A 144179-nucleotide genomic window follows, 5' to 3' on the forward strand; every position below is an offset into this window, starting at 1 on the left:
GCTTAGCAAGTGAAAAACCAAATGAGTGAACCCTGATTAATGAACATGGATGGAATCATCATTTTTTCAAATATACTACATATTATTAGAAGTAGTAAGCAAGTGATTTTGACTGTGTCTGTGTTTTAGCAGGGAAAATAATACATACAAATGTAAGGTGAAGAAATGGGTTATAAGTGAGACAATGTGAAGATACTATATTCCCTGCAGAAAATGCTGCACTGTATGTGTGATTAGATTGCTAATACCTGTTTGTGGACATGTTTCCCAGAGAAAACAAAGGAAGGCCAGCTACTATGGGAAAAGATTTTGCAATGATTCCATGGAGCTCTTCTTGGAAACTCCACCTTTCATAGGGCCTGCACATCTGGGCTTTTGAGCTTCCTTGGAATATAATTACCAGGGCTGGGCAAAGCATCCAAGGGACCACTTGGTCATGAATACAGATAGTCCTCCTTTAGTGACTGCCTCGCTTAGCAACTGTTCACAGTTACAACAGTGATGAAAAGGTAACTTTGCAACCAGTCCTTGCATTTATGACCTTTGCAGGTCTGTAAAGCAAAGGAAAGCTGAAGTAAGATCATAAGCACAGTTGTGGTTTCACTTAGCAACTGCTTCACTTAACAACTGAGTTGCTGGTCCCAATTGTGGTTGCTAAACGAGGACTAGCTATATAGCACCCCTCCCCAAAGTGCAATGACAGTGAGGTTCTCTAGAAATGTTGTGTGGTGGCTTTGATGGCTGTTTGGACATGCCTGGACTGGCATTCCCAGTGGAAGTGTTGTCTGTGCGTATACACACTCAGATAGTTGGGGAAAGCCTTTGAACCAGTCATGCTGAAGAGGCAGCTATTTTGACACTTCAAGGAGGAGTGCACCCTTTTCAGATGCTTTGCACAGCCTCAGCATTATATTTGGAGGGAACTCCAAGGGGACCACAAGGGGCCTCAGGTTGCCTACCCGTGTGTGTGTATGTGTATGTGTATGTGTATCTCTTTCTCTCTGTCTTTGGGGCTAAGAGTTTATAGGTTTGATGGGTAACTCAGTTGAAGTTATGTTTCAATTACTGATGCTCATTATATGGAAGCTTGACTCCAAATGACTTGCAAAATTTTGTGTCAAGGAATTGTTGCTGTGGCATCCATTGGTAGACTGTACCTTGTGCAATTATCATTCACATAAACATTGATTTTCAAAAAATTATGTATGTTCTAGTCACTGTTGCTTTTAAATTTGATTTATAGATGGAGAAAATGCCCATACTGATTATGCAAAAGTGATTTAAGTCTCAGCAGGGGTAATAGGTGCAATCTGGAACTGAGCCTGTTTTTGCTTAATGCTACACACAAGAAAAATGGTATGGTAATGTGTGAAAAGCTCTTACTGTTGTAAACAAGAGAGATGTGCCAAGGAAGGGCTTGGCTCTGCTGTGGTGCATCACATCTCTTTGACATGGGGAGATGCCTCACAGAGGAGCTTTGACAGCATGGAGATGGGGCTGATCCCGAAATGGTGGGTTTAACTATCTGTCAGAACCAGATCAGCAAGGTGGGAGAGGTCTTTCTGCTCTTGTTTTACTCCTTCCAATGCTGGATCCCTGCAACCCCTCCTCACTTACTTTCCCAGAACGCTCCTACCCTGTGCAACCTGGGGAATCTCCCTTGTGGCATGTCATCAAGTCTACAACCTTCTGCCTGGAGTGGCACCATATCAAGAGCAGGAGAAGCCCACATGGTGGATTGGCAGGCTGTAGCTGGTGGCTGGCTAAAGTGTGAGAGTTCTGTGGCCTGCTGATATGCTGCGCAGGGGATCTGGGAGAGGACAGTAAATATGATTTCAAAGAGTTGTACTCTCTCACACTGAGTAACCTGTTAAATGTCACTCACTAACCATAATTGGAAGGGAGGGAGGTGTTTGCATACTCAAAACTGACCAGTAGGAGCTAGGCATGTCCCACCCACTGTTGCATCATCCACTCAATTGCCAGCAAAACGATGCTTATCATGCAAATAGCTGGGTTTGTGCAGGTGGAAGGAAGTTGGCACTTTTACTTAAGTTTGGAAAAACCAAAATCAGCTGGCCTCAGCTATGGGTTGGAGGTGAGAGGAAAGTCCTTCAAAAACAGTTGGCAGTCTGAAGCTGAAGTTAGGGAGAAGTCTGTAGATGTGCCCCAACATTTGCACAGCTTAATAGCAAACAAGTAGCAGAGAAAGAAGAAAACTTAGGCAAGTTTCCACAGGCCACCCTATAGTTTAGCTGTTAAAAACATAAATTTCATGTCTAACTCTCTCTCCAAATTACTCTTTCTGAAAATGCACAATTACACAAATTAGAAGCCTTCTACTGTAAATAGCCTGTTTGTAATGTTTACAATGTAGTATAATTGTGACAAATGCTTTAATTGTTTCCCACTGATGGCAAGCCTCATTCTGTTTTGTGAGGGCAGCTCAGCCTGCATTTTTAAAGGTAATGTGTGTACTTGTGTTAAAGATTCATTCTCTCCTTCAATGCCAGAATCTGCCAATCTGCTTCTTGAAGAGATTACTTGCCTAGTTGCTTGACTAAATTATAGATCAAAACATCTGTATTCAGTTCCTCATAAATGAAGGCTCTAACGCTGTGAGTTAATCTATTCCAACTGATTCTTGTCTGGAAAATAAATGTTCAATTTATTTCCATTCAGCGCTGAATGGAAAGTAGAAAAACGAGAGGAGAGAGAAGAGGACTGCTATTAAGAGGACTACCTGCTTTTTAGCCTTTGGAGTTTAACTAATTCTCTTGTATGACAGTCAATGTGGCCAATTTGGTTTCCAAAGGCTTCTCAATATTTCTGCTGTGACATTTTGCCCAAGTGTAAAGTGAGTTATAATTGCATATACTCCTTCCTTAGCTGTTGGGCTGGCCCATAATTTGCCCATCTAGAGCCCCTGGGGTCCCATGGCTGGGCAATTCTGCCCCCCTCCCCTCCTGCTTTTCTTTTCCAACTGCCAGTAACTTGTGGCTAGAAGAACTACACTGGACAGGACATGTTAAGCAGTCAAAAGAAGAAGAGCAACAGGGCAGTAATGTCTGAATTGGTTGGATTTCTTGGGAGGGAGGGAATGGAGTAGAATAGAATTTTTTATCGTGGTCACTGACCAGAATTGCAGACAGAAACACATTTAAAATAAAAATAAAGTAAAAACAAAACAAGATACAATATTACAATTGGTGGTGGGTTCATTGGTGGACAAATTGAAGTCTGCTAATTGTACAGGCAGTACAACAAAATTTAGCTACGTTCAAGGAGACTGAATCGTACTGATCTGATAACAACAACTGCACATAAAAAAGGTAAGAATTTCCCGGGTGTTTCACCAGGTAAGAAGCTATAAGGCAGGTCCTTGAATCCTTATAGAGGGTACAGCATAGCGGGACATGAGCTGTAGTTTCAATAGCCCCTTGTCCACAGGGGCACAGTCTCAGATCATATGGATGTTTTTGTATCAGCCCTCCAAAACTGCTGTGGGGAGAGTGTACTGAGTTTGTGTACTGAGTGACAGATCATTTCACAAAAACCCAAGCCCCTGGGGTAGTGGGGAGACAGCCAAGTCCATGGTTACCCCAAAATAGGGTGCCACAGGACTTGGTTTGCTTCCTGCTGCTGTTTAACATCCATAGATAGTCACTGGGAAGGTCAATCATCAGTTTGGTGTGAGGTACCATTGGCATTTTGATGATCCTTAGCTTTCTATCATCACCTCCAGGCCAAACCACCATTGCTAGCCAAATCCTAGCCTGGTGTCTGAAGGCTATGAGGAACAGAATGGGTAGAGACAAGCTTAAGCTTTAGTCCCACAGAATGGAGTTGCATTTGTCCAGAAACATCTGCTCAGATACAACCTATGAAATAATGTAGTCCTGGCTTTGGGAAGGGGGAAGGAATGATTGAACCATTAAGGGAGGAGTTCCAGAAAAGATTCCTCAGTTCTGAGAAAGAGGAAAATGTGATAAAGCAACTCAAGATAACCCTGCCTCAGTTTTCTTTGGTATAAGATGGAAGTGAGAGTTATTCAAGATTCTGTTGTTCTTCCCTACAACAATAAGGAGCACACCTGGAATCCCTGCCATGTGTGTTTCTTGACTTTGCCTACAGGACCTTGAAGCTATAGGTGGGGTTGTCATCTGCTTGAAGGTCTGCAATTTGGGGATCCTCTTGGATTCTTGCTGGGACAGCAGGTAAAAGCCATGCAAACCTACCTGGATCCCAGAGCCCTGACAACTGTAACTCATGCCTTCACCACCACACAATTAGATTACTGTAACATGCTGTACAAAGGGCTGCCTTTGAAAATGACTAACAATTGGTGCAAAATGCAGCCCCCAGGACAGTAGTGGTTATGAACTGCTATATAATGGTCTGGTCTGGTCAGTTTCTGTGTCCAATTCACAGTGGAGGTTTTGACTTACAATGTTTCAAAGACCATCTTCAAGGGGAATCTGCCCAGTCCATGTGTGCCTGTCTCAAGGGAAGGTTTAGGATCTGCTCCTTGCATCAGATCAGAGGGACGTGGGCTTGGAGAAGATAGTCCGTCTCTGCGGTGGCCCCAAGCTTTGGAACATCCGCCAGGGTATTGCTTTGTTTCCTATTCTTGCTTTTGCTGCTACTTCACAAGGATGTGAAGACTGTATTATTTAGTTGGGCATTTCATGATTTTTAAAAAAATATGTTGTGGTAGTGGTGATTTATTGTGGATGGACTGCCTTATTTTTGTTATGTATATATTTATTGCTGAGTTACTTGAAGCAATTAAGTTCTGTGTTTTTAATCTTATTATTGTAAACTACCTGAATCATATGAGCTGGGAATATACAAGTATTGTAAAACAAATAAATTAAAAACTGTTATTATGCTTATGCCTAATATATTAAATATTTTCTTTTTTAGTCACTTATTTCTCCCATCTGGACTATCTTTGACTTCAGCAAAGATTGCTGGAAATACTCTGGCAAGACGTCCATCCAGAAGTTGTAAACTGAGGATTAATTTCCAATTAGAATCTGAAAATGTACAGTAGCTGAAGTCCCACAGGTGCAGAAGTAGAGCCTTTTCTCACTGCCAAAAGGAATTGTTTATCTACTCACCCTTGAGTTGTCAGAAGCTATACCTGCGTGAAATTTATTGTCCCCATTGCTGTTCTCTATTCTTCTTCTATCACCCCTGTTCCCAGACCCCGCAGTCACCTGATGTCCTCCAAGGTAGTGGGTGGCAAAAAGGCATTAGCAGGATCCAACATTTTCATCAGAGTAATGAAAACCATGTTGTGCTGTTGTGATACAAGCTCCATCTCTTTTGTACATGCATGTGACCTCAAGACACACACACAAAAGGCAGGGCTTACACGGCATTGGTGCGATGCTGCTTTCACCATGCTTTCCCCTTTCTATACATCCTGTGGATGCTTCTTATAGATTTTTATGACTAAGAAGAACTTAAAACCTGTCTCACTCCTGGGCTGGGGATGAGAATAAAGACAATATTATGGGGACACTGCAGAAAAAAGATGTTGCCAGGACATGTTTGTGCAGAGATTAGATGCAAGTAGGGAAAGGCCCCAAATTTGCAACTCCATTTGTGCTCAGCTTCTTGTTCCCTTTCAATCTGCAGCCAGCCTATCCTGACCTTCTTTACTATAAGAGAACTCTGTTTTAAAATCAATACGTTAATTATGTAGCTATTGTCCCTGTTTTATTTCAAAACTGGTAATGCTTGCTACATATTTAAGATCCTGTATCCAGTTTGCTTATTCAGAGATGTTGCATTAAACTTACTGCTCTCCTGAATCCATAGCTCTAAGTATCACAAACCATTTTATGTGTGGCTGTGTGTATATTTGACATTATATATTATACAAAGTTCTTTGACATTAAATGAATAACTTTTGCCAATGTCTTGGGCAGGTGAATTCTGCACAAACTTGCATATACTCCTGTATTCATAATCCCAGGAAAGAAAGATACCGTCTTCCAGATGACAATTTGCTAGGTGGACTATGAAGCTTTAAGCAAGAGTGGGAAAAATTCATTAACATTCAGATTACATGTCATTTTGATTCACACTCTGTGAGGAAGCTAATTTGAACTGCAGCCAGCCTTGCAGTGTGATGACAACACAACATGTTCCCCTAACACTCCTTTGTTGCTAATGATTCCTTGAATGGCAGCTGTACTTTCTGAGCTCAGTGTGATAGTTCTAATACCATCCAACTGGCCTTGTGCATCACCTGATAAATCCATGCAATGCAAACCTATGTACAGCACAATTGTAAACTGGGGCCTACCTGGCACCTACCATTTCATATTCTGGATGTGGCTGCTAGTCAGATCTGCTTATTACTAGCCCTACCAATGGTTACCGTCTCCAGGAGATTCTCATAATTACTGACAAAAGAACCACAGCAAATAAAATGGTCTGGAGTGCGTGAGTGGTTCTCACACTTTGGATTTCCTTATCCATTTTCCCAAATGGTATCCAGGTACAATTCTCTAGTTGCAGGCTGTAAGATCTGTTAGATTTTGATCTACCTACAAAGCATCCAGCTGATAATTTAGCTCAGACAATAGATAGCTGCACCCTTTGTGGAGAAGAGGAAGATCATAAGGGCCACTCTACAAAGCAGGAATTGTGAACTTGTGGCTCTTCAGAACGACAACTCCTCAGCATTGTCCATATTGACAGATGTTCCTGCGAGTTGTAGCTCAGCAGCTTCTAGAACCCCATGAGTTCCCTAGAAAAATGGTTCTTGATGATAGATTCTATTGAAACAGGCATATTGTAGATCTTATATTGTGTATATTATCGCTCCAAATCATTTTGACCTTTAGAGCAGAAGCATAATCTTTTACATTTTACTATGATCTGAGCTCTTTCTATTTCTGCACATACCGGGCAGCATCTGGCATGAGCCATTGACATCCCAGTCCACCAGCAAATCAGAGGAGGCAATCAAGTTAGTGTCTGTTGAGAAAACAATATGAGCAGCTGATCCTAGAATCACTGCATTAAAGAGTTGGAAGTGGCAATTAAGTCCAACTCTGCTCAGCATAGAAACCTAAATCAAAGCACCCGGGATAGATGGCTGCCTAGCTTCCATTTGAACACATCCACTCTGACAAGACTGTTGACAGACATTTCCACACTCTGAGATTGTGCACAACCCAGATAAATGTTTATTGCTCTGATGAATCTCAGCTTGCTTCCTGCATTCTTTATGCACTTTCCATATTGAAGAGATGGTTTAATTTTGCCGATCTTCTCTTGTTCTTTTTTATGTAAATGACCATAAACCTTCTTCTGTGTGAACAAGAATTTTTACATAATAAAAGAACCCAAGTAAATCTGTGGTTACTGGCACAGAGCAGAAAATTTATCCATTTTGTGTTATGATTTAATTTTAAAGTCTGGATGTCTTAAAATGCATTTGTTACATCTGACCTACTTTTTAAATCTTTAATATTTCAGTTTGGATTTGTTCACAACATGGTGCTTGAAGATATGTCCACTCCAGCCAGGCAGGCTTTAACTAGCAATCTTGTAGATCTGCGCAGGGAAAATCAAACCAAAAAACAAAACAAAAAAACTTGATTTTGTCTCATTTTCTGAATCTGAAATGTTATCCGTATCAATAATTTCTGCTTCCTCTAATCCTAGATTTTATCATTTTACCATTTTTGTGGGTCTGAAAACAGAAGAGTTTGTCCTGAGATAAGCAATTCTACTTTTTCACACTAGTTTATTTCTTAATTGGGTGTTGTTCCCAAATGCAGGCAGATGTCTATTTCTTCTAAACTATTTATATATAATTAAAGAAGGAGTTATTAGGAAATACTTCTTTTTTTTTCTTTTTCAGTAGCCTGGGGAAAAAGACAGGAAGGAGGAGATGGATTTTGTTCAAAATGTTATGTTGTTTTTTTCTGCCTGGATCTTGAGATTGCATCTGAGTTTCTTTCAGATCCATCTGATGTCCAGATGTTATAAATTAACAATCATATAAATGAAAAATAACTGATATCAGTGTATTTGCAGTTTAATGTGCAGAGAAGCCTGATAATCTTTAATATCAAGGAATAAGGATTGTGCTGTCACGTATCTTTACATATATAGTCATACCAGTTTCATGTCTAGTTGGGGAATTTAGGAGGATATATATAACTTTGTGCTGATTTTTTAAAGACACGCCACAGTGCATAGCAACATTGTCTGCAATGGGGAAGTCAAAAAAGTTAACATGGCAATCATGATCATGTGATCTCTTGACTTTTTTGACACTCCCCATGCCCCTACCCCAGTATATGCTGCTGTACAGTGTTAGGGATAAATGTAAGGACCAAGGAAAAATGGAGCTGAAGCAGATATGGAAAGAAAGTCTATAATGTTGGCACAGAAAGGAGAAAGAGTTGCAAAGATGGCCAGAATTCAATTTAAATATAAAATTTGGCATGTGGAATGACACATCACAGAACCAATTTTGTGTAGTGGCAAAGAGACTGTGAGTTCTAGGCCTTCCTCATTCTCTTAGCCCAACCCTCCTCACAGAGTTGTTGTTGTGGGGAAAATGGGTAGGAGTATTAGGCATGTTCACCATCTTGAGTTTATATATATATGGATATGGATAAAATCAAGGATGCATTTTTCATTCTGAATTTGAATATTGAGCATATGTCAATTGGTCAACTGAATATTGACAGACCATTGGTGGTGGTGGAAGCCTGCAGCAGCAAATAGGGAGGAGCAGAAAAATGGGGAAAGAGCATTAGGAACTGTAGAAAGAATGGTGACAGCAGATTTAGCAGCCATAGCCAACATAAACAACCAGCAGCAGGTGCAGAAGATGTTGTGGATACACACAGTGGGCTGCATCTCGGGTCTGGAGGCCACAGGGCGACCATCTGTGCATAGTTAGGAAAAGGAGCTAAAATTGTATATTTGCCAGAGCTGAAGTTGTATGGGGATTAGCTTCAAGGAACTGTATTTGTGAAAGCCTGTAAAAGGAATACTGGAAGGTTTCCATTGGCTGACAATCTCTTTGCGACTGGATGCACTATCCTGTATAGGCGGTGGCCCCCATTTTATATCCCATAAATTTTCTTGGTGAGCCCCTACATAATGCTAGAGTGCCATCCCCATTACTCAAAATGACAGATCCTTCCCGATGCTTAAGGAGTTGAACTGCTCCATAAGGCAAAAAGTCCAAGCGTCAACTATTGCTGAATGAATTATATGCCAAACATTTTGATTATAAACTTCTGGATTGGAAGACCCAAGAGAGATAAGCTGGCTTCAGACCAGGTTATTCAACTGCTGACTAGTGTTAAATGCTATCCCACCTGATCAAGAAATGCTCCAGGGGATCTTCATCAATGTGAAGGCAGCCTTGGACCATATTCCCTGTGAAATTCTGGAAGAGCTTAGCAGGCTTATCTTCAGACCTCCCCTCCTTTGGTTGATAATGATGGTCCATGAAAGCAACTCTGTACATGGTAAATATACTCTAAATATACTCAGAATAGCAGCCTGGTGAGCTGTATTAATACCCACAAAGGAATCAAGCAGGCTGCCTTCTGACTCCTCTTTTTTATTTAACTTTCATATCAATGAAATTGTACAGATCTTCACCAAATGGGCATTCGATCCCTTGACTCTGGCTCACATTATCATTATCTGCATATTTATTTATTTTATTTATCAATTTTTTATGGCCACCCATCTTACACAAGATCACTCTGGCTGGTGTAAAATAAAACCAACAATTAAAACAGAATATAAAAACTAGTTAAAACAATTCCCATACTTCTATATGGACTACTGTAACACACTCTACATGGGGCTGCCCTTGAAGAGCATCCAAAAGCTTCAGCTGGTGCAAAATGCAGCAGCACAGGCAGTTATGTGTGTCCTAGAAAGACACATGTGACATCTCTGCTCCATGAGCTGCATTAGTTGTCCATTTGCTTCCAGGCAGGGCTGCAACCAGGGTCTGTGTCACCCGGGGCAAACATGGATTCCATGCCCATTTTGGCGCCCCCCCCAGTGCTCATTTTGGCACACCCCCAGCGCAGCACCCAGGGCACATGCCCCGCTCGCCCCCCCAGTTGCAGCCCTGCTTCCGGGTGCAATTCAAGGTGCTGGTTTGATCTTTAAAGCCCTACATAGCATGGGGCCAGGTTATCTAAGGGAACGCCTCTCCCTGATTACATCTACGTGTCCCATCAGGTCCAACAGGAGAGGCATCTTGCAGGTCCTATCTGTTAAGGAGTTCCATCTGATGGGACCCAGGAGACGAGCCTTTCCTGCTGTGGCACCCGCCCTCTAGAACATCCTCCCCCTCTGAAGTGAGCTGGCCCCAACCCTAATGACCTTTCGGAAAGCCTCAAAACCTAGTTTTCTCATCAGGTCTAGGGATCTCCTGGCAGCAGAGAGCCCATGCATTGGTTGCACCACATATAACATCTTAATTTAAACCCTCTTGCAATCTTGTTTTTGCTCATGTTAATTATTTGTTTTAACTGGTTTTTATATTCTGTTTTAATTTTTGGTTTTATTGTACACCACCCAGAGTCACGTTGTGTGAGATGGGCAGCCATAAAAATCTGATAAATAAAATAAATAAATATGCAGATAATACAGTTAGCTTATCCATGTTTTGTCAGTTTGCAGCAATCCCTATGTATGCTAACATCATATTGTCATAATAATAAAGTTGGAAATCAATTATTCCAAAACAAAGATGGTTATATTTTCCAAGTGTCAAAATACAAGTCCACAAAGTTGGAAAATTTACAACTACCAAACTGAACAGGCCTTTAAATATCTAGGCATCATCTTCCACTTTGTGGAAACACTAAATCAGCAGCTCTCCATTCAGGTGCAAAAATCCACAAAAGTAATAATTGAATCTGCAAGCTGCAAAGATTGTAACTGTTTCCAGCAGAACTCAAACAGTTTAAAGCCAAAGTGTGAATCCTCCTCCTTTAAAGTGCTCAGCTCTGCCCTTATGAAGATGTATCTGCATTAGATCCAATTCAGTCTAATTTCTGAGAGCCATGCTCTGTGCTCCCCCCTCAGGGGCAAATACATTTCTCCTCAGCAGAGACCAGAATGAGACTCTTCTGGCTGAAATACTGCTGAAACAAGTTGGGGAGGTGGGGGGGGGGGTGCTTAGCTCAGCTTATCCTGGCTGACAAATCCACCTCTTGGAAGAGGCAAATAATTGCTGAATGCTAGTTGCACCTTCTGTTTATGATGGGATTACCGAAAGCTGTGGCTGAAGCCAAGCAAAGAGTATTTAATTCAATCCTACAGGAAGACAGAGCCAAATCCTCACACCATCACTGCACTGCTTTCACCAACATGCAGGATGCCATTCCCAGATCTCTCCACAGCGTCCTCTCTGCCTCACATAGAAGGGCATTCACGCTGGTGAGCTCCAACACCCTACCTTCAAAGGTCATGGAGAAGAAATTTAATAACATCCCTCTTCCGGAATGGCTTCAGGATGAGGCTATTGCACTTGCCCTCCTGAGTGGCCCCGTGGAGCACACCTGGCACTTAGAGTTAACCTCCCCCTTATCAGCAGATGCTTGGACTGGCCTCCATCCGAACTGGTGCTTTTTCTATCAGAAGTAGAGCAATCCCTGCAAATGTGGCAAAATTCTATGCCGTTGCAGTCACAATTAGAAGATGATGGATTTAGCATGAATGTCTTCTGACTCTAGTCCATTCTGACTCACCCTCCATGCATCACATACCTATAATACTACATATATTCCCATATATATATACACACACACACACACACACACACATACATATACATATACATACATACACACACACACACACACATACATGCATACATATACACACATACATACACACACACACACACATGTACATACATACAGACACATCCCTTCTCCTTTTCCTTTCCTCCTTTCTCTTTTAGCATTTTAATCTATTGTCAGTAGCTTTTATCTGATCTATATTAATTGCTTGCTTTTTGCTTGTCTTATTGGTCTCCGACTATACAGCAGATGGTAAATAAAATAAATAAAACATCCTCAGGAGGTTGATGGGAAATTTAAAATGGCAACTCCTGGCTGTAGAAAAACTGCAGTGGCTGTGTGAAACAGTGCCATTGTATAGCTGGAACTCCACTCTACATACCCCTTGAGGCCAAATACTCTTTGCAGCTTGGTCTTTATAAACCATCTTACAAAGATTCATCGTACTTTCAAATAGTCTAGTAAGAGTCCTTACAAGAGACTGGAAAAGAAGATGAGCCTGGGAATAATGGATTGACCCCTGGACCACAATGAGGAATTTACCAGCAGGATGAAGCCCTAACACTCCTTTTTTTTCTAAAATACATATTAAGTACTAGCTTCATCAAAATAGCATGTGTTTGTGAGCTCATGTATCATGCTATCACTTCAGCAGTGACATAACGGTGAGTGAAGCAAACAGATGGGGGCAGGAAGAAACAGATAACAGTAATTTAAGCATGTTTTTCCTTGGCTGTCTCACCAGAGAGACAGGTAATCTCACTGGGTAGAGTTTAGTCCTAATTAGAGTAATGTCAGTGGAACAGTTATTGTCACAATCAGGGGCACTAGCAGACAGGCAGTGGGTAAGAACATGCTATAAAAGACATGCTTCGCATAATAAAGTCCCCAGAGATTAGGATGATCCTGGTGCTCTTTCGAAAATTGCCCTTTTCATTGACAATCAGATCTCAAGCCCATCTCTCCCTCTTGCTCTCTCTCCCCCTCCCCCCCGCCCCAAATACCTTTAGTTTACATGGGCCGGGGTGCATCTTGATAATGAGACAGATTGAAAACAAAGAGAAACGCTTTCTTTCCTATTGCATTAATACAGTTTTGTCGTGAAAGCCCATACATGGAAAGAGAAAGCCAACCAGTACCAATCTAGCAATTGGACTCAATGACCCAGAGAACTGAGTGGGAGGGGAGCTTTATTCTCCATCACCCGCCCCGCGTGCTGCGTTACAGTCACCTGGCAAAGGTGAGCAACTCAAACCCAGGTTAAGAATGAAATGCAACTTGCAAGGCACCAGCTAGCTCAGATACTACATGAAATTTGTATCGTTTGGTTTTGTTGTAATCTGGATTATCAACCATGGCTGTGGCTTCTCTGAGGGTTACATATATCAGAAAGCTTTTAGCAGGCTTAGAAGAATCTGGAAGTGTGTGTGTGTGTGTTTGTAGGCAAAAGCATATACATACACATACACATGCATATACACATACGTACACGCACTCAGGGCTGTGACTCCTAAGCTGGAGAGGGGCTCCAACAGATCCCAGGAACAACATCTGAGCTCTCTGTCCAGAAGAGTGCAGTGCTAGGAACAGCCAAGATACTGCGCAGAACCCTCAGACTCCCAGGCCTCCGGTAGAGGATTCAAGGTTGAGGAAGACACATACCACCCATAGGGGTGAGAGGGGACTTTTATGCATACATACGTACATACTTGCATATACATGTAGGCAAAGAAGCCAACTGGGTGGTTTTGGGCCAGTCACTCTCTCTCAGCCTTAGACTGGGAAGTCAAAAAATGTCTACCTACCAACATGCACTAGACCAGTGTGGCAGATTACATAACCTATCTTCTATAACCTTCAGTGAAAAGGTCTTCATCCTGCAGGATTTGGGAATAATAATGATAATAATAACAATAACAATACACACAGGGATGTATGTAGGGTAGGTAAAAAAATCACGATGACAGCTGTGACTGTGCAATCAGCTCTGCCCCTTTTAACACTCATCACATATGCAACACATGTAAAAAAAGGGCTTGTTCTTTGATTATATAGTTGTGACCACCATCTTGATTTATTTGATGCCATCATGGATACCCATATAAGTGTACGTGTGTGTGTGTGTGTCTGTGTGTAAGAATGAAAAACCTTAGAGGAGATTTTAAAAACAATTCAGTGAGTACTGAGCCTGTATAACAGCCACTGAAAGTGAACCATGGAAGTGGGGTAAAAATGGAAAATAGAGAGTCAGATTTTGTACCTCTGATTTGGACAGGATGAAGCTGTTTAGATCAATGATCTGAGAATAGAAAGCAGCTCCTAACTACTTAGGCCCTTTCACAATTCAGTTGACACATTTACAGGAAGAAAGGCAGACTCTGGCCCTGAATTTAACCATATCAATAAGGGGTAAGAGATCCTTAATGAGAGATGTACTTTTTCTTCCAACTTTTATGAGACAGTGAACCCACAACAAATTCCAATGCGGGCATGTGCCCATACAATGCCAAGAATCCTGAGGTGAAACTGGCTTGACCTCAGGCATTTTCAAGAGAGTAGTCAACCCTTGCACTGCTGCTGGGCATCTCCAGCCATGGGACTGACGTCTTTGAGCAAGGAAGTCTGGACTATGAAAGCTGGAAGGGTTTGTTCTCCTGTCCATGCACCTCAAGCCCAAGGACCCTGCTTGCCAAAGCTACTCAAGACTCCATGAGTTGAAATGAGGATAGCAAGACATAGGACAAAGCAGTTCCCAAACTCTTTCTACTGATGGACCATGCTCCTGGATGAAAGGTCTTGAGCTTTCCTTCAACTCTCCCTGCTCCTGGACCATCTAGGACAGCCTTTCTCAACCTTTTGACCCAGGAGGAACCCTTGAAATATTTTTCAGGCCTTGGGAAACCCCTGTACTTTCAGACTCAAATCTAGGCCAGAAGTTATCAACCTATTATATTTGTTTCATGTGTAGGCCTGTATATATGCATTAACAGTGTTCTTAAACTAAAAATAAAGAATGAAACTTACCTCTTTAATGTGAAGTTGCCTGAATTTGAAATAATTTTTTTAACTAAATCGCAATCTCCCAGGGAACCCCTAGTGATCTCTTGCAAAACCCTAGGGTGCCACTGAACCCTGGTTGAGAAACCGTGATGTAGGATATCAATTTTTTTTGAAGTTTTCATATAATTAACAGCATGTCTAAAAGGTAAAGGTTTCCCTTGACGTAAAGTCCAGTCGAATCCGACTCTAGGGGGCGGTGCTCATCTCCGTTTCTAAGCCTTGGAGCCGGCGTTGTCATAGACACTTCCGGGTCATGTGGCCAGCATGACGACTCGGAACGCCGTTACCTTCCCGCCGAAGCGGTACCTATTGATCTACTCACATTTGCATGTTTTCGAACTGCTAGGTGAGCAGGAGCTGGGATTAACAACGGGAGCTCACCCCGCCGCGCGGTTTCGAACCGCCGACCTTCCGATCGACAGCTCAGCGGTTTAACCCGCAGCGCCACCGCGTCCCTTAACAGCATGTCTAGTTTGACCCTATTTAAGATTAGCTGTCCACAGTAGACTTGGATGAACAATCCTTGTGCAGCACACTCTGTCACAGGAATGGTCATAAAGGAATTAGTGTTGAGAAAGGCCTTGAGCTTTCCTTCTAAACATTCAATGATGTTTTCTCCTGCCTTAAAAAAATAACTTTCCTTGGTATCCAGAGCTCCTCCTTGCATTGCAAGCCCTGCATTTTTATTTGGACAAAGGTTGAGTCTGGCCACCTGGCTGGCATATTCAGAGGCAAGCAGTCAAGGCTGGCATTACAAGCAGAGTTTTCCAAAGACACTGAGCAGAGGTGTTGTTCAGTGGAAATTATAAACTGGGCAGATCATTTAACGATGAGGTTTAGTTTTCGCCTCACTTGGACTACAATTCTGGTGGAAGTTATAAATGTTAGCAGCCAGGCCTAAAATGTGAGCCTTTTGGGTCTAGTGGTTAAGGCAACAGGATATAAACCAGAAATCTGTGAGTTCTAGTCCTGCCTAAGGCCCGAAAGCCACCTGGGTGACCTTGGGCCAGTCTCCCTCTCTCAGCCCAGCCCACCTCACAGGGTGGTTGTTGTGGGGAAAAGAGGAGGAGGAAGGAGTGTTAGGTATGTTTGCCGCCTTGAGTTATTTATAAAAATAATAAAGGTGGGATAGAAAATAAATAAAAATAAAATAAATAAAAATGTATCTAGCTAGAAAAACACAGAAAGGAAAGTGCAGATGTTATTTTCAGACCAGTTCCATTTTATGCAAATATTGCCATTTCTTTGGCTTTTTTTGGTGGGGGAGAATACAGCAAGCTGCCCATGTCACATCCATAAGGGCAATATAGTAGAAGCAGCATCTCCCTCTCAGCACTGCATGATTTCTGATGGGATGTGCATGTGGTGCTGTCAGCATTTAGGGCCATTTATCCAAGAAGCAACCACACACGTACAGAGTGCTTATTATTATTATTATTATTATTATTATTATTATTATTATTATTATTATTATTATTTTTAACCTATCCTTAGGCTGTGCTTACTCCAAAGGGGTTTCATATTTCAGAAAGAAAAATTAAAATGCAACCAAAACAATTCTAATAAAGGAGCAGTTTTGTTTAAACTTGGAAGCTGGAGTGGGAGATCAACCAGGAATCCCTGAGATGTAGACAAGAAGCCAAAAAGCATTTTGGAAGAAAGCAATACCAGTTTTGTTACTATTATCAAGAAAACTGCATGGACATATCCACCAGGAATAAAAGGAAACAGTAACTTAATGTCTATTCCATGAAACGCTTCTACAAATGCCTTTCAAGGGGGCTAGAGGGATCTACTGAATATTACATGGCCACACCTACCTAACTGAAGTAGGAATTGGACAAAATTGAGCCAAGAAATATTGTACCAGTTGTACAAGGCCTTTTTCCAATTCCCTTTTCCATGCAGTTTTCTAAGACATAACCAACCATGTCAGATTATGTCAGCCCTACAAGCCCTATAGGAACCCACTACCTCATAGGTCACAACTACATCTGTTGTTGTTTATTCATTCAGTCACTTCCGACTCTTCCTGACTTCATGGACCAGCCCATGCCAGAGCTTCCTGTCGGTCGCCAACACCCCCAGCTCCCCCAGGGACGAGTCTGTCCCCTCCAGAATATCATCCATCCACCTTGCCCTTGGTTGGCCCCTCTTCCTTTTGCCCTCCACTCTCCCCAGCATCAGCATCTTCTCCAGGGTGTCCTGTCTTCTCATTATGTGGCCAAAGTATTTCAGTTTTGCCTTTAATACCATTCCCTCAAGTGAGCAGTCTGGCTTTATTTCCTGGAGGATGGACTGGTTTGATCTTCTTGCAGTCCAAGGCACTCTCAGAATTTTCCTCCAACACCACAGTTCAAAAGCATCGACCTTCCTTCTCTCAGCCTTCCTTATGGTCCAGCTCTCGCAGCCATATGTTACTATGGGGAACACCATTGCTTTAACTATGCGGACCTTTGTTGTCAGTGTGATGTCTCTGCTCTTAACTATTTTATCGAGATTTGTCATTGCTCTTCTCCCAAGGATTAAGCATCTTCTGATTTCCTGACTGCAGTCAGCATCTGCAGTCATCTTCGCACCTAGAAATACAAAGTCTTTCACTGCTTCTACATTTTCTCCCTCTATTTGCCAGTTATCAATCAAGCTGGTTGCCATAATCTTGTTTTTTTTGAGGTTTAGCTGCAAGCCAGCTTTTGCACTTTCTTCTTTCACCTTCATCATAAGGCTCCTCAGTTCCTCTTCGCTTTCAGCCATCAAAGTGGTATCATCTGCATATCTGAGATTGTTAATGTTTCTTCCAGAGATTTTAACTCCAGCCTTGGATTCCTCAAGCCCAGCATGTCACATGATGTGTTCTGCGTACAAGTTGAATAGGTAGGGTGAGAGTATACAGCCCTGCCATACTCCTTTCCCAATCTTAAACCAGTCCATTGTTCTGTGGTCTGTTCTTACTGTTGCTACTTGGTCGTTATACAGATTCTTCAGGAGGCATACAAGATGACTTGGTATCCCCATACCACTAAGAACTTGCCACAATTTGTTATGGTCCACACAGTCAAAGGCTTTAGAATAGTCAATAAAACAGAAATAGATGTTTTTCTGAAACTCCCTGGCTTTTTCCATTATCCAGCGGATATTGGCAATTTGGTCTCTAGTTCCTCTGCCTTTTCTAAACCTAGCTTGTACATCTGGCAATTCTTGCTCCATGAATTGCTGAAGTCCACCTTGCAGGATCTTGAGCATTACCCTACTGGCATGTGAAATGAGTGCCACTGTTCGATAGTTTGAACATTCTTTAGTGTTTCCCTTTTTTGGTATGGGGATATAAATTGATTTTTTCCAATCTGATGGCCATTCTTGTGTTTTCCAAATTTGCTGGCATATAGCATGCATTACCTTGACAGCATCATCTTGCAAGATTTTGAACAGTTCAGCTGGGATGCTGTCGTCTCCTGCTGCCTTGTTATTAGCAATGCTTCTTAAGGCCAATTCAACCTCACTCTTCAGGATGTCTGGCTCTAGCTCACTGACCACATCGTCAAAGCTATTCCCGATATTGTTATTCTTCCTATACAGGTCTTCTGTATATTCTTGCCACCTTTTCTTGATCTCTTTTTCTTCTGTTAGGTCCTTGCCATCTGTAATGATTGCCCTAGCCCAAATACTCAGACTCACAAGAGGTTGCTGTGAAAAATCTGATTTATTAGGGAACTAAAGACAAATACAGAGAAAGCTGAGAATGAGCAAAAGCGCGCCAAATACAAACTTAAAACTCCTCCAGTGCACACGTATCCCGCCCCGTTACATCAGCCCCGCCCGGTCCAGGTGCTAGCCAACGTCAGACGTGCTAGCCTGGGAAAGGAACCTTGAACATAACAGATAATAGGAAAACATTCCAAAGCAAAGCCAAAAGATAAGCAGTACCATCCTCCCATGAGAGATGAAACACGCAACCCATTAATGACATGAGAAACGTTACGATGGCTCAAAGGCATTGAAACGGCGAGCATGACATACCGCCCCCCCAAAAAAAATTTCAGGGCCCCGGTTTTGTGGGATAAGCAGCGTGAAAACGGGCAACGAGGATAGGAGAAGCCACATCTGGTGCTGCGACCCATTCCGGATGGGGAAAATGCTTCCAACGGACCAAATACTGCAACGCATTGCGAAGGCGTCTGGAATCTAAAATTTCTTTAACTTCAAAGTGTTGTTGTCCATCAATCATGATGGGGGTTGGAGGTGGGGGTTGGTCATGCCAGCGGTCAGAACGAATAGTCGGTTTGAGCAAACTGCAATGAAAAACAGGGTGTAAGCGTTTTAGGTTATGTGGCAAATCAAGTTTAAACGTCACAGGGTTAATTTGAGCAAGAATAGGGAAGGGACCCACAAACTTAGGTGCCAATTTCTTGGAAGGCTGTGATGACTTGATAAACTTAGTGGATAGGTAAACCAAGTCACCAACTTGAAAGTCCGGCGGAGGGGCACGTTTTCTGTCAGCAAACTGTTTGTAATCCAGTTGGGCATCGGCAAGAGCTTTCTGAATCACTGGCCATGAGTCTGACAGTTGCGTGGCCCAATCTCCCGGTGAGGTAGATGTCGTAGAGGATGAGGTAGATCCGGTAGGGGGTTGTGGCAAATCCGGGATGGGTACGAAGTCTCTGCCTTGAGCCACGCGAAATGGGGTTTGGCCCGTGCTTTGGTGGACCGCATTGTTGTAAGCAACTTCAGCGAAGGGGAGAAGGTCAACCCAATTGTCCTGTTGATAATTCACGAAAGCTCGAAGGTATTGCTCCAGAGTAGAATTCAAAATCTCCGTGGCCCCATCCGTCTGGGGGTGCCAAGCCGTGGACAGAGCTTGCTTCGTTCCCAACAATTTGAGGAACGCCCGCCAAAATTGTGAGGTAAATTGTGTGCCCCTATCCGAAATTAAGCGGGAGGGGCATCCGTGTAGCCTGTACACGTGTACCAGAAACAGGCGGGCCAATTGACGTGCCGACGGAATGGACACACAAGGGATGAAGTGGGCTTGTTTTGAGAAATAGTCTTTGACCACCCAAATGACCGTTTTGCGTTGACTGGGTGGTAATTCGACAATAAAGTCCATGGAGATTTCATCCCAGGGGCAAGAAGGGGCAGCCACCGGCTGCAGCAGTCCTTGGGGCTTCCCCACCTTGCGCTTAGACATCGCACAAACAGTGCAGGAAGCAACATAGTCTTTGACATCCTTACGTAATGTTGGCCACCAGAACTGCCTCCTAACAAGGTGCAAGGTTTTTACAAAACCGAAGTGCCCTGCCAGTTTGTCATCGTGTGAACGTAGTAACACCTCTTTTCTGAGGGTTTCAGGGACGTAGAGGCGGCCGGATTTCCAAGCGAAGCTTCGGTCAAAAGTAACATTGTCTTTATTTGCAAGCAACCAAGCATCGGTTTTCAGTTCTTTTAGAAACTTTTGTTGCAACTGGGAAGGAATTGACAAAGCGTTCGGCTGGGCGGCGTCCGCCGCGGGTGGCTGCTGCGCGCGCGTTTGGCTACGCGTCACAGCCTGCATACCCAATTGAGGCGCTGTCCATAGGGTGCTAACCACTTCTGGCGCTGCCCCCGAATCCTGAGGTTGCCTTGACAATGCATCAGCTAGGAAATTCTTTTTCCCCGGAATAAACTTCAAATGGAAATTGAACCGATTAAAAAATTGAGCCCAACGGACTTGTTTCGGGCTCAGTTTTCGAGGGGTGCTGAGAGCCTCCAAATTTTTATGGTCAGTCCACACCTCAAAGGGGTGATTTGCCCCTTCTAACAGATGCCGCCACGCTTCCAACGCGGCTTTTACTGCGAATGCCTCCTTTTCCCATACATGCCACCGTCGCTCAGTCTCGGAGAACTTGCGGGACAAGTAGGCACATGGCTTGAGGCATCCTGTCTCGTCTTGTTGCATCAACAATGCCCCAATGGAATAATCGGAGGCATCCACCTGTACCACAAAAGGTTTGGAGGGATCAGGATGTTGCAAAATGGGCTCTTTGATGAAAGCTGCTTTCAGGCGCTCAAACGCCGTTTGACAAGCAGGCGTCCATTGCAGCAGCGCCCCTGGATTCTTTACTCTCCGAGTATCTCCCACACCTTTAGTTCGGAGCAGTTCCGTCAGTGGCAAGGCAATTTCAGCGAACCCCCTTATGAATGATCTGTAGTAGTTGCTGAACCCCAGGAAACTTTGAAGTTGCCTGCGGGTGCGGGGGCTTTCCCAATCCATGATAGCCTGCACCTTGGCAGGGTCCATTTCTATGCCTTTATCTGAGATTCTATACCCCAAATAGTCAATTTGTCTCTGGTGAAAGGCACATTTAGACAGTTTGGCATACAGTTCAGCTGACCTGAGCTTACTCAGCACCCTTTTCACCAGAGACACATGCTCTTCCATGGTTTCAGTATAAATCAATACATCATCCAAATACACCAATACCCCTTTAAACAGATGCTCATGCAGTACTTCATTGATCAGTTGCATAAATACCCCAGGGGCCCCAGCCAAACCAAAAGGTAACACCTTATACTGGAACGCTCCCAACGGGCAGTTGAAAGCAGTTTTCCACTCATCGCCCTCCTTGATTCGTACACGATAGTAGGCTTCTCTTAAATCAAGTTTGGAGAAGATCTTTCCCTTAGCCAGATGTGACAACATGTCCTTGATCAATGGCAAGGGATATTTATTGGAAATTGAGACGGCATTTAATCCGCGGAAATCGGTACAAAGTCTCAATGTCCCATCCTTTTTTGGGCGAAAGAGGACCGGCGCCCCCACTGGTGAATTCGCCGGCTCGATGAATCCGCGCGCCAAATTTTTGTCCACAAAGTCCCGTAACAGAGTCAGTTCCTTTTGGGTCATGGAATAAATCTTTGGCTTGGGCAATTGGGTGTTAGGCACCAGTTCAATGGCGCAGTCCGTCTTTCTATGGGGGGGTAGCTGGTCGGCTTCCTTTTCGCCAAACACATCCGCAAAAGTCCTGTACTCCGTCGGCAAGCCTTCCAGAGGAGGGGCCGGGACATGCAGAGTCGCAGCTGCCGCAATCCCCACCATCTCCTCTGGGGCACCCTTCCCCTCAGTCGCTTGGTAGAACCCATCCCTAAACGTGATAGTCCGGTAAACCCAGTTTATTTGGGGATTTTGCTGAACCAACCAAGGTACCCCCAACACCACCAAAGGACCCCCTACTGGAGCCACGACAAAAGACAAGCCTTCCTGGTGGCTGCCCAGCTGCAGTGACACCCGCCCTGTGAAATGGGTGACCGGTTTGCCCCCTGCCATGGACCCATCCAGCTGTGTAAAGGCGATGGGGCGTTGTAAAGGGAAAGTGGGTAGCTCTAGAGCCGCTACCACATCAGGGTGCATTAGACACCGGGAACACCCCGAATCAATCATGGCCCATACTTCTATAGTCTTGGACTGGGAGCCCAACTGCAACTTCACCGTGAGAATGCGGTAACTGCCACTCACCGATGGAGGCTCGCGCCCTTCTTCCACCACCTGCCCTGCGGCGCCCTTTAAAGCAGGTGGCTGGCGTTTCCCGCCGGTTGCAGGATTTCGGGCTCACCCTCCTCCTCGTAGAACATCGCATCGTCTCCCACGGTTTCAGCCACCGCGGCTTTTTGCTTCCTCGGCAGGGCAGGGGACTTTGTCGGTGGCTTGCCGGGCCGTTCCTCTCCCTTTGCCTTCGGGCACACCGCCACTCGATGCCCCTCCTTACCACATCTCAGACACAGGCCTTTCGCATACCGCTTCTCTCGCTCCTCATCCCAGGGTCGTTGTCCTGTTCTCCCCCCGGTGCTCGATGGGCGGCTGGGCTTCACCTCCCGCCCCGATTTGGCGGTCTTTCGATGGGCGAAGATCTCATGGGCATGCTCAGCCCTCCCTGCCAGTTGGATCCATTCGTAAAGTGTATATGGGTCGTCCCTCCCCAAGGACCAGCGCAGCACCTCGGTATTCAGGCCATCCTTGAATAGCTCGATGATGGTGGCTTGGGACCAGTCATCCACCTTCCCAGCCAGCGCTTTAAACTCCAGTGCATAATCAGCCACGGATCTTGACCCCTGCTTAAGTTCCTTCAGAGCTCTCTTTGCCCTCTCTTTCGCCAAGGGATCCTCAAAGTGTTGTCTCAATGCCCAGAGGAACTCATCGAATTTCTCTAATTCAGGCGCTTCCGACTGGCACATCTGGACATACCAGTCTGCCGCCCTCCCCTTCAGCTTAGTGGCAATGGTGAGGATTTTTGCCTTTTCCGATTGAAAAAGCGCCCCCCATTCCACCATGTAGGCTTTAGCATTCGTCAGGAAAAATGAGAGTTTGGTTGGATCCCCATCAAACTTTACAGGGAAGTCTCTCATCCCGCCCGCCGCCGGGCTGCGCCCCGCCACCGGGGCTGCGGAGGTTGGCACCTCCCGGGCTCGCGGCGGCGCGGGGCTCGGGGACGGCCGCGCCGGCGATGCTGCGATTTCCATCGGGACCGACGGGTCCCCCTCGCGTCTCCGCGCCGGCCGCCGTTGCTCCGGAGACCGCCCTTGGGACGAAGGGGTTGAATGCCGCTGGCTCGATCCCTCCCGGTTGTCTCTCCACGAGGTCACATCTAGGCTCAGCTGCTTCAGTATAGTTTCCAACGAGTCTATTTTTGACTCCAGTACTCGGATCCGATCCGGGGTGGGGGAGCCCTCCGTTGGCTGCACCTGCACCACGGTGGGTGATAATGGGTATCTCTGCCTCCAGGATGGGCCCCCTGCCACCGTTACATCCCCCTGGGTCTCATCCCAGGTGACCATCTCGCCCGGAGAATTTACGGTCGTCTCCGGGGCGGTTTTCAGACCCTCGGCTTCACCCTCCGACTCGGAGCTCGCCTCTTCTAGGATGGCTGACAGCTCTCCCCCCTGGGACGGCCGGTCGGGTCGCCTCACGGTCGAGTCCGGCTCTCCTTCTTCCCTCATCACGATGTCTGGTTCGGTCATCGCTGGCACTCTCCCTCACAGGGCTAGACAACTTGTCTTTTCCTGGACAGGGGCTAGCGGAGTTGGGATCTTAGATTCTCAGCTTTATGTAATGATTGCCCTAGCCCAAATACTCAGACTCACAAGAGGTTGCTGTGAAAAATCTGATTTATTAGGGAACTAAAGACAAATACAGAGAAAGCTGAGAATGAGCAAAAGCGCGCCAAATACAAACTTAAAACTCCTCCAGTGCACACGTATCCCGCCCCGTTACATCAGCCCCGCCCGGTCCAGGTGCTAGCCAACGTCAGACGTGCTAGCCTGGGAAAGGAACCTTGAACATAACAGATAATAGGAAAACATTCCAAAGCAAAGCCAAAAGATAAGCAGTACCATCCTCCCATGAGAGATGAAACACGCAACCCATTAATGACATGAGAAACGTTACGATGGCTCAAAGGCATTGAAACGGCGAGCATGACACCATCTTTGTTTTTGATCATACCCATTTTTGCCTGGAATTTACCTCCAATGTTTCTAATTTTCTGGAAGAGGTCTCTTGTCCTTCCTATTCTATTGTCTTCTTCCACTTCCGCGCATTGCTTGTTTAAACATAATTCCTTATCTCTTCTGTCTAACCTCTGGAATTTTGCATTTAATTGGGCACATCTATGACTGTTGCCTTTTGCTTTCCTTCTTTCTTGGGCTACTTCTAGTGTCTCAGCAGACAGCCATTTTGCCTTCTTGGTTTTCTCTTTCTTTGGGATGTATTTTGTTGCCGCCTCTTGAACAATGTTGCGGACTTCTGTCCATAGTTCTTCCGGGACCCTATCTACTAAGTCCAGTCCCTTAAATCTATTCTTCACCTTCACTGCATATTCCTTAGGAATATTAGTGAGCTCATATCTAGCTGATCTGTGGGTCTTCCCTAATCTCTTGAGTCTGATCCTAAATTGTGCAAGAAGAAGTTCGTGATCTGAACTACAGTCAGCTCCAGGTCTTGTTTTTACCGACTGTATAGATGTCCGCCACCTTTGGCTGCAAAGAATGTAGTCAATCTCGTTTCGGTGTGGTCCATCTGGGGAAGTCCATGTATAAAGCTGTCTCTTAGGTTGCTGAAAGAGAGTGTTTGTTATGCACATTGAGTTGTCTTGGCAAAATTCTATCAGCCTATGTCCTGCTTCATTTTGTTCTCCCAGGCCATGCTTACCTGTAATTCCAGGTGTCATCTGACTGCCCACCTTAGCATTCCAGTCTCCTGTGATGAAAATAACATCTCTTTTAGGCGTGTTGTCCAGTAGGTGCTGCAGATCCTCATAGAACCGCTCTATTTCAGCTTCTTCAGCATCTGTGGTTGGGGCATATATTTGGATCACTGTGATGTTAGATGGCTTACCCTGAATTCAAATTGAGATCATTCTATAGTTTTTTGGATTGTATCCAAGCACTGCTTTAGCCACTTTACTATTAATTATGAAGGCTACTCCATTTCTTCTGTGGTCCTCTTGTCCACAGTAGTAGATCTGGTGGTAATTTGATGTGAAGTGGCCCATTCCAGTCCATTTCAGTTCACTGATGCCCAGAATGTCTATCTTTAATCTTGACATCTCACCAATAACAACATCCAATTTGCCCTGGCTCATAGATCTTACATTCCAGGTTCCGATGGTGTGTTGATCCTTAGAACATCGGATTTGCCGTTCACCACCAGCACCGTCGGCCGCTAGCTGTCCTTTCGGCTTTGAGCTAGCTGTGTCATCACGTCTGGGGCTAGTTGAACTCATCCTCTGTTCCTCCCCAGTAGCATTTTGACCATCTTCTGACCTGGGGGTCTCATCTTCCGATGGTATACCGACGTATCTCTGGTTGTACTGATCCATTTAGTTTTCACAGCAAGAATACTGGGGTGGTTTGCCATTACCTTCCCCAGGGATCGCATTTAGTCTGACCTCTCTGTCATGACCTTCCCGTCTTGGGTGGCCCTTCATGGTTTAGCTCATGGCATCATTGAGGTGCTCAAGCTCCAGCACCACGACAAGGTAACGATCCTTTGCTGAAGACAACTACATCTACAGTAATGGAATCTTGCCAGTCGGAATGTGCTTCCCCCTCCCTCCCTTGATCTTCATGTGAACTAGGGAGGGGTTTGTCTGAGACATTTTCACAAGTTGCTTTCTTGGCTCAGGCTCAAGACACACTTATCTGATTGTTACCTTGGTAACGGTTCTTCCTCCTATCCTTCAGGGCCATTCCCTCTTCCCTTTACAGCTTAGTCCACTTCTGCCCAACCTCCTGGAGAGGCCTTTGAGCGAGTGTGCTAGAGACCTCAGGGAGATAGAAAAAAGCAAGCTTTGTTGCACGAATGCCCCTTTTCTTTGCATAAGGCTGGATGTCACCCATTTGCATATAGATGTATATGTACAGATCACCTCAGTGTAAGGAGGGACATAGATTCTCTCATAGGAAGGAGCTCTACAGATATACATGGGCAGAGGCGATCCCTTTCCTACACCTGGACCCATGGATGGCACAGCCAAGATGCATGTCTGCACTGAATGTCAGACCTGCTCAGCCTCTGACAAGTTCTCTTAATGCATGGTGAAAAGGGTTGAGTCTCATCTACCCAAAATTCAAGACTGGCTTTTAAAATGTAACAGCCCCTTATATATGAAACTTCCCTTAAACTTGCTGTGGTTAGGTTTTTGTTTTATTTTAATTATGTATTTTGTTCTTTTTATTGCATTTAAAATTGGTTGTACTTGTGTTTTTATTGCTCATCTGATTTTATTATTTTGTCTAATGCTGTAGGTTCTTTTCTTTGGAAGGGCAGAATTACTCTCCTCATTCTCAGTTGCTTCCCGATTTGTTTTGAAAGAATATTGTATCACTTTAAACATTCTGATTTCTTTCTTATGCAGGAAAACTAACCAGATATATCTCAACTGTGCACAGGGCATATGACCTGAAACCTCTTCCCCAGGGCTGAAGGGCTCAACACTTATGATCCTGCTTCATGAAACTGGAAGGCTGATTCATGTGTGGTTGCTTCAGCTTCTGAGGTATGCTTGCTTCCATACATCCTAATGCTTTGCAAAGCATTTTACTCTGTGAAATTCCCATAGGGCACATTATGGAATGTGGTTAGCTCATGGTGGTAAAAAAGCTTCATAGTCACTCATCCATTATAGGACAAGAGATGATAAGATTTATGTTCAGTTTGGATAGATGAGTTCTGACTCAGCAACCCATTTTACTGAAAAGCTATTGTAAGGAAGAGGAAAAGGAGATGTGGAGGCTGCATTCATGGCTCTTGCTTGTCTCTTCCCACATTTCTCACTTCTTGCCCAACAAGGGACAGATAATATTCATCAAGTGGTCCAGTTTCTCCAAGCCCTATTAATTCTCAGGAGGAGGTAACTTGGCACCCTCCAGATGTTTTGGTCTACAATGATGGCGTCAATACAGTCAGGGTAGGGATAATGCCTGTCTTGGGGCCCATAAGCCTTCAGTCTTTAAAACCAACCAACCAACCAAACAGGTTTGCTACCAGACAGTGTACGGCCAGAGAAGAACCTACACATTTACTTAAGGTGGCACTACGGTTGGGGATGGAATGAGAGGGGGCCTCAGTGCCTATTGACTAGGGTGACCACTAGAAGTCAGCAAAGAGATAAAGAAAACTCTTTCTATTGCCATCTAATGGTGAACTGCATTTTTGCAAAAGTTGGGTGGTATATCATCATCATCATCATCATCATCATCATCATCATCATCATCATCTGTGTCCCTGCTACTGATACAATATGCCGCATTACTCTGTCGCTGGAAGAGCAGCCCCAAACTTCTGCTGCAACCACTCCACCCAAAGAGTAGCTTGTCTGTACAAGGCCCAGGCTCCAGAACCAAATGTAGTCACTAATATTTTTCTTAGTAACTAATTTTGGTATAGATGTCCTCATTGGACAGGTTTGCCTTGGGGCCCAGATGGTTTTGGCTGATCATAATAAATTGAAATTGGGCTCAGATGGTTCCACTTACAATCCTGGACTGATTGGCCATGTTGGTAGGGTGATGGGAGCCCAAGTATGGAACATGAAGAGGGCACAAGATGGCCTAGCCCAGCCAAATCCCTATCCTATCCATAGGCTCAAATTTATTGGGGTGTTTCCTCAGGAGAGCACAGATCCCAGTGAAACTCCAATGGAATACAACGCATCAGGCATATCTGCCGTTCCTGAGGCAGCTTATTTGTGCATTCCAGTCCGTTCAGCAAGGCTTGCAGTGCATTCTCGAACAGATTGTGTCCATTGTCTGCCAAAAGGACAAGCAGTGAAGCATCTGCATGTCTGTCTGATTTGTGTCAAGAATTTTACATTCATTTTTTTAAAAAACAAGTGACAAGCGGCTGGCATATACAAAAGTGCAACTTAGCTATTCAGTTTGGTTCTGCAGATTCAAATTGGTTTTGCTTAAGTAAAATACACCTCTGGTAGTATGATTATGAGCCAGAAATATGAGCCACTGAAATTGGACATTTCAGTGCCAGTTGGTTCACAGAGGACAATGACATTTCATAGATTCATCTCTACCATCGAAACCAATGGGGCTATAGAGTATTAGATTTTGACTGCATCCTTTATCATCCCAAAGATGTACCAATGGTTAACAATATTTATTCCAGCTGTTTCTGAGGTGTTTTTCATATAGAATTCATATATAAAATCTGGGTTTGTTGGGAAAAAAGAGGACCCACTTCATGACGACTTTTAGCGTTTCCATGGCATTGAGCAAGTGGTCCTTGCAACTCCAGGAACAATGCCATGGCTTCTAATCAAAATATCCTGAGATGTGGCTGTCCAAGTACCCTATGTCACTCAGAGACAGCTTTCAAAAAAAATTATCCACCACAGTTGTATTTCACAGAAGTCCAACCGGGAGTTTGTTATTTAAACCTCAGATACAAAATAAAAGATGACACTTGGGGATACATTATTCCAGGGGGTCAAGTATCAGGAAGATGGTAAGACAGATGACAGGAAAGCTATCAGTCAGGACTGGAAAGTGAATTGCAACAGCAGGATGATAAAAACAAAGGAAAATTGAAAGTACTAGAGAGCCCTTGAACATCAGCTCCACAGCCTGGCAGTTTGCATTAAGTACTCCAAACAGTTTGAGAGGGAAAAATGCATTTCAGAGCATGCGTTGATTTTTCTCATCTCTTCTACTTACCGCTTATATCATCTGTCTCACGCTTAGCACAGTGATTCTGATGACCTGCTGTTGTAGGAACAAACATGTGCACAGTCTCCATACGTGACCAACACTGATCCTCTTCCAAGAAAAGAAAAGAAAAGAAAAGAAAAAAATGTAATGGGGGGAGATTGGCACAGAATTCATGGCTACAACATTATACTACTTGTGCCAGCAAGTTTTTTTTTTTTTAATTTGCCTTGAGTAACCTTGCCTCAGGCAAATTGTTGCCGATACTCTATAAGCCTGTACAAGAAGCCCATTTTATTCAGAACTCTGAATTCTGGAGTGAGGAGGAAGCCAAGGCAGTGGCTTGCCACCTACTAATGTCATGGCAGAAGGAAATCCTGAATGACTGCAGTCCAGATCCACATTCTTAGGCACTGCTCTAAAACAGCTGTACTCACTTCCTTGGGGTCTGGAATTGAACCAGCCCCCAGGTCTCCTTTCTGCTTCTTAGATAATGACAGGTGGAGAAGACAATGCAGTATTGACGTCTTACTGGGAGGCCTAGAGGCCGGACAAATGGTTGCATACAGACTGACTACCTTCATTTTCTCCCAGTTTAAAAGCAAAACCAGGGGATACAGGAAACTACCAGAGGATTCTTGATCTGGCTTGCTATGCCATATGCAAATTAAGAAGAAACACATTTTCTATATGATATCCCATATAGAATATCCTTCCATATAAAGGAATAGATTCCAATTTTCCTTCTATATGATGGTAAAGGTTTGTGCTCTCTAGCATCTACACGTTTCTAGTGAAAGCTCAGGATAGTTTGACACATGCAAGCTTTCTTCATATTGAAGCCTACTCTTTCTGGAAAATTAAAAGTCTGCCTCATCCTGGAAGCTCCAAATAATCAAGCTATCAGGTGAAAACAGCAAAAATCATGTGTATTCATTTATATCAAGGATGGGCAACCCATAGCCTATGGGCTACATGTAGCCCTAATCCCCTTTATTTTGTAGCCTTCAGAGTCATCAACATCATGCCACTAAAATGAGGCAGGCAATTTCCTTCCAATTTCTAGAGGGCACATAAAGAATAAGTTGCACTAAGTCTTTAGAGAAGTTTAGCATCTTAAAACAAGAAAACAGCAACAGTGGAAATCTTCCCCACATGGGCACCACCCACTTGATTAACATCAGATGATGGTCTGTCTGCTATGGATTTGCATGCTGAAAACAACACTTCAAGGTACACTCTTCAGTGTAAAAGGGGTTACCCTAAAGTAGTGTTTCTCAACCTTGGCAACTTCAAGCTGTGTGGACTTCAACTCCCAGAATTCCCCACCCAGCCAGAAACACTGCCCTAGAGTATATATCCTAGTATCTCTCTCTCTCTCTCTTTTAAAAAACCAGACATTCTCTTTCGCTGAAGGGGCTCCCAGAATGACTCATAAATATGAATAGTAAGATGACCTTTGTTCTCAAAATTACAGTCTACAAAATGTAAGGAGAAAAGTTAACAGTTCAGGTGGCCTGGCAAAAGGGTTACTAGTGATGGACTACTCTGCCTCCTGTCACTCCCTCTATTATAGGCCAGTGGAAGGGCTGCTGAGCAAGGATAGGCTGCAGAGGGGATGAAATCTGACTTCTTGGCAGGGCTTCACCTTTGCTTCCTCTGCTACAGCTAACAGCAACATTCCCCAAATCCCCTCCAGTGCCTCTTTTGAAATAGCTTTTCTTCCTCCACTCCTTGCCCTTCGTCATGATGTAAGACAGGCACTCATTTCAATGGTGAGACATATGACATTTTTCTATCTCATGTCTACTGTGACATTAAGGATTGGGACTGGAAGGCTTTTGCCTGGATTAGCCTGCAAGGATCCAAATGAAAGTGTTATAAGGCAGTGAATGTAGGCTTATTTGCACTTGTCAGGCTGCCAACACTAATATTTTGAAAGTGCACTTGCCTTAACTCAACTGGGTCAGGTATATCCTAAGCAGAATTCTGGAAGTCAGTCCACCCAAGCCGTGCACTTCCGTAAAGATACAAATGAAACTGTTCCCCCTCTGTACTGCTACTAGAGGAAGTCCCAGTTCAAAATACAGGAGGCATTCCTACTGAATCACCAAACCTATTGCTTAAGGAAAAGGAACACCTATAGCTTAAACTCAAACATTCATCAAATGATGCTAAAACCAAAATAACTCGTGTATACCAACAGGTTATACAGTAATTCATCTAGTAAAGCATAGAGGTCTATATGTTCCTAGGCAGGGGTTTAATCAAGTCCATATGCTGCTATCAATGGGTTCCACATATAATAATGTATATTGATAGAGGCTGAATGAATAAGTAAAAAAAAATACTAATTTCCAGATTTTTATTTTGAGCTAAAATGTAACTACTAGGGTCTTCCACTGTTTCATCAAAAGAGATGTTCCATTAGCTTCCTCCATCTGCTTGATATCTACTGGCTTCAGTACAGACTTGGCTATTACATACAGACACCCTACTCACATCTTCAAGACAGCATACTGTATAATAACAATTATTGTTATTCTTATTTATGCACCTTTATCTCTCTGCCTAATGCCATGGCTTCTTTTCATACATGAAGGATACAATCGTGTAATAAGATGCATAATTCAGTGGTACTACTGTGTTTTGTTTGAGGGGTGATAATTATTTGTGAACAGCTTACTGAACAGGACCTAAAATGATAAGTAAATGGGAATGTAAATGGGGACATTTCTTGTATCACTGGGAATCCACCCCTAGACGCATTCACCAGGAAATGAAAACAGTTCAAGAAACAGCACAATGACTGCTCTCCATGACTGCCAATGGAGCCATTACAAAAACTCTTCTGAATCTATTCTATGTTCTTGTAAATTAGCTAATTTTCAGACACAGCCATGATTTCCAAGCACTCTATTCAGATCATATAGTATCTGAGGCATATAATTCAATGAATTCTGTTTTATCAGGCCAACTCACCAAAGAGGATGAGTTTCTGCAATTTACATGGCTTGCTCTGTTTTCACCGGCTATCCTACCAGAGGGGTTGAATGAAATGAAACAATACCTCCTTTTAAAACTTGTGCATACCTAGGACAATACTATCCAGGTTGCGAATGAAGGAGTAGCCTGCGGGCATTTTAAGGCGACTCTTCCCACTGTTTTGCAGCAGCAGCAGCAGCTCTTAGTTCCTGTTGGGTGCCCTCTGTTGGGTGGATTAGTTTAGATCTCTCAGATGTCTCTCCAGAATCTGTTAATACAGACAGTGACCTCACTCCACATGGCCAGGCACTTGGAATGTGCTGTCAGCTTCCTTCCAGTAAGGGCCAACTATTCTTAGAGGCCTTAAGAAAAAAGGGTCAGCTGATGTTGTGTGATGGAAGAAATGCTGTGGTGGTGGTGGTAGTGGTGGTGGAATGTACCTAAGAAGGCTTTCAAGGTTCTGAAAAACTGCTGTGCTGTAGGAAGTTTTACATGAAATTTTGAAATTAGCTTTCTGACTAATCTGTTTCGTTTGTTTCCAGAACCACTGTGTGATTCCAGAAACAAACAAAACAAAACATTTAAGGACAATATATAAATGCACAAGTTAGAGAAGCTTTGCCTTTAGAATGATGAATTTTACGCAACAGCGATCAAACTTTAATCTGTTCAAATTAATGTATATTACTCTATTTATCTGAAAGAAAGAAGACCCTGAGTTTAGGATAACCCTTTGAAAAAAAGAAGAGTAGCCAGAAGAAAAAAAAAATGGGCAAAAATTCTTGGCACTGCTCAGATTTCTACCTTGTCAAATCCTGGGTTGCCGACTTCAGTTGAGATTGATCCTGCAGAGTTTCCATCCTTCTTCCTCATGGACGTGTGTAAGGGACACAGTTGTATATATGTGTATGTTTGTGTTATCTGAGTGCATACATATACAGATACACACACACAGCAGAAACCACTTTCAAAGTATTTGTGCAAATACTTTGAAAGAGGTACTGTGCAACATAGGAGAGCATGTATTCAGCATCTCTCTTGAAATCATGATAGCATCTGCTTTTTTTCCCAGGCTGTGTGGCTGCTCCAAGCTGTCTCCTCATGTTTTCTCTCTGAATTGATCTGTTTTGCCCCCCCCCCCATGTCATATCAATAGCTCTGCCATACTTGTTATAAAGGTCCTTTATACTGTTGCCAGCATCCAAATCCATCAAGCAGACTACCCCCCACCTCAATATACTTGTCCTGTTCATTTCCAAGAAAGAGCAGCTTTACTGAGATGGTGTAATGGTATGTGAGAAAGACCTCGAGAAATGGGGCGAAGAGGTGCTGCCTAGGGAATGGTCAGGTAAGAGAGGGCGTAGCCCACAGCTGCATAATGGTGGAGCAAGAGGCTCAGAAGGGACCCTCCCTAGCTTCCCAGGCTGCAAAGGAGATAGCGGGAGATTTGTACTTTCAGACTTTATTGTAAGCCTTATAATAAAGTAGAATTAGCTCATCTGGTCGTGTTTCCTGTCTGGTCTACCTGGGAAGGCTGACAGATAGCGCTGCCACCACGGCATAAACCTGACTGTGCCTGGTTCCTCTGCATCCTGCATTTGTAAATGCTCAGTTTTCTGCCTGCATTTTAGAAGAAGCCAGAAACAGATTCCAACTGAAAGCTTCTTCGTGAATATCTGAGGGGGCTGGAGTTTGAGGGGATCAGCTTATCATTCCCTAGGAATGGAATGGTGGGAACCATGATTGGCTAGGCTTCTCCAGGATGTGTGGGGAAGCCTGTGTTTGAGCTGCCAGCCTTCAGGATTCAAGCCTATTGCATGTTAACGCAGGAAAATTGCTGTCATAAAGGCAGTTGAGCAAATACTGCATGTTCTCACAGTAGTTTCATGTGTTCATAAACGAATGGCTGGAAAGGGATAGGGATTTAGTCAGATGAGTCATCTAGCACATACAAAGGATAAAGATCATGACAAGGGAATATGTTTTGACTCTAGGAGTAAGTTGGTATTTTTAATATTCTCATGTTAATTTTAACATTTAATACATAGGGGTACTGGGACCCATAATGCATATTTTCATTATGAAAACTTGAGGTCTATGTCACTGAAATCCTATTACCATTGCTTCTCAGAGAAATCAGAGCTCAGATAAAGGAAGTATGTGATGGACATAAGATTGAGAAAGATACAGGGTATGTTTAATTTTTTTTTCCTATTTTCATCTTTCTGCCTGGTCAGACAATGTAAAAAGTATGATTTTTGAGATAAACTCAATAATTTGGTTGTTCTTTATATAACTTGGCTTTGAAAATTTTAAAATATATATTTTACTACTGTGTTACCTGGTTTTATTATAGTTTCCTCTGCATGTGTGTGTCTGCATGTGTATGTAGGAATCAATAGATATGCCTTTCCTGGGTGCTATGTAGGTGAAAGATGTGATTTACAGATTTAATTAACATATAGTAGCTCTCAAAATATTCTTAAGAAAATTGTGTCTCCATAGAATTTTTTTTTTTCCTGGCATCTCGGGTAGCCTTATTAAGTTGACGTTGTGCTACTCTAAGAGACCTCACCTTGTGTATACAGTTTGAAACATTTGAAAAGTGAAAAATATATTACTGGACCATAAACAACCATTCTGCTACATATTCTGAATCAATTGATCAATCAATCACCATCATAATCTGGCAGATATACAAAATTAAGTTCTTGCTGTTAAAATAATCTAGAAGCCACACACTAAAGAACAACCCAGAAACTTCAAGAAATAGGACCAGAAATCCTTTTTCAAGGTCTTGAGGTCTATTGTATGGCCAAGATAATATAAGTATACTTGTCTACTATATAAAATGAGTATCACATTTGAAGTGTGCTTTCTGAAAAGTCAAATAATAGAAAGTTATGGTATAAAACATAATATGGGGGGGGTGAGAATTCAGTGCTACTCTGTTTAAGATGGGAACTTAGCGGTACACAAGACAGCAGAATGCACCATAACTAAAAATGATGCTGCACTGAGGAAAAGCAAAACATGTTTTTTTTCCTAAAAGAAGTAAAATATTGGATGTGACAGAGTGTTATATTTTGGTTTGGCTTAACAGTGCCTCTAGAGGGTCTGTTAAGTTGGCCTTATGCTGGGCCTGAATCTAGCAGTGCAACTCCTTTCTTCCCAAAGATGCCTCTTACCATTCAACTGGAAGGTCCTTGACAAAGCTGGTTCAACCACCCAGTCACTTCTGTCTAGGCCAGTGTTTCTCAACATCTTCTCAACCCATGCCCCTCTTTGGAGAGGCATACAAATGTCATGATCCCTTCAAACCCACTTCCTTCAATAAAGGTATTTGAAATTTCAAAATGAATGAAATCTCATGACCCAAACCAAACCAAACAATTTGTAAATTTAGAATAATATACTTTGATCTTCATTTTTTTAAAAAGCAAACATAATTTGCTTAAGTTGTAATGACTCTGAGCCCCGAGATTGCTTGCTTGCCAGAAGCTTTTGGATTGTGGGCAGTGTGGAAGATGAACAGAGCATAATGTAGTTCACTTTCATTGTCAAGTCTGTAGTGCTGCTTTATTTTTACAGCCATAAGCACAGGAAAAAAGTTTTGCAAACATATGTTGATGAAAAAGGAATGATGACACACAGAGCCTGCTCTTTTCATGGGGAGAAGTATTTTAACCAGAAATTCTTCAAAGTAATTTGTTGGAAGTTATATTTGGCAGCTTAATCAAGTTGGAGTTCCAAAAACTCCTCTTGGAGATTCTCTGGCAAAGACTGAACATCAGCGATAAAAGGTCCCTCACAAGTTTGTAAATGGGATTTTCAGCTACAACATCTGGGAAACATCACTGAATTCATCTTGCTGACAAGCCAAGATGAGATTCAGTTTTTACCTGAGATTATTTTCCAGAGGTTTGCCTTTGACAGCTTCATCAAGTCAAGAAAATGAAGAGGTATTTTTAATAGCAACTTTGGCTGTAAACGCTTGTCCGTCCAGGTTCAATGTGTTCAACAGTTTAAATAATATCTGTAAGGTATGCCAGTCTTCAATGAAAGTATCATTTCCATGATATTTCAAAAATAGAGCAACTTCTTTCTTCAGCTTATAAAGGTATTCAATGCATTTCCTTTTTGACAACCATTGAACCTCAATGTAGAATTGAAGAACTTTGTGACTGGTCCCCAAATATTCATGAGGCTGGCACATATCCTCAAGTTTAATGTAATCCTTTTCATCTAACTAACTTCCCTGATTACAATTTTGAAGTATTCTTGTAGATCAATGAGCAGAATTTTGGAAACTAACATTTTGCAGCAAGTGATGCTGTAGCTCCCCAAAAGAAATGAGATCTTTTAAAAAATATGTTTCCACAAACAAACAAACTAACAAACCTGATTATGAACCCAGCATTGCATTTTTGGTGCAAATTCCAACCAATTTATTCCAGCTCATTTGTTTCAAAGAATGTTGACACAGCTTCAAATATCTGATCAGAGTAGCCTCTGCCATGCTGCAGAAAGCCTGGAATGGCCTTCAAACCTATCGTAGTTGCAACTTCAGCCCTATGAAGCTTGCTTTGCTTTATACCCACTTTATAAAATGGTGAAGCTACTGTTCAAAAAGGCAATAAAAGGAGCAGAAGATCTAAATAAACAACAAGATCTAAACAGACAGCCAAGATGCTCTCTCAACCTTTCTAATCTCCAGTAAAAATTGCATAAGTTCTGAGTGCCAAGAGTCTCCTCAGGCATGTAACATGTAGGCAGCTTAGCTAGACTGACTTCCCTGATTTTATTTAGAATTCTTTTTACTGGTTGCTTTCATTTGGTCTTTTTGTTTTCTCCTTTCCCAAATACATTCATTTTCAGAGCTTGCTGTAAACCTGACTTGCAATTAAGCTTTAGAAAAGGCTGCAAAATATGAGACATTATTGCTGACACATGCTAGATAATTGAAAAAGACAAAGAATATCAAAAAGAAATCAGTATATGATTCATTGATGATAGAAAGGCCTTTGATTGTGTGGATCATGTCAAGCTGTGGAATGTGCTTAGGAAAATAGGAATCCCAGAATCTCATTGTCCTCATGCAAAACCAGGAAGCCACAGTAAGGGCAGAACATGGTGAAACAAATTGGCTCCAGGTTGGCAAAGGCATGAGGCAAGGCTATATACTTTCCCCATATTTACTCAACCTATATGCGGAATATATCCTAAGGGAAGATAGATTGGAAGAAGATGGGCCTATGACGACAGTATTCTGTTAGTTGAAAATGTAAAGGATCTGCAAGCTCTAGTAATAAAAGTCAAGGAGCACAGAGAAAAAAATGTGGCTAAAATTAAATATGAAGAAGACCAAACTAAAGCAACAGGTACAACAACCAGCCTTAGAATTGACAATGAAGACACTGATGTGGTATTTAGCTTCTGCTTTTTAGGATCATCCATCAACAATCAAGGAACAAGCAGTCAAGAAATATGCGGCAGATTAGCACTTGGTAGAGTAGCCATGAAGGCCTTGGCAAATATATTCAGGGGATGTGATGTGTCTATACCTACAAAGATCAGAAGAGTACAGGCAATGGTATTCCCTGTGACACTTTATGGAAGCAAAGGTTGGACTTTGAAGAAGATGGATAGAAATAATATTGATGCTTAGAGAATACTGCTGAGAATGCCATGGACAGCCAAGAAAACAAACCAATGGATCATCAAACATATCAACTTGGAGTTCTCACTTGAGGCACAAATGACCCTACTTTTTATACGTTATGTGACAACCTTCAAGGTCCCTTCCAACCCTATGATTGTATGATTCTATGACCTAGCTCTCTGGAGAAGGTTGCACTGCTGGAAATGGTGGAAGCAAAGCGAAGAAGAGGGTGACCAGCAGCAAGGTGGATGGACTCAAGTTACAGTGATGATGGGCGCACCATTGGAAGACCTGAAGGACCAGGTTAGGGACAGATTGTCATGGAGAAAATCTTTCTATGTGGTTGCTAAAGTTGATATCAACTTGATGGCACATAACCAATCAGTTGCCGCTTTTCTCATGTGCATAGATAATCCTTATATTTTCAAACATTTTCATGAGCAAAGCCTTCTTTCTTCCCATTCAAATAAGTGAAAACAACTTTTTCTCAGTACCCTATACAGTTCTCAGGCAAATTCAAAACTTCAGAGCACTAAATATTCTGCAATGGGCTCTAACTGCATACCTCCAAGTCTTCTCAATCCACTATTTTATGGCAAAGTAGACATGCAGATACGTTTTATCCAAGTAAAGTAACTTAAGCCCGCTGATTTTAACAGCTGTAATCCCTTAAGCCTTAAACTTCGGTCTATGTCCTCTGAGGTGGAAGACCACAGTACAGTGGTTGAAATCACCCTACAGTCTATCTTTAGGAAATTATAGTTGTTTTTTTTAAAAAAAAAACTGATTTTGTCCAGTCTCAAGTTGTTTTCATTATGTTCATATCACAAAAAGCTTTTCAAAGATCCTTTTGCAAGGTCATTCTCCAGTTGAAGGAGATCTGAAAAATCCAGAAGGAAAGCTTAATAAAAATAGATCATTTCTATCAAATGATCGGCTTTTTTGATGTCCATTTAGAATAGTTTTTTTTCTCTTTAAAGACCAAGTAACTTAAATGTAATCTGTTGAAGATGGCATGATGTCAGGGTGTAACTGCAGCCTGTGGAGTATACTGCCAAAGCCTCATGTGGATACCGCCCCCCAAACACTTGTCTCTTTTTCTCACCCTGTTCTCCATTTTCCTCCACAGCTTGTGGAACAATGGGAAAAGAGATCGATCCTTCTCGTCAGAACAGATCATTAAGAGAAGGCATTTGAAATTTTGATTCCTTGGGTGGTTTGGAGTAAAAAGAAAAAGTATGCCAGTCTGTTCAATACCTTCTCAGTTGTTACTTTGGACCTACTATTGAACATTCTATTTCTGTAATATGTTGCAGTTTTTCCTTCTTACTCTTCTAGAAATCTTCTTCCATCGACAGTGTGTAATGGTTGCCTAATCCCAAATACTCAGTCTCACAAGCCTGGGCTTAAAGATAACTGATTTATTAAAGGAATAGTATGCAAATACAGAGAAAGCTGAGAATGAGCAAAAGCGCGCCAAATACAAACTTAAAAGCCTTGCCTTCAATCCAGTCCCGCCCCGAGCGCTCGTTAGCAACCACCCCCACCCAGGTGCTAGCAACCGTTACACACGCCTGGGAAAGTAACCTTGAACAGAGTTGCAAACCCAAACATACATTCCAAAGTAGCAAAATAAAGAGCACAGCAATAATGGAAAATACCAGCAAACGTTCAAGCATGTAGGACACGGAGGAACGGTTTGACATGTGAAACGTTACGATGTTAACAACACATTGAAATGGTGAACATGACACAGTGTTACTATTTCAAAGACATTCATCACAGGCAAAGGTTGAATGGAACAGAGCCCAGACCAGAGGCAGTATTTCCAACAAGCCTTTTCTGAACTATATGGAACTTATTTATTATGGTCTACGTTTAAAATGGATTAAAGTTCCCCTGCCACTGTCTGAAGCTTTTACAGTATTGATTATATATTGATTTTCCTGCGTGGGTTAGATACCTCCATAGATCTGATAAAAAGCCACTTGCATGACAATGATCTAACTTTGCTACCTGTCATGGTCTGTGGGAATGACCTTGGGAGACAGGAGGAAGAGCTGCAAACTGACAACCATCATGCAAAAGGTATCTCAGCCCACAGAAGGAAAAGAGGGGTGGGAAGCATCTCAGAAGGGACCCTCCCTAGTTTTCTGGAAAGTAAAAGGAGAGGAGAGGAGAAATACTTTCAGACTTGCAAGATTTTGTTACTGTAGAACAAGGTACTGTAGAACAATTACTCATGGTTTATGCTTCTTGTGTGGACTACCTCAAAGGGCTGACACTATCTGATATTTTGGAAGCTTTTGAAGCCCCACAATATCAGTGGCTAGCCCTTCCTCCTTATAAGAGTAAGAATAAGAATAATTCACAAGGCAGATAATTCTTGTAAAATCTGTATGTTCTTTATGTTCTTGCCCCAAATCTTGAGAAATTTCAGGGGAGAGTACATGAGATCCCTTGAGATGTCCTAAAAATTTTTCTTTATTTATTTTTAAAGTTTGGGTGCCCACGACATTACATGAAATAGTATATTTATGGATACCACCTGAACATTATGGCAATCCCTATCATATTTTCTATTCCTCTGTAATTTATGGATCAAAGTGAAAAATAAATTATTATAAACTGTTTCATTATAATAAAATTGTTATATCAAGGGTAGAAAACTTCTGAAAACCATAGTTCCCATCATTGTTCACCATTATTATCCATTCCATATATTTTGTGTCCCATAATTATGTATGCTGGTAATGCACATTGCTTGGGGAATTAAATTGTTGTGGTTTCTGATGGGAGCTGACCTGTTCTTCACTGCCTGGACTGCCATGTTGATTGCAGTATAATTATCCTCTGATTTTTATATATATTTGAATTTTACAAAGGGCTTCACTTTTTAGCCAATTAACCAAAGTGCATTAAAACATTAATTTTAGAAAATAGACTAAGAAATATGTACAAGATACATTTACAGCTATACATTTGTAAGAAAATGCATTAAAATGCAGAAGTGAATGTACACTTTATTATGGAAATGGGATGGAGAATCTGATTTATGAATAAGCATATGCAATATTGAATTGATCATAGGATCCACCTCTAAAGACAGATGACATTTTTCTTGAACTAGAAATTATACTGAAGCTGTTTGAACTGTGGATGTGCTGACATCACGCACAGGTATCCAGATAAGGAAGTATAGCCTCAAAACGTCAATTCATTAATCAGTTTAGCTAATTCATTAACTGCAGGTTAAAAGCTGTAGGTTTTTAATCAGCTATTTTTAATTGGAACTGTTCCCCCTTCTTGTTTAATTTTAAGTGTGCCCTGAGTTTCTGTTATTGTTAAGCCATCTCATTTCGCCACTCAATTAAAAAGATGTCCAGGTTCACTTTTTCACACAGAGCACTGATGGAGCTTGGTAGAGAAGATTCCCCCCTTAGAAGTTAGCAGATTTAGGCTATGCAGAGGGACAGGTTGGTTTTTGAGTAAGCAGAAGGAAAGAACTAATATTCTTTTAAAAGCTCAACTTGAGTCTCATATGATGGTTCATATGAGTAGCTACGAAGATATTGTAATGCCATTTTCTTTCTTTTTGTTTGGGTGGTGGTAAGATCCTGAGGAAGAAGCTTAAGATTTCCTGAAAATCTATGGTAAAGCCAGAAGTAATGAATCAGATATGGATGAGATTCAAAAATTAGGTGAGCTTCATTGACTTAAATATATAAAACCAAGATAACTATTTCACTGCTCAACATTTTCCATAGGTATGCATTAAAAGAATGCATATGTAAAATATTACCCAGCATTGAAGAAACTCCCCAATAAGAAAAAGTTTGGGGCTTTTCTACTTAGAAAAAAACAAGTGAGGACCTGAAAGAGGAAATTAAGAACATAGTGCAAGATAAAAGAAAGTAGTTTATCTTATCGTTAACCTACAGAATCCACCACTTCAAACTATGATCACTGCCAGCTTGGTCAACTTTAAAGAGAAATTAAGCTAATTTCCAGTATCAGGCCCAGGGCACTTCTGAAAATCCAGTTAACCACTAGACAACAAGAAGATAAGAAAAAACTCTCTTTGCTGCTGTCAGCCCTATAGGGTAGACCAGATTAAAAAACCAACGCTGTATAGGTCTAAAATTACTTTTATTAGGAAAAAAAAGCCCTACATGGCAAAGAGCATTGTGAGCCACCCAGAGAGTTGAGAGTTGGGCAGCACACAAATTTACTTCTTCTTCTTCCTCTTCCTCCTCTTCTTCTGCATCTCCAGTTCTTATGAACTGCTGATGGGATTCTAAAAGGAATATAATTGGCTTTGTGAGAAAAGACTACTGGATTAGATGAACGTTTAGCTCTCTTTCATACGTTCAGAGCAGAGTTTAATGAGGTCCATGGGGTTTATTCCCAGGTAAGTGGGTATAGGATGGCAATATTAAGTAAGTACTGTTTTGACATTTCCTGCATGTTTTGCATCCTTTGGTGCCTGTTTTTTGAACCATACTTCTGCTTGTTGGATTATGAGGACTCACTTTAATGAGGATATGAGTTGGTCTAGACATTATGTTCACTGCTGCTACTAGCACCCCCATGCTAAATTCCCTGTCATTTCCATTGTGGGAAATCTGGGGCTGAACAAAGGCCAAACAATGGTTTTATCAAGATGCAAAATCTACAGTCTCAGTGTTTTCCCTGTTGATTTAAAAATGCACAAACAAGCTGGATATGCATACCCAGTGGATCACTGCCACTTTTAATTATTTTCCTTGTGTCTTCTCAAAAACTCAATTTTGCAATTTCTGTTTCTCTTATAAAGCCAAAGTATATGTTTAATTAATCAGTTATATATATATATATTGTCTGCCAGTATCTATAACTGCACAATGCCCTTTGCTGAGATGCTTGCATGAGTATTTTTAAATGGGCCTGCTTTTGAATAACTGAATACTGATACTTTAAATGTTTTATGCTACTTCTTTAGTTTGTGTCCTATATTTTAACTGTAACCCCCCCCCAAATTTAAAAATTGTTTTGAGGAAGCTTTGCCTAAAAGCTGCTGTAATTTAAAAAAGAAAAAAGACACACACACACACAGACACACACACAGAAAGTCCACAGTAAAATAAGCACAACCCAATACAATACATCAACAGAATAAAAAGGTACACATAAAACAATTAGAACAAAACTGAAACTCATTGGCTGCACTCAAACATAATGCTAGAGCAGTTTTTTTAAATTTTTATTTCCTTTTTATTATGTTATAATTCTTAATACATTGTGTTGTTTCGATACATTGATATTTGTATAATATGTTTAAAAATTATTAACATTCTATTATTGAAAGAGCTTAGAATATTGAGAATAGAAAAGAGAAGGAAAAAAATATTCTCTCAATGTTAATTACAATTTAGGATGGTGATATTACAAGCATAATTTTTTTTTAGCTTTTTCATCCAAAGCTGAGTATAACATTGAAAAAGAACAGCTACAACTCACTTCAAAATACTTGTTATACACTAGAGGTTTTGCTCTTAAGCTGATTACTTATTGAAGTCTCCCTTGTATTGGTACTTGTGACCAATATTTTATTAACAGTGGTTTATTGTTTATGTTGTTTATTGCTATAGTGTGCTTGTTTGTACATAACACTATCTGATAATGGTAGGGCTTCCACATCCAGCAGGATGGATTTTTTTGGTCAGGAAGGAAATTAAGAGTCAGCAAACTGCTTCCCTGCTTTTTAGAGTCACAGAGATAGTTCATCTGCATTTGCTATATAGTCTCAACCCCATCAGGGTCTGTTTCTTAAGCCATCAGAGTACTGAATGACAATAAACTAAAAGGCCAGTCAATGTGGCATCTAAATTCCAGCCCTTGGCCAGGTCACAAGTTCTAAGTGCTGTCAGTGCATCAGAAAGTCAAATAGCTTTGCAGAGGGGAGATAATATCAGATTTGAAGACAACAGCAGAAGCAAGAACTATCTCAAGTAGACCAGAGAGTCCCTTGATATATTTATCTGGGGCTCACCAAATTGCTGTTAAGGGATGGTCATTTCCTTTTCAAAAGTCACAAGGCTGTTGTGTCAGAGGCCCTTCTTTATCCAAATCTTCCCCACAGGGCATCCACTCCAAGTGGTGGCGCCTGGCTTTAAAGCTTCTGCTTTGGATTCCCTTAGGCCGGTTTTTGTTCATGATTCATGAGGTTGCTTTCCTCTAAAGATGTGTGACAAGAGGATCTAAATCAGCAGCCACAGGATGACTCAGTCTTTCTTTATTGCCTTACTAAATATAGGCCTGGTGGTTTGGGTTACTCCAGTTTCTTCTAAGATTCATTCCCTCCTCCCACCACCCTTTAATCCAGCAGTCAGAGAGAGGTTGGGTAGAGAAGAAATTAAGGCAGAATGTGTTGTGTGTGTGAGTGTGTGTGTGTTTGTTTGAGAACCAAAAAGTAAAGATCAGTGAGTTCAGGAGAATTGAAAGGGCGTGAGAGACAGAGACAAGGGAGAGGTGAATGGCCCAGATCAGATAATGAGTAACAGGAAATTTGAGTTGGTAGATAGTTGCAAAGGTAGCTGTTATCAACAGGTGGCTTTTGAGAAAAGGTTTAACTGCACCAGATGAATCAACAGCACACCATACAAATGAGGCAGCACTAAAATATGTGAAACCAGGAGAGCATTTTCTCACATATTTGGAACAGAGGACAAAATGTCTTTTCAGGGGCTATAACAATTCAAGGGCAAGTCAACCCAAATTTACGTTTACGACCCCATAAAAACCTACTCTGAACTATTTCTTGTGAAACCTGGAGAAGCCCAGTACCCCACCCTTATTCCCTGGTCTCCAAGGATCCCTGCCTTGTAAGGAGCTCAGTTTATTAAAGAAGTTTCCTTCCTTTCATTCCTCCAGCTAGACGTATTCTTTTCATCTGTCACTGAGTTCCTTGGCAGAATCTTCTTCAGGGTTCCCCAGCTTTCCATTAAAATAATTAATGGATGGCAGACTGAGCAGGGGATCCAAAACCTATGGCCTCAGGGCAACTTGCAATTTCCTGAAAAACTAGGGATGCTGCTCCAGACTCCCTCCCAAAATTGTCCCCAAAGGGAGATTTTTTAACGTGCCCTAAAGAGAAAATGATTAAAGTCAAGAGGAGCAGTTAAATTAAATTAAATTAACATCTATATTGAATTAGATCAAGTTTAGTTTTGCCCTGACATGCCACTCAAAGGCCAAGTACAGGTGTTACAGGAGAAGTCCATGGTGTGTCCCCTTTCCACAACATCCTGCTGATAATGTGTGCTTGGATATCCAGTTCAGCATCTCCCTGGTCCTTTCAAGGAGTGACCAATAAATGTCAAGATAGCAAACATTTTTTTAGCAGGTATTACAGTGGACTTTCTTGGGGAAATGCCAGTATATGGCAGGGCTATATCCCATGTAATGGCAGAATTAAGCCTTAAAAGATTCAAGCATGGCTAGATTCCTCCCACTGAGCCCTTCTAAACTACAGTGTCCCTTGCCTCAGTATATGAAGCCTAAAATCCGGAACAAGAACTGCCTGACCAAGTCTTTCCAAATGTTGTTTCTCACATGGAAGCCCCAGGGTTGCTAATCAAGTTCACTGAATCTTGAAAATCTGGACACATTTGGATTGTAGAGATAAATGCATAGATTCACCATGGCATTTTAGGAAAGTAAGGTATGGGCCATCAAATAGGAATCCATGCAAATGCCTTCTTAACTATTTTGTTCTTGAAATTGTTGGAAGGAAATCTTACCAGGTCCATTCTGAGCCAGGAATGAAAGTTCTTATGCGGTTGCCTGAAGAGAGATAATTTTATTTCCCAAGAGCATGTACCGAGTCTGCTGGTTGGAGGTGGCCACACTTGTATTTCCCTCACAAGCTCTTTATATAGGACAGCTTGGCTGTTGTTGTGTAAAGGTGTCCCCACCCTCTAGGAACTTCTGAGAAAAGTGCAGTTTACTGGAGTTCAGAGAGGGGGCGCTCTGTGGTCAGGCCCCCTGCTGTTTGTGTCTTCTGTTCTGACAGCCCAGGTTCCCTGCGGGTCTGTGGTCTTGTCGACTGGCCTGCACTGTCCACCTTGGAAGGGATCTTTTGTTATTTGATTATGGAGGCCTGGTTGGCTGTTCACCTTAATGGGCTCTGCTGAATTCTGTGAAGGAGCGATCTTTTGTTTCCCAAGGTCTCTGATTAAGTCTGAAGGGAATCCTTTGTCTAAACAGTTGGGGGTTCCTGTGATATTTAAATTTTCTGGCATCCTCTGTATATGAACCCATTCTATTTTGTAACTTTTAACCTTTTACCTTGCTCAGGGGGAAGGCAATATTGCAGGAAGACAGTGTTCTGTGGGGGAGACAACATGGTGGGCCGGGAGAGATCTTAGTTTCTTCCAACAAAATCTTTGTGTATTTAATGGAAAGGGAGTGTACCTACTTTTTCCCTGTCCATGAAAGCCAGTTCATTATCATGAACCTATGATGCTAACCATGAGCATACGACCCTGCCGTAAACTGAGTCAAACTATTGGTCCGTTTACCTCTACATCAAGGACAAGCAGCTTTTTGCACAATAGTTGTGAGTCAGTGGAGGAAGGGAGGGAAGGAGGGAAGAATCTGGACTGTACATTATAGTTCTGGACACCGGGCTGCCTGACCTGTCAATCACCTGCAGTCTCTCCCCTCCAACATCCTTCACTAATTATGAAATGCTATTAAAAAAAAAAAGTTTGTTTGAGGTACCTTTGGAGATGGCTTCTGAAGCCCCACATAACATTTTTCCCTGGAAGGTTCTAGTGTGGCTTCATTGTCCATTTTCCCCAGGTTTTATAAAATGGGGTATGTCATGTTTCCCATTTCAATGTTCTGTTAACATTGTAACGTTTCACATGTCAACTCCTTTCCCGTGTTCATTCGCCCGTACAGGGTTTTTCCATTCCTCCGCCCTCCGTTGTTTTGGAGCCTTGGAATGTGTGTTTGGGTTTGCGCTCCTGTTCAAGGTTACTTTCCCAGGCGTGAGTAACGGTTCCTAGCACCTGGGAGGGGGTGCGCACTGACAGGTGATTGGGGCGGGACTGGCTCACAGGCAAAGCTTTAAGTTTGTATTTGGCACGCTTTTGCTCATTCTCAGCTTTCTCTGTATTTGCATACTATTCCTTTAATAAATCAGTTATCTTTAAGCCCGAGCTTGTGAGACTGAGTATTTGGGATTAGGCAACCATTACATAAAGCTGAGAATCATTTCAATCATCTTCCGCTGGCCCCATCCAAACGTTGGATAAGAGGGAGCGCTAGCGATGACCGACCATCAACTTCGCGCGAGTGAAGGGAGCGAGGAAGAGCAGGAGTCGGCAAGGACCCGGCCAGCTCTAACTTCGAGAGCGCAAAGAGCAGCACGTCGGGAGATGCGGGAAGTCCAACTAGATGAGTTGCTGATATCCATGCAGGAGAGCCTCAGGAGTGAACACAAATCCATAGTGGAAAGAGCCACGGGGAGGGGGTCCCCACAACTATCCTGGGAGCCCGAAATCCCCTTGTCACCGAGGGTGGTGGTAACCAACCAACCTACGGAAGAGCCGGTCACTCCTGCTCGTATAAAAGCCATCGAGGATAAAATGAATCTGATAGTGACAATCCTTAAGGATCTCCCTAGGGGTGCAGAGCCAACTCAGGAAGATTGGGAGGAAGAGCCGTCACAGCTGGCTTACCCAAGACACAGCACCCTGCCACCCAGGGGAAGGAGCAAGACTTGAGCGTCCCGCCAGTTGGGGGGGGCGAGAGGCAAGACTGCCCAGAGATCGGCCACCCATGGGGGCTCGGCATACGTTGACGTTTACGGAGCCGCCACCGCCAGCTGAGCCGGTAAGAAACTTCCCACCGTTTGGGGTGAAGTTTGATGGGGATCCCACTATACTCTCCTTCTTTATTACCAATGCCAAGCATTATATGGAAGATTGGGGCCGAAGCTTTCATTCGGAACATGGCAAAATCAATTTTATTGCCAACAAACTGAGAGGGAGGGCAGCTGATTGGTATGTGCAACTGTGCCAAACCAAGGCAACAGAGTTAGAGGACTTCGATGACTTTTTGTGGGCACTTAAACAGCACTTCGAAGACCCTCTAGCCCAAGAGACAGCAAAAAATGCCCTGAGGAAACTCTATCAAGGGTCCCTCTCCATTGCCAATTACGCGCTGGAATTTAAAGCCTTATCAGGGAAGGTGGAAGATTGGTCGGAGCCAACTTTAATTGAAATGTTCAAGCAAGGGCTAGAACCAGAAATCCTCCGTTGGGCGCTAGGAAGAGACGACCCTAAAACGCTATACGGGTGGATTCAGTTGGCGGGCAGCGCGGAGAACGCCCTGCAGACCTATGCCCATACCAAAGAGCTTAGACAATCCCGAATCGCCAGAGGAGCGCGTACGACTGGGCTGGCCAGCCGCCCTAAACCAAAAACCTGGGAAGAGGAAGGGGAACGACGGTTCTCCAAAGGTCAGTGCCTGAGATGTGGGAAAGAAGGGCATCGAGCCACGTCGTGCCCCAGACGCCATCCAGAAGAACGACAGACGAAACCTGCAGCAAAGTCGCCTGCTCCTGCTCTACCGCGGAAACTGAAAGCTGCCGTCGCAGAACTGGACCCCCCAGAACTACCCTTCGGAGAAGAGGAAGAAGAGTTGCAATTTGAGCAGCCGGCGGGAAAAGCCTACCACCTGCCCTGAAGGGCGCCCTAGGGCAGGTGGAAGAGACCGGGCGTAACCACGATTCGGTGAGTGGAAACTTCCCTACACTGACTGTTAAAGTTAAACTGGGCTCAAAAACCAAAACTGTGGAAGTTTGGGCCATGCTAGACTCGGGCTGCTCCCGTTCCCTTATGCACCCTGATGTCGTAGCAGCTCTGGAACTGCCCACGTTTCCTTTGCCAAGACCTATGATCTTCACCCAATTGGATGGAACTATGGCGGGAGGGAAAGCAGTCAATCATTCCACGGGACTGGTCGCCTTGCAGATGGGCTCCCATCAGGAAAAGTTGCCATTTGTTGTAGCTCCAGTGGGGGGTCCTCTGGTTATCTTGGGGATGCCCTGGTTTGTGCAACAAAATCCTTTCATCAACTGGCTACATAGAACTGTGACTTTTGCGGATGGATTTTACAAAGTACCCGAAAAAGACCTACTGGAAGACATGGAGGGTGGAGGGGTAGCGTATACTACTGTACAAACGCTTCAACCTCTGGAGGGACTACCCAATCAGTATCAGGATCTTGCTGAGGTATTTGGGGAAAAGGAAGCAGATCGCTTGCCACCCCACCGAAAAACGGACTGTGCCATTGAATTCTTACCAAACGTAAAATTACCTCACCCAAAAATATACCCCATGTCTCCCAAAGAGCTCACTACACTAAGGGAGTTCATTGACAAAAACCTGGCTAGGGGTTTCATTGAGCCTGCTAACTCCCCGGTAGGAGCCCCTGTCCTATTCAGGCCAAAAAAGGATGGGTCATTAAGGCTTTGTACCGATTTCCGCGGGCTCAATGCGGTCTCAATATTAAATAAATATCCTTTGCCCCTGATCAAAGATATGTTATCACATCTGGCCAGAGGCAAAATCTTCTCAAAACTAGATTTGAGAGAAGCCTATTTTCGTATTCGCATAAGGGAAGGGGATGAGTGGAAAACGGCGTTTAACTGTCCTCTCGGGGCTTTTCAATACAAAGTCTTACCCTTTGGTTTGTCGGGGGCGCCTGGGGTTTTTATGCAACTAATCAATGAGGTCTTGCATGACCACCTATTTAAGGGAGTACTTGTGTATTTGGATGATGTATTGATTTATACTGAAACCATGTCAGAACATATTCACTTGGTGCATCAGGTGCTGGCTAAATTGAAAAAAGCAGAGTTGTATGCCAAACTGTCTAAATGTGCCTTCCATCAATCACAAATTGATTATCTAGGATATAGAATTTCCGCTAAGGGCATTGAAATGGACCCTGCTAAAGTGGAAGCCATTGTGGCATGGGAGCCTCCCCGTACCAGGAGACAATTATAAAGTTTCCTTGGATTCGCCAATTTCTATCGGGCATTCGCCCAAAATTTTGCTGAAATCGCCCTCCCCCTCACTGAACTGTTGAAAACTAAGGCGCAGGGGGATACGCGGCGTTCAAAAAACCCAGGAGCGCTCCTTAAATGGACTCCAACCTGTCAACAGGCGTTCGAAGCGCTCAAACAAATCTTCACCACTGAACCAATTTTACAGCATCCAGACCCTGCCAAACCATTCGTTGTACAAGTGGATGCTTCTGATTTCTCAATCGGAGCACTCCTACTGCAATCTGATGAATCTGGCGCCTTAAAACCCTGTGCTTACCTCTCCCGCAAGTTCACCGAAACAGAGAGGCGATGGCATGTTTGGGAAAAAGAGGCTTTTGCTGTAAAAACTGCTTTAGAGGCTTGGCGACACTTATTAGAAGGGACTTCAAACCCTTTTGAAGTCTGGACTGACCATAAGAACCTGGAGGCACTAAGCACCAGTCGTAAACTCAGCCCCAAACAGCTTCGCTGAGCTGAGTTTTTCAGCCGCTTTGACTTCACCCTTAAATTCATACCAGGCAAGAAAAACTTTTTAGCTGATGCGCTCTCCCGCCGACCCCAAGATGCTGGCCCAGGGCCAACAGTCCAAGGTACCGTCTGGACCGAAAAACAATTGAGTTTGGCAGCGGTGACGCGCAGTCAGGCGCGAGTGCATCAAACGCAAACTCCAGCCGCCCCGCCTCCCAGCCACTCGCCGCGCTTGCCAGTTCCATCGGATTTGCAACAACAGTTGCTCCTCCACCTTAAAACTGACACTTGGTTACAAACAAATCAAAACATTGTAACTTTCACCGACGATTTTGCTTGGCGCAACGATCGTCTCTATGTGCCTGAGGCTTTGCGTAAAACAATCCTCCAGCGCTGCCACGATGACAAGCTGGCTGGGCATTTCGGTTATTTAAAAACACTCCACCTCGTGCGGCAGCAATTCTGGTGGCCAACGTTGCTCAAAGACCTTAAAGCCTAGGTCACAGCATGCCCTGTTTGTGCAGCAACTAAGCGCAAACCAGGCAAACCTCAGGGTCTCCTTCAACCGGTCGCCACCCCATCAGTCCCCTGGCAAGACATATCCATGGACTTTATCGTTGATCTACCACCCAGTCAACGAAAAACCGTCATTTGGGTGGTCAAAGATTTTTTCTCGAAACAAGCCCATTTCATTCCATGCGCTTCTATCCCCACCGCGCAACAACTGGCACGCCTCTTCCTCGTTCACGTGTACTGCCTTCACGGTATCCCCGCCTGTTTGGTGAGTGACAGAGGCACACAGTTTACGTCACAATGTTGGCGGTCATTTTTAAAACTACTGGGCACCAAGCAAGCCCTCTCCACCGCGTGGCATCCGCAGACGGACGGCTCTACAGAGGTGGTTAATTCTACACTTGAACGATACTTGCGAGCTTTTGTCAATTACCAACAAGACAACTGGGTCGACCTACTCCCTTTTGCAGAAGTCGCTTATAATAATGCCTTACATCAGAGCACTGGCCAGGTTCCCTTTAAAACTGTCTTCGGTCGGGACTTCATCCCAATCCCTGAACTCCCTCATCCACAAACCCTACCAGCCTCCCTCACTGACTGGGCTGACTCTCTCAAAGACTCATGGCTAAACATTCAGCAAGCTCTGCTCCATGCCCAAACCACTTACAAACGTCATGCTGATGCAAAGCGCTCACCTGAACCTGCTTTTACTGTAGGGGACAAAGTCTACTTGTCAACCAAGTTTATCAAGTCACCACAACCTTCCAAGAAACTTGGCCCTAAGTTTGTGGGTCCTTTTCCTATTGTGGCACAAATTAACCCTGTTACTTTTAAACTTGACTTGCCCCACAACCTAAAACGTTTACATCCTGTTTTCCATTGTAGTTTACTCAAGCCCTACCTGCCATCGGACCGCTGGCATCCCCAACCCATTCGACCACCTCCTCTCATGATTGACAACCAGCAACACTTCGAGGTGACAGACGTCCTGGACTCTCGCCGCCAGCGCTCCACTTTACAGTACCTCGTTCGTTGGAAACATTTCCCTCATCCTGAATGGGTGGCTGCCCCTGATGTAAACTCCCCTCATCTAGTGGCACGCTTTCACTCTGCCTACCCTGACAAACCGGCTCCATAGCATTGCTTTGGGGGGGGGGGCGATATGTCACGTTTCCCATTTCAATGTTCTGTTAACATTGTAACGTTTCACATGTCAACTCCTTTCCTGTGTTCATTCGCCCGTTCAGGGTTTTTCCATTCCTCCGCCCTCCGTTGTTTTGGAGCCTTGGAATGTGTGTTTGGGTTTGCGCTTCTGTTCAAGGTTACTTTCCCAGGCACGTGTAACGGTTCCTAGCACCTGGGAGGGGGTGCGCATTGACGGGTGATTGGGGCGGGACTGGCTCACAGGCAAAGCTTTAAGTTTGTATTTGGCACGCTTTTGCTCATTCTCAGCTTTCTCTGTATTTGCATACTATTCCTTTAATAAATCAGTTATCTTTAAGCCCGAGCTTGTGAGACTGAGTATTTGGGATTAGGCAACCATTACAGGGTAGCAGAAGAAATTCATTCAATCTTTTATTGTTACCTTCAAGTGGAAAACCGTTGTGCATCTTTTTTTCAGTCAGTGGTATATAAAAGTGTGATTAATAGCATTGGCTGAAAAAGTAACACAAGATTCTTTCATTCACATTTGGTCTCCATTTCTTACCTCCATTAAAATAATTTTAATAGATAACTTCCATCAATAAAAATATTTTTGGACAGACATTTTGAATATTAGATGTTTAAACTTTTATATCTCTCCTTAACACTACAAATGCATCTTTATACTGCAGAGTAAGTTACTATTTTTGCATGTTTGTCTTTTGTTTTAACTCTCTGTTTTCATTTTCAGTGTGCTGGTTTAAAGAAAATAAAACCAGGGTTTTATAAAAGAAAAAACGCACAAGGTCCTGCGTGCTGTTTTTTGAAAGTTCAAATTCTTGACAGGCCTTTCCATGGAAGCCCAACTGTGTATGTTCTCCTGGTCTTTTGTCTGGGGAGGACTGACGAAGGAGGCTTGAGAAGCTGGGAGATACCATTTTTGACTTGGCCAACTAGGCAGACAAAAACTGCAGTCTTCAAGATGCTATACCCCCCAGCCCCCAAAGTCTGTAGTCTGTCAACTATCAAAATTGCTTTGCTCGGTCCCTGAGTTGCTTTTAGATGTTGAAATTAACAGCTAGATTGCGGTATTGTGCTACTACAGTGAAACCTTTATTAACTGGACCATTTAGCAGACTTTGGATACAACGGACCAAATTTCTGCCTGGATATCCCCTGAAATAATAGGCAACTCTGCTGTATCCAAAGTAGTCTGGACAAGGCAATTAAATTTACGTTATGTTAATTTTACTTTAATTTTACAACATCTGCAGTGATTTATACCATTTGTGTAATGATGTCATTATGCAAATGACATCAATCATTGCAGCGACGTTCTTCTGTATTTAATGGACTTTGGGGGCAATGGACACCCCTCCCCCTAATGTGTCCACTGAAATAAAGTTTCACTGAATGTACATCTCAGTGTAGTGCTTAGCCCCACTTATCTGTGGAAACTCAGAATAATATGTTCCATTTCTGTGCCCGTGTGGATGCTTCCTGAATATTAATGTATTGCATACATTTTTTCTATATGTAGTGAAAAGCTGTCATGTCATATAAATGGGGTAATATATTATACTACGCACAGAGAATCACAATGTGCAAGTGGCTTCTTGCAAATATTTTAAAAAAATGTATAATGGCTAAAAAAGCTATTATCAAGTTATTATCTATTATGTTTCTATTCATAGTACTGTCATTTGCAATTCTTGGTGCAATTCTATTCCTGTCATTGTTGTTGCTGCTATTGTTGTTATGTTATCATAATTTTTGTAGAATGTGCGTTGTTTCCAGAACAGAAAGGAAACAACAACAGTAACAACAAAAAAGGAAATGGAAGCGATTTCAGGTAGGCATTTTCTCATAGAAATATTTTGCAATACAAAAGATCTGTTGGGGCTGGGAAGAATTGAATGCTAAAACATCTGGAAGATACCAGGTTGTCTCTTCCTTTGTTAGCCCATATAAATATACTTTGGGGTAACATGCATTTTTAGGGATGGGAATAGAAATTGTGCCTTACATTAGATCCTGTTTTTTTTCCTACTACACCTCTTGTTGGTCAACCAGATAGTTACATTTGACACTGTTAACTACACTGATGAGAAGTGGCTTGATCTGGGAGAAGTTCTGAAGATAGCAGAAAGAGGATTGGAACTTGTATGGGGTTCAGGGTCCACAGGTTGCCCATCCCTTTTCTAAATTTTGCAGGGAAGCTATGACCACTCAGCAAAGTCTGCCTTCAGATCTTACCTTTGCAATGTATGAGAGGCTGCAAGATGGCTAATGGGAAAGTGCTAGAAGGATGCCAGAGACCATCATTGGACTCAATAGATCTGGATAACTTTTATCCAGCCTCCAACCTTCCTTTATTGGGTAAGATTGTTGGGAAGGTGGTTGGCTTATACTCCAAAGGGCCCTCGAAGAAGCAAATTATCTGGATTCTTTTTAGTCAGGACTGATTGGGCTTATGGCTCAATATGAGGCTAGGAATGGGAGCAGTCCATCCATCCTGGCCCTCCATGATCTTTCAGCAACCTTTGATACCATCATTCATGGTATCCTTCTGGCCCAGTTTAGGGGATTGGGAGTGGGAGGCATTGTGCTACAATGGTTCTCTTCCTTTCTTCAAGGCCGGTTCCAGTCAGTGTTGGTGAGTGGGAGAGGTTGAGACTGAGGCCCCTGCTTTGTGGGGTGCCTCAAGACTCTCCTCCCTCATCACTCCTATTTAACATCTGCGTGAAGCTGCTGGGCAAGGTCATCTGTTGGCATGGGGTATGGAATCATCTGTATGCTGATGATACCCAGTTGTACATCTCCTCCCTGGGCCAACCAAATGATGCCACCAAGATCCTTTCCCAATGCCTGTAGACTGTGGAGGTTTGGAGGGGAGAGAACAGGCTTTGGTTCAACCCTGGCGAGACTAAGTGGCTGTGGGTTTTAAGGCTCCCTGGCCCTGGCTGTGGGGATTTTCCATCTTTAATTCTGTGTGGGAGTGCACTTCCCCAGTCAGACTTGGGGTGCAATTTGGGGGTCCCCTGTCTTTTACAAATAAAAATAAACAAGGCAAAATAGATTTTTTTTTAAAGGCAAAGAAAGTTAATTTAGAATGTTGAATACATTCAGACAGCTATGCAGGAGAATTGAAAAGAGCTGCAAAGGAAGCAGGACTGAAAAGGAAGAATTTTGACTCAGCAACCAAGCTTCTTCCATTCTATCCATCTGATAAACCTGCTTTCCTCTGAGTCTAAGTTATATGTATTTGAAAACCATCTCTTCACCATCTTTCCATGGTTAAGGCCATAAGAATGTAAGAAGGGCCCTGGTGAATCAAGCCATAAACCAACGAAGTCTAGCATTCTGGGTCAGGCAAGAGCCAGCACAATGCATTTGGGAAGCTTGCAAGCCTGGACTGGAGGGCATTATTCCAGCTAGATGCAGGGAGATTCAGGCCTGACAGAAGGAAATACTTTTTCACCCAGCACATAATTAAACTGTGGAATTTGCTGCCAGCAATTTGCCTTTTTTACAACAGCTCTACACTGGCTTGACATTTTCATCAAGCTGTCCACTTTGACTTCATAGTTGAATTCCTGGTCAGTCACTACGAGCTTAGATCCCATTTTTTCTCAATGCTCAGCCCTAACCTCACATCACATACATACTGATTTAAAACACACCAGTGAGGGATCCTTTGCACATCTCATCGCTGTGAAAATTGCCCATTTATTTCTACTATCTTCCGCTTTAAAACTGGTGGTCCACTCATGAAAGCACCTATCCTCTTGTCCCATGGCAGCTGAATTTCCTCAGGATTCATTGGTGAGGGACTTTATCAAGGACTTTTTCAAAATCCAAGAATACAGTATGCATTGGTCATCCTTCCCTATGTGCTTCTTGACACTTAAAAAAAAAATCGCTAGGTAGTTTAGTGAGACAAGGTTAGTGAGACAGTTAGTGAGGTAAGGTTAATGACCTACCTTTATAGAAGCCATGAAAGAAACTTTTTACCAAGTCTTGTTCTTCCTCTTTGTTCATTTTTTCTTTCATAACATTTTCTGGAGCAGATGTTAAGCTAACTGGATTTTTTTTTCCTTTATCACTGATTGGTCTCTTTTTAACAGTCAGGATCAGGATCACATTGGATGCTTTCCAGTCCCAGGAACAGCTGCTGATGTTCAAGAGAAGATGCATATTTTCATGAAAAGAATTGCTCAAATACTTCACACAATTTTCTCAAGCCCCACATTCCCCCCTAATTACCAGCTTAGTAGCAAAAGAAAAATGGCAGAGAAGAGACTTCAGATTTTGTCTTCCTATTTTTGTACTTACTGGTATGTTGCTACAGTAGGATCATGAGTGCTCATTTCCATGGTTGGCTGTCATATCTAAGGACCTTGGGAAGTTAAATTCCCACAGGCACCAGGAGGGAGCAAGACAAATTCTCCATAAGAGAACTCCATCTGGCAGGGTCCAGGAGGCAGGCCTTCTCTGCAGCAGCTCCCGCCCTTTGGAACATCCTTCCCCCGGAAGTGAGGTTGGCCCCCTCCCTCCTGGACTTCAGAAAACAGTTGAAGACCTGGTTTTGCCGCCTTGCCTGGAGTGGGGAGGGGAAGAGCCATCCTTGGGGCTGGTTGGTTTCCTATTTCTGCCGGAACTGGTCTTATCTCCTTATGGGTTGAATTAGATCTGCCTTACTTGGATTTCACTGCATTTTACATTTACTGATTACTGGTATTATTTATGATTTTACTGAATTTTAAATTGCTTTTATTGTGAACCACCCAGGGTCCCCCATATGGGGGAGATGGGGGGTGATAAAAATATGATTGATTGATTGATTGATTGATAAATAAATAAATAAATACATCTCCCATCTTTCTACTACCTCTTCTGTGACTGCTGCTTTAGCTACTGTATCTCCTGTATATAAGGAATAAGGGAATAAGGAGTTGTTTTCTAGTTTAGATTACAATTGAAGACAGAGAAATCTCTTGAATCCTACTGCTTGTCTCATTTTGGAGGTGAGCATCACAAGATCTTTTGACCTCCAGTTTATCTTTCAAAAGCTCAGCAAAAGCCCAACTACACCACAATCATTTCTTGATTACAAGTAGAAATACCTAAAATTTCCACTTCCATTTTTTTGCTTGGTGTTTTTCATAGAATGATTTTGATAGCTTTAGCAATGACCAATATTCATTTGCTCCATGATATCAGCAAAATGTCATAACATACCATAAACCATAGTAGGGTAGGGAACATGTGATCCTCCAAATATTGCTGAACTACAATTCTTAATTATTGGTAGGAGCTGCTGGGAACTGTAGTTCAGCAACATCACAAGGATTAAATTTTTCCTATTCCTAGACTAGAACATTAACCTGAAATTCTGAGATACCAGGCACACTGCTAGATTGTGTTTGGGTTGGTGGGCTGCAACTTATTGAAGACTGACATATGTATATCTTTAAAAAGTTTCACAATCTGATGTACAAAACCTGCATTTTATAGGGGACATCCACAGAGACTTCAGAATTTTGTTAATGAATTATCATTTATAATGTGACAGCATAGAGGAACATACTACATATATAATTTAAATATAAAGGATTTTTCCTTCAGTTTGGGGTTATGCCTCCTGGGCAAGAAAAGTTTTGTACCCTTGCCTTAAAACAAGTCAAAGTTCCAAACAATCTCAGTCTCTCATCTTGTTATTATTGTTAGGGTAGGGATCACCTGTTCAACATGTATGTTTGAGGAACATTTTGGCCATTTTACATCCTCAGCACAAGGGCCCCCAGTATGATGAGTTATGGAGACCCCCTATTTTAATGCTGGGGAATGAATCATGCTCTCTAAAGGGAATTTAGTTCCTTCCAAGAATTTATAGACCCTGCTTCGTCTTCAACTCGCCTTTTGTCTAACTAGCCATCTACTCAATTTCCTTTCAGCATGTCTTGTATATTATAGTAGATCTGAGTCTACTATAATAAGTCTTTTGTGGGAGAATACGGATGTCTGATGATCCATACAGGAGGGTCATTCACCAGACAGATACCACCTGCACATTCCTGGCTGCTGTGGGAAGCTGGAATGCCTGTGATTTATGCACCTCTCAGCCAACCCATCCTCCTCTTGTGTTACTGTATAAAGATGTGAGCCACAGCACATCTATATCTATCCATCCACCCATCCATCCAACTGGTTTTAATTTTCCTGTAAATATTCTGACGAGAGCTCCTTCCTTTTTCTTCTTGCTACCTTTTCTTTTCTTTTTCCATATCTTCCATGTGGGGATAATGAAATGACCCTTTTTATTTCCTTTCTCAGCTATAATGGCAGGTCATGCTGTAGAATTTTCTAATCATTTTGTGCAGAGTGGAGTCAAAGGGCATCCTGACCAGATGTTATTGAATTCTAACTCCCATCAGCCTCAGCCAGGTAGACAGCTTTGCTTTGGAGAAGGTGGGTATCCTTTTTCAAATTCGGAGCTCACACTTGGAAGGTCTTGGTTAAGTCATTTTTTATAGCAACACCTTAGTTTTGATCATGCAATTGTGCTGTTTACAAATCATGTGTGACCTATTTTATACATGTGACCTGAACAATTTGTAAAACCCTTTGTCAACAATTCTACTAAAAATAACCTGATTGTGATAGCTCATTCCATATCATACCATCCAAGGCCATAACACTGCCTATTGACTTCCCTTTCCCTTTGGACATCTTAACTCTCAAGACTGGATTAAAATTCAAAGGTTTGCCTGGCTCTGTCAGTAAACTTATATATTAAGTAGCATTAAACGATTGTATTATTCAGGCATTCCCTTAAAACAATCATTACAGTCAGAAAGCCCTTCCTTCAAAGTAGCACAGTTAATCTGATTATCACGGGAGGATGTGACACACATATATACATGCACGCTGCACCATCAGCCAGTTCATAACACCATGGAAGAATGATCTGAGCAGAATATGTGTGGCACGTATGGTTTCAGAGCATCAGGATGAGTATTTGGTATAATATCTGCCTTCACACTCGAAGAAGCTGCCAGCTGGCACAGTCTACGAGGAGTCTGTTGCTCATTCTGTCACAGCTTCTGCAGTCTGCCACCTTATTTCTTGCAATCAGGCTTTCAACAACAGTTTTTCAAGCCAATCATCTCCCCTTTTTTAATTTAAAAAATTCATGGAATAGGATTGTCATATCTGGGCTGTACAAATCTGGCAATGACTAGATGGCAGCAAAGAGGTGTAATTTTCTGTACCTTTTTGATGCCACCTAATGGTCACCTGAATTTTTGCAGCCCAGATATATCAGTTCTACGATGGAGACTCAGAGGAGAAGTGGGTGCTTTCTGATTTGATTATAAACATAATTTGCAACTTTTAAAAGCTAGTGATTATCTGAAAGTGCTGGGTTAAATTTATGATGCAATGGGAGAGTGGAGTAATATTTTCCATTTCTGGCATATACACCATACAATGTCTAATCGTTCTTGGGTATGTTAGGTCCAACACTCCCAAAATTCTATGCCGTTGGCCTTACTGGCCCAGAATTCTGGAGCTGCAGACCCAACACAAGACTGGGTTAACTGTACAATGGACTCCAGTTCAGTGGCAGAACTCATGCCTCATTGCTAAAAGTCACCAATTCAGTATCTGATACTAGTTTGTTTTTTAAATCAAATAGCAGGTGATCCAAAAAACATTTTTAGAAAAACTTGGAGAGCTGCTGGCAGTAGGGTTAGGTCAGCTGGATAGGAGATTTACCCTCTAGAGTATCTTAAGATTATTTTTTTCTTTTAAATCATGTCTTAGCCAGAATATATTTATAAGAATTATTAGAATTACAAGAATTACAAGAATTATTCTTAGGGAAGATATATTTTTTGACTCTAATCAAAAGGATCACTTAAGGATGTTCGTGTCAAAAGGATATGACTTTATAACATATGAGCAGCAGCCACTGATATCTTTAAATGCTCCAACCATATGTGAAGTGTGGTGGTGGTAGTGGTGAAGAGGGTAAGACTGAAAATGAAAAAGGCCATATGCAGATATAGCATGTGCTCTACTTCTGTTTTTTTTTTTATGCCAACTCTGGTCCCATTCAAAGATCAGGTAACAGAGAAGGGTGGCTTGGTGGTTTGTTCTTTCAATGGTTGAACTCATTCTTTGATACGCAGTTTTGCGGAAGTCCACATTTAAAGGGTCATTTGACCTCTTAGACGGCGAGTCAGGAAAAGCCCACAGATCCAAGGCTATTCTGGTCTGCTGCAAAAACAAGTGTAATTTTATAGAAAGTTCAACTCCTGCTGCTTCCATCCATGTGAATATGGTTCTATTAAACAAGGAGAGGCAATTCTTTGCAGATGGGAACTCAGAATTATTATTATTTTCTTTTTTATGTCTTGTTGACTCCCAGCAACTGCCTGCACTAGTCCCTGCAGTATTCTTGGCAAGTTTTTTGGGAAGTGGTTTGCCACTGCCTTCTTCCTTAGGGCTGAGGGAGAGGGACTGGCCCAAGGTCACCCAGCTGGCTTTGTGCCTGAGGCTGGAATAGAACTCATGGTCTCCCGGCTTCTAGCCTGGTGCCTTCACCACCCCACAAAACTGGCTCTCCAGAATTCTTTAGGGATGCAAATATGTGTCACATATCCCTATTGGTAGGGGCTAGTGCACATTCATTTGCAGTCTTGCTATGTCTCACTTTCTGTCACAGACACCCAGGGATTTCTTTAATTTTATCCCTTTCCCCACAATCTTGAGCAGGATTGTTAGGAGGTGAGATTGCTGATTCCTCAACAAATGTTGGGCAGCTGGCAGTACTATTGTCCAGAATCTGCACTTTCTTCCCCAGCACAAACATGGTCCATCTCACCTTTTACAGCCCCCAAATCCCATGCAAAAGGACAGAGTTTTCCCATGGGTGGTAGATTAAGAAAAAAGAGGGGTACATTAAGCCACAGCAAGGCTTAAGGCACTGATTTTCCATTCTAATAATCCTCAACTGTCCCAGAAAGGGTAAAAAAATGTTATTCTCCCCACTTCAGTGACATCTTTAGCTGTGCTCACTGTAGTCCTTGGATGCCAGAAAAAGTCCAAAAAAATATGTTTCTGTCCCTGCACTAATGGAATGATTCTGAACAGAACGGTAATCAAGGGATACTCCCTTTGGAAAAATAAAACACTGGATCTTTTTTGGATAGCACTGATAGAGGAACAAACAGAGGCTGAATTTATTGCAGGTAGCCTTCATTCAGCAACTGCCTCATTTAGCAAGAGTTCACAGTTAGAACAGTGATGAAAAAGTAACTTTATGACCAATCTTCACATTTTTTACCTCTGCAGGTCTCTAAAGCAAAGGAATGCTGAAGTAAGATCATAAGCACCATCATGATTTCAATTGGCGACCACTTCACTTAACAACCACATTGCCGGTCCTGATGGTCACTAAATGAGGACTACCTGTATAGAGTCTTAAAATATATAGTGTAAGCAAGGTCACCCAAGAAGCAGATGTAATTTGACTTTTGTGTACAAGATGCCTGAAAACTGGGTGGAGTAAGGAAGTTTGCTGGACCTTTTGTGTGAATGATAGTATGAGTTACATAGTATTGCTCACAAGTTGTGAGCTGACCTTTTCAGTGGTAGCCTCCCAGCTTTGGAATATTACTCTAGAGGGGAAGCCTCATGACTACTGCTTTTTTCCCCCAGTCTTTTTATTTGCCATGCCCCTGTTGTAGGGCTATGTTGTAGCTAGTTTTATTTCAGCTGTTCCTAATCTTTGTTACTTTCAGTGATAGTTTTCATTTACTATGTCCCTACATTTATTTTTAGCTATGTTTTTTGTTTGACTGCATGTTGTCCTCAGACCTGCTGTTCAGGGTGGAAGAACTAACAATTTCTAGGAATTAAATAAATAATTAACTCTACATTCCTGGATTTCAGAAAATGATCTGATGCAGCCCAAAAAAGAGACGGTGAAGGCGAGGATAGGGAAGGGTAGCATGACATAGCAGCCTAAACATAAAGATCAGCTTGCCCCACTGTCTAATATACTTCTGAGTGTCATTTGCTTTTCTAAATAAATAAATTCTTATTTTGCATATGGAACTGAGCGTAGAGTACTTAGTTTACATTGGTTCCTGTTACTCTGAGATGGGTTTCCTTAGTGGCTTTGCTAAATGCTAGGACTTCAGGATCTGGGCTGCAAAAATTTGGATGTCCATGAAATGATAGTAAATAAATGGTAATAAAGAAGACCCGACTCTTTGCTGTTCTCCAGCGGTTGTCTGGAGTTTTGCAGGCTACATCTGGTAACCTTACAAAATGTTACCATTTAAAATGTGATCTGCTGCTGCTCTGTTGTTTTTAATGTGTTTTGTGTTGTCTTATTGTTGTAAATTCTCATGAGCTTTTTCTGAAAACCTGTTTGTGGTCTGAAGAGTGGGAGATGAATGCTCAAAACAAATAATTGTTCAGGAAACATAATATCTTGTGAGAGATACATGATTACTAACTGAAGGTAAGCTGTGCCCTGTTTCCTTAAGTCTAGCAAACCACATGTGCCCCAGTTCAACAAAGAACTATACAAATGCAGCAGCAGATTTCTTTGTGTGTGCGTGCATATTTAACGGGATGGGGAATTGTATCCACAGGCAGGTGCTGCACACATAATTATGGCCCTGCCTGCCTTATGCCAGATCAGGCTGTGGGTGAGTTCAAGCATAATGCTAAACTATTATATGGTTTGCTTTGTTCTGGATTAGTGTGATTTGTGGTTCTCAGCTATTAAGGTTTTGGCAACCATAGTTTATGGTTCGTACTATGCAGGAACTAAGACAAAAACCTACAAACCAAATATGATTTGGTGTAATGTGTGAATGCAAGTCCTTCTAACCCAGAACGGCATACTCTTAACTGACAACAGCTCTTCAATATCTCACTGCTCCTGCTGCTGACTCAGCAACTAAAATCCACAGCTCTTTCAAATAGGTTGAGTAGCCAATGTTTGGGTCCAAGGGCTGCATGTAATTCTGGGGAGGGGTAATTCCTTGTAGGGCTGAGGTCTGCCCTCACTAAACTATGCTTTCTGACTTGCCAACATGGTTGCTGCTGCTGAAAGCAGCCCTGTTTCTTCAATGCCACACAGCGTCCCCATTATACAGCAATCAGAACATCTGCCGTTCTCCTTCTGTTCTAAGATGGCTCTAACACAAGGTTTTTGAGAACTTTCCTTTTTTACCCCAGAGCCTTCTCAGAACTGCAGTGAGTGCATCCACTTGGCTCTTCCTCTGCACCCAGAGAAGTCAATGGTCATGTACAAAAGCAGAGAAATCAGGAGGAACCGCAGGATAAATAAGCTGCGAATAAATTGCAGTGTGAATGGCCAGGAAGGAGAAACAGGGTAACTGAAGGGGCTCTGCATGTCTACTCTGGTGTGCATATGTGAGTATATATCTTTATGAGTGTGTGTGCATACAAGTATGTGCCTAGAAGTGTATATATCTGTAGCAATAGCTTGGTCTGGTATTCACTCTGAATAGCTGGAGGGATTCATGATGTATATACTATTCAAAAATTAGGCATACAATACTTCTAATTTATCTTACAGGTCATCTCCTGCTTAGATCCTGGATACCTGCATGTGAAATATTAACTTTTATTGTAGTTAAATAAATGGGGAAGGTGAGGAATGAGTGCTTGATTGAGCTGCTTTGGGCTACAAGGGATCTGGAGCAGAAAAGGAACTAAAACTCTCCTCTCGGTTCCTTAGTCACCCAGCCATGGGCTGTGGGGTTGGATCCTTTCATGAGCCGGTGACTGAGCACACCGAAATACACCTGGGAACTAAGCGTGACTACATTTCAGATGATACTAATCAACTCTTTCACACACATGTTCCATAGCCTATTTCTTTCTGCATGTTCTTTCCTCACCATTGTGCTATCCTTAGTTCATTTAAAACAATGGAATTGCATCACAGTTGTATGCACTTCTATTTTTTAAAGAAGAAAACCTTGATAGCTTCCTTGTTATGCAGTATATGTTATTTCAGCAATAAAATACCATGCTTATTAGGTGTGTTGTTTTGCTTGAAGAGCTTGGCTGGAAATATTAAACATTTTGCCTGGGCAGATGGACAATGTGGCCATTTTAAAAATGGCAACACATATCTGAATTTAATTAGAAAGTGATTTGACAGGCACTTTTCCCATGATTTATACTTTTTTTTCTGGAAAAAAAAGCAAAAGCAGTTGTTGGATTCAGCAATAATATTTCCAGTTCTAGAGATGTTCATTGGTTGGTCTGGTCGATAACTTTCATCAGGATTTTTTTCAAAATATGGAGTGGCACGATATTTTGAAATCTATGTTAACAAGACACTTAAGATAGGTGAGGAACTGTTGGAGTCTGTACTATGCTTTTTATTTTAAAAATAATGCTGTGCTTTCAATTTTCTTTGCATGAAAGCGCTTCACTAAAAGCATGCTGACTTTTCTGCAGTTAGTTTCAATAAATACCTTTTAGTGCCATTTGCACATTTGCAGTGTTTATGTTTCCAACATTTCTGTCCTGCTTATCCACAAAAAGAATATCCAGGACTGTAAAAAAATTTAACAGAACATTAACACAGTCTAACATTCTAAACATATATACTTTTAATTGAAATATAAGTAAGAAACAGAACCAGTATAATAATCTCAGAGTCACAAAAATGTGAACAAACATTTACTTATTTAAAATATTTATAGACCAGACAATTTCATGATAGACAATCCATAAATAAAGGTTATGGTAAATGATAACTCAAGGCACACATTGATAACTTTGAATAGCATTATTAAAACGTGGAAGTCCATCACCTACTATCTAGACAGCCAGTCAGGTGTTTTAGGACAAGCAGAATGTGATCTCTGAAAAGGTTTCCCAAATAACAGTCATGCTGCGATATTCTGCACTGGCTACAGTTTCCAGAGTATCTTCACCTTATATTGTGTGTTGCAGTATTCCAAGTGGCAATTTAACAGGGCATGGACTGCTGTGTCCTGGCCACCCCTGCCCAGTTGCTAGAAGCTGGCTATATGAATTCTGGGCCACTAATGCCATCTGAACATCAGAAGAGATGGCACCTGATCTGGAGGACAATCTAATTACAACTTTGCTGTGGTCAGATCATTTTTTGGTCAGCTTCTGAACTGTGGGCCAAGGTTAACTTGGCAGGGTGAATGTGTCATCAATTATAAAAGGTCCTAGATCAGGTGGATTATCTGGATCCTTTCCTAGCCAGGTTCAGATTTGGGTATGGGACCAAAATGGCATTGGTTGCTCTGGTGGATAAATTTCATCAGGAAATAGATGGAGAGATCTCTGGCATGATAACAATTTAGGCCACCTGAAAAGTTTGGAGATTGGGATCATTTTATGATGGTTCTACTCCTTCCTAAGTGGGCAGTTGGAGCTGGTAGTCATGAGGAAGGAGTTGGTCTACCCCATAGTTGTTTCATTGTGAGGGTTTGACTATCTACAATGTTATTGAAGATCTATATTAATCTTCTGGGAAAGTTTTTCTGTCAGTTTGGGGTGAGATATCATTAGTATGCTGATCATAAGCAATCATAAGCAAATCCTGTACCCTAGGACAGATTCCTGCTGCTGTAGGGGTCTTTATGACTGGAGGCTGTGAGGAGCTGTTTGAGACAAAACAAGCTTAAGCTGAATTCTTGAAAATGAATGTTCATTTCTGGATCCATTCTAATGTTGTCTCTGGAAAAAGTCACACTTCCCCTAAAGGAACAGGTCCATGACTTGGGAGTGTTAATTAACTCAGGGTTTCAGCTAAAGCAGCAGATGGAGGACATGGCCAAGGAAGCTTTTGCCCAACTTAGGTTGGTATATCAACTGCAGCCCTTTTAAGACCAGGAAGCCTTTAGAATAGACTTTATCATAAGATGGTTAAACTCTGGAATGTTTGGGCCCATCTTTGAAGACAACTTGAAAACTGCAGTTGTTTTGGAATGTGTTGACTTACAGTAGCTGCTAGTATTGGCATTAACCTATAAAGCCCTAAGTGGCTTAATTCCCAGTTAGGTTCAGGATGTCTGCTCCAGATGGAATTTGCCCATCCTGTGTGGTCATCCCAGGAGAGGATACTTAGCATCCCCACTTCATGAGAGGTAAAACCTGTAAGAGCTTGAAGCAGATCTTCTCAGTGCTCCCAACATTATGTAATAGCTTACTCTGTGAGGTTCAGCTGGCTCCTACCCTGCTCATCTTTTGCAAAATGGTCTTGTTTAGACAAGTGTTTATGCATAAGTAGTGATGTAGGGCTGCTTCAGTATTCTTTTACTTTATTGATTTATGTTTTGAGACCCCATCCCACCCAAAAAACAGGTATTCCAAAGAATTTGGTTTTGCAGTCCCTGGTGCTGAGATTACCTGTTTGGTTTTTTTTTTTTTTGGTCAGTTTAAATATTTTATTTTCCCAAACATTTAAAATATGCAAATGGAGCCACTTCTTAACTATAAAGTGTGTGTGTGGGGAGTGCTTTTTAATTCTGTAATGGGTGTATTATTGTAATGTTGTGTTTTGTATATGAATGGTTTTATTCCTGGCCACTCTATCTTGTCTTGGAATATGATTTGATGCTAGAAATACTTTTTAAAGAAAATGTAAATATAGAGAAACAAAATGTAATTGTAAATTTCATACCAAATTCATTTTTTAAAAATCACAGGTTGATGTAACAGGAAGAAACAGCCCTTTATGTGAAGACATGGGAAAGTGACACTGGACCATAATCAATGAATTTGCTCAGATCTATTTTTTGCTAATATAGGTACAGTCAACCCCACAATTGGCTTTAAATTAAAATGCTTCCTGAGATGAACTTTTCTCAAAGGCATTTAATTTCCACTTCTCATCTTTGCCCTGATCATGTTAAAACAAGGGCCAGATGGCTATGCATAGATTTTCTGCAAAAAGGAGTTGTGACTCAAATTTTAATCAGGCATTTTGTTTTGCTTTGTTTTGTGTAGTTCTATGTCCCTTTAAACAAAAGACATTTGTGCAGATTTATTTCTGAGGTTTGATAAATAGTAAGAATAATTCTAAATAACCTAAGTGCTTATCACAGAACAGTTGTTTCTGTTTCACAATGTCTGTTCTATGATGAATAAAAAGGGGTCTGGTCATGAATTTACTGGTCCCTCAGTGTCAAAAGCTCAGCCATGCCAAAATAGCTATCCATGTGGAAGAAAAACACATTAGAACACAATCTTCTTTAAGTCTTGGGAGGCAAGTATTCCTAGGATACACTGAATGGAATTTGGCTCTGCATTTAAATCCTAGAGTTGAGCCTCAGTCTCCACCAACACCTTTACCAAGGGAATGATGGAATAATGAACATCAAAGTCAGTTTTCCATACATACACACACGTTTCTAACATAAGTCAGTAGAAGAGTAATCATAGAAATACATCACACATTTATGCATTCACTTGAATAAATGGAGTTCACTGGTTAAACAATTTTAGTGGATTAATTACCTGCCTTTTAATTAGGGCTATCAGATGTGAGCTGCACAAACCCAGACAACTCCTAGATGACATCAAGGAGACAACAAAACTGCCATCTAGTGGTTCTTTGGGTTTTTGCAGCCCAGACTCAGTAGCCTGAGTTTAATATATTCTTACATTGAAATACATTATGTAAAACTTATCAAAGTTTAATACAATGTCAATAGAGCAACCCTTTTGAGAAATTAAAGCAAGTGAAATAACATTTTAATATGTAAGAACCTTTAGTTCATCTATCAATCAATTCAGATAGGTTAAATAAAAGCAGTCCTTCATATTTATTGGTCTCCTATACTCACCTAGGTATGATATTCACTGTTTCAGATAAGGTATGTCTGAAAAATGAGAAAATAGACATATCTTGGGGGCACTCAAAAGAATGATCTAGGGATTCTCAGGATTTAGTTCTGAAGGTTTTCCTCATACTTGGGGCATTAATTATATTCTATCAGTAATAATAATGAGGAGGAGGAGGAAGAGGAGGAAAAGGAGAAAAAAGTGGTAATAGTAGTGGTAGTTTAACTCTTTAGGCATTTTGTTAATATCAAACACCTTTTGAAATGTAGGTTGGTTAATATGGGTTGGATTGTGAAAATGTAGAAATAGGAGACAACTCAGATCTTCATTACTAACTTTAATTGTACATGTTCTTGGCAAACAAATCAGAAGAAAAGTCTTTCTCTTTCTTCCTGCACTAGCAGAGTAGGAATGATACAGTACATTTGATTTATCCTGGAGAATAAACCTACTTTGTTGCTGTAGTGCAAGCCTGTTGATAATGCCAGCATGCACCCCTCATGCACCCCTCTTGAGTAGAGGCAGAGTAGACTCCCATGTCCAGATAGACAGAAAATAATGCGTTTTCCCATCCTCTTCTCTTCCTGCGTGTCAGCCTAGCTACCTACAGACTGAAAATTCCATAGAGTCCCTGGAGTATTTGAGAGCAATTGTTCCTGATGGAAGACATTTATCCAAGATTATACCAGCTGCTTGTCTTTCTCCAATCCTAGTTAAGGGGAGAGGTGGGGACTGGATATAGCTTGAGAACAACTATTAAAGTTTATTGACAGGATAAATACTGACAAGATGGAGAGAGTAGGAAATAGGACAGGCTGCCTGTTGACTTCTCCTTTCCTGTTGCAGTCTGTCTGAGAAAGGGCAATGAAGATAGCACCTCTAGAGTCAAGATTCTGCTTTTTATTGCCAGTCTGGTTTCTGGTGAAACATCTCATCCAGGACTGACTCCTCAATTAATATTGAATGAAAGAACTCACCTGTTATGAACTAGCTGGGGCCAGCTCAGGAGATGAGATGAGCATTCATGACCATTTGGCATTACATATATAACATATACAATATCTCTCTGCATGCATATGAGAGAGAAACCTAAGTTCACTGCTAACGGGTGTATTTTAGGGTATCTCCAATGTGTATCTTTTCTAATTATTTGCGTATCAGCTTCATTTTGTTCATGAAGCTGAAAGGGTCATTCATGCAACTCTTCCCGCTCCCCCCCCCCCATTTTCTATATGGCCCCTTCTCCCCAACCTGCTCACTTTTGAACAAGCCTTTTAAATTGGCTTAAGGCTCATCTGTCAGGAAGCAGATTCTATCAGCTGTGCTGCATACTTGCAAGGACATTGGAATGTATTAAGTTATTGAGACTGAGAAATAGAAGCTGTTCTGCAGATAGTACATGGGGGAGACCTAGATCTGCCTCACTGTTCAGGAGGAAAGGCTTGGGGTATTCAGGGCACACAGCTCTCAGTTCTGCTGGATAGCTTGGAAACATTCTTCTGAATATGAGTTCTCAGCCGTAATGTTTAAGTAAGAAGTGGGTTTTACCTTGCCTATCAGAAAGAGAGAAGGTGAGTTGTTACTTTTTAATCCCACACCATCCACTTTAGTCAGATATCTGCAACATCTACCAGTGATTAACATTTTCAGCTTGCAATCTCCATTTGGAGACTGAGAATTTAAACTATTTCCACAGTACATTATTTATTCTCATTTTTGTCAACCTCAAAATGCAGAGAATGTGCAATGCTACCTCAAGCTCATCAGTGTTCAGCTAAACAAGATGAGAGTGAAAAAAAATGATAATAATTCAGAGTCCTACTTCCAGAGTGCCCTCATCAATCCACTCCATTCAGAAGGGAAATAAAATAAATGGTTACCATCCCCCAGTACAATGTGCGTGTATTTGTCTGATTATTTGCAAAATTATCATCATCTGAATGGTTGCTATGAGGAGAAGCTGACTGTAATTAAAAATCTCTTGCAAGCTCTGAAAGTAAAAAGAGAGTATATCAGCAGTGTTGCAACCAAATACTTCCTAATAGCTGCAACAAAGTTGCACGCTACTGCAGTAGCTGGAGTAATGGGGATGGGGAAAAAAATAGGGACCAGAAATTGAACCTTGCGTCTGTGTGTAAGGAGTAACAGTGCGTCTTGTGTGTAAGGAGTAACAGTGAAGTTTGGGATGGAAACTGAGGCCAAGAAATACAGTGAAGAGTTACCACCAATTGGAAAATGGCCTGTCTATCTTCCCCATAAAGAGGAAAATTGTTTTGCTCTAATTATAAACTGATGCAGAGCCAGAAATAAGTTGATTCCACAAATCAGGCAGTATTATGATCCTGAATTGATCCAGAACTGTCTGTCTATCCAGTTTTCCTTTCCCCTCTTTCCTGCTTTGCTCTGAATGCCACAAACTCTACCAGTAGGCCATGGATGATCTCATCCAGTCCATGGCCTACATAAGACCGTCTACATAAAAACCTGAATAAAAATCTAGTGAGCTCAGATTGCATTTAGACAATTATCAGAGTTAAGTACACAGAGATTCTGGAGACCAAAGTTAGAGAACTCAGGAAGTATTTTTTTTAATTTAATTTTTAAATTATATTTGTAACTGCCATTATAATTTTTAGAACAAATTGTTAAGAAAGATACACAAGAATATATATATATATATATATATATATATATATATATATATATACATACATACATACATACATACATACACATACAAACACACACACAAAAATTTGCCTTGGTGTGTAATACTGTATGTAGTATACTGTATAAGGAAGCAGCTCCTGCTTAAATTTAGTTAAACTTCTGTTAGGGATATACACTGTCAGTTTTGCTATTGCTGCTTATTCTCCAATTTAGGCTCCCAATCTTCTATCATTAGCAAAGTTTCTTTTTTCCAGTATTTTCCAAATTTAATCTTGCAGCTATTAACTTGTATCATAATGAATTGTGATTTTTTTTCTCTATATTTTTGGGTATTACACCTAATAAAAATACGTGGGGTTTCAGTTCAAATTTTATTTTTAGATTTTTCTCAGCATTTTGAAGTATTTCTTTCTAGTACTTCTGAGGTTTTTGTTTTGTTTTGTTTTTTCACAAGACCACCACTTCTGACAGAAAGTTCCTTCTTTATTGTAGCCTTTCCAACATTTATTGTTATATGATTATCTATCTTGGTAATTATTGACAGAATTATATACCATCAGTAAAACATTTTATATCAATTTTCCCTTAAACTGTAGCATGGAGTACATTTTATCATTCCCCCCCCCCCCATAACTCATTGTTGAACTGTGATTACTTCTTTGAAGTTTTGCATCCACTTTATCATACAATTTTTAATTTCTTCCATTTCCATGTTGCATTTCAATACACTAACTCTGTGTGTGTGTGTGTGTGTATGTTTGTGCATGCATGTATGCATGCATCTATGTATACAAGCAGGCACACACGCACACACATATCCTAATAGGTGATCTTGATTTTGTGGAAGTGTTTTAAATTCTGTCATCTTTCTTAAGGTCTCTCCATCTTTCTAAAGAGTACTTTTTATTCTTCCAACTATTTGTAAGGAAATACTGTTTTGAATATGTTCCTTTTGCTAGGGACAAGAAAAATTTAAAAAATTGTTGAAGCACAATCTAATCTCCTCCAACAGAAAGTAACTTTTTCTGACACCCTTGCAGACCAATCAGGTTTCATTTAGTCTTTCTGTTCACCAGGACAGCGTCCTTCTTGGGAACTGCAAATGTGGCAGTCCAAAGAAACTGGCTATGGGTACTGCTACGGCATCCACCCCATCCCTGATCCCAATCCCCAGTCAGAGACTCCTTCAGAACTAGGATTAGTTTTCCAAGGTCAAACTCAGTCAGCCCATTAAGTATCTGTTATCACTGTGAAACATGATTCCAAAACCCTGAAGTTGTATATCACTGTTTATCTTTGTGTTGACCTCAGGCTTAAAATCTCAGCCTGCTGAGTCTTCCCTCTTCTGCCCTTTAGGTATCCAGTGCTGTTTTCTGAGACCCAGTGTTTGGAGTAGCTGTTTAATCATTGCAATCCAGAGGATTTCTTTTTCTTAATTGGGCTGGACCTATGTGTCATCCATAGAAACATTTTTAATGATCAATAGAACATAACACACTAAACTTTCACAGATTGATTTTGAATTTCCATATGATTAAAAATACAGGACCTTCCCCAAAGGAAATAGCTTTAAATCCTAGGCAAAAGTGCAAGGGGGCAAAAGAACACAGTTATTTAATGAAAATCATCCAGAACTGGAATTACAAGGAGAAACGTAAACTCTTTGCTTGTCATAACATTACATTAGGATTATAGGAACTGCAATATCAGGATGAACAGACAGGTTGTGTGTGTGTCTGTGTAGTTAGCATGATGTAGTGGTTAACATGTTGGATGAAGACCAGGAAGACCCAGGTTCAAATGTAGGGCCAACCACAGAAAATCACTAGGTGAATTTGGGGCAGACATTCTCAGTTCATCCTACCTCAAAGTGTTATTGATCTGGGGAAAAAATGTGAAGGTGAAGGATGGAATGCTATATATACCCACCTTAAGGTCTTGTAGAAAATGGGGGCTATAAATCTAATAAATAAATAAATAAATAAATCCCCTGTCCACCCCACTCCTCCCTGACAGATTTGGCATTCACTTTAAGGATAAAATCTCTCAGATTCATGCTGACGTGGACAGTGCTTTTGATACGGTATATGTCCCTGTCATCACCTCCTGAATTCAAACATATATTTTCTGAGCTCATGAAGTTCCTGTGTGAGCCAGGAAAAAGCATGGCTCCTTTAGGAAGCAGATCACAGTGTAGCAAAGGTGCCCAGCCAGATCCAAAGCATCTTGCCTGCTTTGGATTAAAATACTGAACATCTCTAAGGTATCCAATACAGCGGCCAGTCCAGGTGTATGGGATCACTTTCAATTTATCAGGCCTGAGGACATGGCTATGCTCTCTTGATGCCTGCCCATCTTGGCTTCTTCAAGAGGCGGGTTGACTGGGTGAATCCAGGGAATGGTGAATGAATCTTTGCCCCATGGGGTAATGTCATTCTCTTTAAAGAGGCTGTTCCTTCTCTTGAAGAAACCCTCACTGGATATGGAAGATTTTGTCAATGACCACCCAGTGACAGATACTCCTTTTTGGGGGCGAGGTGCTTGGGAGGGAGGACACCAATTATCCTGACCCCTTTTAATCTGGATTGAGGCCTGGTTTTGGAGAAATAATCAGTGATGTTTGCTTTGATAGATAACCTTCTGCAAGGAAAAAGAGAGAGAATGTAACTCTATTAATCCTGCTTGATCTCTCAGTATCACTGACCATGGTATTTTGGAATAATCTTTATAAATTGGGGATTTGGGGCACTTTGTTGTAGGAATCCTACTCCTACTTGCAGGGATGGCCTCAGAGAATTGGGTGACTCTGCCTTTTTTCCTTGGTAGCCATGCTGTGGGTGGTTGTTACATGAAACTGCTTGGACTTGCTGGAAGTTATGCAGCTGGGTATCTCTAGCATGCAGATGACCCTGAGGTCTACTTCTTGACAACCTCTGAATCAGGAAAGGCTATTCACTTCCTGTACCAGTGGGTGGATGAGGGCCAATACATTGAGCCTGATTCCCTTCAAGATGGAAACTTTGTGGATTTGGGAATTGGGGGGTCTGCCTCTCTAAATGAGGTTTACTCCCTCAAAAAGAACAGATATGTCGTTTGATGCTTCTGATGATGCTTCTAGAATGATCATTCTTGTTGGAGGCCTAGGTGACTTCCATGGCTAGGCGTGCATATTGCCAGCTTTGGTCAATACGTCGATTTATGCTCTTTCCTGCAGAGGCACAGCCTAGCTTCAGTTGTTCATGTGCTGGCAACCTCCCATCTAGATGAACATAATATGCTTAACATGGAGAGAACTTCCACCCAATGGGCTGTATTGAGTTGGTTAGATTGCTGAATCTGGTCTACAGCATCTTCAGTAAAGCCTGTTTCTCTCCTGAAGTCCTGTATTGTGCTCTCCAGAGTGCCTCAGTGAGGCTCATCTGGAGCTTCCCTTCTCTTCATACCTTTTTTTCTGGAAAGGAGTGGAGCAGGTAAAACAAAGCTATTGGTGCTTGCAAAAGCCTTGTAGGACCCTGAAGCAATACTTCCTTTAGAAGGTGATGATCACTGGAATACACTGATGTTGTTATTGCTAATGGATTTCTGGAGGGAGTCATGGAAAATGTGTCTTGTGATTGCAGCCAGTATTCACCCAACTTTGTCTAACCTCAGGAACAGGTATATAATATATAATAATGCTTCAGAGGCAATGCTCATTTCTTAAAATAACTAGCAAAGTGTATTGCAGCCGTAATGGCTGCCACCTGACCTGTCTAGAATATGAGTGTGTAAGTTCTCATGCATGTAATTTAGCTACCTGATTCATTAACATTTAAACAGACTGTTAGGCTATGACCACCAATTAGATGCTTTTGCAGAGCCTTGGCAGAAGTGCGTTGAACAGCCACTGGCACAATAGCACCTTGTCAGGGAGAATAAAATAACAAACGCATAGGTTTAACATATTTTGAATTTGTCTTTTTTTTTCTTAAAGGTTGTCATCAACTTTCATTAGAACTTGCTACACAGCATATAGGTTGCTACTTTGGCACATTGTTTCTCTTAGTCATTCACACATTATTACTGAAGAAGGAAAGATTGTTAATGTTGAAGCCGCAGAACACAAGTGACTTTAAGCCACAGTCAGAGAAGCATGATTAACATATAGTACATCTCAAGAAAGGTGAAGGCCAAGTCAGTAGCAGCAGGTATCACTGCTGTTTTATGTTAAGGGTACTTGAGGTTAATGACTGGATTTCCCTACTGAGCTAAGCCTTCATTTGCTCAGCCATGACTTATCAAATAACCTGCTGCTGATGAGGTTCACATGACACACAAATAATAATTTACAAGCCACAGTATCTGTGTTCATGTCACAGATTAAGCCAAATTTGCTGGCTTGGCATGATGGCTGAGCAATAGCCTATGTCAAACATTACAAAAAACCAGAAAGAGGGTGCCTGGATATGATGGTAGGGTGAAGTGATGTTAAGTGAGATCTTCTAATATGTCTGAAGTAGAATAAACCATAAGACACAAGGGTAATAGGATGACTCCAACTCCAATCATTAGCTTCAAAAGTCCACTCCAAGAGTGTACACAGTAAGCTACTTTTGGTACATAACAGGATACAAGCTATAGATACATACACCAGAGACAGTAGTACCATAGTGTGTATATTTGTCATGAGTACTGATGGCAAGCAGGAAGGGGCCTCTATCCAGGGTGGAAAATGCATGCGTAGTACTGAGGAATTAAGCAGCCATTCAAAGAGACACAGATCAGACCCGCCTTGACTTTTGGGGTTTATCTGTCTGGGTTTTCCCGCCCTTCTTCAGTTTGTTAGGATTTTCTGTCTTATGTAGCAATAATAAACACTAGAGACCTACTCCTCGTCTCAGCGTGATTCCTGACTGTTAGGACAATATTTCTCTTATTAACTATGATAATTATATGATATATTGTGATAAAACTTGCATGTAAAATAAATACCAAAATTGTGAAATAGGTTGCAAATAAAATAAAATGAGATATTTATGGTATGCATCTGCTTAGCATGATTTGTATTCTGCATTCAGTATCTCGATCTTGATAGACTGCCTAGCTTGACATTGTTTGAGATGTCAGCTTTGTGTCTGTGTTCCAATTCATATTTTTCTATTATGTTTCTCCTGTGGTTATTTAAAACACAGTAGGACCTATCAGCCTAGATTTGGAGTGTACTTTTCCTTCCAATAGCTTATGAAAACAATACAAATGATGAATAAAGTATCTACAAGTATTTCATAAGCTCCCACAGTAGATTATGAGAATTTTAGAAGCGGAACTGCTATTTCTAAACTAGAACATTCTATAGATAAAAGAAAAAGAATAGTGTGTCTCTGGACAGTAAGATGAAACATATGGTATAGCCCTTTCTGACTATACCGTAATGAACCTTCAGAACACAGGTGGGGAGAGACTTCACATGTTTTCCCTTGTGTCAAGAACATCTGGACATTAGGAGATATCACTCAACCTGGATTCAGCTGTAGATGCAGCCCACTCTTATTTTTTGCCTTTCAGTAAAGATCTCAGTTGATCAGCTGAATCTTCAGCTTCAACTTCAACACCTTCTATCACTTTCAGATTGCGTTGTTTATGAAATAGTGCTCAGATTTATGAAAAACTGTTGACAAGGGCTTTTAAAGCATACAGTAAAAATGTTGAGTACAATGGAATAGACTCATTGGATTAGAGATTTGTAAGACCAGAGTACTCGATAGCAATCTAGCTCTGCCTGTTTCCTGTGGCGTCCTTTCACTAGCGCTCTTTATCATGATGTTTCAAAAAACCAAGATGCCCTTTTGTCCATAAAGAAAGATACATAGTGGTAAAATGTTGGAACGGCAGTTTCTTAATTCAAATACTGCAGGTTCCACTTAAAGTTTTTCTGTGCTTGGGCTTCATGCCGTATGCATAACACTGAAAATGTATTTAATTTCTACTATTAAACCACATGCAGCAATTGTATTCTAGGTCTTCCACTGCCAGAAGAGATGGAGTTTCTAGGGATATGCAGATGTTGCCTGCGGTTGGGGCATCCTGTAAACGTTTTCCTTAAAAACACACAAGATCAGTTGCCTTTACGGGAAAGAGCTCTGCCGCGGTCACTGGAGGAGCAAGCGCTGCATGTAAGTCCGCTTCGGAAGACTTTTTTAAACATTAAAATTTTAGGTTGCCAAAAATAGACTACCAGAATAGGATAGAAAGGTACCCTACCATACTACAAACAATAAAGAATCACAACACAATTAAAAGTAAATAGTATCAAAATTTAACATCTGCTTCTGGAAACCTGACTATACATTGCTGCAAAGTATCTAAAGTCAGGTGTGGCAATAGAACAGAGATATGAGTGTAAGGATTCTGGGATAGTATCTAGCATAGTTAATGCAAGAAAGAGCCTGGAATCAAAATATCGTTCAAATGGTTAAGTGATTATTCCTCCATACCAATAAGCTGAGCCTTGCAATGTGCTTTTCAGTTATTTGGCTTGAACTATTTTAAATAGACTGTTTGATCATTCTGTTTACCTTCTAGACTCTGCTATAGTTTTTGCTGCTAAGGGTTGTTTTATGCCTACCATATTGGGGGCATTCTGGCTATCTCCTCTCCTTTTAGAAGTACACTACAAGCTTCTTTGGGACTTCTTTGGGACTTCACATGCATTCTTGTGCAGTGGTATTTTAAAAAAAGGGTTACAGATGTAACATGATAGATATTATAATGAAATAGTATCAGTATTCACATGTACTCCCTTTGAGACTTGAGTCTATGACCCATTGTTTAAGGATATACTGAAATAGATGTCATAGTTAGGGCATCCCTACACAGTGCTAAGTGCCAGTCTGGCATAGTGCTTAAGGCATCTGACTAGAAAATGGGAGACCATGAGGCACAAAGCCAGCTGGGTGACCTTGGGCCAGTCACTCTCTCTCAGCCCTGGAAAGGAGGCAATTGCAAACCACTTCTGAAAAACCTTGCCAAGAAAACTGCAAGGATTTGTCCAGGCAGTGTCCAAGAATCAGAGACGACTGAATGGATTTAAAATAAAAAAAACAGTGCCATCAGAACCAATCCTTTCAGATGTAAGAAACCTCCATCACCTGTTTCTTATATCAGAGGCACTGTTTTGGCCACCCCACTAAGAAAGAAGAATCTTACAGGAGTAAGGAAAATATGCTTTTTAAGGAACTATTTATATAAGGAAATTGTGGCTTTATTTATTTATTTATTTGATTTGATTTATAGGGCCACCCAACTTGCAACAGTGATTATGGATAACTTACAATTGGATAGAAGCATGAAAGACAAAAGGAACTAAAAGCAAACTGCAACAGACCCCTAGAACTGAATAACCAAATAACTAACAGGATAACCAAAGCCAACCATTGTATAGACCATTCAGAAACCATAAATTGTGGATGCGTTCATCTCACACTCTGGTTTAGTGCCTGGGAGAAGAAGGCTGTTTTTAGGGCCTTTTGGAAGGCCAGCAGGGTCAAGGCTGTCCAAACCTTGGGGAGAATGGTGTTCTACGGGCCCTGCAGCAAAGAAGACAGAGAACGCCACCCCCAGTTGGAAGGCTAAGCTTCCTGAAATGTATAGTTTTTAAGTAGATTGAATTATGATTCCTGATATGAGTCTTCCCTACATAAATAAACTCTCAATCAGTTTTTGTCAGGCCAGATTTCCCCACCCTTCACCCTGGCTAGCTACTCACAGGAACAAATGCAGAATTGCAGTTATCCTCTGTTGAGTGTTACTGCGTATGCTGTTGTAACAGGCAAGATAAAGGAGGGGTCTAAAAGATATGGTAGAGGTAAGGCTAAGCACCGGCTCGGCTGAAGAGCCTGTCCTTCCTCTGCAAAGTAGCCAATGGACTGCTGGGGCTCACCTGCAGCAACTTAGCAGCAGAAGCACAACACAATTATTGAAGTTCTCTACATAAACAGGCAAATAAGAAATAAAAGATGATGACTGATGGGTTTTTCCACTAGTGTGAATGAATCTGCACAAAACTAGATCTAGCTATAGCATCTTTTCTTTCCTTATCCCATGATTTTAAAATTTTGGCTGAACATTTCTGATTCCCTTTCGGTGCTTGAGATAATGTTGCTTGCCCCAAAACAGGGAAGACCATATAGGTATGTCTTTCCAGTCCTTGCCTTCAAAGATGACTTGACAATCAAGTTCTTGGATGGGAAGGACAGCTGTGGCCATGTTTTAAAACAGGAAGGGAAATAATAAATCAAGACACTCTGATGATAGGAATATCCTTTAAAAAACAACTGACTGCTAGTGAATAAGGAAAGGTGGAAGAAACCAGAGATGGGGGTCTCTATTTTTCTCTCTCGGTTGTAGCCCAAGGGGCCTGCAGCGGAAGATAGGATTCAACTTGTTCCACACTGGGGAGCAAATCAAATTGTGGTGCATTTTCATCAGCTGTCAGAAAGGAGATGAGTATTTCTATAGGGCCAGGCAGGAAATTAGGCTATTAAATTACAGCTTTTATTCTCTCTCTCCCTTTCTTTTAGCTCTTGTCATTCTTTTCTCCTACATATGTTCTATCAAAGCAAGTCATTGTAACCATTTATCTTTCCCAAACTTAAAATACCTTCTCCAGAACTAATTTTTCTCCTCAGCATTTGAGGTCTTTGTACTCTATGTCTTGCTTCCCTGATCTTGTACGGATCTGAGATTAATTTGCACCAGCTAGGAGTTCAACAACAAAATCAATTTCAATTGGGTCAGCCGGGGTCACCAGCAGCTCAGTAGTGTGCAGAGAGAAATAGATTATTATCATTCTGGGAACATACTACTATACTTCCGTACACATACAGAACAAGGGCTGGGGATGGGGGTGAAATGCAGGGGGTGTGTGCTCACAAGGAGACTTATACGGATTTATAATCAGGATAAATGATATGTTTCCTTATTCTGTGCTAACTATAAATTAGCAGGACACATTTTGCCCAATATTTTTTAAAATGATCCCCAAAAAGCTTGGGATAGAAATTATTATTGGATTGGTAGCATTGCAGTACCATAAACAAACAAACAAACAAACAAACAAATAAATCCGGCACTGTCAAGACGATGTAGCAGTATGTTTGATAGATCCTTTTTACACTCTTAGCACGTAGCAGGTGTAAATTAAACAGCACTCTGTCTGTTAGATATTCTGTGTCACAGAAGAACGGCGAGACTTGGGACTTAAAGCAGCAGGGCCCTCAGAAACCTAGGGAAATATAGGGATGTTTAGGCCTGAAAGCTGTAGAACTACAATCTTGAATTGCCTCTGGCTGTATTACCCCAAAAAGTCATAGCTGTGAATCCTCCTTATGTGTTTGCATTCTCTGGTGTTCTGCAGGGGAAAAGATCCACATTTATTAATACATTTCTTAACATACAGTATATTACTTTTGCATCCAGCTGCAATCATTAAGGGTTGCTTAATAGTCTTCCTTACCACGGATTCTATGATATGAAAATAACACAGATATAGGAAGAAACACAAAGGATTGGCATGGTTATGAAATGAAAACCTGCTTTCCTTTCCATGCCCTGTGCCTATTTATCCTCCAATCTTTCTCTCTCTCTCTCTCTCTCCACAGTGGAGATTACCAGCCTAGACCCTTAGACTTCAGATATCTCATATTTCCATGCAACTGGCTGGGTGAACTACTCAGTCTATATAACACTTTGTTGTTTATGTTGGAATCTACAGTCTTTTATCTCTGGATGAATATATTCCAGAGTTTAGAAGTGCAAATACTTTAACAAAAACACAAGCATTTGTTTTCCTTGGAAATAAAATGGCAGACATGGCAGAAATAAAAGGGGGTAAAAATCTCCTCCTTACTATCATGACGGGAGTAAATCTGGCTGATTAATTAGCCAGTGACTTTGGTATGCTTCAGCATAACTGGGCTATTAAAATACTCTGGGCCAATTTAAATACCTAAATCATCTTTCTAGGAGCTACAGAAATGATTGATTTGGACCAATGGACTTCCATTACTTTGTCAGATAATCCTAATTGCAGAATCCAAACAGGCTAAATGAAATAAGCCTAGCCATAATTTTTTTTTGATAAATCATTTTATTTATTCTGAGATGGGGTTATATATAAACATTTAATTAAATGTTTAGAAGGAGTCAGCTAACTCAAGGGGACAACACAAGTGGATTCCTTAAAACCTGGCCATTGTTTCTTACCTTTATGAGAGTCCTTAAAAAGATATTTCTGAGCAATGTAATCACAGCCTCAGATATTATATTATTTTTCACAAAGCTGCTGCTATGGAGCAGCTAATCCCTTGAATCCTTTAGTCAAACCTTCTTTTACTGCATAATATTAAATAAATCCCTCTTTCCTGATGCTGCTGGACTTTCTTTGACATGGAATAAAGTTCAAATGCTTAACTCTTCAAAGACATAATAAGTCAGAAATTCTGGCAGCTGATTTCATTTTTAAAATTACAATGAACTAAAGAGCTAATAGTGCAGGTTATCAGTGTGAGCATTGTGCTAAGGAGGTTAACTTGTAGTTATTTTGGTATGTATAGTGGGGCATCACATGTACATTAAATATATACTTTCACTTGCATTTCTAACTATTATTGGACACAGAGCATGTATTCATAAAGCCTCATACAGGTAGTCCTCATTTAGTGACTGCCCTGTTTAGCAACCATTCACAGTTATGATGATGCTGAAAAAGTAACTTTGCAACCAATCCTTGCATTTAAAACCTTCGCAGGTCTGTAAAGCAAAGGAAAGCTGAAGTAAGATCATAAAATCATGATGTTTCACTTAGCAACTGCTTCACTTAACAACTGAGTTGTTGGTCCCAATTGTGATTGCTAAACAAGGACTACCTGCACTACCTAGACCTCCTTTCTTGAGGCAAAATTGGGCATGTGCTTCATGTCATCCATTATATCACATATGCAAACTGGATTTCTACAGAGTAACTGTATGCATAGACCCACGTTGCCAGAGTAACATGGATAGGATTTACGGATGTTTCTGAAGTACAGTTTCCAGAATTCCTTGCCATTGGGTATACTGGCTGAATTTGTTGGGGTTTGTAGGTCTGCAAGGATGTCTAGGTCTTCAGTATAATAATACTAGAGATTTTGTGGGGCATGGGTCAATTTGGATATTCACTGTGGCCCATACTAATGTGCCCTTGAGGTCTGTAGTTGTAGGACTTAGGGTTGGGTAGAAGAAGCATGCGCTGTAAATGAAACAGGTGAAAATAAGAAATAACACTCCAACATAGTAGCTACAGCATACTGACAAATGTCTAAGAAGCGTGTTCGAGATTGCAAGCTTTCTGCATCTCTATGCCTTGGGAAGATCTGGCTTTGACATCCTTATATGTATCTTGTTTGCTCCATTTACCTTTTGACTTTTCACTTACTATACACTGCTACTAATGCTAGATTAGGTTTCCCACCTTTGTGGTATTTACTACCAAGATGGCCAAAGAGTTGGTGTGGATATCCTGTCTCTGAAGCTTCTCATGCTTGCATTAAATTCCAGAGCTCAGGCTGGCATATATCATATTCCCTCTTCCAATTTTGCATTCAACAACTCTGTGGGGTAAGCTGGGCTGAGAGAGTGATTGACCTAAAGACAGTCAGTGAGCTTTCATAGCTTTACCAGCAGCCCACACCAGATAAAACACGCTGGCTGAGAGAGAGAAAAGAATATTCCTCAGCAAGGTGATCCTTCTGATCTCCAGCTGGCATAGGCAAAGAATAATGGGGGCTGTAGTTCAACAACATTGGAGGGATGACATATTGCCCACCGCTTACTTAGCAAAATCAAATTCATTCTCAACTCCGAACTAAGCAGAAGGCTGGAATGTTCCCACTTGCGATAGGATGCGTGGGGAATGAAGAAGCACAACAGCACCATGAAGTAGGCCATTTCTGCCTTATCTGTCTTGAAGTGGTGTTCTCAGTCTGTCCTACACAGTGTCAGTGTGATACTTTTGGTGACTGAAGATATAGTTGAAGAGAAAGACAGAGGGAGGAAGAGATGGCCAAGAAAAGAATCAAAGAAGAGATGGGAGGAACCAAGTTTAATGGACAGCAGATAGTGCCCAAGTAAAAAAGTGCAGTTAAAAGATGTGAATAGGGGTCAGTGCATCTACTGGTGTAGGGGTGGGATGCAGGAGAATCAGGGTGAGGTAAAAATGTTGTAATACATGGCACCAGGAGCAGCTTGACTGACTGCTGGGTCAGGAATAAGAGGGAGTCTTCCTGCTGAAGACATTTGGAATAAGAAAGTTCAGCAGCACTTAGAGGTAAGGGAAGGGATTATCGAGCAGAGAGCACCATCTTGCAAAGTAGCTCTCTTCTTTTAATGTTTGCTTGGAGGTAAGAGACTTTGTGATGAGTGGAGTTGCCTCTCACCCAAGATATTGCAAGTATTATTTTGAAGTAAAACTTGAAGAGAGGAAGTAGGTGCCCATGCAAGGAAAACTCACGAGATGTATTTTAGCAGGTTATGCTATGTGGTTAAATAAATATCACGTCCGATTGCTCTAATGTTCTGAAATATTCTCCAAGGAAACCAGAAGTGAAGGACCAAATCAATATCAAAGTTTCTGGGCCCAGAAAATCCTGCTGGCACTTTTGCAGTAGTTGATGGGCCATGAATGGTGACATTTGTTCTGCGCTGGAAACGTTGGCTAGCTTCTTCATTTTTGAATCAGGAGCCAGGATCATACCATTGGGTTCATTTCAATACATTTCAGTTTTCTCCAGCCTGAATTGAAGATCTGATGATTTACTTGCATAGGCTTCAACTAATTCCAGCATATTACAGGTTATCATTCAAAGATCTAGCAATCTTTTTGAGGGGTCTAGCCATTTTTATAACTGTAACCATTTTCCATTTCCAAAACATTCTCAGAGATGTACTATTGTTTACCCCTGAAACATCTTGCAAAGTGCTTTTTCATTAATCTTACAGATTAACTTGTGCATTATCACGGCATCATGATTGCCACTTAACAAAAGAGATCTCCCAAGATGGCACTGTTAAAAGACTTTGCCTGTGCTTTGGATTTTTTTTTTAAATATAAACCACATCCTTCTTAACCTTTTCCCCTTTTACTTGAGTAACTTTGATTTATAGTAGAAACCAAAGCCAGGCCCAACCATGGTGTATATAAGGTGAACAAACTTGGTGGTGATGGGGGACTGGGGTAGATCATCAACTGAGGTAAATCACAGTAGATTCACTAGATCTTGTAACTTGAAATATCTAATATATTAAATATGCCAAGTTTACATAGGGAGAAAGAACTTTCCAATTAGCATACCTGTTTGACCTAGTGCTTAAATGTACATAGTCAGTGTTAAATATTTTATAGTGGTATACTGTTTCCTGCTTCACTTGTCCTACTTTGATTCCACCAGATTTCTTTTAAGGTCTGCCTCTATATTTAATAGGCTATAGCTCTGAACATCTGAAAGAGACCAAGAGAATATACTGTAGGGTGTAAAATGAAGAAAACAAATTGGTTTCTAATATGGTTAAGCAACAAACCTAAACAGCAGTTTTTCATTTGCTGTAGCATCAAGCAGAGAATTTTTCCTGCCTTTCCCCCCCACCAGTTCTCATTTAATTTGATGAAATAGAATTTGCTTTAGAAATTAGTTCAGAGGAGAAGAAAATTTTGGAGAAATTCTTAGGGGTGGAGTCTGATTTCCTTGTACTTATTTACTACCAAGATGGCCAAAGAGTTAGTGTGGATATCCTGTCTCTGAAGCTTCTCATGCTTGCATTAAATTCCAGAAATGTTACAAAGAAATGTACAGTAAGGAAACGTCTCCCACTGGGTTTTTTCAGTAATCTGTCTCAATGCCTCCACCAATGGGGAGTCTGGCCCTTGAGAAGGTTTTGGAGGACTTGTTTCTCCCCTGGAGAAATTCAGAGACATCATCCACACAACTTTTATGCCAACAAATGTGGAGAATTTTGAATGGCAGCTTCGTCCTTCTCTAATCTGGCTGCCCAGAAAAGTTTCAAGATTAGGAATGAAATGAATTATATATTTGACTAAGAAAGAAGCAGTAATGAACCTTAGCTAAAAATTTCCAAAAATATAAAAAACTGCACATGATAATTTTAAAAAAAGCCTCTGTTCTGATATATACACACGCGCACACATGTACATACACACTCAGATACACATACGGAAGCATAAATTTATTTTTAACTACAAAAAACAGTCCAGGAAACAGGCATGTCTCTTTAATGTATCATCTGAATCGGAGCCAAATAACTTTGATTAAGTCTTCTGTTCTGCTAGAAAAAAGAGAAAGGTCCAAGAATACTTTTGATTATTTTTCCTTCTCCTTCTCCCTCTCCTGATTCTCTCATGCTATCTGAAAACCAGCAACAGTCCCCTACCCCACTTCTACAGTTTAAGTCCCTCCTTTGCATTAAAATTGTTTCACAAGGGAAAAGAACCATTCCACTGATAAAAGGCGAAATGTGGATTTTACCCAATGTCTCTTGAAAGAAACAAAATGCCAGTTAGATGGGACTATGTTGCAGCATAAAAATCTTCAGAGTTTGCTCTTGACGGTACGTAATCTACTGGGGAAAAAAAGGGGCTAAGATGATGCTAATGATTGTCATGTCAATGTATCTCCATTGGGACACCTCCCATTTAAAAAAAATAGGGAGATGTATGCATGATTACATGCAAAATAGTTTAGGCTAAGGAAGATGATGAAGAACTGTGTCCCAGTGAGATCCATCATGAAATGGGGATCTGATCCCCACTGTTTCTCAGCCTAATTCCAACATCCTACCCCCATTCAGTGAGCCAAACAAGCCAAATTGGCACATTGGATAGATGGAAACAATGGGCCCCCTGACTTTGGAAGACTTCACTTTCTTGACTTTTACTCAAAAATATAGCTCAAAATGTTCACTGTAGGCTTGTCACAAAATATTTATATTGATATGAGCAAAGGGTGGATAACTCAATCACCAAACAATCCATATTTTTACTGTCTGACCATAACCCCAACTCAGCTTTCTAAAATAACAAATAATGAGTTCTAATGTTTGCATGTGTAAATCATACTGCATTGTATATTTTGTACCTGGAGATCACATATATTCATATCAGGACACAATACTATTGGTCAACATTTGTATAATAGAAGTCTTCACCCTCTTTTACCACCTTTAACCTGAGTTAAAGCTCTTTTTAAAAAACAAAACAAATTCTGCTCTATTACCAATCTTTCAATTATTAGTTGGTTGCCCATTCTTTTGCTGGTTGCCATGCTTTAATGTTCTTGCATTGAAAGCATTGGGGAAAAAAAACTTAGGTCCTACTTCTTATCACAGAGATACATGAAGAAGAGCAGTTAAGGGAAGAAAAGGGTCCAAGTTTCTTTTTTCATTGATTGCAGCTTTTTTAAAGTAGCAGCTGCTCTTGAGTTGGAAATCTGCTCTGCTGGCTGAACATTGGACAAAAGCCACACTGAGAATCTTACTGGAAATCATTCCGTTCTATCTCCATCCAACTTTTGATGTCCTCTGCTAAGGAAGATCAAATGCCCCCCAAACTCAGCTACGTGCTGAAGGGACAAGAGAGGAAGGGACATCTAGACACCCCATTACTCCTTTTGTGTTTCTGAATATTTAAAGCAAGCCTTGGACGTGTGTTGGAGACAAAAACCTCAAGTTCTTACTGGCTTGCTAAGTTTTCTGACTTATTTGTTTCTACATACCAAAATATGCGATGGTTTTTTTTCTTCCTCCACTGAAGATGCTGGCTACCATATGGCTGCACTCACATTTCTCCTGCCTTCATTAAAGAAGTTGAGCAGCAGCCAAAAAATGGTCTATTTTAGAACTATGCTAGAAATGAGGAACTAAGAACATCATCTGTCTTTGCAACATAGAAGAAAAAGAATCCCCTCATTTGATAGGAATATTCCCACCACTACTTATGGGCACCATCACTTCTGGAAAAGAGGAAAGGACTGAGAAAGTAGTGGATGCTGGACTTTCCATGGCTTAAAGCTCTTTCATCTTGTACAGTATATGTGCATCCTATTTTGAAGCCATTCTCAATGAGTTGCCACCATTTTCTTTCATTTCCATTAATATTAGGAAGAAGCCACAAAAGCATTGCTTGGAAACAAGTAGTTTGGCGGGTTTCTTTTCTTTTCTTTTTTGCTGAAAAGTAAAATTGACTATCTGGAACTGGAATTGCCAGAGCTTTAAGTGTTGCTTCACATAGCATTTCAGTTCAGGCATAATGGAATTCATAAATAGAACACAAGATAATTTTATGAATGAATGTAGTAGACCATCTCACTAGATCTTTATATTGACCAGAGGGGGAATCTTTCAAACTAAGTGGGTTGGATCCAAATTTACTTATGCTTACAGTAGTTACTATAAGCCTAAGCACTACATAAATTACTTAAGTAAAGGGAAGAAAGTAGATTTCTATTTAGAAGGAACCCATATTGAATTCTTGGGATTTACTCCCAAGGAAATAGTGAACTTGACTATAGGAATGTTAGCCTAGTAATGAGTACCTTGTCTACTTGATTACAATAGGTCTACTTTGAGCATGAGTAAGGCTGGACTTCACTCTTAAAGCATCGTATTGATTGATTAAAATGGTTTAATCTGAATGTCTGGATGTATTTACTGTATTTAAACCTTCCAGTTTTATAAGAGAATTAGAATGTGCAGTTTAGTGACCACTCATTCAGTGACTATTTGAAGTTATGATAGTGCTAAACAAGACTTAAGGCCAGTCCTCGAAGTTGCGGCCATCACAGGATCTTCGTGGTCATGTGATCGTGATTTGGGTGCTTGGCAACTGGCAAGCAAGTACAATAGTCACAGAATCTGGCAGTCATGTAATCGCCATTTGTGACCTTCACTGCTGGCTTCTGACAAACTCAATGGGGAACCTGGCAGGAAGTTGCAAGTCACAGTCACGTGATGTCGCAATTAATGACCATACAGGATTTGCTTAACAACTGCAACTGGAACTGCTGGAACTGCCATCTTAAGTTGCCATATGATTTTTCACTTTACAACTACATTGCTTAGCGATGGAATTCCCAGTCCCAATTACAGTTGTTAATGGAGGACTACCTATACATAAAAAATACTTACTTTTCTAAGGATTACACATAACTAAACAATATACTGAAACTTGTATATTTTAGGTAAAATATATACAGAAACGCATACCTTTCAGGAAAGTATATGCATCATGCATTGTACTGAGGACAATTGAAAAACCATCTACTAAGAAACACACCAAAATGCACCTATTTGGAGGAATGGACAGAAAAAGCCACATAGGATTTTGTATGAATTTTTCTGAGATTTTAAAAAGAAATATGCAAAACCATGGAGGGAAATTAGTGCCACTGAATTGGATAGACTTGCCAATCCCAGATCTTTGTCACTCTGAGTTTCCTCACCCTGATGGAAAAGAGCTACAAATGAACTGTTACTCCATTCCATGGCACTGTGATATACTGGGCCATCTCATTGTTTCTCAAACATTACAACTCCATCCTCAAATATCTCCTACAAAGGCCTATAATTGGACTGATTGCCAACCCTGGTTCACTAGCAGATAGGGACTTTAGAAGGACCTGGTGACTAAGGTAGCAATGCAAGTTGGGGCTCTCTGGGTGTGGGTAGGCAGCTAGAAGCTCCATTCCAGGGATCTACGTTTGGTTCTTTCTTCAAAACATGCCCTTCAGGGACTGTAACTGATTCCTGGACTGAATCACCTTGATGAAGCTTGCTGCTCAGGATTGGTCCTGGTGTATCATTTTCATGTCTTTTTCTCTCTCCCAAGGAACATTCAACACCTCCTTGGCTTGAGAAGTACAAGCATATCTTGGAGTTATTGCGGGTTTGGTTCCAGACCACCGCAATAAAGCGAGTATCACAATAAAGCGAGTGACATGAATTTTTTGGTTTCCCAGTGCATATAAAAGTTATGTTTACACTATACTATAGTCTATTAAGTGTGCAATAGCATGGCTAAAAAAACAACGTACATGCCTTAATTAAAAATACTTTATTGCTTAAAAGTGCTAATCATCATCTGATTAATAATAATGAAAAAGTTTGAAATACCAAATTGTGACACAGAGACATGAAGTTAGCAAATGCTGTTGGAAAAATGGCACTGATAGACTTCCTCGATGCAGGGTTGTCACAAACCTTCAATTTGTAAAGAAAATGCAGTATCTGTGAAGTGCAATAAAGCAAAGCACAGTAAAATGAGGTATGCCTTCAGGTATGCCTATAATTATGAGTCGGGGCGACTGCTCTGAATCCCTACCTCAGGGTTTCTCAACCAGGGTTCTGTGGAACCCCAGGGTTCCACGAGAGATCACTAGGGGTTCCCTGGGAGATCACAATGTATTTTAAAAAAAATATTTCAAATTCAGGCAACTTTGCATTAAAGAGGTAAGTTCCATTCTTTATTTTCGGTTTAAGAACACCATTAATGCACATATGCAGGCCTACACATGAAATTAATATAATAATTTGGTAACTTCTGGCCCATATTTGAGCCTGAATGTGCAAGGGTTCCCTGAGGTCTGGAAAATATTTCAAGGGTTCCTCCAGGGTCAAAAGGTTGAGAAAGGCTGATCTACCTGAGCAATCACAACTGAGGTCAGGACTGGAGCTGGGCAATAGAGTTTTCAGTTTGTTTGTGGCTGTTTGAGAAGCATGATTGCATGACAGTCCTGCATTATAACTGACGGTGCTTGGGGCTCAAAGGATGTGATAGTCCCTGATCTGAACAGCATCTTTGTAAAGTATTCTAAATAAATTGGCAGTTCCTGAGCAAGAAGAATATGATCTATAGTACCTATCCTGTGAATGCTATAAACACTGGAGTGCCTAGCAAGTAGAATGACTGCACCTTTCCTTCCTTCTGCCCCCACTCTCCCCTGTGAAAAGATCTGTTTCTTCCAAATGTCAAAAATGGTAACTACTTGGGTCCATTTTGTTTTTGAAGCAAGCAAGATCTTTTGTAACTAAAGGGCAGATTTATTAATGGTAGCCCTGGGTGTGGGGGTGTGATCTTAAAGCAGCCCTCATTCTTTCTCTTTTTCTCTCCCCCCCCCCCACAACATGTGTGTCTGGCTATGTATAAATATAAATTCAGTTTTCATAAACAGGAAACTCTTTTTCTTTGTTCTTGCTACAATATGAATCTCCCAGGAGAAAGAAAGGGGGGAAAAAAATCTGAGGGCTTGTATAGTGTGAGAGTTCAACAAAAGGCCAATATTCTGAGATTATATATATATATATATATATATATATATATATATATATATATATGAATGAGGGGGGGGCGGAGAAGAATGATAAAAATCATACCTTTCACCAGAAGAGAAATAAAAATATTTCTGAATGTTCCAGCTTTCTGATCCTTTCTAGGCATGGGGAGAAGTGATCCAAAAATCAAGCGACAGCTTGCATGCATCCATTGGTGAAAGAGGGGGACCCCACCGAGGGCTTTGATTAAGCGCTATCAGGCACCAAATAGAAAATGGCACACAGCCAAGCACGGGTTCAGCTTTCTGTCCATGCGCATGCTGCCGGCTGGCTACTTATGCAGGCTGTCATAAAAGCTAATCTGCAACCCAAACTGCATCTCAGGTAGCAGAGTGGATGTGTGCTCCATAAGGCCATGCCATTGGCCTTGTCACTTGGGAAAGAGGCAGCCTTGTGGTCTCAGCAGCATCGACTTGCTGGTTTTTAATTGTATGCTGGCAACGTAAGAAAAGGCTGATGGGAGCCTTTGTTTTAGGGAGGCCAAAATACTTTAAGCCTACAGGACTGCACTTATATCTGCCTTGAGAAGAGTATTGGGAAACCAATGGGGAAGAGAAGGAGACCGCTTAAAGTGGTCATTTGTTTGTTTGTTTGTTTGTTTGTTTGTCATATTTCTCTACCACCCATCTTACATGCCACGACTCTGGGCGTCGTAACACCTGTGCTCCATATATGAAAAATAATGGTGGTTCAGAGCTCAGCAGTGTACTTTGCATGCAACATCTCCAGATAAGGCTGAAAAAAATCATGCTTGAAATTGCTTCTCCATGTTGCTGTTACCAGCATACGTGTCTTTAAGGAGCCATGAAGATGCCAGATGCATCATGATGTCTTCACACAAATGATGCAAATTATGTAAGTCTCAACATTTGCATGATGATTTCACAACGCCTGTGATTGCAGGATGGACCAGTGCTCTCATTAAGGCAGTTCCTTCAATGTTTCATTAGAATGTGTTCACTTCTCTTTTTAGGGCTGGTTCAGTAGCAAAACAACCCTGTTTATAAAAATTTGCAGGGTGAGAAAAGATCACAACTTCAGCATCTAGTTCATTCGTTCAAGTTATTGTGTTTTTAAATTTTTTCCTATTAAAAATCAGGTAATTAAGAAATGGCAGTCTGTGTTTTGCCTTTCTTCATTTTGACCATCCAAGGTTTTTTTTTTCCTCCAAATGTTGATCAGACTGGACTCAAATATTCAAACTCCTCAGCAATAAATAATACATTTCAGGACAATATTTACTAAAATCTGGAGAAGGTTCATCAGCTGAATAGAATCTCCTATTGTGTACTTTCACATTTAACCAATCTACACCATTGATTTTTTGGGGTATGGAAAGATCATCATGGACTTTATGTGGCTTTATTGAATGGTGAGGACACTTCCCTTGTATTACCCCAACATTTCTTATAACAAGCTTGCAACAAAGAGCAAATATAGGGTAGCACCAGGTTCAAAAGTGAATGCTAGATTCCTAGTTTGCTATTTGACTCTGATATAAGTCAATTGCTTGTTCAGTTTGTAGGCAGAAGGGGTTTGAAATGGTTTCTTAGCAGGCATGTTTTGTCTGCAACCACTTTTTCCCCAGCCTCATCCAGAATCCAGTTTTCTGGTCTTCTGGAGGGAAATGTATAGAAAGATCATTAGTGAGGAAAGGGTGGGCTGCCCTCTTTCTCATTACTTTCCCCTACAAATGTCCCCACTTTCTTGTTGCCTGACTGAAGTACTGTGTTAGGCTGCCAAACCTCTAACTTGCAAGTTGCAAATGGAAACATATAGAAGATAGCTTGCTTATGACTGAAGAGTAGTTCAATAATTAATTCAGTGGGAACTACATCTTCCAAAACCATTTGTTCCTGCTTAATGTTGCGGCGGGGGGGGGGGGGATCACAAGCCAATGTGGAAGGAGGGAATTAATGAAAAGTGAGAATAGCATGTGAAAAAAACAGGCCACTGGTCAAGCAGTAGCTAATGGTGTGAAGAGAGATCCCTGGAATGGGCTGACTCCTCTGAGTTGGGTACTTGAAGGAGAATGAAATTAAAAAAGACAGGTATAATTTATTTCCCGTTAAAAAGAAAGGAAGAACCCAGATGGTGCATGCTGTTTTCCTGTCCCCTGGCTCGGCATACTTCTGGCCAGTTCCTAAGTCAGTTCAGTCTTGGCAGTATTGACGAAAGTAAAGCTGGAGGGAATAGGGAATAGTTTTTAAGAGAGCATGTGAACCTAGAAACTTCCTCTCCCATGCTGTCCATATTTCTTTTGGCTTACTCTTCCATCTGCTCCAACAGGCTGTGTAGATTTTCCAAACAATAGAAAAGCAGCAGAGTCCGCTCACCAGGGTTGAATGGAGAATAGGTAGCACTCCTTCCTGACAGCAACCATAGCTGAGTGGTGTAATGCCTGCTTTGCTTGCAGATAGTTCCTGGTTTACATCCTTGACATCCTCAGCTTATAAAGGATCTTAGGTGGGAGTATCTAATATCAGAGTAGGTCTTCCTGGGTTGGATGGACTAATCATATGATCTGGTGTAAGTTCACTTCCCATCTTCTCCCTCTGGAAAAATTACTACTACTACTACCATTCATGGTTTCCAGCCTAGTAGGTCTAGTAGAATTTAGTAACACTCACCGCTTTTCTATAAATTCTCTGCTTATTGAACTCTGTTGCTAAGTAATACTAAAATCTGCTATATGCTTATAGATGACTGAAACTTACTAGCATCTGCCACAGCTTTTCACAATGTAAAATACGTAACAACCATGAAAGACAGAAACATATCGAGGGCATTGTTACCTATATTTGACATTATGTCAAGAGCAACTGATTTCAATCTGTTTCTGTATAACATTTACAGAGAGTGAAAACACAGTAGGTTTCACTGCACCACAGCCAAGTGACTACAGTAAGGATTTCTTACCCATTCACCCCCACCATCGTAGATGGGCTTTATATGTGTGATCATCATTGAAAACAATGTGCTGAAAGTTTAAATGCCTGCCTTAGGTTGCAATTTCACCAGAACTCTTTTCAGAAGTGCAGCAGGAGCAACGCATATTAAGCAGACTCCTGCAGGTGAAGTGAAGGGTGAATTGCAGCTGTAATGTATTCTGCTGCATATCTGCAGTCCAGGGGAAAACACCGATGAATTGTCTGTCGGACAGAGGAGCAGGGGCTGGGGTGGATTTCATCAGCACATTACTTTCCCCTCCCATCTCATTCTGATTTAAATCCTACATCAGTCTAGTCACTCTGTGCATCTGATGAAATAAGCTGCAACTTGCAAATGCTTACGTCTGTTAATGAAATATGTTAGTCAGAAAAAGTGCTATCAGACTAACATGGCTTTCCTCTTATAATGTCTTGTTCTATGCACGTTCTCGGAATCTGCAAAATTCCAGTCATGCCTGTGAAAACTGCTCATTGCAAACTTTCTTAAATATAGTAAATACTACATATAGATGCAGCAGTTTTCCATCAGGATGCTCCTGCTCTGGGCATTACAAGGACAATCTGATTCTATCAACTGTTTACCCTACAAAGTTGTATGGTAAGAGCACTGTCCCTTGTGAGAGCAGCTATTCCTGAAGTTACTGCTGATCAGAACAACAACTGGATTCAGTTTGGTTCAGTTCAGTTTCTTCCTAAACAGCTGGTTGGCACTGTGCTGCTTTTAGGATACTCCACCTGGTCACATTTTTTTTTTTTTTTAGTGCCTAACAGTAATGCTGAAAAGCACTGCACATCTCTTGGTGGGCACCAAGACTACCTGCTTGACCAGATCTACCAGCCTCTAGCATAATCCTTATTTCCAATAGGTATCTTTTCAAAATAAAAATGTATAAGTTTGCATCTGATAAATGGGTGTTTTGTGGCAGACCCTACCCCTCCATATCAGCTATTTTGTGACATGCTGTCAGAATTGTATCCACCAATCCAAAAAGGTTGCAGATACCAGAAGTAGAAGGAGGAAGAAAAAGAAAGGAGAAGATCCTTTTAGAGCAATTGTGCTAATTATCAGGCAGCCCCTCCTTTGTGGGGTGCCCCAGGGCTCAGTCTTTTATCTCCTATTCCTTAAAATCTGCATTAAGTGCTGGAGAAGTCATCTGACAGCTCAAGGTATGGAATCATCAATATGCTGATGATACCCCAATTGTGCGTTGTTCCCTGGCTGTACAAGAGATGCTGTCAGTCTCTCAGCTGGGTGTATGGAGGAGATAAGGATCTTGATGAGGTGAAACCAGCTGAAGCTGAACCCTAGGAAAATGGAATTACTGTTTGCCTATCATGGGTTCCTGGCATCTCCAATTGTGTCTCAGGATGGGTGGCACTGCCATTGAAGGACCAGCTCTGACTCCTGGGGGTTCTCCCGGACCCACTACTATGGCTGGATGGGCAAATGGAGTCCATGACCAGGGAAGCTTCAACTGATGGCCCACCTGCAGTTTTATCTGAACTGGTAAGGTTGTCCAACAGTGATTCTTCCCTTCATAACCACTTGCCTGGAATACTGTAAATGTGTCCTCCGTGAGGCTGAAGACTATCCAGAAGCTTCAATTAGTGCAGAATGCAGCCACTGAGTAGGCATATGCTAACATGAACATGTGCATGTGACATCAGTGCTCCAGGCTCTGCACTGGGATCCTATCAATGTACAAGTGCAATTCAAACTGTTGCTTTTGACCTTTAAAGCCCTTCATAGCTTGATGTGGAGGTATTTTCAGGACCATCTCCTCTACCCCATTTTGACCTGCCCAATTCAGAACTCCTGGTACCAGCTCCATACTTTCATGAGGTAAGAGAGATGGTAGACTGCAGATATTGTTTTGCTGTTGCACCACTGACACTGCTTAACCTCTTATATGCTGCCCAGAGGCATTGCTGTGAGATAGATGGCCATATTTGTTTAAGGAAGTAAATAAATAAGGTAAACTGCCCCTGAAATTCAGTCAGGCCCTGTCTAATTACACTTTTGGAAATTATTACGAATTAAATTAAATTTATTTATTTATTTATTATTCAGTTTCTATAGCTGCCCATCTCAGCAAGTGACTCAGCAAGTTATTTAAAAGGGCTTTTGATTTATAAATACTGCCAGCCACTTATATATTTGCTGATTGTTCTTATGAATTTTACTTGAATAGTTTTAATGTTTTGTATTTTTAGTTCAAATTTATAACCGTACCAAGCCAACTACAGTAATAAATAAATAAATAAAATTAATCAGTTCTTTGATATTCCTTGAGGAAGTGCCACATTATCTTGGACTTTCCTCCTGATATAAAACAAAAACTGCAAGGTGTAAAAGGTGTAAAAGGACACAAAGGTATCAAAGTGTCAAATTTCTGGCTAAATTTTGTTCCTTTCTAGTATATCTTCTTACTAGCTAATTCTCCTTAGCAGAAGGGAGACAGAGAAAAAGAGAAGTGAGGAAAGATGTAAATAATAGAGAATCAGCCAGTGGGTCCTCCTTTTCATTATGTCTCCATGTCTCCTATTCTCTCCAGTTTTCTTTGTGAGTTTTGAAAAGGGTTTCAATGGTTTTAAAAGACAAAGTCTAATTATAGTTCCCTGCGAGGCAAGTGTCATATGTAGTCAAGTTTGAAACTTGAAAGATCTTGAATCCCATTTACTAATCGTTCTTACTGCAATGGAGGAACATTAGATTTTTGGTTATCTGTTGTTTTAAAGAAAGCAAAAACACAAACTAACATATAATGGCTTAGTGCCTGCAGTAGGATTCACAATATGCCAACTACTGTGCTTGCATGTTTTTGCTTTCAGTTTGTATCTGGTATTTTTCAACTTGCTTAAGTGCCTTTGAAATTGTTGAAAGTGGACATGTCTTCATAAATGAAATACCTCTCAGTGTCATACAACTTTTTCTTTGTATAGCACTATGATCCAAAGAAAAGGCTCACTTTTTCCCAAGAACATTTATATGTTTACATGGATTCTGTTCCTGTATTTATCTGTTATTGTAAGGTTTAAATGTATAAAATATTGCAATAAGGTTATGACAATATTTCTAGTACTCTAAGTATGAAACATAAATATAAGAAATAATTTAATCACCAGGAAATATATTACAATAATTCAGATTTATTAGTGGGTTGTCTATGGTTGCACTTATGTAGTTAATATCTTAATTTAAAGGGGAAAAAATCTTCTAATGCTACAGAAACAGGATGGCTTGTTTATCTCAACTAATTCAACACACTCAGTTAACAGATAAAGATAATGCTCTTTGAATAGGAACAACATGTGGACTGTTTGTCAAAACAAATGGTAAGCAGAATTATTAACTAAATTGTTCTCCACTGTTTGTTTTTTAAAACTGGGGAGAGGATATGCCTTGTAGGTAGAAGAAACCATCCTTCATTGTACAGTTTGTCTTTTCAAAAGTCTAATTTCCAGCTTCTAATGAAGTAGCTATTGAGCTGTGAATTGTGCTTTTGGGAGAGAAATTTACCACTTCCCCTCTCCCACAACTTCTGCTGAAAATCCACAGATAAACAGTGATTTGCTATACAGTGATTTGACTACAAAATTGCCTTCTGATATAGTAGCTAGAGATGCAATGAATTTTGAGCTTTTAGTTATAATGTCATCTATCAGGAGATGGCTTTCTGAATAATCTGCCAAAATTGACTTTTAGAAAAAAATATATGCTGATATTAAAAAAAAAAGGTTAAAGATCAAAGAATTATTGTTGAATTATATGAGAAATGAATTAGGAACTTGGAAGAACAAGACTTATGAAGAAAAAATGAATTGACAGCTTGCCAAGAAAATATGGACCAAATCCAAGGTCAAACATGTCATTGAACACTCCATGTGTTGAACTTTCCTTATCTTGGGGACAAACAGTCTCAGGCAGTTGGTATAAAGCAATCTTTTCAAGATAATATTTTTAACAGTTTGATCAATGGCTAATCTAGCTGAGATCTGTTACATTAGTACAGTTACAATTTCTGACCACACTCTCGTAATAATGACGCTGGGCTTAGATTCAAAAATTCAAAGTTAGTGGGAGGTGTTTTTTCTAATACATTATTACTAGAAGATCCTCAATTTGTAGACTAACAGAAAGAGATAATATTTTTCCCCAAATCAACAGAGAATTTAAAAAATTGAGGATTGTCTGGGTTGTATTGACAGCATTTATACATTAGGGCAATAGTTAATACTTATCAGGGGGGAAAAGTGAAATAATTATTTGTAAACCATTTGAAAAGGATGTAAAAGAAAGCTTTAAATATTTATGCCAGAAATCAAATATTGGAATCATACCATGCCTTTAGATCCATAAAATTGGAGTTTGACCAATTATATCCCTTAAAATATGTTAAGTGGATATATTTCAAGCAGCAAGAAAAATTGTTGGTTTAATGTTTGAAACAAAACAGTGTCATACTTATAATAAGTAACTCTGAAGGGATAATGCATAGGCATTATAAGGAAATTAATTTTCAATTTAGAGAGTTAATATAGAGGTATCCATTAAGCAGAATAATGGATTTTACTTGGAATAAGTATTTTTGGAATTTTGGAAACATATTCAATGGATTTAACTTTAGCTTTTAATTTTGAAGGTAATATTTGCTATTAGTGAGACAATGACTTCCAAAAAGACCCTGGGTCAGATGGCATACCTACTGAATGGCATAAAAAGTATAAGGAGCTCCTATTTTGTTAGAGATATATAACAAATCTTTTCATAAAGGGGTTTCACCATTTTCATTTTATGAGACTTATCAGTGATAGATCCCTACAAATTAGGCAAGTTATTTTCCAATATCTTTGTTTAATATAGATGTAGATGCTTTGACACAAGGCTTACAGAAGTAAGTACCTAGAATGATTAATCCAGAACAACATGTTTTTATGAAAAGACTTCAAGCCTCTGGTAATAATAGATTGAATTCTGATAATAATTAACAGCATATTTGGCCTCAATAGATGCAGAAAAAGCTTTTGATTATGGGGCACATTAAATTCTGGAAGAAGTTATGATGAAAACATGGATTTCCAACCAATTTTATTTTTTGAATACAATATATTGTTCTAATCCTTTTGCTTGAATAATTATCTGTGAAATTATTTCCCCTGTGATTAGGATGTGACATGCTACTTAACAAGGACTGCCCCTTATCTCCTCTAATTTTTAACTAATATGTAACTTAAATTTTAACCTTTAGTGTGGGGTTTTTTTTTTAGATTTTTTTATCCTGCCTTTATTATTTTTATAAATAACTCAAGGAGGTGAAAATATCTAATACTCCTTCCTTCTCCTATTTTCCCCAAAACAACAACCCTGTGAGGTGAGTTGGGCTGAGAGAGAGGGACTGGCTAAAAGTCACCCAGCTGGCTTAGTGAATACCAGCTGTTGTTATATGCAGATGATAACTTGGGCCTTTTTAATGGTTATCAAAGATTTTTACCCAGATCTATGGAAATGGTACAGCAATATGGTAAATATTCTAGAAATACAATACATCAAAATAAATAAATGTCCTGCCAATGCTAATAAGGTATCTATGAAAGTATACAAAAATTAAGATTTGTTTATGGCTCTGATTTTTTTTTTAATACTGGAGGAAATTATTCTTAGGAGAATATCTCCTGATAATTAGAAATCAATATCTCAAATTGTATAGCTTGGATAAAATGGGATATTAAAAAGTGGGTGAAAATAAAAGTCTGTGAGGAAGAATAAATTTAGTGAAAATCAATGTATCTTCAAGATTGATATACATTTGAAAGTGTTGCCTATGTTATTTCCAGTTAGCTATTTTAAACTATCTGATAATCGTGATTTTTGTCTGTGTATGGATGGAATGGCCAAACATCAAAGATCTCTCGTTCAGATCTATGGCCTTCATATAATAATGGTGGTTTCAATTATCTAGATTTTAAGTGATATTGGGCCTATTTGCTAACTTCAGTAATGTACTATAATGAAAATGATATTGAATATTATTGTAGGCCCAATTACAGAGTTAATAATTTGGCTTCTTTGAAATCCTGGCAATTACTCATTTCCAACCATAGTAATAATTCAGTGATTTTTTTTTTAGAACATAAGGCAATTAGACACATTTGGACATTATTAGGTAAGACATTAAAATCTGATTAGAATTCTCATGAGAAGTTGATGATTTGGAAGAACCTCTATTTAAAAATGGTAAGGTCTTTTCCTTTTTTTGAGCATGTGGGTCAAAAATATAGGATACTCATTCTCATTCAGTTAACTAACGATATTCTAAGACTTGTGAAATATTACCCAAAAAATAAATTTACTTAATACAGCAGAATGGCTGCTAAGTACACAGTTAAAACTATTTTTCAGACTTGGCAACTTTAAGATGTATGGACTCTTCAACTCCTACAATTCCCAGGCCAGTATGCTGGCTTGGGAATTCTGGGTGTTGAAGTCCACACATCTTAAAGTTGCCAAGTTTGAAAAACACTGACTTAAAACATGTGTTATGGTTTTGGTTTAGCCTGGATACTTTAGCAGCCTCTGAAGCTCTGATAGCCTTGAATTCATTAGAAAAGGTTTTCATAGAAGTCAAACTAACAATCCAATATTATCAACATTTTTTTTTACAAATATATTATATATTGATATTTGGAATGGAGAATTGGAGTATCCTATATTACGGAATCAATGATTTCAAGTAAAGAACACCGATTATGTATCCTTTTATTCAAAAACTAGGTTAATCCAACAAAACATCTTTTGGGGGCTTATTGAACTCCCCACAGATGTTTTAAAAGAATTGGTTACTGTCCTTTCTATGTTGGAGATGTCATAAAGTCAATGACTCCTAATGCACATGATTTGGTCATATACGTTGGTAGTTCCTTTTGGGCTAGAGGTTAATATTCTTGTGAAGAAGTCAAAGGTTAAAGATGTCAATGTTTTGTTAAATTACATCACCCAAACCTGAAATTGTCTCTGTGTGAGCAACTATGGCTATCATGTTTGGACTGTGGGAATAAAGGTGATTATGCACCCTTGGAAGGATATTTTGTAGCTCCAGACTCTACAGGTTGGCTTAAGAAAATGTGTGAACTCAGCTTTTGAACTGGCCTTTAACTGATAAAAAGAAAATATTGGGTATTTTAGTTCATGCACTCTAGATTCAGTCCATTGTATAAAAACAGAGTTGTGTTTCGGGTTAAAATGTAGCTAGTATCTCTCTCTCTCTCTCTCTCTCTCTCTCTTTCATTTTTTATCTTTTACCTCTACTTTTCTTTTGTAACTCTTGTTAATTTGTAGTATTTAGTTTTCTAGTATGTAGCTCTGAGTGAATTGCTTGAATGAAATCTACAGTGTTTTGCTTTTTTGTTGTTTTGGTTCTATTTCAATTTGTATTTTTTTTTAAAGCAATAAAATTATTTCTTAAATATCTTTTTTAACAAATCAGGTTTTTTTAATTGAAAAAAATCACCCCCTGTTGCCAGTATACTCAGTTTTCAAAGCACTTTCACATGCAAGTAACTGCCCATAACTGTGCTTTTCACACCCAGCTGTACAATTATCATTTATTTATTTATTTATTTTGTACTGAAATTTGTTATAGCCACCCAACTCCAATGGACAAATACCTTTGTTCCTATAAATTTCCCCTTAATAGATATCTTAATTCCTCAGCTGGCTTATTTTCTTATGCAACTTTCTGAGTTCTTGTACACAACGCTTGTGATTGTGTGCTGTTTTGTAAGCAAGTTTCCCAGCCAAAAATGGTGGATGCCGTCAAACTCAGAAGCTGCTGCTGGTGCTCTGATAATGTTTAATTTGGTGGATCAGCATCTTTTATTTGTAAAAACAAATCCTTAAGAGATTTCTTTTCTATCCCAGTTTCTAAGCAGTCTTCTGCTCTCTGATAAGTCTATCTTTGCATGATGGGTTCTATTGATATCACATATAGAAAGGAAGACTCCCATCAAGCAGCAAGATCCAGAAGGTATAGAAAGTTTGGGAGCTACAGATGCTTTAAAATTTGTATAAGAAGCAAGCTTTTTTTCCTGGTTGTCTTATTCTTGGGAGTGGGTGTTTGGTTGCCGTTATCAGTTCTTTTCCATTTAATCGTTTCTTTCCCTGTTAATTGGATGCTGAATCTGTAAAACAAAAAGATGATATGCTTTTTACAGATATATGCACACATCGTGCTGAAGATTTTTTTTTTGGTCATTAAAATGCTGATTATAGGTAGATGCTAAGTAGTAGTTCAGCATTTCTAATCAGGCTGCCAGTTGTATAACTTTGCTTTAAGTAAGGAACGCGGCTGATGGAAGATCGAAGGAAGTATGCTTAAAGCCAAGCACCTGCAAATCTGGGATTGCTGCCAGTTGAATCTATTATCCAAATTAAGCTTCTACCTCATTTCTTTATCAATCAGCAAATGACAAAACTGACCTAATAAGGTTTTAATGCAGTTAACAAATGCCTTTCAAAGGCTTTTGTCGGAAGGCCTCACTGGACTCACTTAACAAAAAGCCGGAATGAAGAAGTAGCTCCCTCATCAAACAGTTGGTCAGAGGGCTAAACAACTGAGCCAAGTTACCTAGTTTAGTGGAAGACAAACCCCACTTGCCAATATGGACAGGTAAGTGCATCTGAGCAGGAAAAAGGATAGGTTTGGAAGCCAGGAAAGTAGTGGAAGGGAAGAGAGAACGATGACATGGTTGAAAATTAAATTATCATAAATCTGCATATTTTAAGATCTTTTAAACTGCCTTTTAATAACCACATATAAGTATCGCTAAAAATGGTCATACACAAAGATGGGGATGATCCCTTACCTAAGGCTGGCCATTGGTCCCTTTCAAACTGGGGTGTTTTTATAATTATTGTCTAAAACTGTTGAACATTCAGCTCTACCCAGTTTACTTTCTATGGCATGGATAGATAATAGGAATAAGTAGGGGAGGGGGACAATGAATGACAATTCCTCAGAATAGTAATTGGTACAGCTTTGTGTTTAGCACTCTACCCACCAGGGATGGAGAACCTGAAGGCCTTCAAAGTTGCTGAATACCAGTTTCCAGCAACTCCAGCCAGCAAAGTTACTGGTGAAGCTTGCTGGGAGTTGTAGTTCAACAATGTTTGGAGTAGCATCAATTCTCTATCTCTATTCTGCTCTGTCATTCAGTTCCATTTTTTTCATTTCCTGTCACATAAGGCTAGCATGAAGCGATGGCTTTCACTCTCATGTAGACAGTTCTGACAAGAACTTAGCAGGCAACTTGCAATGCCATGTGTTCCTCAAATTTCTTTTGTGCTGTCCTCTTCAGTGCCTAACCCTGAGTATACCACCCCCTACTCAGCATCATCCCCTCCTCCTCATTGGCCCTCTGCCCCTCCCAAAAGTAACAGCATCCTCTGGTTTGTAAGGTTGCCCACATCTGGCTTAAAGGCAGCCATTCCAGCCTTCTTCCCCTTCCATCTTTTGGAATGATGTGGTACCATAATGCGACCTTGCTATAAATGGGGACTGAAGAGGAAATACTGCTGGGGTGATTCACTGTCCTTTCAAGTAGCAGCAAAGTGTTTTTACTTGGGTGGGTATGGGGTGGAAAGAAATCCTTCCTGCAAGAGTTAATTCTCAAAAAGCCAAGGAAGAACATGATAGCAGGTTGGCTGGTTATGTAAATAAAGAACGTAAGGAGAAAACCAGCACACCACACAGTGCGGGCTGAGTAGTTGATTGAATGAGGTGGTCTGGAGAACAAACTGTAAGAGGGTTTGAACCTGATTTCTCTATATGCTCTGAAATTTTTGCAGTTGCTGAAACCCTTTTCACTGCCCCCCCTAACTTTCCTCTACAAATCTTACACATTCTCAGTTCTTAGATGTTTCTTGTGAGTTTTTCAACGTTTCCTGATTCTGCCACTTCCTACCTAAACGGTCAAGTGAAGACAATACTCTGGAAAGTATTGGACTCTGGCAAGGCTCCATAGATTATTATGAACATCTTCAAAGGCTATTTTCACCTCAACCCCATCCTTCCGAACCATATAAAGCCAGGGAATCTGGCCCAGCACTAAAGCCAAATGGGTTGCCATGGTACAGTGCAGTGTGATAGCAGGAAAAATTGTTCTCTCTTGAGCTGGAAACCCTATGGGCAAGGAGCTTGATATATAAGTAATGACATAGTTTGTTATTGCTTTTTAGTTTTTCTTGTAGCAGTGGCAGTGTTTTCCATTGAGCAAGACCACTTTTCAAGGTCATGTAGAGTATAAGTGCTGTTGAAATGAGCACAGGTCGTATATACAAAGAAAACCCGAGCTCAAAGACTCTGCTGTCTTTGTCTCACCTTTGCATTAATGTGAAACTGGACCCTGTGTGTGGGTCTGTAAGACAGTATTAAAGAGAGAAAGACAGAAAGTGTCTTCCAACAGAGAGGAAAACCAAGGGACCAGCTGTATTTTTTTCTTAATGTCTATAACGCTGCAGATTATGATAGGTCATTAAACGGCATTGTTTTACACAGAAAGCTTGCTCATTCTTGGCAACTTGATCTCATGAATGCAATTTAGATCATGCTTCCTTGTTGGCTGTTTAATTTCTGCTTGATTTGTTGTGGCAATTCCACCATTCTAAATGTGTGCTAAAATTATGCAGTTTCTACGCCCCTTTGTAGTGCATCCTGTTTGTCATCGTGGCATGAGAGGAGAACTGTTCTAATCACCTATGAATTTAATAAAAGGATGGAGCCCAACACATTCCATCATTTTTTGAATCCACACAGAGCTGGGTAAAGAATTAGGAAAAGGATGGATGAAGATTTTTGGGAAGGGAACCAGAGCTTTATGTAGCCTATTTGGGTCTTTCCCACTCTGCTGGAAGGATGGTTGGAAGACTTGGAAATGTTGAATAAGGCTTTACCCGTTTTAAGCCCCAGGTGGTTGCAATCTCTTTTTTGGCCTTTCTGGTCCAAATGGGGAGGGTGGGAATGAAGGGAGCCAAGCCAGAGGAGGCACTTCTGTTTCCCTTCCCTGAAGTTGTGAATGCCTGAATATGGTTCTGCTTAGATCAAAATGCATGAATCTTCCTCTGTACATAAAGCGTTTGAGGTATCAGCTTGCACTCAGATGCAGGTGAAGTAGGTTTCCTGTACTCAGTTGCCCCTTAGATCTTCATGCGTTCAAAACAAAGATCTGAAAAGTTCCTGTAAGTGCATCCAGTGAATGTCCCTACAGAGCCCTAGTGACTGAGAAAGACTTTTTTGACAGGGTTCCAGTCATAAGAGATCAATAAGAACTTGCTTGGTCCTTTGCCCCAATATGCTTTCTTCTGCCTTAGGGTATTTTTATTCTTGTCACCACTAGGAAAATGGATACAAGGTCTCCTTTTGTTTTTCATTCTTCTCACTGCTACTCCTAAGAAGTGTCAGCAGATGGCTTTCAAAAAGCTCTTATGATTGGGAGTCACCAAAAGAGATGGGGCAGAAGGGTCAAGGTAGACATTTCTCCATGCTTACAGCCTTTGTGAGGAAAGATGGCTTTTGCATGTTAGAGTGCTTTGATGCCTGACCCTGTGGATTAGCCAGTCTTGTGCTATGACAAGTTGTGACTTTACCACTGTTGCCAGTGAAGCCTGTGACTGAAGTGGAAAGAGCCAGCTGACTTTTCTCACTTTTGACATCTCCCTTATACTTTTCTGAAGAGAAGGAGCTCTCATTGATGATTAGTGATGCTGCATAAGAAGAAGACAAGGACAAAGCACCCCTTCTGCTTATAACAGAGACCTGCATTTTGGAGTGCCCAGAGGAGTCGAAAGAAGCTGTTCCTGAGGTCAACTTCAACTGAAGCATGGATATTTGCAGGGAATCCATGCATCACCATAGTATTGTGGAAACAGCAGAGTAAATATGCTCTTCACTGGACATTGCTTTGAGCACATCAGGCTTTTGCAGTGTTAAAGGACAGGAAAGAAAGAGCCCCTTGCCCTTGGCCATTGTGTGCAACTGCTAATGTAAGTTCAACAAAGTCATGCCCCCAGATCCAATTCACCAAAGTTCAAGAACTGAAAATTTGCTGATCCAGAAATCTACCTCTACTAATGATGATAAAAACAGAGTAGATTTATCCTTCCTGACTGATCTGCCAGTTAGGACTACAACCTCTGAGGCCACAGGAGAGCACTTCTTGAGGAAAGGATTGGGGTAGGGCCAATAGTCAAGACATCAGTGTAATACCTACCCAGAACTGGAAAAAGGAAGGAGATTCTAAATAAGAACATGCAGGGCTTAGCAAGTTCAGATATTTGTCAGGCTGTAGTGAAAGCAAAGGACTTGTTTCAAATCTAGCAAAACTGTTTCAGATAGACTTTGAGTATCAGCTTCACATTCTGGTGATCTACTCTGATATGAAGTTTGGATGGTAGCGTTTTTTAGACAAGAACAATAACAGCAACAGTGAATTATGTGAAGTTTTCCTATGTTATTCATGGTATGTGTGCATTCATGTGTTTATGTGTCTATGCACATCTACACTGTTCCCAAAATACAGGAATATAATTCTCAGCTGTCTAAGCAGAGGTTTCTAAAATTCCATTTTTCTTGTGCTATCAGTGCCTATATATTTCACTACCTTCCTCTGGGGAGAGTAAGATGATTAATGCCTTGCTTGTGGTCACTCATGCTTTAGTCACTTCCCAATTAGGTTATTGCAGTGTGCTCTACATGGGGCTGCCCTTTAAGACCAACTGGAAGCTGCAACTGGTCCAGAATGCAGCAGCACATGCTGTTCAGGGAGTTCTGCAGTTTGCCTATGTTACGCCACTCTTACATGAGCTGCACAGGTTCCCAGATGCTTTCCAGGTGCAATTCATGATGCTGGTTACCACCTTTAAAGCCCTACATGGTGCACAGCCTGGTTATCTGTAGGACTGCCTCTCCCTGAGAATATCGCACTAGGATAGGGTGGGTGTGTTCCAGGTACCTTCCCTTAAATGTTGTCATCTGGTGGGACCTCAGAAGCATGCCTTCTCTGTAGCCACCCCGGGTCTTTGGAATAGTCTCCCACCTGAGATTCCAGGGGCCCCCTATCCTTTCAGCCTTCCACAAGGCCTCGAAGACCTGGTTCTTCCCCCAAGCATTGGGCTAGGTTGGGGCTGAGGTGGGGGTCCATGAAATGGGTGGTCTGGTGTCTGGTGTGAAGGGTATATCTGTTGTTATTGGTTGTTGTAAGCCACCTAGGATCACTGCATGAGATAGGCAGCCATACAAATTCTATAAATGAATAAATAAATCTCATATTTAAAGTGGCACCTGCAATCCAGAAGGCATGCCAGAAGATATGCAATTATGTGTCGGTATGCTTATTCTCATTACAGCAAAGAAACAGGGCCTTTTCAGTTATAGTACACGGCCTCATCTATATTATTTTAAAATGAATTTTAAAATTGTGCCTGTTTCATTCCACATTTCATCCTGGATTTCAATCCGCATGTACATTATTTTAATAAGCTATTAAAACCTTCTGTCTGTCTGTCTGTCTGTCTGCCTGCCTGCCTGCCTGCCTGCCTGCCTGCCTGCCTCTCCCTCCCTCTCTCTAAAAGCGACAGCAACTTGTCAGAGATCATACAATATATCCACTGCTGAAAGTGATATCACTGAACCCAATTATAGCTCCCATAGTGGTTTGGGGAATAGTATTAGAAAGTTTGGTACATTGTTCCATCATAATAATGGTATTTGATAAAACACCCAGTGCTATTTTATTTGCAAGGTTTGAATAAAATGAATCTAAGCCATTTAGCTAACTGAAATAAAACAAAATAAAATAAAGATTAGAAACAGAAGGTGAATTTAGAAAAGAGCAGGCAAAAAATGACTACAGAATGGTTGTCTGTGCAACGATTGATCCAAAAAAGCAATTTTGATTCCAGATAGTAGTAGAGTGACCCATTTGTTGACCCAGCTTTGAAAAGAAACACTTTGAAAGTATGTCAAATGCCTATAAAGCAGGCAGCAGGTGGTTATTCCCATATTAAATGGGAAGCAGAAGTATATCGGAAATGGTTTACTACAAAGAAAAGCACAGCAGAAAGACTAAAGCTTTTGAGAAGAGGCCCAGGGACAATGCAGCATCATAACCTCATAAAAAAGGTGATAATAATTTGAAAAATTACCTGTTAGCAAACCAGGCAAGCAATGGAAAAAGAAAAGAAAATAAATTTGCCAGACATTTCTATGAGAGCTGATGTGCCAGTCCTGCCAAAATATACTCTACAAAAGGCACGGATTTTGAGATTTTGAGATCACAGATATTGAGCAAAATCACAGAATTATATAACTTTTGCAGTCTTTTTGGAAACAGATTTAAAGACTTGGAAGGTGCCATTCAGGCCTTTGTGTTCAATCCCCTGCTGAGAGTAGGAATTCAATTTTAAGCATCCCACACAGAGGGCTGCCTGGCATCTACTTCAACCCAGCCACTGAAGGGGAATCAACATCCTCCTCAGGGCCATTGATGCCAAGGTCAACCTGCTCTTACCATTACAGAGGTTTTTTCTAACAGTATATATATACAGTATATATATATGTGTGTGTGTGTGTGTGTATTGTATATATATACACAAACACACAGTATGTATGTGTGTGTGTGTATGTGTGTATATATATATATATATACACACACACATACACACACACACACACATACATACATACATACATACATACACAAGTTCTGCAGGGATACAGTAGTAGCCTCGTAACTACTAACAGTCGCAGTCTGCCTTTCTGTAACTTCAGACCAGTATGCCGTATCCTTAATCCTGGAATGATAGCACATTGGTCTTGATCATCAGATTTAGAAGGCCTCTGATCCTCCTCCTTGCCCTTCTCTCCAACTGCACCACTTCCTCTCTTTTGCTCCTTTTTAAAATGCAATGTCAGAATTGGACACAATGTTTGAAGTGACCAAAGCAGAATCAAGGAGAACCATTACTCAACCAGGACTTGGAAACCATATTTCTGTTGACGCAACATAAAATTACATGTCCTTTTAAAAACAATTATGCTGACTTGTTTTCAGTCTGCAGTCAATGACCATTCTGAGATATTTTTATTTATTTATTTATTTATTTAATTAAAGGATGAATATAGCTGCCCAACTTGCAAAAATGTGATTCTGGGCAGCACACAGCAACAAAGCAAAATTTAATAAACCACATGAAAACCAGAAATCACAACAACAAAACACACAATTGGGGTGCCTTACCATACGTACATATGGTGTATACACCTCACATATACCACATATAACCTCATATAATCAGCATCCTGGCCCCAAAGCCTGAGGAAACATCCAGGTCTTCAAAGCCTACAGGCTAATAGAGTCAATGCTAGTTGAATCTCAAGGGGGAGATTCCACAGGGCAGGCACCATAACAGAAGCACTATAACCAAGATTGCACCCAGATAGAAACTGGGAGACAGTGCAGCTCATGATGTGGTGCAACTCATGCTATGGTGTAACGTGAACAAACCAAGGGGCACCCAGCAGTGCACAAGCTGCCACATTCTGGACTATTCATAACTTTTGGATGGTCTTGAAGAGCAGCCCCATGTAGATTAATAATAAACTAGGAGGTGACCAAGGCATGAGTGACCATGAGCATGGGCTCCCAATCTAGGAATGGGCACAATTGGCACACAAGATGTATCTGGGCAAAGGCTCCCTAGCTATGGCTGCCACCTGCTCCTGAAGCAGGAGCTGCAAGCCCAGGAGGACCCCCAAATTGCACACCAATGCTACCTCATTGAGAGTCAGAAATAATATCTTACCAGATCAGATACTGGAGAAATCTGCAAAGCAGAGATTGACAGGTTTGAAAAATAAGCAGAAACAAAGAGGAAAAATAATGACTGTAATAGAACAGTGGATATTTCAGAAATAATTCTGGTATGTTTTGAGTTTTATTGTTGGAACGAAACCAAAGATGACATTATTGTTGTTTCAGATAACACCTCCCATTCCTCTGTGGCCTTCCTAGATGCTCATGCCTGATTTGGAAAAGCACCATGTGAGAAATTCCCTTCATTAAATCCCTCTTGGTTGAATGGAAGAATGGGAAGTCCAAATGGCAACAGAACACCAAACTGTACAATGAACAATAGGACACTCATACATATCCCTTATACAACCCTGTAACTAAGGTAATTGCCAGAAGCCAACATTCTACCCATGAAATTGTCTTCTCCTTAAAGTCAGAATTACCTTGAATAAGAATAGTTTAAAAGTGCAGACTAAACCAGTATTGGAAAGTTAATGGCTAAAATTCCCAAGCCATATTCAGGCCTACATTAATTTAGTGAGTTGATGACTGAGATGGCAGTTGAACAAATGACTTTTTGTTTTCATCACTCAGTCTTTCACTCAACGACTATAGCCTTATGGGAAAACATAGGCTTGGAAGCACAAGTACCACAAGAGATATCACCACAAATGACTAAAGCAAAGATCAACCAGAGCAAATAATACAAGGGTACAAACTTCAGACTCTTGATTTGCGGGACACTGAATAACATTAATATTCAATGATTCCACCTAGCATTAAGTAGTTTGGGGGAATTTCTTTTTAAGTTGACCAGACTTACCTCAAAATATACCACACAAGGCTGAAAATAAATACCTTACAACAGTTTTAATTATCTGATGCAATGATCCATCCTCTTGCTATGTAAGAAGAGGAGCCAATGAGGCAACTGAAATAAATCTCCTTACAGAACATGCCACTGGGCACAATTGTTCCTCACTGGTAACTTAATTTTTACATATATTAGGGGAAAGTTTGTAACATCGGCTGGTTATCATGCTTAGTACAAGTTGATTAATGTAGTTCCATAGTCTGTAATGCTAGGAATGTAAGATCTAGAATTTTTTGCCAATTACTATTTGTGACTAGAAAATTGGCTATCCTTTTGATGGAAAGGGGATGGGTAAAAAAGGGGCAGGGAATCTCTGGGCCTCCAGATGTTGCTGAACTACAACTGCAATGTACTCCTAGACAGCATGGCCAATGGGGAGGAGGGGTTTGCATCCTGCAAGGTCTCCTGGGGTGTGGTGAATATCCCTGGCAGTGTTATAAGTGTATTACCTTTCTCAAGGATCTTTTTCCATCTCCCAATTCAGCCTACATGCTTAGTATTTTGGAGAGGTTTCCTATCCAAGAAGTAAATTTGCCTGGGCCTGTTTTGTTTTGTTTCTGAGCCCAGGAAAGGTTGGCCAGTGTTGTCACCTGTTGAGAACTTACAGTTAATAAATGGTACTTGTTTCTAGGGATGGGTGAATCTCTCTGTTTTATCTTTGCTATTTTTTATCTTCTCAATTGTATATTTGTTTCTTCCCCAGTTTTGCATCTTTCTTGAACCTGACTAATTAATTAATCAATCAGTCAATCAATCCATATGAATATTCACATGCATTGGACCGTCTCATCCCCATCACATCAACCCGTCCCACCCAGTCATGCAGAGAGGGCATGTTACGGGCCCCGTCTGTAAAAGAATTCCATCTGGCGGGGTCCAGGAAATGATCCTTCTCTGCAGTAGCTCCCGCCCTTTGGAACATCCTTCCCCCAGAGGTGAGACAAGCCCCCCTGCTCCTGGACTTTCGAAAAAAAACTAAAAACCTGGTTTTGCCAGCATGCCTGGAGTGGGAAGGGGAATAGCCATTCCTGGGGATGGCTAGCTCCCTAGAATGGCCCTTTATACCCACAGATTGATATGGAATCTTTAGCCATCTGGATTTGATCATATTTTATATTTTTATTGTCTATTTATATTTATGGTATTTATAACTGTATTGAATTTTATACTTTGTTTTTATTGTAAACCGCCCAGAGTCCCTCCTTTTTGGGGGAGATGGGCGGTGATAAAATTTGATACCATAAATAAATAAATAAATAAATAAATAAATAAATAAATTTCCCTAGTCTGTACATTTTGGTAAAGTTTTTTTTTTAACCATTTGAACAGCATTTGGGAATATTTTCCCTACAATATATACATTTTACCTGTAATTTCCCCCTAACATATACATTTTGTGCATATTTCTTGAGTTACAGAAAAGTGTGGCATACAATGTTCTTTTGATTCATATACCTGTTCAGAAAGTATGGATTGGATAAATTCATATAAATATTACTTTTTTCTACTATCCTAAATTCTAAATCATATAATGCTAGCATGCACCTTTACACATTCCACATTTCATCTATATATTCTGCCTAGCTTTTATTTTGGCATGAGATGAACAATAAACAATAAACAAGCAGACATACATCTTGCATATGATATTTTTTGAACAGGAGAGGCTCAGATAAATGAGATTAAACTCTATTCATAATTACACTAACATGTACATGAAATATTTTACATATAGATTGAAAATTATTACTGAATTCTTGATTATATTGGCATGCTATGATTGATAGAAAAAAATAAGTTTCTCAATATACCTCAGTATAATTTATTAAGTACTACCACATAAGACTGCATATATTAACCCTTTTTTAGTGCTGAGATTCATTTTGTTATTCATTGGATGATCTTTCTTCACACTACAAAATCTTGCTTTATCAATAGTCTGATTGGATTAATATTTCTGAGATAATGACATGCATTCTTTTGCATTAAATAACTTTATTAAACAAAAGTTGATTGATTTGAAGAATCTGGCTGTCCTCTACTTTCTCTTGAAGGTACCTTTAGCCCATGTGAAGTGGAACTGATGAAATGGCTTCTGTTTGACAGCGGTCTCTGCCATAGTTCGATCAAGATCTGTCTGCAATTCTTTCAGAATCGCTGCCCTAAGAAGAAGATGATTCCATGCAAGACATTGGATGGAGATAAAAATGATGGCCGTCACAAAATAGCAACTGCAGCAGTTATAGAAAATTCTGAAATTTCTTTAGAGAATTGTTGGAATCAGCTCTGGCCTGACTTCAGGCATTCACCTGAGTGTGCTTAGAATTCTTTCTTCCTTGTTTAGCACACAAGATCCTCAAGAATACAGTTGGGGATGGGGGGGTGCAACTTCAGGCAAAGGAAATATTATTCAGTTATGTACAATATATGCTTACTAATGAAAGCAGATGAGAATATATTCAGTTCTCTCACAGACAGCATTTTATAGCCAGGTGTAGTAGAAAATTCACTCTTAAAATCCCAGTGGTTAAAACAAACACATAACCAATCTGGCTAATTTATTCTATTTATAATTTAAAATTTATTTGTGGAATTTATACTCTGCCTTGAATTGTGTTCAAGTCAGCAAACAAATTAATGCCATGTCATGAAAACACAATTAAAAACACATAGTAAGAACAGCAAAAGCCTTCAGTGGCCCCCCACATTAATCAACTAAAATCTGCTTAGAAATAAAGAACTGTTTAAATAAAAGTCTTTTTCTGGTGGCAGAGGAAAGATGGTAAAGAGAAGGAACTAGACCAATTTCCTTTGGTAGACAGCTCCAAAGCCTGGGAACAACTACTGTACAACCTCTATCTTGGGTCCTTCCTGGATAAAGCTTTGATGATGATGGTACTCAGATAAGGGCCTGTCTAGAAGACCCTAAAGGCTGAGGAAGCCTACAAAAGAGTGCATGGCCTTTTTATTAGTCTGGTCTCAAGTTGCAGAGCACTGAAGTATATTTCCATTTTGACGTAGAATAGTTTCAAACTTTGTGATCTATTTGGGTATTCCCTGCTGGTTTGGCAAACATTAACTACTTTTTCTTGTCCAGAGGATGTAAAAGAGAGACAAAACTGTGATCTTCTCCCCTTAGCCATCCAAAAGAATGTAGTCTTTAAAGTCAGGCAGGATTTCACAAAAGATTCCGGGACTACTTTCTCATCCCCTATGCCTGTGTTTTATTTTATACAGCCAACTCATAATGCTTCAGGCTGAAACTGAGCATGAAAGCATGATCAGGCTGCAGTTATTAATATACCTTACTTGCATCACAGTTTGAAGTCCCATCAGTGAAGTTCTGATCATTCCCATTTTCTAGATGAACAAATGGAACTTAAAAGAGAGCTGTTTCTCTAAGACATGTTCCTTTCTTTTATGATGGCACGACACCCCACTTGGGCTAGGATGAATCTATTCGCTTGCTTTGTCTTCTTCATACAACTTCCTAAAGGACTGACAGTTTTCTGCCTTCTAGGGAAGCTCTGATCATAGAAGGACTGTTTATCTTTTGACTGGGGACCCTCAGTTTTCTATCGTCCTTTGGATTTATCAGGGACTGGTAGTCTTTTGCCCACTGAATGGGAACTGCCAGTTTTCTGCCCTCTGGAATTACCTCCTATCCAGAAACTACATTGCATCAGATATGGCCATGCCACAAATAACCAGATCACACCACTTGAGTTCTTTAATTAAACTGTGATCACAAGGACTAAGGATCAGACCATGTTTCACTCTTAGTGTTGCTTTAATTAGCTTGATGAGTGGCTATAAATTAAGCATCTAAAGTTTGGTTAAGTGATTATGACAAAACTCAGCATTTTAATCTAAGGGAAGGGCAAAGAAGGGAAGGAGAGAGGGGAGTATGGCATGGGGAAATGTCTTTAACTATGCTTAGAAGGTGGAGTGGCTTCCCTTCTGCATTCTGATGTTAAGTTTTAACCAACTGTTGGTTGCAAAGTCACTTAGTACTCCATCTGTCTCTCAAGTTTAAGGTCAGGTGGAGGAGGGGTGATAGGGAAGCAAGCACCAATAGGCTGATCTATCTCAAGAGTCAAAGTGCAGGCCTTCCTTCTTATGCTTTATTATTATTATTATTATTATTATTATTATTATTATTATTATTATTCTCATTATTATTTTGTGGGCATCTTCCCCTTTAAGTTTTATGTGGTACAACATCATCATTCTCCTTCTCTTGCTTCTTCCTTCCAACAGTATACTTCTCTTAACATGCTTAATCTTGCTTCCTAACAAGGAGTAGTGATCACCTATAGGCCATTTACTTGAGCAGTTCATATTCATTCTTGTTTGCGGTTAGCTACTAACTTCCCTTGACACCAACCCATCTAATGATGGCATGAGGAGGAAAGGCAGAACAGGTCAAAGAGGGAGGCGCTATATTCTTAAAAAATTATATGAAAGCAAAGTAATGCTTCTGACATGGCTTCTTTCACTGTACGAATCAGTGGGTGGGGGAGGAAGGCAAGGTGTTCCAGTTGCAATGGGGCTTATTCTCATCCAGCTGAACATAAGACTTTCCATGTGGGACCTATACACTAAACACAGGAAGGCAGAGTATGAAGGAGATAAAGAGATGAATGTGAGGATGTTGAGGATTAGCCCAGCTATTGTCCCAACACTGCACACTGTGCGGTAGTATATTCAGACTAAACACCTGACCTGGGATGATCTTTAGATACTGGACAGGATGTTTTAAAGTATCAGAAGGCAATAGCAACATATATGACTTTACCAAGAATTCTACCACTGAAACTTCATGCAAGCAGCTTATATTGGTGAAATTTGCATTAAAAAAAAACCGTAATCAAAGTTTGCATCAAAGATTGAAAGCAGTGATTTGCATTTTGAAAAAAAAGAGATTCTTACCAATATACTGCAATCTTTTACACATTTTTATTTTAAAACATTGCAAGTGTAATTTAATTATAAAAATTAGGGAAAGAAGGTCCTATAGATGCTATGAACATAAACAGTTTTAAAATTTTCTACATTTCAAAAAAAATAATAATACTGGAACACTTCTTTGCTAACAGATAGATAGAAAACAGATAGAACTTTTAGTGAGTTACACATGCCTGTTTCCTGCCCTGTCATAGTTAGACAAATTTCTGGTCACAGGTCAGCCTCTAAGCACACTTAACAACACAACTTTCCATACCATTTTCAGTTCATCATGACAATATGTGAAGGCTTCTGCCAGGAGTTGTACATAGAGGGACTGTAACAGTTGTGAGTGTGGTCATGGATTCAGTCTGAAGAAGGAGCACAAGATTGAGGAGAGGAACCAAGTTTACTGCAAAGATTGTTGGGTGCCTGCTTTACAAGAAAGAGGGACCCCAAACAATGGGAAAGAAAGATTTTTTATAGAAGTGGAGGGCTACAAGGCGGGAGATCCTAGGGATCTGATTGGCTGGCCAGTTTGGAGAAGCTGGGCAGGTCCTTATCCATGTACCTGGGGTGAGTTCTATTGTCAGGCAAAGTGGGCCTTTCAGGCAGGCAGCAGAGCTGGGGAAGCCCCTTGTCAAAAGGAGATGGAAGGTTGAGGTCAGCAGCCGATGGAGGATAGAAGAAGGTTGGTTTTCTCTAGGTTGCCGTTCCTGAGTAAGGGTTGCCCTCAGGCCACACTGTGAGTTGCTGTGGAGGCGTCCATCCTTTGGTCTAGATGGGATGGCAGGGGGGCTTTGTCTGGGGCAGGGAGAGTCAGTCTGGGTCCGATGGGATTAGGCAAAGGGAGGAACTGGGTTTTGACCCTGGTCATATCTAAAAGATGGGGGATGGTGCAGTCTCCATTGTGTTTGTTAGGTGTATTTTCTCCACTATAGTACATGCCAGCTCATGTTGCCAGCCCTGTTAAGCTCCAAACGTGTACAGGAAAAAAAGTGGCATGGAACTGCAGACAAGCAGGCTTCTCTGGCATAACAAAGCTTGTGCCAGGTATGCTGTATCTCTTAACCACTTTTTGATTTGGTGCTCAGAGGTGAGAACTTCCTGAGCTTAACTTCAGGAACTATGTGAGTTTTATGCCAGAAAAAGCCTTTATGCTACCAAGCTTTATTTTCCAGGCAATAAGCCTGGGCAAGAAGTAAATCCTCACTAGATCCCTTGCCTAGCTAACTTTTCCTCTCTACTGCTTAGTTATCTTGCCAAGCCAGAAACCCTTTCATCTTTGAAAGTCTTGATGCTTTTTGATGTTGATTTTGTTTGCATTTATCTGAGACTGACAGACAGCCAACTTTAAAATGCATGGCTGCATGGTAGCTGCAGCACAATCCTGAGAACGCAAATACAATATTTTTCAGACCCAGGAAGACAGATTCCTAGCTATAGCTTAAAGGCTCCTGAACATGTCCATATTTTAAGAAGAGTGGCGCTTCTTGGTGTTTTTGCATACATCCAGTCATACACCTAGCTAATTTGCCAAGAGTCAAACAGCATGCATACATTTGCTCTTATCAAGATTGTGCCAGATGTTTATAGAATAACACTGGCCCAAAGTCCATTCCTTTGGGGGGGGGGAGTTGGCAATTGCAATAAATAGGACAAATAATAGGATGAAGAAAGGAAAAGAAGAAAAGGATATGGAAAAAAGCATTGGGCACGAGTCCACTATTACAGAGTCATTGGGAGTTGGGCAGTATACACATTTAGTAAATAATAATACTGCAGTGTTTTAGGAAGCTTGCAGAAAGCTTGTACAATTGCTGTAGCTCCTATGAGAGGAAAAACAAATCAGTTTTCCTTTTATTGAAGGTGCCATCCCAACCACCCAGATTTCACTGGGGAAGCATGGCTGGCTGGGGAATTCTGGGAGTTGAAGTCCACATACTTTAAAGTTGCCAAGGTTGAGAAACACTGCTCTACTGTGTTAGTTTGTTTGTGGAGGGCTCCGTCTGCAGTCTCAAAAGTTATATACTCCATTGTGCCAACATAAGGCTGATATCTGTTTAAGGAAGCTAATTTCTACAGGCATCCCTTATGCCAATTCTGATCATCAGCCAGAACTGTTTAACCTCTTGGCCTATTAGGTACAGTGTGACCTGAGTCATCCCCTTGGAATACAATTAGATTTTGCTGAATAAGGATGACAAAACTAGAAAGTTGCACAAATGCAAGCACCAGACACTTCAGGCTAAATATCTGGGCCTTTCTGCCTGTTCATCTCTCTATAACAAGTCCAACAAGTGTTCTGCACTTTTTAAATGAAATTCAGCTTATGGATGTTTTGAAGCCTAGAAAGATAAGTTTCAAAGCTTCAAGGCTCACTAATCAACTACCAGTCAGGTTGTTTTTTTTTTAAGAAGCATAATAAATTGCCAAAATTACAGGCAAAACTACACATTAGCTGACTGTGAAATCACAGGGAATATGTATCAGGAGATTTATATACAGTAGCCAGGGAACAGACAATGCAAGGACTACTAAAGCTTTATTGTTATAGGGTATAATAACAGAATCTTGAAAGTGTGTCAGAGTTTCCCTCTGTTCCCTGTTATGCCAAACAAAAAATCAAGGTGGGTTATCTTGAGTTTTTTTCTCAACCCTCTTCTTTCTCAAGGCTAAGCTGAACTTTATTTAACAGTTCTTGCAGCGAAATCTGCTGGGGGCGGGGTGGAGTCAAGATGGTGGCCACAACCATACAATCAAAGCCCCACCCAATTTTTACATGTGTTGTGACGCATGCAAAAGAGGGAGAGGCTTTGAAAGCATGGTTGTGTCTGCCATGTTGCCTTTTTGCCCCCCTCCCCCGCAGCAGACACTCCAGGATTCTTGCATTCCTTCTTCAAGGCCATTTCCATACTCCTCTACAGCTACTGTATATTGGGACCTAAACTCCCCAGATCCCCAACCAGCATAATGATTGTGTTGATTGGGAATTCTGGGAATTGTAGTCCTGATATGTCAGAATCACATTAAGTGTGCAAGGCTGATCTAGATTAACTGAGATTAACTAGGGAATGAGTCATTTGAAATGAATGGGAGAGATCTCTGCAGGGAGAACAAATGATGTGACTAAAAAAAGAGCCCTCCCATTCTCCTCTGCAAACCATTTGCCCCTCCCAAACTCTACCACAGAGGGTCTTAACTTGTACCTCAATAAAAATAAAAATAGTCTTAGCCCTGGTACCCTTAGGACTGTGGGCTCAGGATGTCACTCAAAACTGAAGTCCAACCTTTGGCCCAAGAAATCTTGGACATGCCTACAGAAGCACTAGAATACGTAACCCATGGCTAAAATATGCCCCCCAATTCCCCAAAACCCTAACCCCAAAATGTTAGCCTGGCTCACTGACTATCACCCTCTATGGGCTGAGGTAGTGCAGAAAGGGAAGTGTGTCTTCCCCACCTTGAAATGTTTTCCCAATCATATACTATAAGGAAGCTTAGAGCTTGGGAGTTTGGTGGATTGCATGCCTGATAAATTGTTCTTTTTTAAATAGCACTTAGCTGAAAATAAGTTTCAGATCAATAAATGCTTTATTGAGGAAGGTATCCATGGGAGTGATGCTTCCCCAATAGAAAGCTGACTGAAAATGAAAGAAATACATCTATGAGTAAGAAGTCCCTTTGGATATTGTCCAGCAATTTGTACAAAAGATGGTATACCCGGCTTCTAAATATTTTATTGTTTCTTACTTGATCATTAATTTCCTACTGTGAAGTTATCTGAGGTGAAAAGTCCTACGTTTATTACTCAACAGATTACATTATTTGTTTTTTTTAAAAATTATATACAGTGATTGTCTCTCTTAGTGCAAGACCAATACATCTTAATTGGTCTGACCCAGAACACACACAAGGTAATATTTCATCAATCATTTAGTATGAATTTCACAGCTAAGCTGTCAGAGGAAGAAACTAATGCTAATTTTAACCATCTTTTTATGTTGCATAGACCATCTGTTTATAAGAGGCAAACTGAGACTTTCCAAAACTGCAGGATTAAATGTAACTCAATCTCCTATGTTCCATGCTAGTTATTAAATCTATAGCAGCTACTTCATTATGAACTTTGAAAAATGTGTTTAAAAAGTACAGAAGAAAACAAAGAGGTTAGCTCAATGGAAACGCTGAATTTGGATTTGGATTTGACTGAAGTCTTAAAAGTAACATAGTTTTTAAATATTGTAACCTGCTTCATTGCAGAAATTGTACATAAACACTAAATACCGGAGAGATATTGAATGTTAAATAAAAATTTACATGTTTTTGGTTTGCACTGTTTATCACCTTGGTTCTAGGTAAATTGCAGTAGAATACAGAATACAGTAACAACATAATTTAGCATATAGAGCTAAATGCTGTCCACTGAGAACATGAATAGGAATGTAGAAACACTGGAAGCTGATGTAGAGTTTTTCTGCTCTGTAGCCTTAAGCTACTTGACTGCTGTGTATCAACTGGCTGGAAATGAAGCCAGCTTAAGACATTTCTTTCTGGATCTCAACCTCTTCCTCTGTTTTGGCACCAGTGATAGCCTGGTGTTCAGTCCAAACCATGCTTATAATGGTTGGTAGATTCCCCTGTCACAGGGCCATGACAGCAGGCACCAATCCCTTTCCATTTAATGTGTGGGTCCTTGATAGACCATTTTCACCGGTCCCTCCTCTGTTAACTCTTCCTCATCCTTGATACCTTCCTGTCAGATATATCTACCAGTGGACCACTAAAAAAGCCCCACAACCCTCCATTTTATTATTCTTGTCATTTAGGCTAGAAGGGGAAACTGGCAGAACACTTGTCTGTTTCACCTGATTTAAAAACAAAAAGCTTGTATTTAAAAAAAGAGCTCCAGTGATTCATCAGGAAAAAAGAATATAGGTTTATGGGTCAAGGTACTTCCAGATGAGGGCAGACAGTAGGCCAAGATAAAATGGACACTGTGAGCCATGATTGTTGACTGCAGGGCATTGGTTGGTTTTGCCATAGAACAGAGATATTTACGTACAATAAAGTGAAGCACAGTAGGTGAATTGGACATCATGGCGAACTGCAACTGGGGAGACCCAGGGTGATGTTTTCACTTGACCATGGAGGTCAGTGTGTGACTTAGAGCTATTAAGCAGCTTTCTGTTCTAGGACTCAAAAGTAGGTGTAGTGGTAACTGCCATCTAAATTGCAGAAAAATTGGCCAAGAGGATGATTTTAAAAACATTTTTTTAAAATAAATAAATAAATCCTTATAGGAAAGAATAGGAATACCGCTCTGTTCTTACCAAAGAAATATCTGTTTAGACTGTTTAGTAGTCAATCTGACTACTTTTCTCAGTAGATCAAACAGAGAGTCTTCTATTTCTTTTACAAAAAACAACAACAACCCCCTCTACCAACAGATTACAGGATAAAGAAAACACCTAATCCCTTTAAATTTCTTTTTGATTAATACATTTCCCAGACTAAAAATAAACAAATCCCATCTAAAATAAACAAGCCAAGTTAACACAAATTACATTTCTTTGAGTTCTTTATTTTTATTTTTATTCTAATTATCTTTTTGGCCATTTGTTTTTTGTGCACACTGGTTCCCCACTTACATAACATATTCAAGGAACAGATGTGGTATGCTGTGGGGGGAAATGAGAGCCCAGCGAAAGCAATTGTGTTGGGGGTTTTGCTGATGTTTTTGCTTGTGTATAGGGATGGCTACCAGCTGCAAAAAGAAAGAGGGAAGGGCAGGGCAGGGCAGGGAAGGGCAGGGCTGCTGGTACTTCTTAAATGGATGAATAATATTAATGTTACAACAGCAAATCACAAGAAGAATGCACAGAGTGCATACACATTTCAAAACTCAATAAACCAGTCCCAAACAAAATAGAATCTGCATTTTTAAATGCACCCTGAAGCTCAACTTCAATACAAAGGCATGCCGAGAGTGTGCATGCACACCACTTATAAAAAAAAACAATCAAGCCCACACTTTGTTTGTAGTAGTAGTTTAAAGCCTCAACAGCATTAGCAGTGCTTACGTGAAACACAGCACGACCCACATGCAATCCATCCACATCCGCTGTAACTTTCCCATAACAAAGTTTTCCTTTTTTCAAATAGCTGTAATCAGGCAGGCTGGCAGGCTCACAGCTACAACCAGCCACCTTCTTCTGTCTGGCCATATGCTCGCAGGCTCTTGCCACTCCATTGCCACATCAAATGGTCTTTCCAAGGTTACAACATGTTAAAGCTGGAATGTTTTGCGCAAACCTACTGGGAATCCTTCTTATGCACGAACACCCGAAAACTCACTTGAATCAAGGGGACTCAAGATGCTTAAACACTGAGACAATTGCAGCCAAAATGTATCTGTGCCAGTACAGCTGGTACAATGGAGACTCAGTCCATTACATTTACAGGATTGCCTCTTTTTAGCCACTGCAGCTATACAGGTTTGGGAATTTATAGTGTTTATCAAGATAAGTAGATTCTGATGATGACTAGGGATCTTTACGCTTTGTGCCAAGGACATGTTACATTTATTTAAAAATCATTTTTTAAAAAATCTTTTCACATTCTGTGCTAAGAAGTAAAAGCAAAAAGGGACTGCATTTATGAAATATGCTTTCTTTTCACAGTTTAAGCACTTAGGAAATGTACTTCTATTTTAACTTTGATTCTGCATTTCACGGTCTATGCACTATGCCTCACTTTTGTGTTTTTAAGGGGGTTACAAGAAGTATTGTCATAATTATTTTTTCCTTTCACTTTCAAAAGTTGCTCATGTAAGTTTTAATGAATCTGATTGTTGGACCACATTCAAACCTAAGCTACTTTTTCACCACAAGACACCCCTGTCCCAAATTACACTGCCAAAATTCAGTGCAGCCAGGCAATTTTCAATGGCTCAATTTTTGGAATTTCTCCTTAAAGATAGAGACATTAAGCCTCCACCAGACCTTATGTATCAATTTTCTTGAAAGAAAATGAATCCGATTAACACCCCACCCCCCAATTGTAACCCTGTTCCTCTTCTTCAAAAAGGTGGTCCTTGGCTCTCAAAAGGTTCCTCATCCTCGCAGTCAAGCATCAGAATGTGCTTTGCTTGGTTTTGACTCTTAGTGTAATATGTGAATCCAACCTGTATTTGGCAGTAGCAACGTCTTCACGTGACCTTCAGAATGGCTTGTCACACTTGGGGCATAACTATAGCACAGCAGAGTCCAACTTGGTTTGACTTTTTCCAGCTGGCTGCTTTGCAGCTGCATTGACTTGCAGCTGGGATGGATCCTTCTCTCTGTTTCTTTGTCTGCTTTGGGATACCACTCCCAGCTGTGCTTTTTTCCTTTTGAACACTGGAACTTGTACTTTTTCAGCTATTTTGAAGATGGATGTACACATCCTGATGGTTTCTCCTATAATTCTTCTCCTGTTATGGTTCCTCTCATTTTCTGTGGTTTTCAGGAATTACAGTATATTTTTATTTATTTATTTGGATTTAACAGACATTTCCTTCTCATCCACTTGCAACAGTTTCACTGCTCTTTTTTGATGTTTTCTGCTCTGATTGCTTTGCAAGAGGATGAAAAATTGCTTGCAAGGGGCAGGAGAAGATGAGGAACATATTTTTATTCCTGCTCCAGCTGGAATCTTCGTTCTCCAGCACAGTCCTTTACAATTTACAGGGATGAATGCAGGTGACAACTCCTGCGTGGGCCTGCTCACCTGGTCTCTTCCCCCCACCCAAGACCATTATCACCAACTGGCCTATGGGAAGAATCCTTGAAAGGAGATGGAGGAAAGTGTGTGCGAGTGGGTGGGGAGGGGAGGAGGAAACCACCACAGAAACCTCCCTCCAAAGAAAGCGATATGGGTATGTCCCTCAAGTCATCAGGAACTGAATTCAACTCAGGGGAGTCTTCTTAATTCTCTTCATACATCTCCTTGGAAAAGTCTATTTTCCCTTTCTTCTTACATGCCAAATTAGAGCCTATGAATGTATTTCTCCAAAGCCCTAGTATTCATTGCATCATAGAATCACCCCACCTTTGTTGTGGCAATATGCAACCTGTCTTCATTACTGATAGATTGGCACAGTGCTACTGGATGGCACCACAAGACACCATAAATCACTAGAGATTTACAACTAATTCTTATCACCCGCTTCTCCCCTTATGAATCATCCTCACTTTCTTTTTTTATCTAAAATCACTTGCATAATGTTCCAATTATCTCACTTGATCTTTCTTTGCCCAGACCTCTCTATAGACATAACCAATTAGCTTGTATTCAGGTTTTGTGCATGTCATCATTTTTATATCTCTGTAGTAAACATTTATTTGATTTTTTAAAAAAATCCTTGGCTCTTGTTTCAATTTTTCAAAGACACAACTCAAATGTTCAAGTTCTAGTGTCTGTTTTTTTAGCCCCAATCCTCTTTGGAATTAAACTAACTCATCTCAGTCAACCAAGTCATCCAAATATTTGGGGTGGGGGAGAGATAGTAATTAACCCCTTCCCCTTTTATAATCAAGACAAAGAACTAGCAAGGCTCTATCAAAAGGGAGCCTTTCTAGGCTCTTAGTTTCTGTCACCAGTAATCTAATGATAAATAAACAAACAAACAAAGATCATCCTCATGGCTGCAAGGATAGGGTATGCCTCATCTACCCTCTCTTCAGTAATACCAATTCAGTCATGACATCACAGACTTTTTTTCTTTGAAGTTTGACAGGGGACAGATAAATGCTGTGAAAGTATGTGTTAAATGTCAATTTAAATCTTTACTATTGTGGTCACTGATTAATATTACAAAGTGTGACACCCAGCCACCTTTCTGATGATTGGGAGGACTAAAAATAGGACTATGGGCTGATCCATCCAGAGGTAATGGAAGAAGAAGTATTAGTCAGTCACGTCACCAGAACATGGCTTATATGTCTCATATTCCCTAATCCCTACATGTAATTATATTATGAAGAAGTCCACTGATGTTGAGGAAAATGTCTAGTGATTCAGCAACTGATAGGGAAACGGTGGCATGTTTTTTTAAAATAGTGATAGGGATAGGAAATTTAATTGTCCTGTGAAAATTGAGCAACATGAGAAATCTAACATTGTAGTTTTTCTAAGAGGTTATAAAGCATATCACTCTAAAATGCAATGCTCTATTGTCTGAAGCAGCTCTGACAACAAAAGTTATTTTGACTGATTAGTAAAGTGATTGACAGTGCAATTCTATGAATATTTACTTGGATGAAAGTATGTGTTAAATGTCAATTTAAATCTTTACTATTGTGGTCACTGATTAATGTTACAAATACTAATAATTACAAACTACAAAATATTTATATAATAGATAAAGTAATTAGGAATAGGTGGCATCAATTCACTTTTTCAAACTTATATTACAGTATAATAAACAACTGCCAGCTAAACAGTTTGTGATGAAAAGCCAGAGTTAGAGAAGTTAAAAATTAGGGTGTGTGTGTGTGTAAACTTACTGAATACTAGTTGCTGGTAAATTCTGCTTGTTGTTTGCTGAAAATGCAGCTACAATGAATGTTAAGCAAGAGTCTTGATTGCAGAAAAGGTGATCTACATAACATTTATCAGATCACTCAGTGATAAGAAAAGTTAAAAAGAAAAGATAAAAAAGTTGATAAGAGGTATGAGTAAACTGCTTAAGTCTCTACAGAAAACACAGAATAATAAAAGAAAGTCCAGCAATTTGATTATTCCATCAACACAAGGGCACAATCTTTTGGCATGTGGTCTTAAATCTTCTCTCAAGAACTGCTGAGAGTAATATATTAAAGTAGGGGAATATGAAAGTTTTATTCTATTTAGTTGGGCTTTGCAGAGCTTTAGATTCACTTGGGGAGGGAGAAGTGCTTTGGAAAGTATGAGAGGAAAAGAGCACCTCTCTGAAACTCATTAAAGCAGAGGCAGCACTTCGAGGCAGTTTTCCAAATCAGACCTAAATCAGTGCACTGTCTTAATATTTACAAACAGGAAGTCAATCAAAGCACCTTTCTGGCTTGAGATTATGTTAACTGTACGTTAATCACAAATCATCACACAGTTAAAGTACTTTAACAGTAGTAATGTGATGAAACCAAAAACTGCATCTCATAAAATCTGCATATCCTAAATACTTTGAGAGGGGGAAAAATCCAGTAAACATTTGAACCAGACCTAACAAATATAGTATTCATATTGGCACTAGTCAAAACATTATTTATTTCTACACTCCTTCCCATGCAGCAGCATCTTGAAGTGGTTCACAATTATCTTCAAAGAGTAACTTCACAATATTGTGCTGCTCCTAATGAGAGAGAATATTCTCAGGTGTGTAGAGTATTGTGCAAAGGCCCCATGTTTTTAGAGGCTGGGAAAACTGAAGTACCATGTCTGGCCTCACATTGCCCAATTCCCAGTTTCATGGTCCATGAGAATGGGTCCCCAGACAAGAGCATGGGGTCCTCGCCTTCTCTTCCCCATCCTGAGAAGTTTAGAGAGGGTTATATGTACCACTGATTTCCTAGGAAGCAAAGAATAAGCAGGCTCCCCGTGCCAAGACCTTCAGTGGGCGGCCTCCTAAAGATGCCCCTGTCATCTGGACAGCAGCAGCAGAAGGCTACTAGAGAGAAGGCCTCCTCAGTGCCAGTGCTGTAATTGTTAAAGACCATTCCCAGATAGCTTAGACTTGTGCCAAACATTATCCTTTCAGTTCCAGGCAAAGAATTTAAAAAGAAAAATAATCCTGAGCTTTTCAGATGTAATTTCTGCTCTTTTCTGCAGCTTTGTGGCTTTTAGCCTATTGTATGTTGTGTATTTACCTTTGAAAATTGCCTGAAGGGCACTATAAAAAGTACTTAGAATAACCAAATGGTCTTCCTGCCCCTTTTTCTTTCTAATGATACAGAAATTGAGCAGCTGAAGTGTTTGTAATCCACTTTAGGAAAGAAGGAAAATGCATTTCCTGCTAAATTTCTGCACATGAGCCAGCTGTTAAAAACACATGAGTAAAAGTATTAAAAATCTGACAGCTCCATGAGGCCAGAACTGTTTTGTTATGTGTGAAGTTCTTGGGATTTGAAGAAATGTCTGGACTAATATATTCTAGTGATATCCTTTTGCATCCAAAAGACAACTGTCTTGGCTTGTTCACCATCCCTAGGCAGCACCATCCTTAGCACCATTTTGAGTAGATTGCGTGTCATTTGGGCGCATTCAAAAATACAACATGATTTGGAATCTACTTAAAAATAGCATGACATTTTAGCATTTTTTCAAAAAATGCTGAATGTTTGGGGGTATTTCACTTTCCTATGTTAATTCAAACTACATGCAAATGCTGAAATCTTAGAGCTTCTACCTGGCAGAAATTCTGTTTTGAGCAGAAGCAACAGGTTTTTAAAATTTAAATTTGGGAACTTTCTGTCCTAACTGCCAGGAACCACGCTGAGACAAGGAATAGGTCTCTAGTGTTTTATTGCTGCTACATAACAGGAAAATCCTAACAAACTGAAGAAGTGTGGGAAAACCCCAGCCATATAAACCCCAAAGACTAAGGCGGTCCCGATCTGTGTCTCTTGGAATGGCTGAACAGTTCCTCAGTGCTACGCATGAGCTTGACAGCCTGGATGGGAGCCCCCTGCTCGCCATCCTCACTCATGACACTTTCTCACCAACGTTTTGTATGAAGACGAAGGAAAAAATATGGAAAACACGAATAAAGCTAACTGAATAAGGCAGGATGATTACACAGTAAAAGCCTAATGTGGAAGCACTTAGTAGTAATAGTCTCTTTTTCTTCCTGTATCAACAAGGTTTAAACCTATCAATCTTTCCTTCTTCCAAATTCTTAGGATCTTACCCTGCCCTGCCAACAGTTTCAGCCTGCAAATGGAAAGCACTCACAGTACTTTGAACAGTGCCAGATTCAGCCCATTTAAAAAAAGTGTATAGAGGAGGAAGGAATCTAGACTGGAATGGCTTGGTGTATGGGTGGTGCAAAGACTCTGTTGTGAGCTTTCACTAGAAGCATTGCCAGCTAATGGAACAGTGCATGGTATCAACAGCTAACATTAAATTGTATTCTCATATAAAATGAAAAATAATACCTTTATGTGCTTAAACATTTGTAAGCCAAACTAGCCCAGTTAGCAAGTAGCACCTGTCCAAGCTTGGTTGATCTTAAAAAATGCAGAATTAGATTTACTTAGCACTTGGATGAGAGCCCGCCAGGAAATAACAGGGGTGTAGGCTAGACTGGGAAGTAAAACCAACCAACAACCAACCAACCAAACACAAGTGCAAAACTAACAGGGATAACCATGAAATTATATCAAGTTCAATTCAAAAGAGACCATCAACAAGCCCAATTTACACAGTAATGGAAAGGCAACCCCAAAGGGCCTTTCTCTTTATGTTCCTACAACAAAATATGTAAATCTTTTTCATTCCCATCCCAGCAACTACTGAGAGATATTTTAAGTAATAATTTAGAAATGCTTCTGCTGGAGGAAACACACATTTTTGGCTTTTTAAAAGTTCGGAGAGACTGTTTCCATCTTAAACATCTTTAACTTGGCATTTTTGGAAATTAAAACTAAGATTTATCTACAGATGATTAAGTAGTGATATTCCAGCCTAAGACATTTTCTGTTTGTAGCTATAGGGGCTGATCTCTTAGAAATGTCTGGACCTGTCAGCCCCACTAGGTAGACCAGATCAAGAAATCACCTCCAGGAGAAGGCTGAAACCACTTTTATTGAGATTGGCTATAACAACAGAATCCTGCAAGTCTGATTGTGCTGTACCTCCTCCTCCTCTTTATAGTTAATGAATTAGGAAGGCACATTCAAATGTTACCTCTGCTCTGGACTTAAAAGAATATTTCAGCCTCTTTTGCCTAGGTAATATTCAAGGTCAAGGTCATCTTCCTTACTCTTTACAGGACTGTACTGCATCAGTACTATAAGTATTCTTTCCAGTTCCTTGTTTGTTTGTTTTTAAATTAGGATATACACTACTTTACAGATGTATGCTCCTGCAGGGGAAGATAGTATGGCTGGCTTGAAGGCCTCACTTCCATGACATGTGAAGATGGCACCTTGAACTTTAAGCCAGCCTCATTTTGCTTGTGGGCTTCTGGCTATCATTTCTGCTTGTTCAGCTTCAGTGCGGAGGAGGAGACAATCTAAGATGCAAGTGAATGACTTGCTGTAAAGACCCTTTCTTTGTGGTTGCCCTCATCTGCTGAGCATCTTCCTGGCTTACTGGGCTTGACCTCTGAGTAACCCTAGTTCAAAGAGATAGTAGTAATCCCATCCGCTCTCCAAACTCCATTAGACGTGGATATAATCAAGAGATAAACTTCAATAATTGTCCAGGTCTGCTTGCTGTAAAAGCAAAGTCATTTTATAAATTACAAGCATGTGCATGCTTACATACACACACAAATAGCATCAAATCTTCTAACTTGACTTTATTATTTAGCAATCACTAAGTATTTATAACCTTGAGCAACTGAAAATGATGGCTCATCCATATTTAACTCTACAGCAATGCTTTAATTATCTTCTTGTATGTATGGCATTCACTTGCTATGCAACTTTGCTGCTGAATCCAATATTATGAAATCCCTTGTGTGACATAGGGTGCCCATCTGTTCTTTGATTTACTGTGGATCACCTTTATACAGATTGTTTGCATACAAAACCATCCACCTGGAGAGTTGGAACTCTCTCGATTCTTTGGGCTGGGGTTTTTTCCATCTTTGCCGTGATGGAAGGGACTAAATCTTATGGACTAAATCCTATGGAAAATCTCTAGGAGGAGATGTTTTGGAAGGAGCAGACTGTTACCCAGCAGACTGTTTGAATGTCTTATGGTTAGGGTTAGGGTTAGACTCTAATCGAACACAAATTGTGTACATCACCCCATTTGGGAGAGGATTTCTGTTAGGAAAAGCACATTGTGGGCATGTTGTGCTTGCCCTCAAATTATTACCACAATTCTTAAAGGTGATGTCATGTCTTATTCAAGCTCTAAGGGCTTGTCTGCACTGTTGAGTTACCCTATCACCAGAATGGGCAGGCAACTGTTTCTGGAGGCAAGAAATGACTGATGTTGCCCACTATTACTCTCCCATTCACTGTCAAAGCAACTTCAGGGTGTGTTTTACCAGTCATTTCTGAAAGGTATTTTTTCATGTTATGTCTGAGCACTTTTGTCCATTCTGAATAGCATGCTTCAGTTTGTTGCAGGTTAACTCTAGCAGCTCACTGGCTGCTTTGCAGAGGTAGGAATGTCTTTGCAACTGAGTCAATGCTTACCATGCTCTTTAACATCAGTAAGAACAATTGTTATGATGAATGCTGTAGTTCAGCACAGTAGTCATAAACTTGCTTATAAACTGAAGCAGATTTTTTAAAAATTCTATTTTTTTTTTCTCTTGTAATTTTTAAAAAGTGCAGAGATACTTCATTCCATTGTTTTTTCATTCATCCAAGCCATTGGTTTTCTGGTTAACTATTGGTTATTTGGGCTATTTGGGAGCTACTGTATATACTTGAGAATAAATCAAGAATTTTAGGTGCCAAAATGCAACCCCCCCAAACTGGGTTCATCTTATCTGCAGATGGGCTTATCTGGGCTTATCTGTGAGTATATATGATAATACTTCTTTAAAGTACCTGTTTATCCCATATATACTCACAGATAAGCCCTGTTTATCCCATATATACTCACAGATAAGCCCATCTGCAGATAAGCTGACCCTCAAGTTTTAACCAAAATACCATGAAAAATGGATAAACTGTGGATAATCCACAGATAAGCCAATTGTGAAAATTAAAAATATGAACATTTTGAGGGTTGACTTATCCGTGGGTGGTGAAAAATGTTTCACAGTACTTGGGCTAAAAATTTGAGGGCTTATCCACGGATGGGCTTATACATCAGTATATACGGTGAGTGTGTAACCCTTGTACCTGGCATGTCTGGAAATGAGATCAATGTGCTGCTGGTCTTACTAAAAAAAAAAAAAGAGCACAGGAAAAAGTAGGAAGCTCAGAGAAAGAAAAAGTAGTAATTAAAAACACTATTAGGTTTCAAACTAGCAACCTTCTACAGTATTTAGTGTTATTTATTTTGGAACTGGTAGCCTTGAATTCAGGTCTATTTATGCAGAATGTAGGGCATATCTGTACTTACTATTTAAGCTCCTTTTGTCCTGTGGTCATACTGGCTTGACTTTAATGGTATAATAATATGCTAATGGAACATAGTGCAGCATTTATCATAAAGGTTTTTCTAAAAGACATTAGAAAGCAATGGTGTGATGAAAAAGGTTTCTTTTTAAGGTGCATTTTGTACCTGCATGTATGTGCATTTTCATGCTCTAATGTTGTATATATAAATTCAAGTTGATTGTGTGTGTGTGTGTTTGGGTATGCATGCATGTGTATGAGATCCTTTGTGGTGTAGCGGCTAAGGTGCCAGACTACAGGTGGGGAGACCCAGCTCCTAGCCCTCCCTTAAACATGAAAGCCAGCCAGGTGACTTTGAGCCAGTGAGGGTCTCTCAGCCCTGGACTAAGAAGTAAACAAACAAACAAAAATCTATTTGTCAACCCACAATGGACTTGTGTGATAGATTATAGTCCATAGCCTTCAGTGACGAGGTCTTCATCCTGCAGTGGATTGATTTGGGCTGATAGTAATAATTCTACACAATGCATATAACATTTTATATATGTGTGTAAGATCTATCCCCAGAAAGGAAAGTGATTGGCCATTGCTTTCCTAGAAGAGAAAGGTGGCAGGGCCCAGCAGTGGGGAAATTGTGCAGTGGGAGAATATGGTAGCACACAGTCCAGACTGAATAGCTTGCAAGCTTTTGCCAGAGTATTTGGGCAGGATTTTCTTAAGCTGATTTAGAGTATAGGACAGAAACAGCTTAAATGGTGAGTGCAGATGTGCCCTGAGTCAGGGGTTTTCAAACTTTTTCAGGCAACAGAACCTGCTAGTTAAAAAAAACAAACCTGATAAAAAAACAAACAAAAACAAAAAACAAAACAAACCTGATCAAGAAGCAAAGCTCTAGTAATAGAACATTGGCTGAGTTTGAATGAATTTGTGGCTGGTTTCTTGCCCTTCGTCTCCCACAGAATCAAGTTCTTGTGAATCTGAGGACTACCATTTCCAAAATAAAGTAATAAATAATGGAGCATAACAATGGAGCAATAACGATGGGCCTTATTGGCCCATCGAGCTTAATATTATTGCCACTAACTGAGGGTGGCTCTCTAGAGCAGTGTTTCTCAACCTTGGCTGTTTTAAGACGTGTGGACGTCAATTCCCAGAATTCCCCAGCCAGCACTGGCTGGGGAATTCTGGGAGTTGAAGTCTACACATCTTAAAACGGCCAAGGTTGAGAACACTGCTCTAGAATTTTAGCAGCGATACCTGATACCTGGCTGATCTTGTCTGATTTGGAAACTAAGCAGGTCTGAGACTGGAAAACCCTTCTATGGTAGTCTACCAGGGGATCCCAGGGCTGTAGGTTAAACCAGAAGAAGGCAACGGTAAATCACTTCCATATTATTACCACAAAATAGTATCCATGAAGGCAGCAGGAGATGAGCTTGACTTGTAGGAGATACTACCTTTTGTTTTTCTCATAATGCTTGAAGCTGAACATAGGACCTTTTGCATGCAAGTATGAGCTTCACTGCTAGGCCTGGAAATAAAAGAGTTTATTTTAGACTGCTACATTTTGTAAGTGGTATATTCAAAATGGGGGATAGAATAGAAAATGTTATCTATAGGACCCAATTACTGATGATTAAAGAGGAACATCATTACGAACAAACCTGATGCTTGGGTGTTTTCACATATTTATTTATTTATTTTTCAAATTTCCATCACTGCCCATCTTTCCTGAAAAGGGGACTCTGGGCTGTTTACAATAAAATCACAATTAAAACATATAAATTACAATATAAATAAGTCAGTAAAAAATAAATAGATATAAAATATAAAGGCTTTAAAGTGATTAATCTCTATAACCAATGTCACATCCATCAAGAAAAACTTGACTAAATCAAAACAAAAGTCCAGCTAATCAATGGTGTAGTGATAAAAATAGATAGATATTATGAAAGTTTCCATAGTGAAGTCCAAAATATAGGCAGCCAATTTGATATATGACAATCTGCATCCATATCTGTCTTCCAACTTCTCTAATGTTTTCTTGCCTTGTAAAACAGTCTCCTGATTTTGCATGTCATTTTCAGGGTGCTTTAGAATTTCCAGGAGGGGGTGGTAGTTTTGAGCTTATTTTATTATTTGCAAGATAAAGGTAGCTGTTGTTAAATTATACATCACCTCATCACTCTGCATCTTCTAAGGTGGCAGAACTGATGGATATGCAGAATTTATTTAAACTATATATTAAAAACATGCAAATATATTTTAAACACTCACACACATATCCTAGCTATTTCATAAAAAAAGAATATTTAAGAACTCACATTACCATTTTAAACCTTTTTTAAAAAATCAAAGGAAAAGCAAAAGAAAAAAGCAGAAAAGAGGCGATTGTCACTCCTGCTAACTTCATGAACATGTCTATGGACTTCTCTTGGCAACAGTACAGAAGACGTTTGCCACTCCTTGGATGTTGCCTATAGCCCTTATATTCCCTCCCAGAGGTCTCTCATCAAAGAATTAGCCAGGTTTCATGCTACTTAGCTCCTGAGCCCAGACAAGGTTTGGACAGATGTTGCCATTTGCTGAGATGAGTTATCTGAAGGAGCCTTTAAAAGCAATAGATCTGCATTAACACCAATGTTTTATTTAGCTATGCAAAATAGCGTAAAACCAAATCTCAGCCTTCTACAATCTGGGCCCTTCCCATCTTTCCAACTTGTCCATGTTGGTCAAGGCTGACAGAAATTGCAGCCTAAAATATCTGGAGGTCATCAAACTGGGGAAGGCTGGACACATTTGCACTCATTTTGATTTTACCCGTGGCCAGGCAGATGTTTTTAAGCCTATGGGTATAGTATGGAGACCACAGGTTTTCTTCAGTATTTTTATATTAGTAACTTTATTCAGATTCAGTTTCCTTTCATTTTAACATGATACACTGGTTAGTATCATGGCAAAAACTCCTTCTATCTATAAATCTGTCTTCTTTTAAAACTTATAATCTTTGGCTGTCATCAATTTACCACCACTTTTGGAAATGAATTCTATAAGCTGATGTTTATGAAGAAGTCTGCCTTTATTGCTAATCAGGTTCTCTGGTTGCAGAAAATGCTCTGTGTCTCAAACATTTCTATTCACTTTTCTACCATTCTTCCTATAGCCAGCTGTAATTTCTGTCCTTTACATATAACTCTGTGCATGTCTACTGTGGAACAGGTCTCACACAAATGATCCTGGCTGTCCATTATCATCTCTCCTCAACATCTGGCAGCCAAAGGTAAGTGGTTTTCAAACATGAATGGCTTGGTTTCAGGTATCGACTATTAGGGGGCTATGCATGCATCCCTCACTACTGATTACGAATTGCACATTCAGTATCTATTTACAGGCACAGCAATTTGTGTGCGTGCATGCATGAGTGTGTGTGTATGTGTGTGTCTGTATACACACACAGTGTGTGTGTATGTATATACACAAACACACATACATACATACACATACACACACACACACGTTTTGTTATACATACATACAGTATAATGTATAGCTGTCATGAGAATCAGGCCAACAGACTTCAATAGCCATGTTTAAAGCTTCTGAATTCCACGAGGGATTTTAGGATCGCTTTTATCCAGGACCTGTGCAAGCAAACTCGCATGGGATTATTTCATTCATGACTGAAAACCCTTTTAGTGCAGTCACTTCTTCAGTTATCTTCCTGGGTTATAATTCCTGCGAGAAAAATACCATTTCACAGGATTCGCTTTTTCCTTCTTTACACAATCCTGTGCGTGTGTATTGGTGATGCAAAAAATTGTCTGAAAAAGGAAACTTTTTTTCTCCATTAATTAGCCTTTTTCTCTCCAATAGTGAACTCCCCCCACATCCCACTACCCAGCAACACAGTTAAAATATCCTCCATTTATATCAGTTGATGTTACAGTATTTTAAAGCTTTATGGCAGCACAGATGTGCTTCTTCAAGGAACAATTGTAATGTTGTGGCTCTTTCCTTCTACTAGAAGTATTCCCCTCAGAAATACTCCCCCTTAAATGAGACTTCAATATAAGCTCCATTCGGCACGATAAAGCCGTTGATTGGAGAGAATATGCAGGTTCCAGTCTTCTTCAGCCATGGAAGCTCCCTTTGGGCCAGATCCTCTGCCTCAGCCCAACCTTCTTCATAGGATTGTTGTGGAAAAAGCAGGAGGAGGGAGCACTATGCTTGCTGCCTAGATTAGAGTTCCTGTGGAAAAGCAGGATATAAATTAAATTAATCAATTTAAACCCCAAAACCAATTCATTTCCCTTTCTTTTAGGAACAGGAGGGAAAGGCTCAGAGTTTTGGAAGAGGAAGCAGAGTCAAATACTCTGTAGGCCTGAGGTTCACTATTCCTGATGTAGATAGAATGATTTCATTTCCATCAGATGCCATGGCAGGCCAGTTTTTTATTTACTTGTTCCTTGGGTAGAATTCAGAGGAGGAAAAGTCTCTTTTGGTGTAATCCATTATATTTTTTAAAGTATTTGTTTTACCTTTTCCTTCAGCATGTTGGAAGGATGCCCAACAGTTTTAATAATCACAAAGAGGAATATTAAATAAGTATTTATACATGCTAATTATGATTTTATTCAACTTTAAAGCTAGCCTGAGAAGAAAATATGGTTTGGATACCATCACACGTAACCTTATTAATTGACATGTGTCTTCTGCACTCAAGCCAATGGTTAATAACAAGATAGCATGCTTCCAAATGTAGCTCAGGTTTATTACAATCCTTAGGATCAGTATAAATATTTTTTCCCAAATAAACTCTAATTAAGCATGACAATAACCAATTCAAATGGTTAATTATGCATCCTATTAAATGAGAAAGGAATGGAACTCACCTAAAATAGAAGTTGGCAATGTATGTAACTCCTAACTCCTATCCAGGTCCCCAAGAGTCACGTAGGTTTATCCTCTTAAAATTACATACTTCAATGTAAGTTAAACAATAACAAGTTACTGAGATTTCTTTTATTTTATAAAATAAGACTTCTTTTATTTTATAAAATAAAATGGCTAAGAACTTCAACAGTATAAACAGTAGTATGCTTTAAAAGTATACTACTACACTTTATTACAGCAGATGCCAGATACATCAATATTTCCAAGAAATGCTAAGCCAAACTATTGATGGTCAGTGGATTTGATAATAGTGTGACACAAGATCAAAAGGTGTTGGCAGTTGTGCTCAACAGAAATGAGAATTACTTCTATTTCAGTTGTTTAAAAAACCCAATCCACAAAACAATATTAGGTTTTAATCACAGCATATTTCAAAATACTGATAGCTTTGACTTAGTGAGAGATTTTAATGGATAAATTTAAACATTTTGTAAAATAAATAGATATGCAAGAATTAAATTTTGTTTGGGTCTATGACTACATAGACTGGAAAAGTATTTAAAAGTTCCTTTCAAAATTTTTCTATATAATAATTTTAAGAATGCCATACTGTTGATAATTCGTAAGAAAAGGAAGCAAGTAGAAACCGATTTCTAAGCCTAATAATATTCAAAAGTCCAAACTCAAGTACCCCAACTGAGGCAAAAAAAAAAAAAAAATGTGATTCCCTCCCAGTAACTTGCAAATCTTGGTGAAGGGGACAGTGTCTAAGAACCTTTGTAGTTAACTGCTTTAAATTTAGACAGATTACTAGCCTAGAAAGACCTTGGTTCTGTATTGGCAGATCCTTGTCCTTAAACATACACATTTTCCTTGTTAGCAAAAATCTGTTAATTATTTTTGGTGTACTGATTTTGCACAAGGGTCTTCTTGATTGTTTAGAATGCTTTCCTATATTATTGGGGGTCCTCCATTATTAATTGCTAAGGCTGCGCTAATTAAATCCCATCCTTGTTTTTACTTATAAAAGAAAGAAATGCCAGAACGAACAAAGGCATTACACTGACTGAGAAAGTTGGTGGTGTTAACAATCAAATTGAAATGCAGGAGGCACTATGGGGCAAATTTCGAACGTTCTCCTAAACCATCTCAGTCAAAAACTCACGTGTCCTAGAAGAGCATTATATAGAAACTTAACCTACTGAGACACGGCTAGATAGTATCTCCAGATTTAAAAAAAATATATTTTTATACTGCTAGAGCTTGTTGGTTAGCTGCTGTAAACTTTTTGACTCCACGTACCCCCATCTTATCAAGAAGCAGATTAAATGGCTACAGCTACTAAAATACCTATAAAAATTGTTCATTTACCATCCAGTGACTTAAAGGAAACATTCCCTCCTATGGAAAAAGAATCAGAATGCTGTTCTAGTAATAGGCTTAATTTAAATATAGCACTAGTTATATTTAAACTGTTTTTCTCATATGCAAATGTATGCAGATCTGTAGCATAATGCAAAGCATATTTACTAGCGTAATTCCACATAAGAGGACCTTAGAAGGCATAATTCTAAGCATGTTTACTCAAAAATAAATGTAATCCAGTTAACAGAACTTCCTCTGCAGTATGTTTAGGATTGCAGGTTGACTTGAATAGATTACTTAAGTAATTGATGAAATCCATGTGGTCAGTTAACTTGATTTCTTTCCTCAGTGGTCAGCTAGAAGTCTGGGTATAGATGACAAGTGAGGAGGGTCAAAAGAAGGCCCTGTGCAAATCTGATAAAAACACCCCCTGGCCACAAGTAGTCCTCTTTTAATGACCACCTCATTTAGCAACCATTTACAGTTATGATGGTGATGGAAAAGTAATTTTGCAACCAATCCTCACATCTACAACCTTCGCAGGTCTGTAAAGCAAAGGAAGGCTGAAGTAAGATCATAAACATAGTTGCAGTTTCACTTAGCAAATGCTTCACTTAACAACTGAGTTGCCGGTCCCACTTGTTGTCTCTAAACAAAGACTACCTGTATGGGAAAGGATCTGTGATAACTGTAATAACTGCCGACTTTTGTCAGTATTTGAGTTTTTAGGTTCTAATCATTCAAGGCAGTTATTGTAGATATTGGATAAAAATGGAATCTCCCAAGAATTTATTCTATCCTGTCCATTATCACATAATTAGCACTTTACATTTCTCCTTGACAATAATGTGCCAGAGCTGATTTTGCCAATAATGTGCCAGAGGTGATTTGACGTGGCAACCTGCATGGAGGTGGGGGTAATGTAAACAATGCCTGAATTAGAACATGGAAGGAATATATGAAGATCTCAAACCTCCAGATATTTCACTTCAACCAAAACACATATTCATACTACATCCTTAAGTTGCTCCTGTGCTCATGCAGGGTTGATTCTAAGCCAGTTTAAGAAATTCTGTCTGGACCAAACCATTTTGGCAACAGCTTGCAGAGTATTCAGTCTGGAAAGCAAGCTGTCATGTCTTCCCATTGGACAATCCCTCTGCTGCTGGGTCCTCCCAACTTTCTTTTCCAGGAAAACAATAGCCAGTCTTTCCATCTTGTGGTGGGCCATATGATGGAGATGAGATGGATGGATGGATGGATGGATGATAGGTGAGAGACAGAGACAGAGACACATACATATATACATATACATGCACATAATTTTGTATCTGTATCTATATACTCATATATACATCCTCACATACACAAAGTTAAATATATGTATATATATGTATATATATATACATATACATATATATATATATATATACACACACACACATACATACATACATACATACACACCCACACCCACACCCACAGAGTATACACACACACACACAAACCAAATTAAAGCAGCAAAATGCACCTATATGCAGGCATAACAGCCAGCTTTAAAATAAAATTTCCTATCTTGCCACCTTTGAACTCTGTCTTCTACAGCTACTTTTAACATCAGTCCTACAGTAGCACACTATTAATTCAAAACCCAGCAAAAACATTTTTATTACCATTTTTCTCTCCCGAAGTTCTCTATAGGTAGTCCTCGACCATGACCATTCAGTCAGCGACCGTCACATGATTGCGATCTGGGAGCTTGGCAACCCTTCTCACTTATGACTGGCTGCCAAGCGCCCTGTGATCACATGATCGCCATTTGCAACTCTCCCAGCCAGCTTCCCCAGAAAGTCAATGGGGAAGCTGGCAGGGAAGGTTGCAAGTCACTGGGGTAAGTCTTCCCCACCTGCGCACCCTCCTCCAGACCCTCTGGGCTCACACCATGCCAGCCACTTGCGCACCCCTGCACACTCTCCCCGACCCTCCCTCACACCTGCATGCACCCCGTTGCTCCCTCCCCCACCTGGCAGCACCCACTTACCTGCCTGCAGGCCTGGGACTTGCAACTTCCTCCCAGCTTCCCTACTGACTTTGGTCACACTTTATAACCGCATTGCTTAGCGATAGAAATTCCGGTCCCAGTTGCTGTCATAAGTTGAGGATCACCTGTATTTCCTTTTTTTGGTTTGTTTTCAAAAAGAGGTCCAGCGGGGCATCATTTCTTTGCTTATCTTGAGGTAAAAGGGAGTGAAAAAAAGAGCTGTGAATACCTTGGAAATAATTCAGAAGGAGGACTTTGGACTTTGAGTGCAAGCACAGCATTTCCCCACTATTTACTACAGCAGCCTTATTGTGTCCAGGTTTTCATACCAGCCAGAATAAAAGAAGGCGTTCACATTCTATGCACTGCATTAAATGACCAGCATCTTAAAGTAGCCACACCTTTTTTCAGGCTTGTGGAGAAGATGGGCTGCTTTAATGAATATCAGATATACAGGATGCTTGCATGAAGTCCGAAGCATTTCTTCCAAATCATTTTCATAGTGTATACCACCTTATAAAAAAATCTCTCCAAACTGTAAAAAAAAAAGTTTACAATATAACAACCCACTTTGTGTCATGCAAAATTACTGGGTGATTTTGAGCCAGTTACTCTTTCTTATCCCAACCTATCTGTTGTAGAGAAAAATTAGTGTTGCTCTGTATTGTCTGTACTGGTTTATCAAATTAGTTAATTAAAAAACTAAAAATAAAATATTGTAAATTAAATGAATCTGCTATGTTAACTGGATTCTCTAAAGGAATCTCCTAGAATTCACATAATTACATTTGTCCTCACAAAAAGAAACAATTCAGGGGAAAAAAAAGAAACTGTATGTGCTATTAGTATGGCTAAATATATGTAAGCTATACAATCCTACAGAGAGCCAGTTTGGTGTAGTGGTTAAAGCATCAGCTAGAAACCAGGGTACCATGAATTCTAGTCCTGCCTTGGGCAGCTGGGTGAACCTGGGCCAGTCTCTCTCAGCCCTAGGAAGAAGACAATGGAAAACCACTTCTAAGAAAACTGCAGGGACTAGTCCAAGCAGTCAGTGGGAGTCAAAAACTGACTTGAAGGGGACTTCCAGTGGGAAGGAACTTCCAATGGCGGGCTGAACGGCTGTCCCTGCGAGTTCAGCGGGCGGAGCTGACAATGCAGTAGCTTTTTTTGGGCTCAGGCAGCTTTTACTGCCCAGAAATGTTCTTTGGATCAAGGAGAATACCTGGAATCATCCCATCTGCCCTTTGGACAGCTGCTTGCAGCCAGAAGATCACAAACAGCATTCCGCATTGGACTGGTAAGAACCAGCTGGGAGGAGGGAACGTCATCATTTTCCAAGCCTTGCTGTAGCCTTAAAGGGATACTAAGACCAGCCACCCCATTTCTAAATCACCAATTTGTATTTTTTTAAGTAAATGTACCCCAAGAGAGGCTTTCTACAGTGAGGAGAAGCTGGTTCTCTTGGTACTTAACGTTATTTTTGGGATTACTTTAAAAAAAAAATCTTTTAAGTTTTGGATTTCATTTTCCTTCCAAATATAAAGGAGGACTGAGAGTAAACAACTGTCTTCCTGTTATTATTTCTGAATTAAATTTGAAGATATTAGCATTTTCCTACACATTGAGTCGGCTGATCTGAACCTTCAGCTTTCTGTTTTCACTTTCCCTTGAGAACTGTCTGCTACCTCACTCTCACTTTATGTAAACACACTTTGGAACGCTTCCATATCTTCGACTTTCGCTGGTTAAGCTCCTAGGGGGTGCCATAATCTACTGCGTGAGACATGGAGGATTTCAAACCGATTCTTTCTGACTTTCACCAGGATTTTAAACAGATTTCTTCTGAATTCTATCAAGCTTTTATGCAAGATATCCAGGACGCTGTGGAAAATATGAGATCTAAAATGTGCCGTCAGGTTAGGGATGCGGTGGATAAAATTGAGGAATTTAAGAGCAATAGAAAGGTTTTTTAAAGAGTGAGATTGGGATTTTTATCGAGATGCTGGATGAAGACTGGATAATGGAGTTGGAGAAATCTAAGGGAGAGAGTGATCTGCAAATCATAAGTAAAATCGATCTCCTGGTGGAATGCCATGAAAAGAACCTGGAATTTTTGAGGGGGGCAGTTGGGCTGTTTGATTCTTTCAAAAGGAAAGCTCTGGGCACATTGTGGGGATATGTAACTCCTTTGGTTTATTCTGAAGTGGGATAAGGATTGAAGAATGTTCAGCTGGCTTGCTTTAAGGATTTGGTTGATGCTATTTGCCTTTAAAGATTTGGATTTAGTGTTTTGAATTGGCTTTGTCTTTTGGGTTTATTAAGATTAAAATTATTAAAGCTGTTGTATTGGGTTAAAGAAGGTTTATCTGGTTTGCTTTAAGGATTTGATTGATGCTCTTCACTTTTAAAGATACGGAATTACTGTTTTGAACTGTCTTTGTTTTTTGGGTTTATTAAGATTGGAATTATTAAAATTGTTGTACTATTAAGTATAATAGAAGACAACTTATGTGCTTTTTAATTTGATTCTTATTATAGTAGACAGAAATGTATAGAATAGTAGTAGGAAGGGAATAATTAAATATGCTTTATCTTTTGGAGGGGAGAAAGATATTTAGGAAGTTTATAAGAACTTTTTTTTCTTTATTTTAATATAAGGGGGAGGAGTAACTGTACTTAGTGTTTTTTTATTATGTATTATATAGAACATTATGGAATGTTCTATCAGTCCTTCCATAAAGTGGAATGACTTATAGAAATAATGTGGTGTTTTGGTTTAATATAGAGTAAGAGATTGATTATGAAAATGTTTGTATATCCTTGCTGTTAAAAGTCAGAAGCCACATCTTTTTGTAAATCTGAAAATTTTTTCTCTTGCGTTTCCACACCTTTTTAGTTTTTTTTCTTTCTTTGTAGTTTTTTTGTTTTTCTGTAGTTTTTTTTCTTCTTTGGAAACTTAATAAAATTTACTATAACAAAAACTGACTTGAAGGCACACAAACACAAAATATAATCCTAGAATGAAAAAGAGCACAGTAACATTACCAGATTGGAGGTATGAGTGAAAATTTAAGCCCATTTTTGTATTTGGGCATATGTTTCTTGAATGCAGAATAAATGCCCTGAGCTTCTTCAGGGCTCTGCAGGTTACAAAAACGGAATTAGGGCCTAATGCAGGATGAAATGCACAAAGACACAGCCAGGTCTATATAAAAAAATTACAACCCCCTCATGTAAAATATAAAAATCATATGATAGTCACAGATACAGGTAGTCCTCAACTTATGACCGTTCATTTAACAATGAACGGTCCAAAGTTACACTGGCCTCGGAATGGGTGCTTTATGGCCTGTAAAGCACTTCCAAGCATTGCGAAACATTGCACCACCTCCCTGAAGTCACATGATTGCATTTCGGGTGCTTGGCAACTGGCTTGCATTTACAATACAACCATTTGCAGTGTCCTGCGGTCACATGATCATGTTCTGCAATATTTTTTGCCATTTTCCAGCAAAAAATGTCATTGGGGGGGCTGGATTTGCTTAATGGCCACCATAAAAATGGTTGTAAAATCAGATCCGGTCATGTGGTGACTCGACGTACAACCGCAATGACTTACAGTGGAAATTCCAGTCCCAACTGTGGTCATAAGTTGAAGACTACCTGTACTCAAATGTGACCATTTGTTGTTTATTCGTTTAGTTGCTTCCGACTCTTTGTGACTTCATGGATCAGCCCACGCCAGAGCTTCCTGTCGGTCGTCAACACCCCCAGCTCCCCCAGGGACAAGTCCGTCACCTCTAGAATATCATCTATCCATCTTGCCCTTGGTCGGCCCCTCTTCCTTTTGCCTTCCACTCTCCCTAGCATCAGCACCTTCTCCAGGGTGTCCTGTCTTCTCATTATGTGGCCAAAGTATTTCAGTTTTGCCTTTAATATCATTCCCTCAAGTGAGCAGTCTGGCTTTATTTCCTGGAGGATGGACTGGTTGGATCTTCTTGCAGTCCAAGGCACTCTCAGAATTTTCCTCCAACACCACAGTTCAAAAGCATCGATCTTCCTTCGCTCAGCCTTCCTTATGGTCCAGCTCTCGCAGCCATATGTTACTACAGGGAACACCATTGCTTTAACTATGTGGGCCTTTGTTGTCAGTGTGATGTCTCTGCTCTTAACTATTTTATCGAGATTTGTCATTGCTCTTCTCCCAAGGATTAAGCGTCTTCTGATTTCCTGACTGCAGTCAGCATCTGCAGTAATCTTTGCACCTAGAAATACAAAATCTTTCACTGCTTCTACATTTTCTCCCTCTATTTGCCAGTTATCAATCAAGCTGGTTGCCATAATCTTGGTTTTTTTGAGGTTTAGCTGCAAGCCAGCTTTTGCACTTTCTTCTTTCACCTTCATCATAAGGCTCCTCAGTTCCTCTTCACTTTCAGCCATCAAAGTGGTATCATCTGCATACCTGAGATTGTTAATGTTTCTTCCAGAGATTTTAACTCCAGCCTTGGATTCCTCAAGCCCAGCTTGTCGCATGATGTGTTCTGCATACAAGTTGAATAGGTAGGGTGAGAGTATACAGCCCTGCCGTACTCCTTTCCCAATCTTAAACCAGTCCGTTGTTCCGTCGTCTGTTCTTACTGTTGCTACTTGGTTGTTATACAGATTCTTCAGGAGGCATACAAGATGACTTGGTATTCCCATACCACTAAGAACTTGCCACAATTTGTTATGGTCCACACAGTCAAAGGCTTTAGAATAGTCAATAAAACAGAAATAGATGTTTTTCTGAAACTCCTGGCTTTTTCCATTATCCAGCGGATATTGGCAATTTGGTCCCTAGTTCCTCTGCCTTTTCTAAACCCAGCTTGTACATCTGGCAATTCTCGCTCCATGAACTGCTGAAGTCTACCTTGCAGGATCTTGAGCATTACCTTACTGGCATGCGAAATGAGTGCCACTGTTCGATAGTTTGAACATTCTTTAGTGTTTCCCTTTTTTGGTATGGGGATATAAGTTGATTTTTTCCAATCTGATGGCCATTCTTGTGTTTTCCAAATTTGCTGGCATATAGCATGCATTACCTTGACAGCATCATCTTGCAAGATTTTGAACAATTCAGCTGGGATGCCGTCGTCTCCTGCTGCCTTGTTATTAGCAATGCTTCTTAAGGCCCACTCAACCTCACTCTTCAGGATGTCTGGCTCTAGCTCACTGACCACACCGTCAAAGCTATCCCCGATATTGTTATCCTTCCTATACAGGTCTTCTGTATATTCTTGCCACCTTTTCTTGATCTCTTCTTCTTCTGTTAGGTCCTTGCCATCTTTGTTTTTGATCATACCCATTTTTGCCTGGAATTTACCTCCAATGTTTCTAATTTTCTGGAAGAGGTCTCTTGTCCTTCCTATTCTATTGACTTCTTCCACTTCCACGCATTGCTTGTTTAAAAGTAATTCCTTATCTCTTCTGGCTAACCTCTGGAATTTTGCATTTAATTGGGCATATCTCCCCCTATCACTGTTGCCTTTTGCTTTCCTTCTTTCTTGGGCTACTTCTAGTGTCTCAGCAGACAGCCATTTTGCCTTCTTGGTTTTCTCTTTCTTTGGGATGTATTTTGTTGCCGCCTCCTGAACAATGCTGCCAACTTCTGTCCAGAGTTCTTCTGGGACCCTATCTACTAAGTCCAGTCCCTTAAATCTATTCTTCACCTCCACTGCATATTCCTAAGGAATATTAGTGAGCTCATATTTAGCTGATCTGTGGGTCTTCCCTAATCTCTTTAGTCTGATCCTAAATTGTGCAAGAAGAAGTTCGTGATCGGAACTACAGTCAGCTCCAGGCCTTGTTTTTACCGACTGTACAGATGTCCGCCACCTTTGGCTGCAAAGGATGTAATCAATCTGATTTCGGTGTTGTCCATCTGGTGAAGTTCATGTATAAAGCTGTCTCTTAGGTTATTGGAAGAGAGTGTTTGTTATGCAGAGTGAATTGTCTTGGCAAAATTCTATCAGCCTATGTCCTGCTTCATTTTGTTCTCCCAGGCCATACTTACCTGTAATTCGAGGTGTCATTTGACTGCCCA

This window comes from Candoia aspera, chromosome 1 (assembly GCF_035149785.1).
Source record: "Candoia aspera isolate rCanAsp1 chromosome 1, rCanAsp1.hap2, whole genome shotgun sequence".
Classification (NCBI taxonomy): Eukaryota; Metazoa; Chordata; class Lepidosauria; order Squamata; family Boidae; genus Candoia; species Candoia aspera.